General features: G+C 39.5%; 1 protein-coding gene across 2 annotated transcripts; it reads right to left on the bottom strand.

Annotated features, from left to right (window-relative positions):
* Positions 1 to 12,729: 12,729 nt before the first annotated feature.
* chn1 (chimerin 1) lies at positions 12,730 to 126,070 on the bottom strand. Of its 2 annotated transcripts, none has more exons than XM_073047182.1 (14): positions 125,953 to 126,070; positions 125,562 to 125,696; positions 111,141 to 111,179; positions 105,579 to 105,634; positions 99,871 to 99,902; positions 93,194 to 93,307; positions 76,573 to 76,861; positions 39,332 to 39,409; positions 37,557 to 37,641; positions 27,013 to 27,186; positions 23,734 to 23,811; positions 21,594 to 21,731; positions 18,915 to 19,020; positions 12,730 to 16,860 (listed from the first exon to the last, which is right to left on the bottom strand). In XM_073047182.1, the coding sequence occupies exons 2-14, from the start codon at positions 125,581 to 125,583 to the stop codon at positions 16,689 to 16,691; spliced, it is 1,383 nt and encodes a 460-aa protein (XP_072903283.1). In that variant the 5' UTR covers positions 125,584 to 125,696; positions 125,953 to 126,070; the 3' UTR covers positions 12,730 to 16,688. The 2 variants fall into 2 exon arrangements, with proteins under 2 accessions (XP_072903283.1, XP_072903284.1); XM_073047183.1 differs by lacking the exon at positions 125,953 to 126,070 and adding an exon at positions 110,652 to 110,788 and having other exon boundaries at positions 125,562 to 125,673.
* Positions 126,071 to 133,430: the final 7,360 nt, after the last annotated feature.

The following is a 133,430-nucleotide window of genomic DNA, read 5'->3' as shown; positions in this document are numbered from 1 at the left end:
TTTGCTGAATATGCCCTCAGGAGAAAGAATCTCAGGTTTGTACCGCATGTAGAACATGTATGCACCCTGATAATAAACTTTACTTTGAACTTTGGTAGTTCAAGTTTTAAGGATGACAGGTTTTAAATTTTCCCCTTGAAAGTTGTTGAGAATTTTTTCAGATCTATTTTTGAGGTGCTAACTATGTGTGTGAGCCTCACCAGTGTACCTTGAAGTTCAGATAAGCTTCAAAGAGAAACTGAAAATATAAACACCAAGGTTGTGTGGGAGACCAGCTATGATTTAAGCCAGATAGACAAATGAATCCAAGATGAAGAACTAACTTTAGAGGGAAACTGTTATAGATTAATGACCAATGAATCTTTCTCTTTGAATGCTTCTGGTGGAACAAAGGTTTGTACCTTTGACTAAAGCTCAAAGACAAATCATAATAAATTCTGGCCATGACATCATCAGGTATAGTTTCAACACATTTGACAGTGGAGAAACTGTACATTCAGCTTTTAAACCCCCTTTAAATTTGACAGATGTGGCAACACCAACAAATAAAATTGGGCAGGGAACTGCAAAGCAAGAGGTTAAAAAACTACTACTGGCTGGGGTGAATATACAATGGCTGAAAAAGCAGCGATTAACATATTAGATCATACAATGATAAACTAATGGGAGATGTAACTTTAATGTTGGCTGCAGATTTTCATCAAATTCTACAAGTAATAAAGCAGGCGAATTGCGAGTCTGTTTTAAAGCATCATATATGGAATGCTCTGACTCAGATGGCAGTGGAGGTCAATTCTCTGGATGCTTTCAAGAAAGAGTTAGAGCTCAAAGATAGCGGAGTCAAAGGATATGGGGAGAAGGCAGGAACGGGGTACTGATTGTGGATGATCAGCCATGATCATATTGAATGGCTGTGCTGGCTCAATGGGCTGAATGGCCTACTCCTGCACCTATTGTCTATTGTCCATATTTGGGAAAATCATAAATAATTACACTGGAAAACCAATGTGTGAGTGCAAATGAGAGGTGATCCAGCTAGGAGTTACTCAGGTTTGGAGAGCGGAAAATCTAACATGAAGGCTCAAAAGGGATAATTTTAATTTTAGAACAATCTGGGCTAGATTGTTATATCACTTGAAACTCTTATATAAGCTGTTTTCCCAAAAGCTACTCAACACTATTTCAACTATCAGTAGTTGCATGAAAGAGAAATTTCAGCACTAAAAAAAAATCCAGCATAAGGCACGAATAAAGATCCTCTGTCAAAGCTTTCTGAACAACCTGTACAATATAGATCTATTGACTGTTTGATAGACATCGATGAGCCAGTATATTTTCCTGCTGAATTTTTAAACTGTGTCAGCATATAACCTTGAACTAAAAGTAGGTCCAATCGTGCTACTTAGGAATTTGAATCCAGTTGATAATCAGAAGGGGAAGAGGAGGCACAGAAGAGTGTGGTGGATTGTCTGGTTGAGCCAAGTCACAATAGCCCTACACTCAGTATCAGCAAGACTAAGGAATTGATTGTGGACTTCAGGGAGAGGAATTTGGGAGAACACACACACCAGTCCTCATTGAGGGGTCAGTGGTGGAAAGGGTGAGCAGCTTTAAGTTCTTGAATGTCAACACATTGATGCAATCACGAAGAAGGGCTGCCCGTGGTTCTACTTCGTTAGGAGTATGAGAAGATTTGGTGCATCACTAAACACTCTTGCAAATTTATATACAGGTATGATGGAGAGCATTCTGAGAACATACTAGGCTGTGTAGTTGCATCATAGTTTAATATGGAGGCTCCAATGAACAGGATCACAAGAGGCTGCAGAGGGTTGTAGACTCAGCCTGCTCTATCACAGGCACAACTCTTCCCACCATTGAGGGCATCTTCAAGAAATGGTGCTTCGACAAGTTAGCATCCATCTTAAAGTACCCTCACCATCTGGCATGTACTCTCTTCTCATTAGGGAGAACTGCAAAGCAAGAAGTTAAAAAGCTAATCCTACTGACTGGGGCGAATATACAATGGCTGAAAAAGCATCGATTAATGTATTAAATGATAAACTAATGGGAGATGTAACTTTAATGTTGGCTGCAGATTTTCATCAAATTCTACAAGTAATCAGGGAGGAGGTACAGGAGGCAGAAACCCACACTCCGTGATTCAGAAACAGCTTTTTCCCCGCACCATCAGATTTCTGAACAATGTCATTTTTTTTTGCACTCGTTATAGTGATTTTATGTCTTTGTGCTGTACTGCTGCAGAACAACAACATATTTCATGGATACAAGACAGTAATAATAAACTTGATTCTGGTTCTTCTGATTCTGAAAAATTATTACCACAGGTAATTGAAACTACAATAGTGGCTGGTACGCTGTTGGAGAAAATGAGCAGTAACAAATTTCAAGCACAGAAACTAAAATTTGTTAGGCTTCATCTCCATCTCAATGCTTTTCCCATTGTCAGCTCTACGTTGGTTGTTCCAGACTTGGAGATGAAAATAATCTATACATTTTTACTCTGGATTCAAAAGAAAGAAGAACAGTCACAGACATAAGAGGTTCTGCAGATGCTAGAAATCTTGAGCAACACACTCCAAGAGGAGAAACTCAGCAAGTCAGGCAGCATCTATGAAGGGAAATAAAGAGTTGACATTTTGGGCCAATACCTTTCATCAGGACTGAATACACTATAAGAGTATAAGCATTTTAACAATGAGAAAAGGTAAATTTACACATTGCGCATAGGTACACAAGTACTTACTGAGAGCTATATTAAATATACAGTACTGTGCAAAAAGTCTTAGATATATATATATACACACACACACACGGATAGGGTGCCTAAGACTTTTGCCTTCCCCTAGGTCCTCTGGCCACTATTACATCTGGGAGATTGTCTATGTCTTCCCTAGTGAAGACAGATCCAAAGTACCTGTTCAACTCCTCTTGCCATTTCCTTGTTCCCCATAATAAGTTCACCCGTTTCTGTCGTCAAGGGCCTAACTTTGGTCTTAACTAATTTTTTCCTCTTCACATACCTAAAGAAGCTTTTACCATCCTCCTTTATATTCTTGGCTAGCTTACCTTTGTACCTCATCTTTTCTCTCCGTATTGTCTTTTTTGTTATCTTCTGTTGCTCTTTAAAAGTTTCCCAATCCTCTGGCTTCCCACTCATCTTTGCTGATATTCTGTATGCCATGAAATTTGGTTTTCTTTAGTGGCAGCAGTACAGTGCAATTCTTAAAATTACTACAGTTCTGTGCAAAAGTCTTAGGCACCCTATCTAAATATAGCTATAGAGCTAGGGTGCCCAAGACTTTTGCATAGTACTGTAACTCTTGTATACATATTGATTTTCAGCATGTTTTTAATTGGTAACTAACTTTAGTTAAAACTACATAATTTTATCTTCCAAATTATATTTATTTACAGAATAACTATATTTGTAAGTTAGATTTTATTTAATTTACAAGAAATGTAAAAAAAACCCAACTGCATGGAAATAAATGGAAACATCATGATTGCGAACATAACAAGGTGAACAATGCCAGGGATACAGCTAGTTTCATTTAAACTCCATTGATTGCAGAGCAGTCAGAAAATACAAGAAGACCAATTACTAGTGATTGAGCCATAATGAAATCAATTTTACTTTTCATTTCTACAAATGAACCAATTATTAGGCACCATCTGTGGTAAGATTTTAATTTAATCTATTTTATATAAGTCTGTAATAGATAAGTCATTATTAATCCTTGTTACAATTTATAAAATCTTCCAAACTTTAAGTGAATGTAGATCTTCTAGGGTTTAGCTTCAGTTTTATCTTTCAAAATGGACAAATAAACCAACTGTTGCAAAACCATATTATTCATTGGGATTAGACATGAGCATTATTTTGTCAAAAACATTTGGGAAAAATTTCTGAAAAAACAAACTTCAAAATTAAAAGTGATGTGCTCATCGTATGTGGTGGTGGTGGAAGGGCAGAGTTTGGACACGTTATTACTGAAGGGATATGTTTTTAAAGATTGATTAAATTTATAGAATAACTGGACAAGATGGAGCAAACAGGACCCCTAAAAATCAATCCCAAGTTTAATCACTACAATATACTCGGGTATCCTGGGCATTCACTGTTCCATAATCACTTTTAAAACAGTGTGACAAAAAATAATGAGAGCTCCCATTTGTGGTTAGTATTCCAGACAAAAAATACAGGTGTTGCTTAATAACCTTAGTGATAATGTTCATCCCTGTCAAAATGAAATAAAAGATAGAAGATGCTTGAAACATTCAACAGTTCAAGCAGTATCTATGGGAAGAGGGTCAGAGGCAAAATTTCAAGTCGGAGACCCTTCAGCAGGTCAATGTTGCAGATGCCAACACTTTGTCCAGATACTCAGATGAAAAATGGACACATTGGAAGGACAGTGAAAAGGGGCTGAAAGGCAGAAATGCATTTAAACAGTGAAACCAAATAAATTCTTTTAAAAAGGATTATCTCACTGAAATGAAAACAGAAAAAACTGAAATGACAAGGTCATTCACCTTAAATGTTAAATATTTTGTTCACAAATGCTGCCTGATCTGTAGCATGTCTCCAAAATTTTCTGCTTTTATTTTGGATTTCCAGCTTCTGCAATTTGATTTTCATGTATTTTAAACGGGCCTGTTGGGACTTGTCTGTGGAGTGGGAAATCATGGATTGACTTGGAGACAGCTCTTTATGGACTTTACGTGTCAATCGTGGCCTGTCTGCTTTATTTAGTTGGATTGCAGAACTTAAGCTCAAGAGCCAAGAGTATAACAAGTGTCGACAGGATGGTTGTTAAGGCAGTGGAATGCTCCTCCTGTAAGATGTCGGATTGCAGGGTACCTAACAGCAGGAAGTACACCAACTTCAACTCCTGACTAACAAGGTCAAAGAACTGGCTGTACTCAGACAATCCAGGAGACTGAAAATCTCATAGATGAGTCCTTAACTAAGGTGGTCACACCCAGAGTGTAGGCTTCAGATAATAGATGGGTGATCACCAAAAGAAGTTGGGGGGGTAAATAGTTAGTGCAAGGTTCCCCTGTGGTCATTCCCCTCAGCAACCAGTATACCCCTTTGGATATTGCTGGAAGGGATGACCTTTCAGGGTATAACAGCAACAACCAGGCCAGTGGCAGTGAAGCCAGTTTTGCGTCTCAGCAGGGAAGGGTAAAGTCAGATGAGTGATAACGATAGGAGACTCAATCGTTAGGGGAATGGACAGGAAATACTGTGGCCGCAAAAAAGGTGCCTGGATGGTGAGTTGCCTTCCAGGTGCTAGGGTCAAGGATGTCTCAGAGTAGCTGGAGAATATCCTCAAGTGGGAGGGTGAGCAGCCAGGAGTCGTGGTGGACATTGGCACCAATGATATAGGTAGAAAGGGGGAAGAGGTCCTGAGGAAAATAGTACAGATGATGAGTAGCTGAGGACCTGGTACAGGGCGCAGGGTTTCAGATGTCTAGATCATTGGAATCTCTTCAGGGGAAGGTACATATGACCTGTACAAAAAGGATGGATTACACCTGAATCCAAGGAGGACCAATATACTTGTGGGCAGGTTTGCTAGAGTTCTTAGCGAGGGTTTAAACTAATTTGGCAGGGGGATGGGAATCGGAGTGATGGAGCTGAGAAAGTGGCAGTTGGTATACAAGCAGATGAAGTGTGTGGTGAGACTGTGAGGAAGGACAGGTAGATGATAGGGCAAAATTGGAGTCAGCGGGATGAGTTGAAGTGTAACGGGAAGGGCAAAATTGAAAAGGGTGATGAATACAGGACAGACGGTGTTGTATTTGAAAACATACATTATAGGGAATAAGGTAGATGATCTTGTAGCACAGTTAGAGGTTGGCAGGTGTAACATTGTGGGCATCACAGAGTTGTGGCTGAAAGAAGATTATAGTTGGGAGCTTAACATCCAAGGATACACACCTTGTATCAAAAGGCCAGACAGGTATACAGAGTGGCTCTGTTGGTAAAAAAATTATATCAAATCCTGAGAAAGAGGTAGCATAGATTGGAAGATTAGAATCCTTGTGGGTAGAGTTAAGAAACTGCAAAAGACCATGATGAGAATTATATACAGGCCTTGGAACAGATGTGAGATATAAATTAAAATGGGAGATAGAAAAGGCATGTAAAAAGGGCAATATTTTGAAATTGATGGGGGATTTCAATATGCAAGTAGGTTGATAAAATCAGGTTGGTGCTGGATCCCAAGAGAGAATTTGTAGAATGCCTACAAGACGGCTTTTTAGAGCAGCTTGTGGTTGAGCCCACTAGGGGAAGGGCAATTCTGGACAGAGAGTTGTGTAATGAACATGATTTGATTAGGGAGCTTATGATAAAGAAACCCTTAGGAGGCAGTGATTATGATAGATTTCACCCTGCAGTTTGAGATGGAGAAGCTAAAGTTAGATGTATACAGTGGTGTAAAGGGAACTATAGAGGCCTGAGAGAGGAGCTGGCCAAAATTGATTGGAAGACGTCACTAACAGGGATGATGACAGATCAGCAATGGCTGGCGTATTTGGAGGTAATTTGGAAGGTGCAGGATAGGTACATCCCAAAGATGAAGTATTCTAAAGGGGTGATGGGGCAACTGCGGCTGACAAAGGAAGTCAAAGACTGCATAAAATGAAAAGAGAGGGCATATAATATAGCAAAAATTAGTGGGAAGCTAGAGGATTGGGAAGGTTTTAAAAACCAACCAAAGGCAACTAAAAAAAACCCATAAGGAGAGAAAATATGTAAGGTAGCCAATAATATGAGAGAGGATACCAATAGATTTTTTCAGATATGCAAAGAGTGAAAAAGAGTCAAGAATGGTTATTGGATTGCTGGAAAATTACACTGGAAAGGTAGTAATGGGGGACAAGGAAATGGCGGACAAACAATAAATATTTTGCATCAGTCTTCACTGTGGGAGATGCCAGCAGTATTCCAGAAATTCAAAGGTCAGAAGTGAGTGTAGTTGCTATTACTAAGCAGAAGGTGCTTGGGAAGCTGAAAAGTCTTAAGGTAGATAGGTAACCTGAACCAGATGGATAACACCTCAGAAAGAGGTAGATGAAAAGATTGTGCAGGGGTTAGTAATGATCTTTCACGAATCACTAGATTCTGGAATAGTTCCAGAGGACTGGCAAATTGCAAATGTCACTCCACTCTTTAAGAAGGGAGGACAGAAGAAAGGAAATGATAGGCCATTCAGCCTGACTTCAGTGACTGGAAGGACATTGGAGTCGATTGTTAAGGGTGTGGTTTCTGGGTATTTGGAGGCACATGGTAAAATAGGCCAAAGTTAGCATGGTTTCCTTAAAGAGGCCTGACAAACCTGCTGGAATTCTTTGAGGAAATAACAGGCAGGAAAGACAATGGAGAGTCAGTGGATGTTGCTTCTTTGGATTTTCAGAGGGCCTTTGACAAGGTGCTGCACATGAGCACCATGGAAGTGTACAGCTACTGAGACACTATTGCCGTTCTGGCATTGGAACTTGCAGTTCAATCCCTGCATCCTCTATAAGAAGTTCACACATCCTCCTCGTGGAATGCGTGGTTTCCTCCCACAGTCTGAAGACATACCAGTTTGTAGGTTAATTGGTCTTTGCGAATTGTCCCATGATTAGCTTAGGGTTCAACTGGTGGGTTGCAGCCTCATTAAATAAATGTGGCAGCTTAATGAGATAATATCCCACAGTATTTCCCGAAAGATACTAGCTTGGATAGAAGACTGGCTGACTGGCAGGAGGTAAAAGGTGGGAATAAAGGAGGACTTTCTTTGGTTGGCTGCTAGTGACTAGTGATGTTCTGCAGTGGTTGGTGTTGGGATCGCTTCTTTTCATGTTATCTGTTAATGATGGAATTGATGGTTTTGTGGCCAAGTGGATGATACAAAGATAGGTGGAGGGGCAGGCAGTGTCAGGGAAGCAGGGAGTTGAGAATGGGAAAATAAGTGACAGTCATGCACTTTGGAATAAATTCAAAAATCAGAGGTGCAAAGGGACTTGGGAGTCCTTGTTCAAGATTCCCTAAAGATTAATTTGCATGTCAAATTGGTGGTAAGAAAAGCAATGCAATGTTGGCATTCTTTTGAGATCATCAGAATATAAAAGCAAAAATGTAATGTTGAGGCTTCATAAGGCATTGGTCAGATTGCACTTGGAGTATTGTGAGCAGTTTTGTGCTCCTAATCTAAGAAACAATGTGCTGACATTGGAGAGGGTCCAGAGGAGGTTCATGAGAATGGTTCCAGAAATGAAACAGTGAGGGGCGTTTGATGGGTCTGTGCCTGAACTTGCTGGAGATTAGAAGAATGATGATGGATCTAATTGAAACCTATCAGAATCAGAATTATTATCACTAGCACGTGACATGAAATTTGTTACCTTAGCAGCAGTTCAATGAAATACATAATCTAGCAGATAGAGAGAAAAAATAAAACATAATAATAGAAGTAAATCAATTATGTATATTGAATAGATTTTTTAAAATATGCAAAAACAGAAATACTGTTTATTAAAAAAAGTGAGGTAGTGTCCAAAGCTTCAATATCCATTTAGGAATCAGATGGCAGAGGGGAAGAAGCTGTTCCTGAATGGCTGAGCGTGTGACTTCAGGCATCTGTGTCTCCTACCTGATGGTAATCATGAGAAAAGGACATGCCCTGCGTGCTGGAGGTCCTTGATAATGGACGCTGCCTTTCTAAAACATCAGTCCCTAAAGATGTCTTGGGTACTTTGTAGGCTAGTGCCCAAGATGGAGCTGACTAGATTTACAACCTTCTGTAGCTTCTTTCAGTTCTGTGCAGGAGCCCCTCCATACCAGTGATGCAGCCTGCCAGAATGTTCTCCATGGTACAACTATAGAAGTTTTTGACTGTATTTGTTGACATGCCAAATCTCTTCAAACTCCTAATAAAGTAAAGCTGCTGTCTTGCCTTCTTTACGACTACATTGATATGTTAGAACCAGGTTAGATCCTCAGAGATCTTGACACCAAGGAATTTGAAGCTGCTTACTCTCTCCACTTCTGATCCCTCTATGAGGATTGCTATGTGCTCCTTCATCTTACCCTTCCTGAAGTCCACAATCAACTGTTTCGTCTTACTGACGTTGAGCGCCAGGTTGTTGCCGCAGCACCACTCCACTAGTTTGCATACCTCACTCTTGTACGCCCTCTTGTCACCACCTGAGATTCTTCCAACAATGGTTGTATCGTCAGCAAATTTGTAGATTTTATTTGAGCTATGTCTAGCCACACAGTCATGTGTATACAGAGAATATTTAAGAAGTGGATAATGTAGAGGATGTTTCCTATAGTGGCAGAGTCTAGGACCAGGTGGCACAGCCTCAGAAAATGAAGGTTGTCCATTTATAGCAGAGATGATGATGAATTTCTTTAGCCAGAAGGTGGTGAATCTGTGGAATTCATTGGCACAGGCTGCTGTAGAGGCCAAGTTATTGAGTATACTTAAAGAGAGGTTGAGAGGTTCTCAATTAGTTGGGATGTCAAAGGTTACAGGGTGAAGGCAGAAGAATAGGGTTCAGAGGGTAATAAATCAGCCATGAGGGAATGGCGGAGCAGACTGGGTGGATCAAATGGTCTAATTCTGCTCTTATGTCTATGGCCTTATAGGTTTGTTATATTAGGAGTCATGGCAAGATTCTTCTGCAACTTGAAGAAGTATATTATGTGATCTTGTCAGTATTGAATAGGTGAAAACCATTGATTTTACATTTTATTTAGATGATTTACTAGATCTGATGATATATGAAAAAGGTATGTTTTAATATTTTTGATAAGGCGCTATTAAAATAATTAAGATTTTAGATGCTACTTTCTCGCTGTGCAATATATAGTCCCCAACTACATCCCATGCTTGGCCCTCAGATCTTTCTTTCTCAGCTGTCTGAAACTTACAATTTCACAGCATGTACTGGGTAGGCACGAGGTTCTACTGGTTCTCTTGGCTTCCTATGAAATATCAGACCTTTAATGCAACAAGCTTCTAATATACTACTTTAAAAATATTGACAAATATACTTTTAATACACAGAATATCTTGCAATTACCCTGACAACCAAAAGTTTGCAAAAGCAGAATGCTTAGGTTTGAGTGGATCCAAAATAGATGCATTTTGATCTGTGTAGGCGATTCAGCCTCACATCTTTCATTGATTCAGTAACTTCCTAATGTTTGTTGATGTCTTAAATCCAATTACCCAGAATCAGCAGAAATAGGTTAATAGTGCAAAATTCAATTTGCAGTTGTGGCTCAGCATATTATCTCAGCAGACTTAAGTCATGAAAGCATGGGCAACACATCTTGTCAGGCCAGTTAGAAGAAGATCTGTAGCCAGTTTGTTGATACACAAGAGTGTTCATGGATCAATGCTATTGGTTGGACCTTCAGCATATGTGTAGATTACTTGAAATTTGGAAGTGTCAGAATAGTCAAAGATAAATTGAATATATATATCTTTATTCTCTTTTCCTACATTCCCAAACATGGAAGATTACACCAAGCTATAGGCTGGTTTGATAGGTGCTGATGCTGTTGTTGGGGTTTTCAACAGGATTTGGAGAGGGAGTTGCAAAGGGGAGAGAATTTCTTCCATTTAGCCCTGTAACATGGATGCCAATTCTGACCAGAAAACCAAACATGACTGAAACATTATAACTTTCAGAATTTGATTTCCTGATGTGCTATATACATCAGTCCTCTCTGCCAACTTACGCTTAAATCCCAGGAAAGTTTTTGTGATTGGTTTGTGGTGTATCTAGATAGCATTCCTGAGTAATTTCTGTTTGTCCCCAAAGTTAATGTCTTATCCTTCTCTCTAGACCTGGACAATCATTCATGGTCTGACAATGTGATTGGCTGAACACAAGTCCACTCTGTTCATAGTTGATGGTCTCTAAGGCTGATTTATACTTGTGCGTCGCATTGATGCCGTAGGTAACGCGTACCCTGCGCCATACCTTATGCTGTAGGGTGATGTGCACCTCTCCAGAAAGGTTACTCACATGTCACGGCGATGCAGACCACAACAACTGTGATTGGTCTGCTTGGTAGCATCACATTTCCTCCTATGCATTTCCAGTTGCTTTTTCTCTGCCATGTCTGTAGGCTGTGTGTACACCGATGCAAAATAGATGAACCAAATTGTCAAATCTACCTGCTGACATGTGAAAATGTTTGAAATGCATTTCCTCGTCCATGTCTCTCACGAAGAAACTCAACACAGTGGCACAGAAACCCCACCGCCAACTAACATTTTGGAGCACACCAACACATTGCTCGCTACAGCATAGAGTGATGCAGAAGTGAAAATCAGGGTTACGGCGTAGCCCGTACGCACAAGTATAAATCAGCCTTAACTCTTTTGTCAACCTATTTCCAAATATGATAAAAAACTAATAAAACAATCTTTTCATTGATTAAGACTGCTTGAATTGCTCCAATACAGACCAAAGTAAGTTGAAGAAACAGAATCTCATCTTAATACTGACTAGCTCTCACGAAGTCATCAACTTGCAATATTTACTTCCCCCCACCACAGATGCTTCTAAATATTTCTGCATGCCAATATTTCTGATTACCTCCTACTCCCATCCCCAAGGTGCAACAAAGTGGGGGCTGGGTCAAGTCAAGCAGAGCTGTGAGTGCTGAGCACTCGATCAGTGGTCTTGCTTCCCACACCTGTTTTTTCTCTTTCTCTCTCACACACTTTTTTCTGTTCATTATGAACCAATTAATTCCAAACACTTCTCAGGAGCAGAATCCTGTCATAACCTGGGGACTAACTGTACACTACCTACTTAATATATATAAAGTTTGAGGGTTTGGGAAAATACGCTTTCATAGTCTGCTATCTATTTATATACAAAATAAATTAATACTGGGAAGAAAGCTTGTAAAATATCAGTAGTTTTAAATCTTTGACGTATGATTTGAATTAAACTTTCCAGCATTGTAGTTGTATGTAATTGTCATGGGAGGATTTGAAGAAATGTACAGTGACAAAAAAAATCGAGGATGCACTCAAGACCACCTTGAAATAAATGCAACATCCTGACTTATTTCTGGGAATCTCTCACTTTTCACTACTTCGGATGGAGAAGGAGCATTCAGAATAGCACCAAGAACCTTGAGCTCAAATGTTAGGAACACACAGAAGCCCATCATAAACTACACACCCACTTGGTTCTTTGGGCATGTCTGTTGTTTCCTGATTAGCCCCATGAGTTGCCTCAAAACTCACAGAAGTGGATGCGAGTCAACTTCAAAGTCATATGAAAGTAAAAACGACTGGTAATCTTGCTGATTAATCACATACCAACATGCTCAGCATCAAGGAGATGAAAATTGTTGCTTCAAATATAAAACACTTCTCAACTTATCTCTTTAAAATAGCTATGGATAGATTTAATGCCCATCTGCAATTTAGACCAGATAATAAAGCGGCAAAGGCTCTCTTCAACTTCACTTCAACGATTTCTGTACTTAAATATCCGATGAAGGGCTGAGAGCAAGAAGCAGACTGTTTAAATTGACAATAAATGGTTAACGGTAACATTAGAAACTCTCAATCAGTAGCAGTCATCTATTGCTGATGTCTCTGAAGTTTGAAAGTGACAACATAATTTAAAAATAGCATCTAACTAGATCAATTAAAGCCAAGGACACCCTTTCTCAGTGATAGTCCAAATTTATTTTGGCAGTCAAGCAGTTCACAATGATACTTCACTTCTTAAAGAAAACACAAACTCACAGATATAATTGCAAACAACTGTCATTGTTATATATATTTTTATCCATTGATATATTAAAGATGGCACTTCAACACATGCAGATTTCACACTTCAGATTGCACTATTTTACAGTGACAAAAATATTTTCAAATGCTGGTTGGTTTTCAGCTGCAATCAAAATTGATGGGTATTTTCAGATCTGCAAAATTTTCTGATCCACCACCAAATAATATTTACACAAAGCTCAAAAGTTTAATTGTTTCAATGGAACCAGGCTACTTAAATGAAGCTTTAGCTTAGCAGCAAATAATATTTTGGGCATTATACTCTATAATACCTTTATTATAAAACTATGTAATTCTGTTCACTTCAACACCAACAATTGTGTAACCAAAAGTAGTTTAAACTGTTTTCGTTGTTTACACATTTCAGGAGCACTTACTGTAGCTATAGTACATATATGTAACTTCTTTCTAAACCAAATAAATTACCTCACTCTTGGTGGGTTTTTGGACCTTACCAGGGGCAATTATCCTGATACCCACCACCTGCTTTCCCTATTTGAAGTAAATTCGATCTCCTAATCATAATGATGCACTGCTTCAACTGAGCAGCAGCAATGCACACTGGAGTGCAAAACATTCCCATCCTTACAGACAGGATATTATTTACCATCAGGAATTCCTTTGAAAATCTATAGTTTGCATCTATGTTCTGGCACAAGTGTCACACGTGGATCTATTTTGATTAAATATAATTCATAAAAATAAATAAGTTGTGACGAGATCCATAAAATGTGTGAGAGACAGAATTGTTTATTTCCAGGTGACTCTTGCTCACCTTCATCCCAATGGAACAAAAGCAGCTGAGGCATACAAGTATCGCTAAACTATAGGCAAACTCCCTTTAAAAGAATCATGATTTAATTGATAAACTCTTAATATTTTGCCATGGGAATACTAGTTGTGATTACGGAGACATTATGGGTTAAATTCAGCTTGAAGCTGGCAATGGCAACATTTCACATCTGGTCCAATCATACCTATTAAGAAAGAGTAATCAAAACACAAACAAATCTTTGCTGTTAGCCAGTATACACTGTCCATTAACACATAACTCAAGGCCATTTTAGTCTTCCTTTGAACAGCACATCAGAAGATACACCATTCAAAGGTATTTGCACTCAGATATCAGTTTTTAAAAAAATACTTCTAAGTTACAATGGGGCATGTTTTCAAATAGTCCCATGAGGAACATTAGTTAACATACTATGTATTAACACTTCATCTGCTTTTATTTATTACAGTTCAGAATCATTTACCATTATAAATAATTGCACAAGATCAGCAACTGCAAACCATGGACCACAAACAATTCTAGTTATAACACTGGCTCAATAAGTCCTGTGTATATTCCATCATTAGTTGATGAAAATTAACTTAACTTTAACAAAATAACTAAAATATTTACTAAAAGTAAAATCTAATAGCTCTCTAGAGTTATAACTTGTATAACTATCTTGCTGGAACCATTTTTGGAGTTATACTACTGTTGTTACTCTCCTAGTAGTTTCCCTCAATATAATTTTGCAACCTGCTCAATATTCTGCTCTTGTGGCCAATCAAAAATGATAAAGATATTTTTCCTACCCTGATCTTCAATAACAGATACTTGAAACTAATCTTTGATTTGTCTTGCAAGATATTTCATACAGAGTTTAATATGTCCCTAACTCTGAGTGCTTATATAGATATTGCCTGGGAGGTATTAAAGTCCTTTGAAGATACAGATGTAAAAATGTTAAGTATGAATCCTAACCATTAATGGGATAGAAACAGTGTTTGCTTTTACAATCCAACTGCCAATTGGGCATATACTTCAGAAACGATAAACAAATCTTTGAACCAAACAGTTAAGCCTGAAACTGAGCACCTTGTGAAATATAAATCAGTCTAGAATTTCCTGGGAGCAGCAAGGAGTGCGCATTCACCTATCCTTGTATGCTAGGTCCCAACTCACCTTATGTGGGCCTTTAAGCAGCAACTTTGCTCATGACAATGCAGGATCTCCTGACTGCAAATAATAAAGCATAAGCATGCCTTATCCACCAAAAAAAACTTCTGACAATTTAGATTTTAAATCACCTTATGCTCAAGTCTATTAGAATGTCTCTGACATACACAAACCACTAAAAAACCTGTTACAATTAATAATAAAATAAAAATTTTAACATTTCATCAAAAATAAAATTAAGGTTAATAATATCAGAAAATTATTAAATATATTTAAACAAACCCAGTTGATTAAAAAAGGTAATTAACTGAAACTTACATCTCTCTTGAGAGGCCATCCATGACTGTTGCAATGAATGGAGTTGCAAGATACATGCCTGGTCCAACCTGGTGCAAATTCAGCTCACTTATTTATATTATAACTTCTGGGAAACTAAAGTAAATTAATGCTCTGACTTGAAGAATCTAATGCTGAAGCGCAGTCAGGAAACCACCAAATATCATAGGAAGTTTAGAACTTCCTTATGGCATCTCAGGAAAATTCAGACCATTTTACAAGATTCCTTCAGCCAATATATATAACTATTTTCCACTTTCAAAACAATAATGCCTATTTGTAATTTCGCATTGCTTCATTCTAAAATACAAGCCAAACTGTAAAGACTACATGAGGGGTTTCTGTGATATTGATATTGACAAATGATAGCTGTAATACTACCAAATAGTCTCCCCTTCATTTTATTGAATGTTTACCAATTCTGTCACATGTCTGAACTCAAAGAAATCTTTTTCTTAAGTATTTGATTCATATTATTTCTTATTCAAACTGAATGCATAAGGGAATGTGGAGTAAAAATAACTAAAGGATTAAATCCTACTCTAAAAGGAAGTATTTAATTAAAAGAACTTATACCATCTTGAACTATGTCAAATAAGTTCTCAAAAAGGACATAAACTTCTGAAATTGCAAACCGATTTTAAACATTTAATGTAATTCAATGAATAATATTATGTATAAGCATTATTTATCCACTCAGACTAACACTGTACTCAGAAGTTGGTGCGCCCTTGATTTTACCTGCAAGTTATAAATGCATTTTGAATATTCAAGGACAAGTTCTTCAATAATTTCCAACTGCCAACAATATTGGTTTTAGACCATTACTTTATACTGACTATGAACTCATTACAATTAAGTAACCATTTAGGAATATTACTAAATGCTAAGAGTATCACTGAATATTTATCCATTATGCTTGTTCATAAAAATACAGTGATGTAAATTTTAATAAATTAATGTAAAAAATAAAAGTTAAATCTTTGTTTCAAATGAAACAACCACCTGATGATATTTCATACTGATCACATGAGTTGTACAGAAATATTATACAAAACAATTTGCTTCAGAAGAAATCTACAAGTAAAATTTACACAATTATGACAAAGTATACCAAGGTTCAAAGGACTGAAATATACAGTGGCAAGTATCACTGATTGCAATAGCTTTTATATAATATTCTGAAATCCTGTGATTATAGTCATTCCTAGTCTAGAATTATCAACTACAAGTGTAGTTGGATCATTTAACAAATACACAAACACAACTCACAAACATGCAAGCTCATTTAATACTATTAAAAAAAAAACTAACTCCTGATGCTCCACTGAAAATGATGACAAAAATGAGGATCAAATCATGCAAGTCATAAATTTAACTCTCATTATAGAATCCAGCAGTTTTAGTATTCAAAATTATGCCCAAGCTACTATAAAAAAAGTACAAAGGATTGCTGTCATTTTGACCTGCTCACTGAAACAACTACCACAATAAAATAATCTAATGCATTTTTCCTGTGATTGTTTAAAAATGCCCTCTCTACGAGTTCAAAATAAAACATCTTCATTTTGGATGAGCATCTCTACTAATTGTCTTTGATAACGTATGTCATTTAAGGCTGCCATGGGATCCTGTTCTGGGGCTCGCATTAGAGTTGGTCCAAAGACAATCCCAAGATTCTCTGCATTCATCAGGTTATCCTTCTCATGTCGAGTAACCCTGCAAAATACAACTATCCATTTTAGTATACTGCTTGCAATATTCACTCAAATGCAAGATAGCAAAGCTACAACTCAAATCAAGCAGTACTGTAGATTAATATATTATAGCTTTGACTCAAAATCCTATATATTTGTTTTCATTGGCTTTCTAATCAAGCATTGAGGACAAGTCAAAGATCAGTGAGCTTTAAAACAGAATAAACACCTGAGGCACAAGAACAAAGCTTTAAAGAAGACCATTCAGTCTCCTCCATCCAACAAACATTTTCAAGTTAAACAAGTTAAAGTATCAGCTTGAAAGCTGCTAGTGAGTGATTGATGGCACTTATTGTAGCCAACATTAAATGGACTTGGATCTGGGAGGAACCCAAGGGTTCCCAGTCTGGGGTCCACAGACCCCTTGCTTAATGGTATTGTTCCATGGCATAAAAGAAGGTTGGGAACCCTGGTTTAATCAATCCAGCATTTCTGGTTGCATGTCGTTGGAAACAAGGTAGCCTGGCGTTTTGCATGTATGCCCTGGCCTCCATTATTATTTAGGATGGTGATATTCATGGATTCTCCTTCTCCTGTTGCTTATTAACAGAAATGGAAACTTTCAATGCACTGTATAATGATTTGATCTGTATGAATAGTATGCAAGCAAGCTTTTCACTGTATCTCAGTACATTTGAAAATAAACCAATTCCAACTTTGCTCTTTTGTGACTTATTGAAATTTCTTAATTTTGTTTACAGCACGTCCTTGTTGTTTAGCATGCTTAAGACTCTATTTGTAGCTTCATCAAATTTGCATTGTATTTTTAGGTCCCTTGCTACTGCTCCTGTGGTGTTCTTCTACACTCCTCACTGAACAGGTGCTGATCATGATAGTGTGAGACCTATGGCAAGTGATGATGTTACATATTGTGGTTTACTAGAAACTTTCTGTTGTTGATAAGGTATAAAATGCTCGGTGCTTAATTTTGAGTGATAAGATGTGTTTATTTTCCATTTAGTGCTATTGGCATATCAAATAACACAGTGGAGGTCTCCACTAAAGTGAAGATTAGAAAAATAGAGGGCTATGGGTAATCCTAGGTAATTTCTAAGTTAAGGACATGTTTGGCACAGCTTTGTGAGCTGAAGTGCCTGTATTATGCTGTAGGTTTTCTATGTTCTATAAGATTGTATTGTATTTCCAGATGGATTTTTTGGGATTCTACTACCCATTTATAACATCATTGTCAGAGGCATTTATGTATATATACAGTAAATCTGATTTTATTAATCTTTTAATTTGAAGCAGTTTCATCATGTGGTTGCTGGACCATTTTCAAGGGTAATTAAGTCAACCATATTGCTTTGATTCAGTAGGAACAAACAAGCCAGAATCGAGAAGCAGGAAACATCTCTATTAGTGAAAATCACTGGTGAGCCCGGTGGGTTTTTGTGACAATATGACATCCTCAATGGGAGTAAAACTCCATGTTTTTTATTTTGATTTATTGAAGCAAACAAATTTATGTTCTCTCTCTGCTATGGTGAGATCTGAACTGTTGTCTCAGGATTATAAATATGGGCCTCTGTTTTGCCTTTTCAGAAACAACCATAATGCTGTTTTAACAAAACTCAACAGATTTAATGAAACCAATCCATATTTGGAAACTGCAGAATTAGAATGGTTTTGTTTATTCAATGTTGATACTTTGCACTTGAAAATGAGGAATTAACATATGAATTCTATATTCAATAGATACTTGTAATATGGTTTCATGATGCATTACATTCACTGCTCCTGATTGAACTATTATGGGATGCAGTTGAGTGACATTTGGTCCCTTCATTTTTTTCTTCCTCTAACAGATTGATTGGAGGTATTTTTAGTTTGCATTCTGCCAGAAACATGGAGAGAACAGACATATTGGCATGTATATAGAACTAGAAAGTGTAGATTTAGTTTTCAACCATTTTCTATCATTTTTAGATAAGAAACGGAATACATCTATCAAGCTCAAATCAGTATTTTGAACTTTATAACCAATATAAACAAACTTCAATAGCTATGCCTTACTTCTTTAAATGAGCCATAAGGTATCTTAGAGTTTCACAGTGTGCAGGTGGCAACATTTTTAATGCTTCATGAATTGACTCTAATCGTGCATCAGGATCTGGAATCTCTGCAAAATAAACAGAATATAAGTCACTCATACTTTAAATGATACAAATATTTTCAAAATTTCACAAATAATTTCTTCAATCTTGGTAGGAATCATGAAATTTGATAGAAGTTACTTGAGGAGAAGCGCATTTTAAACATAAAATACTTCAGTCATAAATAGGCGATATTGTCTGTTGCTTTATAGGCTTTGCCTGCTTCGTTGTTGGCTCCGTGGAACAGTCCCTGTTTGAAGCCTTCGCTAGTAATATTCTCCAAATCTTCTTCTGCTATATTGACGACTGCATTGATGCTGCTTCAAACACCCATGCTGAACTCATCAATTTCATCAACTTTGCATCCAGCTTGGTCCATTCCTGACACCTCCCTCCCCTTTCTTGATCTTTCTGTCTCCATCTCTGGAGACAAACTATCAACCAACATCTTTTATAAACCTACTGATCCCCACAATTATGCTAACCACATCTCCTCCCACACTATCTCCTGTAAAAATGTTATTCACTTTTCTCAATTCCTTTACCTCCCCTCATCTGTTCATAGGAAGTGGCTTTCCTTTCCAGGAAATCAGAGATGTCCTCCTTCCTCAAGGAACAGTATTTTCCTTCTTCCACCATTGCTGCCCTCACCCACATCCCCTCCATTTCCTGAACATCTTCATTCACCCCATCTTCCCGCTGCCTTAACAGTGATAGAGTTCCTCTGCTGCTTACCTACTACCTCATGAGACTAAGCATCTAACACATCAATTTCTGCAACTTCTGCCAACTCCAAAGGGATCCTACCACTAAACATATCTTTAACTCCCCCCTCCGCTTTCCACAGGGATCACTCCCTCCACAATTTCCTTGTCCCTTCCCACTAATTTCTTTCCTGGCACTTAACCCTGCAAGCAGCCTTAGCACTACACCTGCCCGTTCACCTCCTCCCTCACCTCCATTCAGGTGCCCAAACAGTCCTTCCAGGTGAAGCAACACTTCACCTGCAAAAATGGTGGGATCATCTACTGTGTCCCAATACAGCCTCCTCTACATTGGTGAGACCTGTTGTAAATTGGGGGACTGCTTTGTCGAGCTCATCCATTCTATCTGCAGAAAGCAGATCTTCTTGGTGACCAAACATTTTAATTCTGATTCCCATTCTGACATGTCATTCCATGGCCTCCTCTTGTGCCAAGAAGAGGCCATCCTCAGGATAGAGGGGCAGCACCTTATATTCCATCTTGGTACTCTCCAACCTGATGGCATGAATATCTATTTCTCCTTCTGTTAAAAAATTTGTTTTCCTTCCCCTGCTCCTCTTCTTCTATTTCCCACTCTGGACTTTTACCTCTTCTCACCTGCCTATTACTTGCTCCGGGTCCCCTCCTCCTGATCTTTCTCCAATGATTCACTCTCCTCTTCTATCAGATTCCTTCTCCAACCCTTGACCTTTCCACCCAACTGGTTTCACCCATCACCTTCTAGCTGGCATTATTCCCTCCCCCCACATTTTTATTCTGGCATGTTCCCCCTTCTTTTCAGTCCTGATGAAGGGTATTGGCCCAAAACATTGACAGTTTATTCACTTCCACAGATGCTGCCTGACCTGCTGAGTTCCTCCAGCATTTTGTGTGTGTTGCTTTGGATTTCCAGCATCTGCAGACTTCCTCATGTCTATATTGCTTTAACAGTTTCTTTTCTTATTTATCTCAAGCAAAAGGAATTTCATGGTGACAAATTTTCACCTCTTTACAAAGGGGAAACAAGAGTAATACACTTACTGGAAATCAGTTTCAGCTGAATTCTCTCATCTCAGCCCAGCTGTAAAAGTGCTAAGTAGAGGGAAAACTTTCCAAATCACATTAGGACTCTTCTTCAATATAGCAACTGATGGAATTATTGTAAGGTTTGATAAGGATGTTTAAAATTAATGAATGTTGGAACAAAGTTACGTCATGATCATTTCACCAAAGTTTGCCTGTTCTAAACTCAACAAGCCACTGCAGGGGAGACGAATTTAAATTATGACCAAATCTTTAATGAAAAAAAGAAACATTTTATGACTAAGAAAGGAACTTTAAAACATCAATTAAGTGGACATTAATCATTTTTGTTTGAATAGACTAATTTGCAAACCACAGTTCATCATGATAATTATAGATAGATACAGCATGGAAACAAATCCTTTAGTTCAGTCTATTCTGAACATCAACTACCAATTTATAGAAATTCCACATTAACATTCTCATCAGATCCACTCACCTTATATCACTCGCCTATATACAAGGGACAATTTAGAGGCCAATTAACCTACAAACCTGCATATTTTTGGATATGCAAAGAAACTGCAACACTTGCAAGAACCTTAAAGTGTTGTAAGAAGAATGTACAAACACCACACAGATAGCACCCAAGGTCAGGATTCAGTCCTGATCTCCAGCACTGTTAGGTTAGGTTGTGGTTCTACTAGCTGTCCCTCTGTGTTTCCTGTGATTGACAGATAACTGAACATTAAAAACCTTTTATATTAACTTGGTAAACAATAAATCAATAAAACACACAATTATGTTTTTATATGCATAAGATAACTACTCACGAGCAGCTTCAATAAATTTTGGATATGCATCATATGTGATAAGCGGAATAGGCAAATCTCTGAAGTAAAGTTTAAGTGCACCAGTGATAATATTTATATCTTCATAAATATTCACAGAAATGTCTGCTTTCTCACCATCTAAGAGACAAAACAGTTAACAAAAACCTCAACAAATATTCAATTCAATATAATTATTATATTTTTGTATTACATTCAGATCAGATCGAATATATTCTCTGATTCACAATGCGGTATCTTCCTGCAAAGAGACCATAGTAGAATGCTCAAGTTACAATCAAAACAGCAATATTTTTAAAGATCGAATTTTCTTCAGCTACAAGCTTCATATCTCACCATGAATAGCATCATATTACAGATATTTTAGGCAGAATAATATTACAGTCTTATTACGACACAGTAAAGGGGCTACTTAGCTCATTAGGTTCATGCAGCCCCCAACACAGTGATCCCATCAGTCTCATTCCCACTCACCTTATTACACTGTACATTTTTACATTATCTTCTCTTTAACTGCACATTACTTCCCTTTCTGAGTATTCTGTTACTCATCCACATTCAGGGATAATTTACTGTGACCAAGTGATACAGCTTCCGGATGTGGGAGGAAAACAGACCAGCTGGCAGAAACCCAGTCACCTGGTAGAAACTCACATAATCACTGAGTAACATACAGCAGACAAGGTCGGGATGAATATGGGTCCGTGGAACTGCAGAGCAGCAACACAAGGCCACCAAGCCACTCAAAATGGCAAAATTCTGCAACAACTATAAACTGTAATTTCTTCTATAATACAGCATAAAGTGGTTTACAGCAGAAAAGGTATTGTCTGGCTTGGGAAAAATGTACAGAATTATGATAGATGTTTTTGTAAAGCTATACAGATTTACCATTTTAATTGCAGAATTTTGCAGTTAAAGTTGCATGGTTTTGATTGAAAATATTAGTATGCTTGAGGTTTAAGCAAAAAGGAGGGGTATGACATTAATCCAAGGTGATTGGTGGACTGAGAAGGGGTGAAGGTTAAACCAGATAGTGGAGGGGGAAGGTTGAGTTGGGAGACAGAAACAGGTCGATGATAATGAGGAGGCTGACAAAGGAGAGGCAGATGAAGTGAGATAGAGGGATGGGTGAAAATGGAGATGGCTGTTGGGGAGTGATAAGCAAGAACACAAAGGCTACCAGTGCTGGGATCTGATAAACAAAGGAGGTGACGATAGGAACCATAACAGGAGAGGTGAATAGTAAATGGAACCAGAACCAAAACAGGGAGGAGTAGAAGTGTACAGTGGGATGGTGGCGAGAGAAGTAGTAAATAAATGGGCTTGCTGTTGTGCCAGGCCTAACTTGCCCAGGTAGAAAAGGTTTTGTGGTAAGGTTCTCCAATGCATTTACCAGGGTACTGCAGCAAGACCATACTCCAATTTTACAGTTTATGTGGAATTCAAAGCTGGAGAACAGCCAGGAAATCACTAGCTGGTGTTCGTCAGCAAGGACTTCCATATATGTAAAGAAGTCACAAACTGCAGGACAGGGGTGACGAGTTGGTATATGCCAGTAGTCTAGCAAAGAAATCCTGTATTTCCCTGCAAATCTAACACATTGTATTAAGTTTGTCCTTGACTTAATATCTACCAAAAAATTCAGTTTAGAGACTCTAGAATATATGCAATATTACTGATATACAAACAGAAAATCTTAAGTACTAAGAATAAAATTTTGTCTCCAATGAAGTATAAAAATAGACTTACCACTCTATTCAACCAGCTGCTGTTGTTGATCACTGTGTACTTAAATTCACACTGTTACTAACTGACGAGGCTTTGCAGTTCTTCCACTAATTTAGGAAGCTGGAGAACTGATATATTTATAGGATATTTTTCCACTAATTTAGGAAGCTGCAGAACTGATATAGGATTTATTTTAACCTTTATCTGCTGATAGACACAAAAAAATCTCATCATTTTCATTTTCAATTGACTAGACTGACCCCAGTCAAAGTCTGAAATCTTCAAAGGTGCTAATCTAAAAAAAGGCAAACATAATAGTGTCCATCTGCTTGTTGTAAATATCAAGGAATGTTACCCTTATGTCTGATGTGGAAAATTAAACTGCACATACCTCTGTCAAATGCCAGCTTGACATCTTCAATTAGATCACTAAATCCCGATACTCTGTATAAACCTTCAGACATTAAACCTAAAAAATGTAGTACAGTTAAGGTTATGTATATGTACATGGAAAATTAAAGCTTGTATTAGTAAACTAAAATGAAGCCAGTGAGTTACAGAGGCATACAGTATAGTATGGGTATTGGCCTGTTGGCTCATCAAATCTGCAGCAAAATTCAACTACGCATTTATATTAATACTATATTAATCCAATTTCTTTATTTATTGCTTATTCAAGCAATTGGATTGTGTAAAATTCCGTGCTGTTCAGTAATGTAAACCCGGCGTTCTGTGCTGTAATTCACAGAATAACTACAGTTTGAGCACAGATGCATCAAAATGATTACATATGACTTCAGAGCAGAACTAGGCCATTTGGCCCATCGAGTCTGCTCTGCCATTCAATCACGGCTGAGCTTTTTTCCCCCTTCCTCAGCCCCATCCCTGGCCTTCTCCCGGTAACCTTTGATGACATATCCAATCAAGAACCTATCAATCTCTGCCTTAAATATACTCTGTGGAGACTTGGCCTCCACAGCTGCTTGTGGTAAAAAATTCATCACCCTCTGGCTAAACAAATTTCTCCACATCTCTGTTTTCAATGGACATCCCTCTATCCTGAGGCTGTGCCTTCTTGTCCTAGACTCCCCTAACATGGGGAACATCCTTTCCACATCTACTCTGTCTAGGCCTTTCAACATTCCTTCAATCTCTATACCATTTTCCAAGCATTAAACAATTTGCTTCTTTGTCAACAGGCTGCCAAATTAAATTTAATAGTTATTTTACTTCTGAATAGAAGGTTCAAAGTATTTAAATCTATTTCAGAGACAAAACCCTCAGTTTAAACTGCACAAACTTCAGTTGCTGGAAATCCAAAGAATCCTTTTACCTATCCCCACAGCTATGTAACCTACCATGGTCCAAAAAGGAGAGGACAAGAGACATAAACTCTGATGTTTGTGATCCATGCCTTGGTTTTCAATCTGATACTTGAAACTTGAGTGAAGTCTTTGTATAAAGGTAGACAGAGGTGTATTAAAGATTTTCTGATCGATTCAATATTGCAGCATCTTCTTAAGGTCTTCAGCAGCAATAGGAGGTCAGGAAATCACACAAAATGCTGGAGGGACTCAACAGGTCAGGCAACATCTATGGAAATTAATAATCAGTCGATGTTTCAGGCTGAGATTCTTCATCAGGACTGGAAAGGAAGGGGGAAGAAGCCAGAATAACATAGTGGTGGGGCAGTGGTAGAGGAGGGGAAGGAGTACAAGCCTGAATGTAATAGGTGAAGCTAGGTGGGTGGGGGAGAGGGTAGAAGGTGATGAAGTAAGAAGATGGGAGGTGATGGGTGGAAAACACAAGTGGATGGAGAAGGAGGAATCTAATAGGAGAGAAGAGCGGACCATGGGAAAAATGGGAGGAGGAGGGGCACTGGGGGAGATGATAGGCAGGTGAGGAGAACAGTACAGGTAAGGGGGAGGCAGAGTGGGGAATTGAAGAGGGAAGGTGGAGGGGGAAAAATTACTGTGTTGGAGAAATCTATGTTGGAGGCTACCTGGTTGGAATATGAGACATTGCTCCTCCAACCTGAAAGTGGCCTCATCGTAGCAGTAGAGGAGGTCATGGACCAACATGTTGGAATGGGAAAGGGGTTTGGAATTAAAATGCTTGGCCACTGGGAAATTCTGCTTTTTTGTGGATGGAGCGAAGGTGCTTGACCAAGTGGTCTCCCAATCTACCTCGAGTCTCACCAATGTAGGGAAGCCACAAAGTAGGGAAGTCAGGAACTGATTAATCAGAATTTTTAAAAAAAATTGTTCCAGTCTTGAAGCCATTACTGGTTTCAGCAACCTCATAAACTTATGGGACCTTTATACATCAGACCTTTGGCTGAATCCTAAATTTTACTTCTCTGTTACAATGAGATTCTTTCAACCATTGTTGTGACTTTAACCTCACTGATCTGGCACCATGCGTCATCAGCAACAGTGGATTGCATTCCACTACAATATACAGCTTTATGGCCAGACAGCGCAGTTTGAGGTAAGAACAAGGACAAATTTAATTTAAAAGATTTTATCGATAGCAGCAATGCTATCAAATCCAGCATTTTTTGTTTTTCCCTAATTGTATTTGAAATGATAGTAGTGAGCCACTTTCATAAATATTTTGATGAGGTATTCCTTCTGTAGTGGATTCCAGGATTAAGTCCTAAAGATTCTGAAGCAACAGCAATATACTTCCAGATAAGTTTAGAAAGTGATTTGAAGGCAAACCTGAACGTAGTTTTCAGCCTTTGACACTCACAATGACAAGTATGACAGCTATTGAAGTAGCGTACGCTAGTAATTGCAGTGCATTTTGTACATGGTACATAGTGTAAGTATGCCTATAAGTGACGGTAGGGTGAATGCTAATGGTGGTGGATTGGGTGCCAGTCTCTTCATGGCTGGTGTTGAGCTCCTTGAATATTGTTGGAATTGCATGCAACCAAACCTGTGGAGAGCATTCCATCAAGCTCCAGACTTACAAATGTGGATGAGGGAGGCCATTAGAGAATAAGAAAAAGTGAACCATTGCCAGAGGATGCCGAACTTCTGACTGGTCCTTGGGGTCAGCTTTTAGATACCTGTTCTAGTTTTGTCCCAGGTCCATGATGACTCGTACACAACTGGTTGATGGAAACTCTGCTGTAGTAATGCAGCTGCATGTCAAAGGGATGCATGTCAGATATGGTTGCTTGCTAGAGGTGGTTATTGACTGGCATTTGTATGGCATGAATGTTGCTAGTATGTATTAGCTGGTTTACTTTGTAAAAAGATGTAAATAAAAATTGGCATTGGACAATCATTAGTGAAAATTCTTCTTATTGAATTCATGATGGTAAATTACTAATGAAGCACCTGAAAATGATTGGAACTTGGATACATCCTGCAGTAACCTCTTAGGGCCATGATGCTTGGTTTTAAGTTTCAACTATTTCTTTGTCCATAGAAGCTACCTGACCTGTTAAGTATTTTCAGCATTTTTAGTTTCATTTAAGATTCCTAGTATCCACAATATTTCATTTTTGAATACTTAAGCACACCTTTGTTACCAATGTAAGTGGACAGAAGTGAGTACAGGATAATCTATGTGCCTTTACTGCAGTTTCAAGTCTTTCACCTTCATTAACATTATAACTATCAGTGATCGTCAATCATCCAAGAATCGTGGCTCCTACCTCTGCTTTCAATTTCTCGGATGCACATATCCACCACCATTGGCCTCTTTGAATTATGTGCTTTAACCAGTGTTGTCAGGTCACAGCTATAGACTTTTTTCACATGTTTCAGATCAGGCTTGCAATCATGTGGAACCATCTTGGAACACTGTTTGTGAACATTCAAGCCACAATCTAAGAATGCAGAATAAGACAGAGATTTTAAAATTGCAATTACTCCCACGCAAATAATTTATCTCAAATATATTGTATCTAGAGATATTTTAACTTCAGAGTCAGTATAAAGGTAGCTTTTTCATCTGCAATACTTTTTGACTAGAGCAAAAATCATTACCTTCTTTTTCTGCAATCACCCAATAAAATACCGAAAATTTGTGACTGCTGCTCGCATCGTCAATTTTTCACTTACTTCACTTTCTGATAGCTGGGCACTAACAGAACAAATGCAGTAGTTTTGTACCCATCCCTTTGATCATGTGCCTACTGCCTTTGCTGTTACTTTCAGACCATAAAACATAAGGGCAGAATTAGGCCATTCTGCCCATTTGAGTGCGGTCTGCCATTTCATATGGCTGATTTATTATCTCTCTCAACCCCCTTTTCCTAACAGACTGAGGCTTTCAGAATGTAAATAAGTATGACGTAAGCAGTTATAGACTGTTTCAACTGATAGGCAAGATAGTAAAAAAAGGACGATCAATTCTAAGAAAATAATAAAAGACTTAAAAGAGAACATGTGATTGATGAGAACATGCAAACATTGCCAAAATCTATGATAAAGCAGAATCTGCAAATATTTTCAAGTATTATCTGTTATCCCCATGGAACAAACCCCTTCTTCTGGGGCTAACAGTGGTTAGCTTGTTAACCCCTCGCTAATAGCCACTGGACTTAGAAGTGAGAAAACCACCTTTCTTCATCTCCGTATATCTAGGGTTGGTTTGATTTGGGTCCCACCAAAACTGGAAAGTTAGGATGTCTCAACAACTCAAACCCCAATCTGTGCGAAAACTGTGTAAATACTGCTCCCATGCAATTAGCCGTCAGCAAGAAATAATAGATCATACACTGCATACAATTATAAAGAAAGTTTATTTACAAATTTCAGCTTTATCAAACAGTTACAGGAAAAAGAAAAAATTAAAAAGGGACCATTACAGTATTAACCCAGTCCAAATGTGCACATAAAGTTGGAGCTTGAATCCATCTCGGACAAATGGGCTCCCCCTCGGGAGTATTGCTCCTTCCTCCTTGGAGCCATTCATCTGCACAAAGCACCTTGTGCAACAGGGACGGTATCCTCCGCCATCTTCCCTAATGTCTTCTCCCAGCTCCCACCAAAAAGCCTCGACCCGCACCAGTGTACGTCACAAAAACCTCCATCATCCCAATTCCACCATCCTGACTGGCTGACACAACATTTCTAAGTTGAACAACATAGCCCTATATCTTTAGCTCAGAGCCAAACATACTAAAAGCAGAATACACTGCTCTTACAAAACTGCTAAAATGTAATACCTACAGCATAGCAGTAAAAATCTTAACCAGGATATTACACTCCCTCCCCCCACCAAAAATAGTCACGTCCTCACGACTTTGAAATTTATCAACCTATCATTAATAACAGTTTTCAAAGGAATTTCATGATGTTAGGACCTCCAATCCATTTTAAAATAGTAGTGACATATCTCACTAGGGGTATAGATGCAACACTCTGTTTCCTCGGTGCGTCATAGGCCAGCCTGTCTGGGGGGGGGGGGGGTTTCCTGACTCAGTGAGACCTCCTTATCCCATCTTCAGCTCTTCCAGCTTCAACCATCCCTTATGACTCTTCCTGTCTACTAAAGAGTGCCTCCCCCATCTATCACTCATGTCATCCAGCGGCTCAGGCCCCCCTGCTCCATGACTGAACTTAACTTCCTTTAGCTTAAGCAGGTGCTAGCAAATATCTTCAACCTCCGCTGATCTCTCTCGGAAAGGGGTGTCCTTGGTCTCCCTAATGGCGAGGCAAGCACTCCTGGAGCAACCAACATCAGGCTCGTCAGTAGAACGTGTCCCAACATCTTCTCAGTTAATCTCCTTTTCCATTCCTCGGACATTCCGACAAATTTGGGGGTTCCTGTCATTCTAGCTATAACATGACAGGTTTAGACTGGGTGTACCACACAGTTCCTCATTTCTGCTCATCCTGCTTAGAAGGAACTTGTACCTTCTCAAAAGCAGCTCTGAGCACAGGATGATTGAACAAGGTTTTCAAAAGTTCTCTCCATTTCTCTCCTTGTATGCTCCCACGAGCCTTCTCACAACAGCAGTATTTGCCCCCACAAGAATGGAAGCTCCACCCTTTTCAACTGGATCTGGGCAGACCAACACTGGTGTGTCAATAGTCTCAGCTACTCCAACATATGCTTCTGAAAACTCCAACTTCAACAAGTAACCATTGCATGGGTACTCATCAGCACTAAGCCCCCGAATCTCAAGGGCACCGAGTACCATCAATGGTAAATGCGTCAAATACTAGTTGTAAAAGGATCTATAAAGCAAATTAACTTGAGAACCTGTATCAAGTATGGCTCTAGCATAAACACCTTCAATCCATATGGATACAAAGATTGGCCCCACTAAAACTTCAGGAATAGAGTTTTGTACTTTAGTATTTCCCTTGATACACTGATAGGAACATATTCTCTCTGAAATATCAGCCTATTCCTTTACTGGGTCCCTCCATAGTTTACCCCAACTTCTCTGTTTGATTAATTGCTGATTTCGTTTTTGAAGATTTTCCTCTCCTTCACACTCCTGCTTGAAATGTCCATCTTCTCCACAGTTGTAACAGAAAGTACTGGTCAAGGGACCCCGCTCAGTAGCAGCCCAGTGGGTCCAGCTTCCTATTGGCCTTGTCATGCTTGGTGGCACCACCAGCTGATATCATCCAAAACAGCTCAGCCCTCAGATCTTTCACGGCATCCTGCAAAACCCCCGCTTGTGTGGCATCAGGGGTTGCTTTAGCAGAGGCTGCTACTGAGGACTTTGCGCTGCTGGAGGCCTCCCACTCCTACATTGCGTAAAAGGTGGAGGAGGGCACATATTGCGGATCATTCAAATACATAGAGCAATCACATCGTGTGACAGCGCACCCTTCACAACTTGCTCCATCCTGAAGCAATTTCTCCCAGACAGTTGAATGCCCCCTTTGTGGCACAAACAGTGCAGCAGGTTATCCAACCTGAAAATGTAGGCAACTTCCCTCCTGCCTAAACTTCATCCTAAGATTGGCTGCACTTCCAGCAGTGCCAAAAGCATCTTCCAGAGCTTGCAAAGGTAATTCGCTGATGTGGCTAATGGATTTTCTGCCTTGAGGAACCTCACTATATCAGCCACTGGGCTCTTTAAGCTCTCTACCAGTCTCAGTTTTTCATTGTATCAGAGCACTGCCATTCATCCAGTAACTGAGATGTCTGTTCAGCCTAAACCTCATATTCGTCTTCCCCATTGGGTGTGGGCTTGACCCCAGAGAACACTCCCAGCCTACAATAACTTTGACTCTCCGCAAATATACTTGTGCATTTATCAGCCAGTGATGTAATAGCCAAAACGAGCTCAGAATTTAAATCAGTCGCTGAAGGACTCATTAGAACTTTCACACCAGACATTTCCCAATCCTTTATTCTCACCTGCACTCTCCTCTTCTCTAAAAAAGTATGGATTATCCATGTCAGCTCTTATAGAACTGCTAAAATGAAATACCTATTGCATAGCAGTAAAAATCTTAACCAGGGCATTACACACATCTGCACGAAAAAGAATGCTAAACAATATGGGGAAATAAATATTTGGGGTTTAGATATGGTGACTCAGGGAGAAAACACAGATGCAGATATGATGGGATAAACCATTTCATTCTTTTAGCACGTGAAGAGCAGACAAGAACTAATGAGCTGAATTTTTTGGGTGCATGAGCTAGTTAAAAATGAAAATAAGGAGTCCTTAAGTCCTTAAAGCAGAATTGACAACCTTATACTAAACGTCACCAAGATACTGGCACAATATTGCCTTGGTGCAGGTGATGAGAGAATTTCAGATGTTAAAAATCTGAAATAGGAGACCCATAGTAAACACAAAGTACACTGCAGATGCTGTGGTCAAATCAACATGTCCAAAGAAGTTGGATGAACTCAGCAGGTCAAGGAGCATCCGTTGAAACGAGCAATCAACGTTTTGGGCCGAGACCCTTTGTCAGGACTGAAGAAGGAGGGGGCAGGGGCCCTATAAAGAAGGTGGGGGAAGGGTGGAAGGTGCCAGGTGAAAAACCAATCAACCCCCTATCTCCTCCCTGCTTCTCTTCTCCCACCTCTTGATCTTTCCTCTGATTGGTTTTTCACCTGGCACCTTCCACCCTCCCCCCACCTTCTTTATAGGGCCCCTGCCCCCTCCTTCTTCAGTCCTGATGAAGGGTCTCGGCCTAAAATGTTGCCTGCTCGTTTCAACGGATGCTGCTTGACCTGCTGAGTTCATCCAGCTTCTTTGTACGTGTTGAAATAGGAGACCAATCTGCCTTAAAATTGCCAACTTCTGATGACATGTGACCAACCTAGGTGTAGAAAATACTTTATGTAGTTCAATGCTGGTTTATTTTTGTAATATACCTTTTATTCTTCAATTCTGTTTAAAATGTACAGTTGATAGATCTATACAAGAGTAATAGGACTGAAACATCAGGCAATATGTTAACATCAGTGTTTCTTCTATGAAAAATCAACTCATCTGTATTTGTTCCCAGGGTTCTTCCTATGTCACACTATAAGCCAATCATGGACCATCACTGCAATTATCACTCAAATCTCTCCAGTAAAAACCTGAAGCCAGTCTCCTCAACCACTCCCAAAGATCTCATGTTCTAGTGATGCTAATCACACCCCAACCTCACCAATTCTTCCAGTGTGTGCTGTTCAGTTGCACACCATGGAATTTCATTGCATGGGACTTGTATTTTTAAAATAAGGCTGCCTTGGAATTAACATCTCTCCAAGGATTTAGGAAAGCCAGACTTCCATGCTAAAAAACAGAATAGGAATGACTGTCCAACAAATAAGAAGATTCTACAGGAGAAATTTGAATGTAAGGAAAGACTTACAAAGTTGGCAGAAAGAACAGTAAGTATCCCTAATGACTGGAAGTATATTAGAATTCATCAAAGATTGATAGAGTACTGAAAGTGGTGGTTACAAAGATAAGGGATGCTTAGTTATCAACTTACAAGATTCAAATACAGTTCCTGAAGACCAGAACATAGCAAATATGAGCCCAACTTAAGAAAGCAGAGAGCTGGTGAACCTTAGAATACATGGAATTGCAAGAGGGAGGATGGGATAGTAAAAACTTGTGTAGACTGAGAAATGGCTAACAGATGGGAAATAAATGTACCTTTCTCAAATTGCAGCTTGTGACTAGTGATCACTTGTTCACAATCTATATTGATGATTTCCCTCTACTGCTCACAGTGAGGCCTACTCTGCATCAGTGAGACGACACAGTTTGGGGAAAATCGCTTTGTCGAGCACCTTCACTCCATCCGCCATAACAGCCAGGATCTCCTGATGGCCAGCCATTTTAATTCCAATTCCAATTCCCACACTGACATGACTACTACCTTATTGAGGCCGGAGTCAGATTGGGGGGGGGGGGGGGGGAGAGAGAAGCAGTTCTTCATACTCCATTTTGGTAGTCTCCAACTTGATGGCATGAACTTTGATTTCCTTAATTTCCATCAACAACTCTTCTCTGTGTCCATATCCCCCACACCTTTGTTCTCCACACCCCCGCCTCGTTTGCTGTTCTCTTTTCCCTCCCTACTGCCATGAGATCTGCTTATCACCTTAACCTTCTTCTTGTTCCCCAACTCTTTCTTTTTATTCCATGGTCTACTGTCTTCTTCTATCAGAATATTTCTCCTTCAGTCCTTTGCCTCTTCCATCTATCATCTCCCAGCTTCTCATATCATTCCCTTTCTCCTCCCCAATCTTCCTATGTACCTTCCTCTCTCACTTAGACTGAGCTTGTGCTTCTCCTCCTCCTCCCTCTTTCCCCCAACTCCCACCCTTTTTTTCTGGCTTCTGGTCTCTGTCTTTCCAGTCCTGATGAAGGGTGTTGGCCTGAAATGCTGGCTGTTCATTTCTCTCCTCTATAGATGTTAGCTGACCTGTTGAGTTCCTCCAGCATTATGTGTGTGTTAAAATAAATGGCAATGTGGATAATGACGAGGATGCAAAGATATAGACAAAATAACTAAAAGGACAACAATGGAACAAATGGAGCACAATGTAGAAAAACGTGAAGTTGTCCATTTAGGTGCAAAAACACTGAAATGCAGAGTATTTTTAATGGTGAAAGCTTGCTAAACATTGATGTTCAAAGGGATCTGAATGCTTTTGTATATTAAAAAGCAATTAAGAAGATAAATGATAAGTTCACTGTTCCAAAGAAATTAAACATTTCAACACTTATTTGATCTAATTTGCTTAGTGTTAGAAAGTGTGTAATGGTTATTTTACTCTAAGTGCAAAGAGTTAATTTAATACTATAATCCATAAACCCAAAAATAATGATGCTTCTGACTTTGTTGAAGTATTTAGTTAGACACTGTAAACAGTGATTTGAAAATAAAACTTTGACCTTTTCAATTTCTGATATCTTCTTTGTTATAGAAAGCTCTGAATTAGTCTTTGGAATCAAGTTTCATTTACAATGACAAGAACAATATTTGGCATCACAAACACATCAAAATATGTAATAATGCTAACTAAAAAAACTAAATGAATATCACCACCTTCCTTTTTATTAATGTAGCATGCTGTAATGGCCTCTCTGTAATGTTTCACTGCCAGGGCTAATGAAATGGCTTCTCTGTAATGTTCACTGCTGAGGTAACGGTTTCTCTGTAGCAGCAATGTTTGCGTTATTGCAGGAGATAATAGGACTGTGGATGCATGTTAGCCAATCAGGATTTTGTTTTCCTGTCTTGTGAATCTGGAAGGAGTTTTTTCGCGGCCTTTTGCCAGGGAGAGATGAGGAGAGAAGACGTGAATGGAGCGATGTGGTAGACTACTGGACAGGGTGGACTTGGAGCAAAGGTTCGAAGGGCAGTGACGATTGGACGAGTTCGATGGTGAATAACTGGCTTATCTGTGAGCTCCAACTTTGGGCAATCTGTTTAATAAGATTGGGCCCTTTTTTTTCTTTTATTTCGTTTCTCTACTAACCACATAGTCAAAGTCAGAATTATAAAGCTTAATCGTTTAATCGCATATTGTGTACTGTTTGTTATTTCGGGGTACTGATTTGTACCAGGGAACACATCGCGCAGCATCCATCCAAATGAGATTTCTTAAGTTTGGCCGGGCTGGGGGTTATCACCCCCTATATTAAGTCACTAGCCGAAGCAAGAGTTACAATTGTGTGGGCTACGTTCGGGATTGTTTCTGTTGGATGCTGTGTGATTACCCTGAGCAATGAACCAGTGGGGCAGATATTTGTACTCCAGATGAATTGTTAATTCTACTGTTAAGTACTGTTAATGTTGTGATTGTGAGCGGGGGTTTGATAAAATGGCTGGCGCAGCTCTCATTGTAATGCAGACCAGCGCTGAGGTAGCGGTAGCTCGGGGCAGTGATTTCAAAGACAGGGTTTTCTTGTTTCTGAGGCGTGAGGGGAAAGAGTGGTCGGAGTTGGAATGTCTAATTAGTCCATGTCCCCTGGTGAAGAGTGAGAATTCTGAGTTAGTATCCACCCTTACTTCTCTGGCGAATAAATGGAAAAATTGGATTCAAAGTCCCAGCTACGGCAGGCTCCGCCTATTCTCTGGAATAACGCCCACCCCTAAAGGGGAGGAGTATGATAATTGGGTGGAGCAGGCCTCTCAGTTGTTAGATGAGCGGCAGTGCTCTGATGATGAAAAGCGACAGAGATTGGTTGAAAGTTTGAATGGGCAGGCTGCTGATGTTGTGACAGCCATCATGTTAAAGTGTCCTGTAGTGACAGCTGTCAATTACTTGCAAGCACTAGACAATGCTTTTGGTCCGACTGGAAGCCCAATGGAGCTCATGGTGGGGTTTCAGAACATGTATCAGGAGAAGGGGAGAAGCTTTCTGCTTTTATTTTTTGGCTAGAGAGGCAGCTTAATTGCACCCCCCCCATCGTTTGTTGAGCTGATCAGAGAGGTACGGGAAGAGGAAAATGTGGCGGAAGCGTGGGAGGACTTGGTCAGCAGGGAACAGTCCTCAATAGTGGTCCCCTGCGGTGAAATGACCACGAAAGCCTACCCCGGGGAATGGTAGAGGAGATTGTGGCAGAATTGAGAAAGGAGATATGTCGGCTGTTATCAGCTGTTGTGAATCCCCCCCCATAAGATGGAACTGAGTGGGGGGGGTCGGATTCCCCAAGGGGATGAACAATGCGGAGGGCTGCTGACAGAGGTGTCACACCAGAAGGACAGTGAGCCCTCGGGTACCTCAGCAGGGAGAGTTGTTGGGAAAACTTAGAGGAGGCCCAGTGAGGGAACGGCCTGGTGTCTCTGGGGGAACATGTTCCCAGCAATGTACCAAAGAACCCCTGAAAGTGAAAGGCCCAATTCCTGAAGGCTTAGTGGGACCATACTCCAATGTGTTGCTACGAATAGAGGGTAATTATGTTAAAGCCATACTTGACACTGGGTCGCAGGTCACGTTATTGTACCGTTCGTTTTACAACCGGTATCTGAAGCATTTACCATTGACCCCATTCAAGGCACTGGAGATCTGGGGGCCTAGTGCTAGTGATTATCCATATGATGATTATTTGTCAGTGAAGTTGGGGTTTCGAGCTGCTTTTGAGGAAGTGTGTGGCAGCATTGGGCCAGATACCAAATTTAAATGAGGGACTGTGTGGTTCACCCAGTTGAAGCCATGGTGGTACAGCCATGGGAAGCAGCGAGTGATGGATGTTGAAAACAAACCCACATCCACCACTTGCGCTGGCAGCTTGTTCCATTCGTTCTGAGCGACGAAGTTCTCCCTTATGCTTCTGTTAAGCATTTCACCTTTAATCTATGACCTCTAGCTCTAGTCTCCCCAAACTTGGTTGAAAAAGCTTGCTTGCATTTATCCTGACTATACCCCTCATAATTTTATATACTTCTATCAAATCTCCCCTCATTCTCCTACACTCTTAAGTCCTAACCCATTCACATTTCTCTATAACTCAGGTACTCAAGTCCTAGCAACATCCTTGTATATTTTCTCTGCACTCTTTCAATGATATCAATAGCTCTTCTGTATGTAGGTGACCAGAACTACACACAATACTGCAAATTAGACCTCACCATCAGAAAAAACAACCCTAGATTGTCCAACCTTTCCATATAGCAAATGCCCTCTTGTGCACCCTCTCCAAAGCTTCCACATAGGGCAACCAGAAATGACTGGAATATCCCAGATACATTATAACTAGAGTTCTGTAAAACTGCAACACAACTTCCTGACTCTTGAACTCAGTGCCTTGATTAATAAAAGCAAGTACACTGTATGCTTTTTTTAACCACCCTATGAGTTTACGTGGCCACTTTCAGGGTAACTGAGAATGCTGTCCTATAAAAAGGGCTGGATGAGATACAGCTTGTCAAATGTACTCAGGCAAGTTTCCTTAATCAATATAATAGGTCCCAGTTAGAAAGAGTGCAATACTAGATCTGGAGTTTTGAAGGTTGAGGGGAGACCGGATAGAAGTTTTTACGGTTATGAAGCATAGACAGAGACAGTCACTATCTTTTCCCAGGGTTGAAATATCTGATACTAGAAGGTATGCAATTAAGATGAGAGGGGGTTAAGTTCAAAGGAAATGTGTGGGGCAAGTGGAATACGCTGCCAGGTGTGGTTGTGGTGGTGGCAAGTATGATAGAGGTTTTTAAGAGGTGCTTGAACATGTAAGGGAATGGAAAGGTATGGATCATGTGGAGGCAAAAGCAATTAGTTTAATGAGGAATCATTAGTTCAGAACAATGCCATGGTCCTATGCTGTCATGTTTATATTTTATGTTCTTATTGACCCTTTATGAAAATAATAGTTAATTTGTATTTTTGTGTTTGCTTTTTCAGAGACACAAGAGTGCAGTCAGTTCTGTATTTTCTTTATGTACAGGAGTTGCTATGTTGGGCTGTCTGTGCAATGACTATCAATCAGGTCTTGTGTTAAGCAACATAACATGCTAGTTACATTTTAAATTCTTTTGCTAAGAAACAGAAACTGGAGTCACATACAGCATTAATGTGCAGAATGAGTGCATTATGAACTTCCAATGTGAAAGTTACATTTCCCTTCTAAAACAGGGCAATTGCTGGCTTTATTCATTTGATACTAGGGTTTCAGAGAAAAACATGCAATTTTAGGAAATTGCTTAGAAATCTGATGGTTAAACATGCCAATTTATGATGAAACATCTGTAAACATATTTGGAATAGATGATTTTCAATTCAAAAAATAAAATTAAAATCACATTTTAAAGACAAAATTACCTGCACATTTCACACCCTGAGCAATCAAGCCCCACATAAAATTGGCACAGTATTCACACCAGTGAGGCCCTCGGAATGTGTGAACCTGTAAAAAGCAATAGTAAGAAAAAAACAGTATGGGACAGCACCAAGAATTCTTGAGATTAATTATTTGATTAAGATTCAGAACTGTTCAAAGTTGAAGAGAAATCTTAAAATAATGGCCACTTAAGAGCGAAAACCATTAACACTCAAAAGTCGAGAAATTGTGATTGAGACTCGGGTGCTCTTAATACAGTTTTTATTCTTACAATACTTGACAGTCTTTTGAGTAATTAAAACATTAAAATGCAAAATTCCATAACCACCAAGCATTTTTATATAATATATTGGCTACACATAAAAGGTACATTACCATGGCAACTATCAGTTACATTACTGCAATCAATATTAGCATTTTTAGATTCAAAAGAACAGTAATATTTTATTGATAGCCATTTCTAGAAAATGAACTTATTACAAAGGTATTTTTTAAATCACAGGTGCATTAAGTAAATCCTAGAACATATTAAAACAAATATATCTGAACTTATTTATGGTTGAAGCTTTCATTTTCAAGTCTGAACATATACAAAACCAAACCAGAGATCTGCAACTATTGCGAGAGACAAATAGATAATCAAAATTTTTTTTTGGTATTGCTGAGAAGAAGCAGAGATGCTGTGATTGTACATAAATGCCAGATCAAACAACATGCATAATATTAAATAAGGTAACAATGTTCCATCAGATTCTGATCAAAGCAGCATTTATTCTGTTCTCTGATTCAATTAAACAGCAGAAAAACAAGTGACAACAAAAATTCAAGTTTAACCAATGCTTAGAATTAACTCCTCTTACAAAAGTTTTCTAATAATTAAAGTCAGTAAGTCCTTTAGGACATATTTGCCACTTTAACGGCCCCACACAACTGGAACTTTTTAATAATCATAAATATTTAGAAAGAGACTTAAAAGATCATTGCTTAAGGGCAAATATGTTTTAGACTTTTTCATTATTACATGGAAAAAACTAGAATTATAGTACAATTATCTCATGAGCCTATGCAGTCTATTAGCAAATTATTAAACTGCCATGGAAACATCTCTGTGGGAATTATTTTCTAATTATCAAAAGTCCAGTAAAAACATTAGAAATAACAGACTTTACAATTGTGAATAATCCTTTGTGGTGGTGCTATCTTTTATCCCCATCACCTCATTAACATTAAAAACAAAAATATAGCCCAGGTGCTTGTAATAATTAAGACATCTGAACATATACTCGAGGCAAATTATGTGCAACAAATATTCGACAATATCTTATTAGGCTATGTTTAAAGAACTGATCTGTTGTATTAAATGAAGATGCAACACTTCCAAATAACTGCCAGTATGAAGATTTTACTGTTAAAATTATGCATTTCCTTCAATCTGATTGAGAGAAGATGGCTCAGTGCATCTTCTTCAATGTTTAAATGCATGGATAGCAAATTTAAAAATATCAGGCAAAATTGCCAGAGCCAGCATTATGTAACATGCAGTACAGAATTATTTTGTAATTTTAACAAGCATATTTCAATTTGAATGTTTCAATAAATTAATTCATTTTGATAATTGTTCAGTTGGAATAGAGAAAAAAATTAAATTTAAATTATTGATAACTTTACAATACAAACACTTCTTGAATATCATCATCAATAAGTAAATTATCAAATTTACATACCTGTTTAAGTAATATTAAGTTCACATCCTTACCTTAAAATTATGTACTTTTTCATATTTGGGAATTCGTTCACTTTCCTTAAGTGTGGCTCTTCGAACGAGTGAAGACAGCTGTGAATAAGCAAACTGTTTTAGGGGTTGCCACAGAGTTGAGAATATTTTTTTGGGTCTCATTCTTATTCCTAGTGCTGCTCCTAAAACTTCACGATGGTTCTCTTGCTTAGGTTCACAAATTTGGAATTTATAAGCTATTGTACCAGAACAAGATTGCTTGGATGGCATTTTTGTTGTATGGTGCAATCGCTTGGGACAACCTGGATTAATTATTTCCTTGAATGAAAATTTGATGATAGATTTTATCTAGCTACACCAAAAAATGATGTGATCCACAGAATGATAAGTTACAAATAACGTTCTGCATGTGATAAACTATGTCTTCAAAAAGCAGTACAAAGTAGCCAAGCTGTCACTATTTCACCTTACGACAGATTACATCAGATATTTTCTTTGGAAAAATTAAATACATTGAATGAACAAGCACAGAATTTAAAATATTCTTCTTTAGTCAGATGAAAACACCCAAGTCATTTGGTCTAGTTAACAATTCATCTTCAAGCTGAGGGTCAGATTTAGCACCCATTTAAGGATATTATTCTCTGCACATTTGTTCTGATGGCTTCCTGAATTAACAATGCTCTAAGTCCTGCTGTCAACCAGTTTGTGGTTACTAAGCTCTTGTCAACATTAATCTCATGGAGTCCGGGGGCTGGAGGAAGAGGGAGACTGGGAGAATTTTGAGGGGGAGGGGTTGGGTTTCAGCAACAACAGTGTATTAGTCAGGTCATATTAAAAAATCAGCCAGCCAATAAAAATCACTGGCACTGATCCACTGCTCCCACGACTGATGCTTTCATCACATTAGATTAAAAAACAACTATCAGAAAGAAAGTAATGAGTAAGAATGACTCATACATCATTAAAATATAACACCATATTGCTATCTTAAATGAATCACAATTAGATTTTCCTATTCAGTCCTATGAAATGTTGAGAATTACAAAATTGTTCACACAAATATTGAAAACATTATTTTATAAATAAAAAATCTTTAATATTCTACATCATTGTTTCATGGAGTAAAGTATAAAATGAACCATAATTTAGCTTCTTTTCTCACAATTATGAATATATTCAAATTGGATAGATATTAAATGGTTTAAACTGTAAACTATTTCACCAGAAATAGGATTAGTTTTGCAGAAGTGCTTCATCTTGATAACTAAAATTGAGTTAAGAGCAAGATCTTAGCTTTCTTATTTCTAGAAAGCCATTGATTTGTATGACATCTACAACTATCAGAAGTTATTTATAATCTGTTTTAATGAGGTCTTAAAACATTTGTTAAGCAACATGACAATAAACTAGCCATATAAAATATTTTAAAAAGTGGAATGAATATGGACTATTCCATTTTTCCAATCTGAAAGTTAAAGAGTGCTATTAGTGCCATTTAAAAGAAGCCAGGACCTCTTGATGGCTGCTTTCTGACGAATCAACTAAAATCCTTGAAGGATGGCATTAGCAAAAAGCTTGTAATGAGTAATCAAGTTTTCTGATGCAGCACTGAGGGCTCTGGTTCTGAAAATTGACAAGAGGATGGAGATGAGAGCTGTTGCCTGAAAGACTTTGTAATCCCTGAGACATATGAAGTCTTACAGGCACAGTTTCACTGGTGGTTGAAAGTGCACAAAGGTCAATGGTTGTAGGCTAACTGCCAGGATACAATTTTCAAACCAGAAAGAATAGCTTGACAGCCTCAGAGTTGTCAAAGCAAGAATCCTAACTCTATCACACATTCAGTGCATGGCTTGCAAAAACAAATATTTTCAACACCTCTATTCACCTTCCTAGAATCACTCACTAAAATTAATTTTCTGCTCACTCTATTCACAGATCTAAATCTCCAAATGTTGCTCTTTACCTCAGGCTTTAGCTATCACATACTTTCTCTATTCATCTGCAAGAAGAAAATTCTCAAAATAGCTCAATGTTGTCACAGGCTCACATGCTCTTTTCTTATAAGGGAAGACTGCACACACCAGGGATATTAGGAAGGCATTGGAAAAAAACTGAGCCTGTCTACACACATACTCTCACCCCTATAAAGATTAGATATCAGGACAAGGGGCAGGTCACAGCTGTGATGATGGGTATTAAGATACGTCGATTTCCAAGGCTTTTTCACACTGTACTCTGCTTTTGCTTTTTCAGGATTATCCCATTTACTGTAGGTATTTTCATTCGTCACTGATTTCTAACTACTCTCCTCACATATATAAAAATACATAAGCTCGTCTTCCATTTTAGGTGCTTAAGCATTAAAGACATTACCTCAAGAAAAAAAGAGGGTTACTTTCTTGAAGCTGCAATTTCATTTGATATGACAACATCAGAGATTAGAACCATGTGCACTTTATACAGGAATTACCATCAACTTAGGTCCCACACCCACAGGTAAAGGAAATTATTACCCTTCAACCATCATGCTCCTGACAGTGTGAGTAATTTCAAACACCTCAACACTTAGCTGATTCAACAACCTATGGACTCACCCTCAAGGACTCTATAACTCATATCTATTATTTCTCAATTAATTAGTATTTGCAGTTTGTCTTCTTTTGCATATTGGTTGTTTGTCAGTCTTTGTATGTAGTTCTTCATTGATTCTACTGTATTTCTTTTTTCTACTGTAAATACCTGCAAGAAGATGAATCTCAGGATACTCTATGGTGACATATACATACTTTGATAATAAATTTATTTCGAACTAGACCACCTTGAATAAATGAGCTAGATCTAAGAGTAAAAGCCACTGGTATCAGATTTCACAGTTGGACTACTAATGGTTTAAGTTCATGTACAAGCTTAGCTGTCATTTAACCATACATGAATTCCCATGAATATGGCCAAGCGAAACAATGTTCCTTCAGGCCACAGTACCAGCAGTCATACCCATAGCACAAGAAACATATAGTACATGGGACTGTATCACAAAAAGATCTAATATAACTCATCTCTGAGTCCATGGATATTGTCAGCAAGAACAAGCCCACAGAAGCCTGCAGATGAATGCAATTTAGCTTGTCCTCTACCGAGCGAACACTGGAGAGCAGCATCAACGGGAGGGACTAGCTCCCAATCCAGCATTGCTCATTGATATTGCCTCTGCTCCTGTATTTTTGCTTCCCTAGTGTTTAAGGAGAGAAGTACTAAACACTGGATTTAGAGTAAGAACTGCTAAGTGCATTAGGAATAAGGTTGAGAATACTGGAAAGCAAAGTAACTTGTGTTAAGCATTCAATCAATGAGCAGTAATAGCTAGATCCGCAGACATAACAATATCCAGAACGAGAAACTTACAATTTCAAAAGCATCGTTGATGAACAAGTCTTGAAGTACAGTATAGTATTGAAGGCGGCTTGAAAAATACCAAATCACTCCTGAACTTTGTTCTCATGCAGAGCCACAGATACTGTCTCAGGTGACTAACTTTAGCTTCATGGGAAAGACAGCTGCCCTCCTCCTTATGACAGCTTGCTTTCACCTCAAGCAACCACACGGCCACATTTGTCCATGTTAACCAGCCAAATGGATTCAGTTCTCTGTTCCAAGCTCAGAAATAACTTTGATCATTTCCTTTAATTATCAAGGTACCCTTAGAATGGAAGTTTGTAGTAATTTCCCACAACGTAGATAATGGCAATGCTGGTTTAGTATGAGAAAAGGAAAACAGGCAGGATATCTTATTAAATTTGCTTAATGACAATTTTCATTCAGGAAAAGCAAATAGGAAAATTGAGATTGAATTTTGGATGCCTTATGTTGCAGTTTTGGTATCGTTATAAATACTAATGGTTATTTGATATCAATTTCCAGAAGGTTAGACTGTGGGATAGCAATCAGGCAATGGTTGTGAGGACTAAGGATGACAAGGTTCTCTGTGTACTGGGGAGGAAAGGGATTTTTTTATGTAAAGAACTGCTTACTGGTATTGCCTCTGCTCCCATATTTTAGTTTCCCAGGTGGCTTTTAAGCACTGGTTCCTGATACAGAAGAAATATACCATAAGATGCACCACCTGGAAACACAACATGGATCAGCTGTAGAAGTTCTCGAAATTAGTTCATAATGAAAGCATTACTTGCATACTGATGATCTGCTTAAATGGTTCTGGTGGGGCAGCATACCTTTCTCTGAAGATCAGTTGAGTCTGTATCGAGGACTCTTGAGTTATTGTCAGGTAGCAAGTCTGTGATCTGAGGTTCTGTTTGTAACATTGGTGGTGCAGAGGATTAATTGAAAATGAATGTCTCATTACTATGGCTAGAAAATGTTTAGAGGCCTGCTTGAGAAGTTTCTGTATTTGCCTAATTACAAAAATGACGCAAAGACAGTAGAGGGAGTACAAAATTTTCCAAGGGTGATGTCAGTAATGTGGTATATACATATCAGGAAAGGATGAAATTACTGAGTTCTTTTTCCTGAGAAATGGTTGAGTGATGATTTAATACAGTTCTTCAAAATTATTATAAGTTTTATTACTGCACACAGACAGTATGTTTCAATGTATTGGAAGAAACAATTATATAACTGGTCTTTTAAATATGCAATGTGTCAAAATTGTTCACATTATACTAAATCAATCACAGAATCTGTAAACAATTATATGAAAGATAAGATTTTAAGATACCCATTGCATATTGCCAGTATTAATAAGCTTGCACGCCAACACCAACATGCAAGCAAACTGCATAATTTGACCACACGTACAAACAAGCTGGAGGAATTTATTTTGTACGTGTTGCTTTGACCACAACATCTGCAGTGTACTTTGTGTTTATAATTTGACCACAGTTTTTGTATAGTGAAACCAATCATTTTATTAATCACAATTATGACATTCAACTTAGGACTAACAGAAGAAAAATGAATAATAATTAAGCCTAGTAAATGTATTTTCATTTCAAGTCAAGGTGCTAAGGTGGAATGCAAGCAGGGATAACCAAAATGATTTTAATGACAGGGCACTGATTGCTTCAGGCAGATGTTATAACCAAAATGACCTGGCCATTAACACATTAACTCTTCTATCTTGATCTAGTATAAAACCATTGCTCAAGTTTTGGGTGGTATGGTAGTATTGCTCTTTGCCTAATACTGTTGAAAAGCCAATGATTCAGGTTCAATTCTTGCCTCTGTCTGTGTACACCCCATGACCGTGTGAGTTTCCTCTAGATGATCCGGTTTCCTCCCACATCCCAAAGATGTGTTAAAAAATTAATTGGTCAAATGGGTGTTATTGGGCACCACTGGCTTGTTGGACCAGAGAGCCTATTACTGCGCTGTATCTTGAAAATAAATAAAAATACAATAAAATAAAAGTGCCCCCAATAATTCCATTAGAACCTGACCTACTCATTTAAAAGAGGACAGCATAAAGTTCAAAATCTGACATAACCACCTACATTTGGTAGCTTGGATGAGTTCCCTATTCCCCTTCATAGTTCTCTGTCATAGTTTCTTCTGGACAAGGGACCATAAATTTCACCCTTGTATACACTTTGTCACAGATACTGCTATAAGAATTAAAGTACTGGAACAAGATGGGAGTAAAAGAAAATAAAACATAAAAGCAAATCCTGAGCAAATGGTGAGTGGGTTGAAAGTGACATGTGTTAGAGGCACATTAATCATTTTTTCCCAGAAATGACACTGGAAATGGAGCAAATCCAAATGTGTAAGGACCTCTTATTTCAATCATAAAACACTTCATCACTGTATCTGTGAAAACTAAGTGGATGATTCATTTACATTTAGATACTTGAAAGGAACATAAACTTTCCTTTAAGTAATTTCATTTTTCAAATCACATGCTTTTACAAATAAAAACTACATACCCATCTACCCTGTACTTATAAAGAAAAGTTGAGGTTGAAATCTTATTAAATGATGCAACAAGCTTCAGAGGCCACATTGTTATGCTATATCATTGAACAAATTAACTAAATGGAAAGGGTTTCTGATAAAAATCAAAGAAATATGAACTTCTGTCTCTCTAATATTAAAAGAATGGTACTTTTGTCCAACATCTAATTTATTACATGATCCTATATCCTGAGCCCCTTACTGTACAATCATCTATCAGTCTTGAAGAAACCCAAAGAATATCTAAGACCTTTAGGAATACAGGATTTATACCCCATTGTGGTTTCTAAATGGTTGGCCTGTGATCCTGATACTAAACTAGCTAGCCCCAATTTCTTCAGCATAATAAATGAAAAATTCTATGTGAATGAATAATAAAACGTATTAAGACTTGGAAAGTGAATAGCTATTTTTTATATTCATTATTGGGATCTGAATCTTGCCTGCAAGACCAGCATTTATTGTCCATATCTAATAGACCTTGAGAATTTCTTTCTTGAACAGTTGAAGTCCTTCTGCTAAAGGTACTTTACTGCCACATTTTTGTTGTGCTGTGAGTTCCAATTTTAAACCGAGCAGAGGTTTGGTGTTGTATTTCTTAGTCAGGATGGTGTGTATTATGGAGTATTCTGGAGTTATGTGAATATAGCAGATATTAATTCAAACAAGAACAAGGTTTCAGTTCTTATTGTAAATGTAAATAAGTTCAGGAAGCTTGAAATTAGCCTTCAGTTTTATTTTGTAAATTACAAGCAGTAAATTGAAGTTAAAAGCACAGACTGCTCCACAGGCTAAGAGATTGCATGTCCAAGAGCCAAACATTAAGAAAATGGGGTTGTGTTAATTGGTTTGCATCAAACCAGACAACATGGTTAAGTTACTTGCACCATTGTGATTTGAGTGCATGCTGATAGTCCAGACAGATGTGGTCATTTAGCATATCAAACATGGTCACGGGTATAGGCAATCAATAGGTTTTGTATACTTACCATACTGTGTACTCAGAAGTATGCTGACAACATTAATTTTGGTTGTTTTGCTCTCTGTTGTAAGGTTTTAAATATTTGTGTTAATTAGTTTCACCTAAAGGTTTTTGGATTTCAGAGATGTCTTATCAATTACAATGTGTTTCAACTATGCATCTCAAAGGAACTATTTGTCAACCCAAAGTATTGAAGTAAACAATGTCATTGAATATTGAAACTGTATTGAATCATCTACTGTTACCATTGATCTTAGGGTATTAAAATGTGATGTACCTTTGGGTTTGTGAGCCTCTACTGAGAGTGTCTCCAGAATGATGCCTGCTAGTTGTGCTGAATAAAGACTTTTATATTGCCAGCTTCTGTGTCTCTCTGGTCACTTTGATTAGTCACAACATTTGGAGGCATGTCCAGGATACATTCACTACCTACCATGTGACAAGCGACTTCAGCAGTCTAAAGGAGTTGAGTTTTTTTTAAAAAGAGTAGCACTCATACGTGGATCTGTTTAGGTCAACAATCACTGGATCACAGAGCATCAAAGGACATGGAGGAGAGCCGACTGGTAAATATACAAGATAAAAGTATGGTGTGTGTCTGTTGTCCACTGAGTGACTATACAAGCACCCTCTGGCAGCCCGAATGGTCATTGACCATTTAGTGCACCAAAAGGTACTTGTATAGTCATTCAGTGGGTAACGGATTAAATGCTGTGTGGCTACTGAGAACACTAGGGTAGTGTGCGAGATACTGTTCAGGATGCTAGAGGGTACATATATACTCGTTTGAGGAATTGTTTGTATACTGCCTGTGTGTGGGAAAACCTGAGAATCAATTGCTGAGACAGAAGGGGAGAACTCACACAGTATATACTCCAACTTGAGAAGGTTGAACAGGGAATGGACAAAGCTGGGTGGGTTAAGATCTGGAGCCTGGAGGAACATCGGCAGTAATGGAACCCAGAGGAACATTGGCAGAGGAAGGGAGATAAAGCACCATTGTTCTATGTCATGTATAATTGACAGAGAGAACAAAGTACCCATAATCACATTGTGTATAAACAATGCTACAGAATGCAAGCGAGACAGTGTACAAGTAGAGCTATATAGATTGAAGAAACAGCTAGAACAGTTACAGAGAGAGAGACATGGGTGGAAAACAGGCAGAACAATTAGAATACAAGAATGAATTAGTCAGGGACCTGGGCAGACTGAGAGGTAACTGTGATAAAGCCCAACAGGAGGTGGCCCACTGGGCAGCAGCCCTGCGAATAACTGATGAAGAAAGGAGAAAATTCAAACATCAGAGGTGCAGAGGGACTTAATAGTCCTTGTACAAGACTCCCAGAAGGTTAATTTACAGGTTGTGTCTGTGGTAAAGAAGGCAAATGCAATGTTGGCATTTATTTCAAGAGGAATAGAATATAAAAGCAAGGAGATGATGCTGAGTCTTTATGAGACACTAGTCAGGCTGCACTTGGGAGTATTGTCAACAGTTTTGGGCCCCATATTTCAGAAAGATGTGTTGTCATTGAAGAGAGTCCAGTAAAGGTTCATGAGGATGATTCCAGGAATGAAGGGGTTAACATATGAGAAGCGTTTGGCAGCTTTGGGCCTGTACTTACTAGAATTTAGAAGAATGTGGAGGGGAGGGGGGAAATCACATTGAAATCTACCGAATGTTGAAAGGACTAGATTAGGTGGATGTGGAGAGGATGCTTTCTCCGGTGGGGATTTCCAGAACTAGAGAGTATGGCCTCAAAATTGAGGGGTTTCCTTTTAGAACAGAGGTAAGGAAGAATTTTTTTAGCCAGAGAGCAGTGAAGCTCTGGAATGCTCTGCAACAGACTGCAGCAGAGGCCAAGTCTGTGGGTATATTTAAAACAGAAGTTGATACTTTCCTTCTTCAGCGCGATCCGAGATTCACGCGTGTTGGTGTTGGAGCTGGACCTCCACACGCTGGCATCTCCCCTTCCCCCACCACCACGCTGCCATCTGATCTTTCTGAGCCTGAGGTTCAATCACCGGTTCCCGGGCCCTCACCCCCACCCCTTCCCTGCTGACTCCACCAGCCTCCCACCCCCTTTGGACCAGAGCTCTCAACCCTGCCAGGTCTTCACCATCCCCTCCGATCTTCCTCTCTCTGAGGCTGAGTGCTCTGTCCTTAGTAAAGGCCTCACCTTTGTCCCCCTTCGCCCTCACCTCAGTGAGTTCCGCGTGCGCCAGGACGTGGAGCTCTTCTTCCACTGGCTCCATCTTCGAGCCCACTTCTTCGGTAGGGACTCTCCCACCCTCACTGATGACCCATTCTCCCGTCTCCAACCCTCCTCCTCCTCATGGACTCCCTGCCCAGGACATCTACCCGCCCTCGATCTGTTTATCTTTAATTGCCGTCAGGACATTAACTGTCTCGACTTCACCACCCCTTGGTCCAATTCCAACCTTACCCCCTCTGAACACTCTGCTCTCCATTCCCTCTGCAACAATCCCAACCTTACCATCAAACCCGCTGATAAGGGGAGTGCTGTTGTCGTCTGGCGCACCGACCTGTACATAGCCGAGGCACGACGACAACTCGCTGACACCTCCTCTTATCTACCCCTGGACCATGACCCCATTAGGGAGCACCAGTCCATTGTCTCCCAAACCATTTCCGATCTCATCAGCTCCGGAGATCTCCCATCCACGGCCACCAAATTTATAGTTCCCACACTCCGCACTTCCCGTTTCTACCTCCTACCTAAGATTCACAAACCTGTCTGTCCAGGCAGACCCACTGTCTCTGCTTGCTCCTGCCTCACTGAACTCATTTCTGCCTATCTCGACTCTGTTTTATCTCCCCTTGTTCAATCCTTTCCCACATATGTCCGTGATACTTCCCCTGCTTTACATCTCTTCAAAGATTTCAAGTTCCCTGGCCCCCACTGCCTCATTTTCACCATGGACGTCCAGTCCCTATATACCTCTATCCCCCACCAGGAAGGTCTCCAAGCTCTCCGTTTCTTCCTGGATTCCAGACCCAGCCAGTCACCCTCTACCACCACTCTTCTCTGCCTTGCGGAATTAGTCCTCACCCTTAACAATTTCTCCTTTGGCTCCTCCCACTTCCTCCAAACTAAAGGTGTAGCCATGGGCACCCGCATGGGTCCTAGCTATGCCTGCCTTTTTGTCGGGCATGTGGAGCAATCCATGTTCCAAGCCTACACCGGTATCTGCCCTCCTCTTTTCTTACGTTATATCGACGACTGCATCGGCGCTGCTTCCTGCACACATGCTGAGCTCGTCGACTTCATTAACTTCGCCTCCAACTTTCAACCCGCCCTCAAATTCACCTGGTCTGTTTCCGACACCTCCCTCCCCTTTCTAGATCTTTCTGTTTCTATCTCTGGAGACAGTCTATCCACTGATGTCTACTACAAACCTACTAACTCCCACAGCTACCTAGACGATTCCTCCTCCCACCCTGTCTCCTGCAAAAATGCTATCCCTTTCTCTCAATTCCTCCGCCTCCGCCGCATCTGCTCTCAGGATGAGGCCTTTCATTCTAGGACAAAGGAGATGATTTCCTTTTTTAAAGAAAGGGGCTTCCCTTCATCCACTATCAACTCTGCCCTCCATTGTGTCTCCCGTATTTCACGCACCTCTGCCCTCACCCCATCCCCCCGCCAGCCCACCAGGGATAGAGTCCCCCTGGTCCTCACCTATCACCCTACCAGCCTACAGATCCAACGTATAATCCTCCGTAACTTCCGCCACCTCTTATGGGATCCCACCACCAGCCACATCTTCCCCTCCGCCCCCCACTCTCGGCTTTCCGCAGGGATCGCTCCCTACGCGACTCCCTTGTCCATTCATCCCCCCCATCCCTCCAGGCATTTATCCCTGCAAACGGAAGAAGTGCTCCACCTGCCCCCACACTTCTTCCCTCACCACCATCCTAGGCCCCAGACAGTCCTTTCAGGTGAGGCACCACTTCACCTGCGAGTCAGCTGGGGTGATATACTGTATCCGGTGCTCCCGATGTGGCCATTTATACATTGGGGAGACCCGCCGCAGACTGGGAGACTGTTTCGCTGAACACCGACACTCGGTCCTCCAGCAGTGGCGGGATCTCCTTGTGGCCACATACTTCAATTCCACAGACCACTCCCACTCCGATATGTCTGTCCATGGCCTCCTCTACCATCAAGATGAGGTCACATGCAGGTCAATGGAGCAATACCTTATCTCCCGCCTAGGTAGCCTCCTACCTGCCGGCATGAACATTCAACTCACAGACCTCCGTTGATACCCCTGCCCCCCCTTACCCCATCCCTATCTATAATTTTAGTCTGGTTCTCTTTCTCTCTCTTTTTCCCCCCTCACTATAATCTCCCCCCAGCTCTACCTTTCTTTCACTTTTATTTCCCATAATTCTCCACCTTCCCCCAGCCCATTTCCCTCCAGCCTATCACTTCCCAGCTCTCTACTTCATCCCTCCTCCTACTTCTTATCCCCCCTCGACCATCCCATGTTACTTCACTCCTGATGAAGGGTTTCGGCCCGAAACGTTGTCACTGCCTCCCCCCATAGATGCTGTCTGGCCTGCTGAGTTCTGCCAGCATTTTGTGTTTTTATTTGATACTTTCCTAATTGGATGGGCCATCAAAGGATCTGGCAAGAAGGCAAGTGTATGGGGTTGAGTGGGATCTGGGATCAGCCATGATGAAATGGCGGAGCAGGCTCAATGGGCTGAATGGCCTAATTTTGCTCCTATGTCTTGTGGACTTATGATGAGGTAAACTGGGAAGCACTGGACCAAGGAGTTGACAAGTGGAAAAGTACACACAAACAGGAGAGGTAGTACCCAGTATTACCTGTCAGAATGGTACCTATAGAGACCAGGCAAAGACAGGCTTAGAACCCTGATGATCCAAGCCAGCCACTCACACTCATCTCCACCATTCATAAACCCTTCGCCCTAGGGGAAATGCAGAGGATTCCATCCAAACTGGCATCAATATGGCAATGAGAATTTTGGCATGACTTACAAGAAATGATCATCCCAAAGACATACACTTATTGGTTAAAGCTAAATGCCTGAAAAATACGTGGGACAGTATGATCATGGGCAACTAGAGGGAATGCCAGGAATGAAGAAAGATATTGAAACTTTAAGGAAGAAGTGAGACAGAGACTTAGAAGAGGAGAGTGTATCTGGAGAATGGTAATGCCAGTTGTTCAGAAGGCCAATGAACCTGCCATGGACTATACAGAGTGAAAATACCGGGCTTGTAAGAATTATTTGGGGCTGGGCAATCCAGGGAAGGATGATCCAGTCTTCCTGAAAATGCTCAAGGAAAGGCCGAGCTCAGCCCACCAAGAGGTTTTAGACAACAGTGGGATCCATGTACTCCACAATAGTTTCATGGGTCAGAGAAATTGATCATAAGAGAGAGAAGAGGGATTGTAAGGTGGCTGTAGCAGACATAGCTGCTGTGAAGACACAGGGATCTTGCTTCGTTTGCTACTGACCAGGCCACTAGCCGAGGGACCGCTGCACTAGACATAGAAGGGCAGAGATAATATCTGACAGCTGTGGTCTCCGCACTCATATCTGACAGCATAGTTGGAGAGTGTCCTAATGGGAAGGAGACACGGAGTCACCCACCAAAAAAGGTAGAGGCCACAACAGAACCTATGTCCCAAACTTAGACAGCACCCTCTATTGTCCAATCTGACTGCCGACCAGATTATAGAATGACGGATGTACTCAAAAGCATTGTTAGGGAGCTGGTAATGCAATATGCTAATGAACACAGAGGCATTGGTATTGATAAATGCCTTAAGGCTGATTTATACTTCTGCGTCACATCGACATTGTAGGTACCGCATACCCTACACCATACCTACGCCGTACCCTACTCTGTAGGGTGACGTGCACCTCTCCAGAAAAGTTACTCATGTGTTGCGGCGATGCAGACCACAACTGTGATTGGTCCGCTTGGTAGCATTGCATTTCCTCCTATGCATTTCCGGTTGCTTCTTCTCCGCCATGTCTGCAGGCTGTGCGTACACCGATACAAAATAGATGAACCAAATTGTCAAATCTACCTGCCAACATGCAAAAATGTCTGAATTGCATTTCCTCGTCCATGTCTCTCATGAAGAAACTCAACACATGGCACAGAAGTGAAAATCAGGGCTACGGCGTAGCCCGTACGCACAAGTACAAATCAGCCTTAACTCTTGCCAATAATTGCTATTTATATTATGGGTGAAGGGCGAAAAATAGTGAAGGCAGAAAGAATTGAGTCACAGATACCCAAAATCAATAGGGTGCAGTTTCCAGAATATTTCTGGGTCTGTCCAAATAATGAGGGCACTATCTTTGGAATAGACATACTGAGGGAGGCAGGGGCTGTTATAGACTCTGGAAAGGGAGAAATAAGATGGACAAATGAGGGGCAATGAACATGTAAGAGTACACAACCTAGGCAGCATAGCCACAGCCACTCCAATCATCAGGGACTGAAGCCAAGATGGTGTCTATGAGTTACTTTGTCAGCAGTTCCCAGAGGTATGGGCTGGACTCAAGCAAGATTGTGGATGGGTAAAGATAAACCCAGTTAAAATGTGGGGAAGGGGGGTTGGAATATCCATAAACCCCATAAGCAGTTTCCTATAAAAGCTGATGCCCTAACAATTGTTCAGAGTATAGTGACAGAATTTAAAAAACTAGCATATACTGGATTCAGGTTAAACAGTGTAATTCTTGTCACCTTCACAAACAGAACAAGGGATCAGGTCCACTCATTAACAATGTCATTACAGGGAATCTAAGTGATGAACACCAGCCTGTTGTGTCACCTATATGGTCAGATATGGTCATATCTGTTAACAATAGACTACCCTTAATAAGGCCACACTAAGATGGCATTCCATTGTGACCAGCCCTGCCACAATTCTGAATGGCCTATCTCTAGAACATAAAATTTTCTCATTTCTGGACATTGCTGATGAATTTTGGGGCCCCCATTAGCACCCAAGTCCCAAGATCAAATTGCCTTCACTCTGGGTGGGTAGCAGTGTATGTGGACAAGATTCCCCCAGGTATCCAACAATAGCCTAAGCCATTTTTCATAAGGTCATGGCATAGACTTTGGGAAAGATTGATTTAACCCCCTTCTGCTCGACCATCTTACAATATGTACATAGATGATCTACTAATTGCCCCAAAGGATGAAGCAGGTCACTTAGGGGCAATGACTAGTAAATCTGTGGAAGCCCCACCATATATAAGGCAGATACTACTGAAGTTATATCACAGCATAATGCATTAGGGAAAGCACAGCACAATCATGACCATCTGGCAGACATGGTAAGAAACCATGGAACCGGGTATTGATAGTAATTGATCAGCCATGATCTCAAAATGGTGGTGCAGGCTCGAAGGGCCGAATGGTCTACTTCTGCACCTATTGTCTATTGTCTATTAAATGCTATTGTTGTTGTATTATTTGTGCCCAGCATAACCCTGGTAAGGGCATAAAGGTGCAGTTGGCAAAAAAGCCACAGCCAAGGGGCCTCTGGGAAAACATTCATAAAGATATCATGGAGCCCCTGCCAAAAAGCAGGAGAAAAAGCTACTGTCTGATGATCATGGATCACTTCACCTGGTAGGTAGAGGCTTTCCCAATGAAAGATTGTTCTGCCAGCACAGCGGCACAGATTTTAGCTCAGGAAATCTTCCCCAGGTGTGGAACCCCAGTGGAAACACTGGATTCAGGTTAAACAGTGTAATTCTTGTCACCTTCACAAACAGAACAAGGGATCAGGTCCACTCATTAACAATGTCATTACAGGGAATCTAAGTGATGAACACCAGCCTGTTGTGTCACATCTGACCACATCTAATGGAAGTAGACCCATAGATGAAAGAGTGGAAACACAAATGCAGAAGACAGAGAGTGCATATCAGTGTATAGTGACTAAAGTGAACAGTAAGGTCCTTGCAGTAATTAGAATAGAGACCACCCCAAACCCTTCTGTAGATTGATCTAACAGACTGGTTGTCAAGATCATCTCTCTCTGTCATGGCATGGATCATCTAATACTCTGTCATGGCATGATAGATAGATGATAGATAGATACTTTATTCATCCCCATGGGGAAATTCAACTTTTTTCCAATGTCCCATACACTTGTTGTAGCAAAACTAATTACATACAATACTTAACTCAGTAAAAAAATATGATATGCATCTAAATCACTATCTCAAAAAGCATTAATAATAGCTTTTAAAAAGTTCTTAAGTCCTGGCGGTAGAATTGTAAAGCCTAATGGCATTGGGGAGTATTGACCTCTTCATCCTGTCTGAGGAGCATTGCATCGATAGTAACCTGTCGCTGAAACTGCTTCTCTGTCTCTGGATGGTGCTATGTAGAGGATGTTCAGAGTTATCCATAATTGACCGTAGCCTACTCAGCGTCCTTCGCTCAGCTACCGATGTTAAACTCTCCAGTGCCTTGCCCACGACAGAGCCCGCCTTCCTTACCAGCTTATTAAGACGTGAGGCGTCCCTCTTCTTAATGCTTCCTCCCCAACACGCCACCACAAAGAAGAGGGCGCTCTCCACAACTGACCTATAGAACATCTTCAGCATCTCACTACAGACATTGAATGACGCCAACCTTCTAAGGAAGTACAGTCGACTCTGTGCCTTCCTGCACAAGGCATCTGTGTTGGCAGTCCAGTCTAGCTTCTCGCCTAACTGTACTCCCAGATACTTGTAGGTCTTAACCTGCTCCACACATTCTCCATTAATGATCACTGGCTCCATATGAGGCCTAGATCTCCTAAAGTCCACCACCATCTCCTTGGTCTTGGTGATATTGAGACGCAGGTAGTTTGAGTTGCACCATATCACAAAGTCCTGTATCAGTTTCCTATACTCCTCCTCCTGTCCATTCCTAACACACCCCACTATGGCCGTGTCATCAGCGAACTTCTGCACATGGCAGGACTCCGAGTTATAATGGAAGTCTGATGTGTACAGGGTGAACAGGACCGGAGAGAGTACGGTTCCCTGCGGCGCTCCTGTGCTGCTGACCACCATGTCAGACCTACAGTCTCCCAACCGCACATACTGAGGTCTATCTGTCAAGTAGTCCACTATCCAATCCACCATGTGAGAGTCTACTCCCATCTCCGTTAGTTTGTGCCTTAAGATCTTGGGCTGGATGGTGTTAAAGGCACTAGAGAAGTCAAGGAATGTAATCCTCACAGCACAACTGACCCCATCTAGGTGAGAGAGTGATTTGTGCAGCAAATACGTGATAGCATCCTCCACTCCCACCTTCTCCTTATGGAATGTGAACTATCACCTGTGAACCTGAAACAAATTTGCCTTGCTAAAACCCTGTCTACAGAGTAACTCTGACATTAACTACTGATAGTTTTAGCTATCAAGAGATCGAAGGTGCGAGTAGATTGTGATCAAATAACTGAAATGTTTGATTGCTATCTCTGGTCAGTGCAATAGCCAATTTGAGATGTTAGGAAGTGTAGACATAGGTTAGTAATTGCGAAAGGGATTTAAATGGAAGGATCTTTTTCACTGCCTTGCTTAAAGTCCTCCTTAAAGTTTGGCCTTCCTGGGACAGATTTCTGTAACGGAGAAATGTAACGGAGTATTCTGGAGTTGTGAAAAGCACCATTGAATTAACTATTTTTATGTTATTCATAATGATAATAAATGTATTTCCACCACTAATCATCCCTTATCTGAAGTACCTTAAACTTTTCCGTTTCTTTGCTATGCCTCCTGTGGGCACTGTTCCACTCTTGGCCTGTCCTGGTCCCTCCCCCCCACCCCCCCCGAGACCCAAAGAAGAATGCTTCTGTGCTCTCATTCCTACATCACTGCAGCATCCATTCATTCAGTCACAAACTGTCTTGTAAATTAAACATATTGTAGTATGGCACTCTAAGAGCTGCCTGCAAGAACTGCACTTGTTTCACGCTGATGGCTGGGAGAACTTGTAACGCATCAATAGGGATGCTTACAACTGAAAAGATTCACTCTTCATATAACTTCCATAAGCAGCACAAGAGTTATTTGCAAAGAATTCCTGTATGGAGCTATTTCTTAGTCATTTATGTATATCAAGGGATAAAGGGAGCAGGAACAAACTATTGTGACAGAGGATCAGTCACAATCACATCAAATGGAAGAGCAGGCTCCAGGGGCCAAATGACTTTCTTCACTCCTATTTTCCTATGTTTCTATTTTCAGTATTAAAAAAAAATTCAGCATTCATTAAGAAAGATGTTAGAGGTTGTGAACAGTGCCTTCTCCAGTTCAGGTATCTAGTTGAAACTGCATCAGGATTTAAATTTTGACAATTAATATATACTTAAAATGTATTTTATTATAAATAAATTGCCCAACATACTTATTGGATCCATATATTACAATGGACCGTGAATAGAAAGGAGATATTTGAAAAGATAAACAAGAGGTTTGTCATAGAAATTATGAAAATGTACATTCAGAGAGCTGAGGGACATAACTTTGCACATCTAGAAGCACTGCAGCCAGTGACAAAGTGAAGGTAAAGTAGATTTGGGTTGTCACCAAACACAAACTTCTACAAATATACTGTTTAAAGTATCCTGATTGGTTGCTTATAGTCTGATGCAGCAATTTGAATGTGCAGGAATCTGAGCTGCCAAAGAGAGTAGTGGACTAGCCCATTAAATCATAAACACACCCCTCCCTCCCAAACATATTACCTTCATGAGGCAGTATCTTAAGAAGGCAATATCCAACATCAAAAGATTCACAGTATCCAAGCCATGCCATTTTCTTGTGGCTACCACTGGGCAAGAGATACAGAAATCTGAAGTCTCAGTTTCCCTTCAGCTATTCAATTCTTGAAACAACCAGCACAAATCTTATCACTACCACAGTATAGTAACACTATTACTATGTTGCAGTATAACACACATTGCTTTTTTTTGTTTTAATTCTGAAAATTATGATTTATATTTAATTAATGCTGTTCTTCTGAAGGCTACAACATGATACCATAAGCTTATGATGCTGCAGCAAGATTTTTCATACCACTTGTGCATGTATGTACTTGCACCACGACATTAAACTCATATTCGATGTTGAAGAAAGGCAAGAAAACACAAGGTCATAAGAGGAATAGAACTTAGCAGAGGGATATGGTGCAGAAATAAGTTATTGGCATCAGCTAATGATTACAATTTAATTAGGTGAAAGGACTTGTTGCAGAGAGGACATCAGGACTCTTCAACTGGAAATAAGCTAGGTTAAATAAGTTGAAAACTTGGCAAATTAATGTATTAGAAAATGTGAAGTTATGCACTTAGGTAAAAGGAATCTATATGCAAACCATTATTTAGATGGAGAAGGACTAGATGAGTGATGTACAGGTTAAGGTGATCTTCTATATGAAATACAAGATTACAGGCAGATACAAAAAGTGTCTGGGAAGACAAATGGCATATTGGTTTTTATTATAGAGGATTGGAATTAAAAATGAGGAAATATTGTTAAAACTGTTCTGAAGTACCTTGCACAGTTTTGACTTTTATTTAAGAAAGATTATAGTTGTTTTGGAGGTAGTTCTAATAATCCTGGACTGAGAGGATTGTCCAATCACAAGCAGCTGAAGTAATCAGCTATATATCCTTCAGTATTTACAAGAGGGGTGATTATATTGAAACAAGTAAATCCTGAGAGGCATGCCAAGGTAAATGTTGAGACGTTTCAGTGAAGGAGAATCGTGAAAGAGGTGATGCAGTTACAAGATTACATTTGAAATTGAGATGCCTTAGAACTTCTTCTCAAAGAGGATGGTGAATTATCCAGAAATCTCTGTCTTGAAGAGTTATGGAGGCTAGGTCAACAGAGATATTCAAAGAGGAAAAATAAACATTTTTTGGAAGATCGAGGGCTATGGGAACTAGCACAAAACAGACGTGACTTTGGGCTAATGAGCCAGTATTATATTGAGTAGCAGGGCAGGCATGAGGGGTTGAGTGGCCTACTCCTGCACATTAGGCAGAAACAAGCTGGGATCAACTGGGTGCTCTATTTAAAGGTAAAAGAACAGTGGCAAACGGGAGGCCTTTAAAAGTGTTGTTTCAAGAGTCCACATTTTCCTGTTAGGGTGAAGGGTAGACATACCAAGTTCCGGGAACCTAGGTTTATTAGAGAGATTGAGACTCTGGTAAAGGGAAAAAAGGAAGTTTACATCGTGCTTAAGCAACTAAGTACAAATGAATGGATGTGCTGCAAACGGATAGGGTCCAGAGGAGATTTATGAGAATGATCCTGGGAATGAAAGAGTTAATGTATGTGCAGCAGGGTCTGGGCCTGCAATCATTGAAGTTTAGAAGAATAAGGGGAATATCATTGAAATGTACCAAATATTGAATGGCCTAGTAGAGTGTACATGGAGAGGATGTTTCCATTGTAGTAGTCTAGGACATCCCTTTAGAATAGAGATGAGGAGGAATTTCTTGAGTCAGATGGTGGTAAATCTGAGGAATTGATTGCCAAGTGGAGGTTGATAGGCCTTTGACTATTAAGGGCGTCAAAGGCTATGGGGAGTGGGCAGAAGAATGGAGAGGGAAAATAATAAGCCACAACGGAATGGTGGAGCAGACAAAATGGGCCAAACAGCCTGATTCTACTCTTATGCCTTATGAATCCCTTGATAAGTATAAAATGTTTAAGATCTAGCTCAAGAGAAAAATCAAGAGAGTATGAGATGGATTTGGCAGGCAGGGTTAAAGATAATCTCAAGCGGCTCTTAGAAACATGAAAGCCTACAGTACAACACAGGCCCTTCTACCCACAAAGCTGTGACAAACATATCCTTACCTTAGAACTACCTAGGCTTACCCATAGCCCTCTAATTTTCTAAGCTCCATGTATCCATCCAGGAGTCTCTTAAAAGATCCTATTGTTTCTGCCTCCACCACCACCACCGCCGGCAGCCCATTCCATACACTCACCACTCTCTGCGTAAAAAAACTTACCCCTGACATCTCCTCTGTACCTACTTCCAAGCACCTTAAAACTATACCTTCTTGTGCTAGCCATTTCAGCCCTGGGGAAAAGCCTCTGACTATCCACACGATCAATGCATCTCATTACCTTGTACACCTCTATCAGGTCACCTCTCATCCTCCAAGGAGAAAAGGCCGAGTCCACTCAACCTAATCTCATAATGCATGCTCCCTAATCCAGGCAATAACCTTGTAAATCTCCTCTGCACCCTTTCGATGGTTTCCACATCCTTCCTGCAGTGAGGTGACCAGAATTGAGCACAGTACTCCAAGTGGGGTCCAACCAGGGTCCTGCAACGTTACCTCTCAGCTCTTAAACTCAATCCCACGACTGATGAAGGACAATGCACGGTATTCCTTCTTAACCACAGAGTCGCACCGAATTCCTTCTTAACCACAGAGTCAATCTACGTAGCAGCTTTGAGTGTCCTATGGACTCGGACCTCAAGATCGCTCTGATCCTCCACACTGCTAAAAATTTTCAGTAATATTAATAGTAAAAGAATGACAAAGAGAAAGACTTGGTTCTCTTAAAAACCATCACGGCCATTGACGTGTGGAGCCACAGCAGATTGTTGAGATTTTGAATGTCTTTTTCTCCTCGTGCTTACTTAACAATATCAAGGATGCCAAAGAAATGTGGGTAATAAGTAGTGATGTCTTGGTTCAAGCACATAAGGGGAAGGAGGCATTTACTGCCTTGAAGTGCAATAAGGTAGGCAAATCCCACAGGACTTGATCAAGTGCATCCCCAGATTTCATCAGACACTGGGGCAGAAATTGCAGATATCCTTGTCGAGATAAAATCCTTCGTCACTATGCACTGGCTAAGTTCCAGAAAAATGGACGGTAACTAATGTTGTTCCAATTTTCAAGAAGAGTAGCAACAACAGGCTAGGAAATTGTAGGCTGATGACCCTGACTTCAGTTGCAAAGACGTTACTGAAAGGAATTATGAAGGACAAAATCTACATTACCTGGATAATCAAGGCTTGATCAGGAATCAGCAGCATGGCTTTGTGTGAGGGAGGTCATATTTGACAAATCTTTTCAAATTTTCAGAAGAGGGAACAAAGGATAAATTAAGGCAGGGCAGTGGATGTTGTCTATATGGATTAGAGTCTTTCATGGCAGACCGATCTGGAAGGTTAAGTCACATGGAATTTACTAGAGCTGTTAAGAGTTGTTTAAACTAATGGCAGGGGGATGGGAACCAGTATGATAGAGCTGAGGATGAGCCTGCAGGTTTACAAGTAGATGATGGGTGTATCATGAAGGTAAGGAAGGACAAGCCCATGATTGGGTACAGAAGCAGACAGAGCAAAAAGTTAAATTGTACCACAGAGGCAAAATTCCAAAGGGGGAAGCATGCAGGACTGAAGGTGTCGTATTTAAATGCGTGTAGTATTCAGAATAAGGTGGACGAACTTGTGGCCCATTTAGAGATTGGTCGGTATGACATTGTGGGTATCACTGAGTTGTGGCTGAAAGAAGGTCACAGTTGGGAGCCTAACATCAAAGGACATACTTTGTATCGAAAGGACAGGTAGGAAGGCAAAGGTGGAGGAGTGGCTCAGTTGGTAAGAGGTGGAATTACATCTTTATAAAGAGGTGATATAGGGTCAATGTTGAATCTTTGTGGGAGGAATTAAGAGTTAAAGGTAAAAAAAATACTATGGGAAACATATGTAGGCCTCCAAATAGTAGCCAAGACGTGCGGTTCAAATTGCAAAGGAAGCCGGAAAAAGCATGTAATAAGGGCAATGACACAATTATAAAGGGGTATTTCAATATGTACAGTGGCATGCAAAAGTTTGGATACCCCTGGTCAAAATTTCTGTTACTATAAATAGTTAAGTGAGTAGAAGATAAGCTGATCTCCAAAATCATAAAGTTAAAGATGAAACATTCTTTTCAACATTTTAAGCAAGATTAGCGTATTATTTTTGTTTTGTACAATTTTAGAGTGAAAAAAAGGAGCACCATGCAAAAGTTTGGGCACCCCAAGAGATTTGAGCTCTCAGATAACTTCTACCAAGGTCTCAGACCTTAATTAGCTTGTTAGGGCTATGGCTTATTCACAGTGATCATTAGGAAAGGCCAGGTATTGCAAATTTCAAAGCTTTATAAATACCCTGACTCCTCAAACCTTATCCCAACAATCAGCAGCCATGGGCTCCTCTAAGCAGCTGCCTAGCACTCTGAAAATTAAAATAAATGATGTCCACAAAGCAGGAGAAGGCTATAAGAAGATAGCAAAGTGTTTTCAGGTAGCTGTTTCCTCAGTTTATAATATAATTAAGAAATGGCAGTTAACAGGAACGGTTGAGGTCTGGAAGGCCAAGAAAACTTTCCAAGAGAACTGCTCATAGGATTGCTAGAAAGGCAAATCAAAACCCCCATTTGACTGCAAAAGACCTTCAGGAAGATTTAGCAGACTCTGGAGTGGTGGTGCACTCTTCTACTGTGCAGTGACACCTGCACAAATGTCACCATCACGGAAGAGTCATCAGAAGAAAACCTTTCCTGCGTCCTCTCCACAAAATTCAGTGTCAGAAGTTTGCAAAGGAACATCTAAACAAGTCTGATGCATTTTGGAAACAAATCCTGTGGACTGATGAAGTTAAAATAGGAACTCTTTGGCCGCAATGAGCAAAGGTATGTTTGGAGAAAAAAGGTTGCAGAATTTCATGAAAAAACACCTCTCCAACTTTTAAGCATGGGGGTGGATCGATCATGCTTTGGGCTTGTGTTGCAGCCAGTGGCACAGGGAACATTTCACTGGTAGAGGGAAGAATGAATTCAATTAATTACCAGCAAATTCTGGAAGCAAACATCACACTGTCTGTGAAAAAAGCTGAAGATGAAAAGAGGAAGGCTTCTAAAACAGGATAATGACCCTAAACACACCTCACAATGGACTATCTCAAGAGGCACAAGCTGAAGGTTTTGCCATGGCCCTCACAGTCCCCCGACCTAAACATAATCGAAAATCTGTGGACAGACCTCAAAAGAGTAGTGCATGTAAGACGGCCCAAGAATCTCACAGAACTAGAAGCCTTTTGCAAGGAAGAATAGGCAAAAAAAAACCCAAACAAGAATTGAAAGACTCTTAGCTGGCTACAGAAAGCATTTACAAGCTGTGATACTTGCCAAAGGGGGTGTTACTAAGTACTGACCATGCAGGGTGCCCAAACTTTTGCTTCGGGCCCTTTTCCTTTTTTGTTATTTTGAAACTGTAAAAGATGGAAATTAAAAAAGTCACCTTGCTTAAAAAATTAAAGAAATGTGTCATCTTGAACTTTATGCCTTTTGGAAATCAGGTCATCTTTTACTCTCTTAGCTATTCACAGTAACAAAAATTTTGACCAGGAGTGCCCAAACTTTTGCATGCCACTGTAAGGGATTGGGAAAATTAGGTTGGTGTCAGATTGCAAGAGAGAGAATTTGTTGAGTGCCTACGAGATGGCTTTTTAGAGCAGCTTGAGTCTGAGCCTACTCGGTGAAAGGCCATCTTAGATTGGGTGTTGTGTAATAACACAGAACTTATTAGGGAGCTTAACGTAAAGGAACCCTTAGGAGACAGTGCTCATAATATGATTGAATTCATACTGCATTTTGAGAGGGAGAAGCATAAGGCACATGTATCAGTATTGCAATAGAATAAAGGGAATTAAAGAGGCATGAGGGTGGAGCTTGTCCAGGTGGATTGGAGGAGGATACTGGCAGAGATGACTGAAGTTTCTGGGGAAAGTTCACAAGGTTCAAGATAGATATGTCTCACAGAGGAAGAAATGGCAGGGGTAGAGAACTGTGGCTGACAAAGGAAGTTAAGGACTGCATACAAGCCAAGGAAAGGGCATATAAAATAGCAAAAGTGAGTGGGAAGCTGGATGATTGGGAAGCTTTTAAAATCCAACAAAAAGCAACTAAGAAAGGAAAAGATAAAATACAAGGGCAAACTAGCCAATAATATAAAGCAGGATACCAAAAGTTTTTTTCCAGTTATATAAAGACCAAAAGACATAGGAGTAGAATTAGGCCATTTGGCCCATTGAGTCTGCTCCATCATTCAATTATAGCTGATTCTGTTTTTCCCTCCTCTGCCCCACTCCTCAGCCTTTTCCCCAAAACCTTTGATGCCATATCCAATCAAGAACCTATCAAGCCCTACCTTAAATACACCCAATGTCCTAGCCTCCACAACTGCCTGTGATAATAAATTCCACAAATTCACCACTCTCTGGCTAAAGAAAATTCTCTGCATCTGTTTTAAATGGATGCCCCTCTATCCTGAGGCTGTGCCCTCTTGACCTAGACTCCTACACCATGGGAAACATCCTTTCCACATCTACTCTTGGCCTTTCAACATTCAAAAAGTTTAATGAGATTCCCCTCTTATCCTTCTAAGTTCCAACAAATGCATTCCCAGAGCTATCAAACGTTCTTCAGATGATAACTCTTTCATTCCCAGAATCATCCTCATGAACCGCTTCTGTACCCTCTCCAATGCCAGCACATCTTTTCTTAGATGAGGAGCCCAGAACTGTTCACAATACTCAAGGTGAGGCCTCACCAGTGCCTTATAAAGCCTCAGCATCACATGCCTGCTCTTGTATTCCAGACCTCTTGAATTGAATGCTAACATTGCATTTGCCTTTTTCACCACCGACTCTACCTGCAAGTTAACCTATGGGGTGTTCTGCACAAGGACTCCCAAGCCCTTTTGCATCTCACATTTTCCGATTTTCTCCCCGTTTAGAAAATAGTCTACATGACCATTCATTTTCCAATATTGTATTTCATTTCCCACTCTCCTAATCTATCTAAGTCCTTCTGCAGCCTTCTTGCTTCCTCAACATTACCTGCCCCTCCCCACCAATCTTCCCTTAAGGAAACCATGCTGACTTTGTCCTATCTTGTCCTGTGTCACTAAGTACTCCATAACCTTATCCTTAACAACCAACTCCAGCATCTTACTAACCACTTAGGTCAGGCTAACTGATCTACTATTTCCTTTCTGCTGCTTTCCTCCTTTCTTAGAGAGTGGAGTGACATTTACAATTTTCCAGTCTTCCAGAACCATTCCAGAAGCTATTGATTCTTGAAAGATCAAGACTAATACCTCCATGATCTCTTCTGCCACCTCTTTCAGAATTCTGGGGTGTACACCATCTGGTCTAGGTGACTCATCTACCTTCAGACCTTTCAGTTTCCCAAGAACCTTCTCTCTAGTTCTGGTAATTTCACACACTTCATGCCCCCTGACACCTGGAATTTCTACCATACTGTTAATGTCTTCCACAGTGAAGATTGATGCAAAATATTTATTCAGTTCATTTGCCATTTCTGTGTTCCCCATTACTACCTCTCCAGGATTGTTTTCCCGAGGTCTGATATCTACTCTCTCCATCCTTTTACACTTTATATATCTTAAGAAACTTTTGGTATCCTCTTTAATATTATTGGCTAGTTTACTTTCGCATTCCATCTTTACCTTTTTAGTGACTTTTTTCAAGTTGCCATCTGTTGACTTTTAGAGGCTTCCCACTAACTTTTGCTCTATTATACACCTTTTGCTCTATTATATGCCTTCTCTTTTCCTTTTATGTTGGCTTTAACTTCTCTTGTTAGCCATGGTTGTGTCATCTTTCCTTTAGAATATTTCTTCCTCTTTGGGATGTATACATCCTGTGCCTTCCAAATTGGGTGGAGCTTAGGAGGGATGATGGCGCCTAACGGCGACTTCTTTGCTCGCATCTTCAGAAACAGCTCTATTTCTACCTATCTTTATTTTTTTCCTTTCAGAGTTCTTTTGAAGACCCTGACCTGGAGTTACACACAGGCTTCGGTTCTTTGTGGGAATGGGACCCCGTTCTTGGGGTTCCGTGACTGGCTGTTATCTGACATGCCAAGGGTTTGTCCTGAGAGTCTCGATCGTGTTCAGAAGCCTAAGATCTTGGGGCTCTGGAGACGGGTGGATCAAGAGTTGGTGTCACGGCTGGAGATTCATGTGTCGTCGGGGAGGCCGGAAAATCTTACACTATGGGCCCGAAGACCCGAGGTCTTTGCAATCTTTGGACACAGAGCTTGAAAAAAGCGACATAATGAATGTTTAAGATCATAAACCAGTGGGTTGTTATGTCTCCTGCTCGCTGTGAAGATGGGCACATCGCCCTCTCCCCTGCCAGGGGGAGAGAGAACCTGAAAGTTGTCAAATTTCGGATGAAGTGAGAAGCTTTTGGGGTAACTTTGGCCTGTGTCTTTGCTATTGCTTAGCACATGCTTGGGCTGAGTGACTGTACCGATGTGCGTTTATTTTTGCTGTTGGGGGAGGGGGGATCATTGCTCACTGCCGCTTATGCGCAGGAGGGAGGAGCTGGGCGGGACTTTGGGGTTCTCACGGTTAACTGTCATTCATTCTTTGGGGCACTTCTCTGTTTTTGTGGATGTTTTGCGAAGGAAAGCTATTTCAGGATGTATATTGTATGCATTTCTCTGACATTAAATTTGACCTTTGAACCTTTGAAATTCCAGCCATTCTTTCTCTGCCAGTGTTCTTTTCTAATCAATCCGGCCAACTCCTCTATCATGACTCTGTAATTCCCTTTACTCCACTTAATACTGATACATCTAACTTTAGCTTTTCCTTCTCAAATTTCAGGATGAAATCGATCATATTATAAGACCATAAAACATAGGAGCAGGGTTAGGCCATTGGACTCAGCACCAATCTCCTGCCTTCTTCTTTTATCCCTGACCAATAAAGAATTTATCAATTTTTACCTTAAGCTCTCTGGTCAATTCTGGTTCATTTCACACCACCCAATCCAGAAAAACTGATCCTGCTAGTGGCTAAGTCATGAGCTGCTCTAAAAAGCCATCTCATAGGCATTCTAGAAATGATCCCTCCTGGAATCCAGTAGGAACCTGATTTTCCTAATCTACCTGGATATTGAAATCCCCCATGACTCTTGTAACATTGCCCTTTTGGCATGTATTTTCTATCTCCCATTCTAATTTGCCTTCCTGACTTACAATTGTTTGGAGGTCTGTATCCAACTCCCATCTGGCCTTTTTACCCTTGCAGTTCCTTCGCTCTATCTACAATGATTCAACACCTTCCAACTCTGTATCACCTCTTTCTAAAGATTTAATTTCACTTTTTACAAACAGAGCAACACTGTCTCCTCTGTCTTCCTGTCTGTCCTTTCGATACAATGTGTAAGCTCCCAGCTATAATCTTCCTTTAGCCATGATTCAGTGATACCTGTGACATCATACATGCCAATCCACAACTGTGCTACAAGCTCATCTACCTTATTCTGTATACTGTGCGGATTTAAATATAACACCCTCAGTTCTGTACTCAACCTTTTCAATTTGTCCGCCTTTTAAGTTGCGACTCATTTTGTTGATTGCAATTTTGCCCTATCAACAGTCTCTCCTTACTACACAATGCCTGTTTGTAAACCGGCTACCTTATCTTCATCGGCTTTTCTTACGATAATCTTGCATTGAAATATATGCAGCTCAGGACACTAATTGCACCACATTCAACCTTTTGATTCCCAATTTTATCCGAGGTCTTACCATCATCTGCCTCCACAACCTCTCCACTAACTGTCCTGGCACTCTGGCTCTTATCCCCTTGCAATTCTAGTTTAAAATCTACCATGCGGCAATAATAAACCTTTCCACTAGGATATTAGTCCCCCTCCAGTTTAGGTGCAAACCATCCCTTCTGTGTTGGTTCTACTTCCCCTGGAAGAGAGCCCAATGATCCAAAATTCTTATGCCCTCACTCCTACACCAACTTTTTAGCTATATAATTGTATAATCTTCCTAGATCTGGCCTCACTACCATATGGCATGGATAGCAATCCCGAGATCCAAACCCTGGAGGTCCTGCCCCTTAACTTAGCACCTAATTCTCTGAACTACCTACGCAGAACCTCATTGCTCATCCTACCCATATCATTAGTACCTACATGGACCAAAACTTCTGGCTGTTCACCCTCTCACTTCAGAATGCTGAGGACTAGATCCAAGTTATCCCATATCCTGGCACTCAGGAGCCAACAAACCATCCGGGAATCTCATTCTTGCCCACAGAACCTCCTGTCCATTTCCCATGACTAATGAATCCCCTGTCACCACAGTGTGCCTCTTCTCACCCACTTCACTTCTGAGTCACAGAGCCAGACTCCTGACCATTGATTTCCCTCTGTTATGAACACAGGGGTACTCTGCACTGGCTCCTTAACCCCTTTCCCCTTCCTGACTGTCATCCAGTTTCCTGTGTCTTGCACCTTGGGTGTAACAACCTCTACATCCTAACTATTACCCCTTCAGCCTTCCAAATGATCCAGAGTTCATTCAGTTCCAGCTCTCACTCTTTAAACGTGGATTGTCAGAAGCTGCAGCTGGATGTGCTTCTCACAGTTGTAGTCATCAGGGACACTGGAGATCTCCCTGCCTTTCCATATCCTGCAAGAGGAGCATTCCACTATCTTTCTTTTGTTTTCTCTGACAGAAGGCTCTCTTTTCTGAAGCCTTAAAGAGCTAAAGCCTCAAGATCACCACTCTAACTCTGTCCACTCAGATGATGGCCATTGTGCTTATTCTTGCCTTCCTTTAATTTGCTCTTGTTAATCAATCACAAATGTGGATTGGCTGCTAGTCAATGCTCTATTATGCTGCCACAACCTGCTTGCTGCTGTCTTTTTCTACTCAGGCAGAGGACCTGACTGAAATCCCCTACTCCCAATCTTCTGATGTCCGGATTGGTTGCTGGTCAATGCTCAATGCTTTATGTTACTTCTGATCCACATTCTCCGTGGTTTCCCAAAGAGGAAGTCAAGGATCCAGTTACAGAGGAAGAGTCAAGTCAGAGGCCCAGGTTTTGGAGTCTGTTGATTAGAACTGAGGGTATGATGGCATTAAATACTGAGCTGCAAACAACAAACAGCAGCCTGACATAGTTATTGCTATTGTCCGAGTGATCCAAGGCCAAGTGGAGTGCCGGTGAGACTGCATCCTGTTACGCCTGTGCCCCAACTCTGAGGGGCCGAAGGGTACAAAGTAGCCCCCTCCTTTTTGAGAATCGCAAGATCGCTATTAATTCAGGTCAGGAGACCCAGGAAATGAGAGAAAGACACACAGAATCCACAAGGGGTTTGGAATGTCCTGGCCCCTCAGCGATACAAAGCCACGGGAAATGGCCATTGTCTCTTGGAGACGGAATTGTGTATTGAGCACTGTGCTATTCATCGAAGCCCTCAAGGAATGAGCAACGTGGGCTGGTTGGGGGGATGGCATCCTCCCAACCTGATTGACATCTGAGACCCCATGAGTAAGGATAAAAGAAGGTCTGGGGAACAACCCCTTTAGACGCACCAGGAGAAACGCTAGAAATCCCGTGACAGCGTTTAATAGCGACAGCCGGTGGAAGGCCCACGTGTGTCCTTTCCCGTTGCCTGGGATTGAGGCCTTACCACGGAAGACGGCTTAGCTAAGGAAGAGATCACCACCAACGACATTTCGAAGGATCGACATCATAAAAAGGAAAACGGGCAAGTTCTAAAAAAATCGTCTCTCTCTCCAACCAAAAGCTGCAGCCTGAATGAACTTGAGTGACTTTTATATTTCCATCGGACAATACATTACCCCTAGACAACGACAGAGCTATTTCTTATTGATTATTATTATACCCGCGCTTTTAGATTTAGTATTGACGATGTATATTATCTGTATGTTTGCATTGATATTATTTTGAGTATTTTTATCAATAAATACTGTTAAAAATAGTATCATCAGACTTCAACGGACCTCTCTATCTTTGCTGGTAAGTGACCCATTTACGGGGTACGTAACAATCCACTATAAACCTATTGTGGCGATAGGCAAATTACAGTACGACAGATCCTTGCTTAGGCAGGAGTTGACTATGGCCACGACCAATCTTTTAAAGCACTTCATCACAGTAGACGTGAGTGCAACTGGGTGATAGTCATTGAGGTAGCTCACAGTGCTCTTCTTAAGCACTGGTATGATTGTCACCCTTTTGAAGCAGGTAGGAACCTCTGACTACAGCAGTGAGGAACTGAAGATTTCCTTGAACATTCCTGCCAGTTGGCTGGCAAAGGTTTTCAATACCCCATTCGGTACATCATCACGGCGTGACGCCTTTCTAGGGTTCACTCTCAAGAAATATGTTCTCTATGTTGACCTCTGAGTCAGAGCTTATAGGGTTATCAAATGGTGCAGAGATTTACACAGGTGGAGCTTTATTCTGCCTTTCAAAGTGTGCATAAAAGGTGCTTAGCTCATCTTAGAGTGAAGTATCACAACCATTCATGACATTGTAGGAAGTAATGGCCTGCAAATCCTGTCAGAGCTGACGTGCGCTCCGATTCAGTCTCTAATATCTATTGGAATTGTTTATTCACTCTTTAAAAAAATAAAGCATCCCATAGGTCATACCTGAACTTCTTGTATAATACTGGATCACTGGTCTTAAATGCCACAGATCTAGCCCTCAGCAGATTATGAATCTCCTAGTTTGGGTATGTCAAATATGTTTTCGAAGTCACATACTCATCCACATAGGTCTTGATGAAGCTGGTGACATCTGTGGCGTATTCATTCAGATTCGAAGATGAATCCCTGAATATTGTCTAGCCCACCGACTCAAAGCAGTCCTGTCAGCGATCCTCCACCTCCCTTGACCATACCTTTATGGTCCTCACCAATGATTTTGTAGTCTTAAGTTTCTACCTACATGGCGGGAGTAAAAGTAATGCCAGGCGATCAGATTTTCCAAAGTGAGGATGTTGGATGGCACATTAAGCGTTCTTGATGGTTGTATAACAGTGGTCAAGCATGTTGACTCCTCTGGTTCCACAGGTAATATGTTGGTGGTAGTTTTCAGACTTCTTCATGCTGCCTGGTTGAAATCCCCTGCAATATTATGGAAGGCATCAGGGTGTGCTGTTTTGTGTCTACTGATCATGATGCTCAGCTCCTCCAGTACTTGCTTGACAATGGCTCAAGGTGGAATGTACACCGCTACTAAGATGTTGGTGGAAAATTCCCTTGGTAGATAAAATGGATGACTGTTGCCTACAAGCTGTTCCAGGTCAGGTGAGCAGAATTGAGACAGAACTGTCATGTCTATACACCAGAGTGAGTTAGTCATGAAGCATGCTCCCCCTCTACATCTTGCTAAAAGGTTAAAAGACTCAACTGAGACAGGGCATCGAGTTTAGAATTAGGGACATTGTTACAGTTATATAAATTATTGCTGAGGCTGCACTTGGAGGATTGTGTACAAGTTTTGGTGTTCCTGTTGTTGGAAAGACATGGTCAAGTCGGAGTAAGTGCAGATGAGGACTAGAGCATGGGCCGGTTTGGCTGAAGGGCCTGCTTCCATGCTGTATTATTCTAGTCGCTTATGATCTTTAGGTACGTAGCTGGGAGCCAATGTGTATCAGTGAAAATACAACATTCAGCTTTTGGAGCCTATTATAAGATCAAAGTTCAAAGTAAATTCATTATCAAAGTACATATACAATCCTGAGATTCATTTTCCTGTGGGCATACTCATTAAATCCAATAAACATAATAGAAACAATGAGAGACAGCACTGACACGGTGGACAATCAGTGAGCAAAAGACAACAAACTGTGCAAATACAAAAATAAAGAAAAATAATAATAATAATCTCTGAAATGAGAGGAATTTAAAGTTGCTGACCCTCTCCACCTCTGGTCTCCCAATGTGGACTGGCTCATAAACCTCTGGATTCCTTCCCTTGAAGTCAAAAATCAGCTCGTTGGTCTTGCTGACACCGAGTAAGAGGTTGTTATGACATCAATCAGCTAGCTAAATTAGCGTAAATTTGGATGTAATGCAGTTTAAGGGGCAAACAGGAGGCTGCACAGATGAGTTGGAACAAATTATTAAATATGGAATGATAAAGGCATGAACGATGCTTTCAAAAACAAATTCACAAAATGTTATGAAAAACATTGATTGTTATGATAAAGAAATAGAGTCAGAAGCCTATACAGGCTGGAGCATACCACAGATTATGCAAATCTATTCCAATTACCCCCTCATTTTTATTGATATACCCACTCATTTGCACTTTACCACCAACTGTCCTCCTCCAAAAATAAAAGCAACTGAAGGTCCGTTTCCTCTCATACTCCTCATCCACCATCATTCATTCTTGCTAACTGTGGGCCCTGGGAATTACAGTACAACTCTGATAATCTGACATGCTTAAGACTTTGATGCTAGATTGATGGATTTTACAATACCATCTAATTGTTCGTAAGTGTAAAGTGAACACAAGGAATGGTGCTCTAGTTACTTTAAATGGAAAAGGAAAACAGGACCCCATTCAGTTGAAAGGGAAGGTGGTGTTTTATTTTTAATCTGTCCTCGAAGAAACTATTTTGTGTTCCTCTGCTGAAAGCATTTTGACGCAGTATTTCAAATGATTTTGACAGCTATCTGGTCCAGTCTTTACAAGGCTATTTTGATTCATATTTGTTTTATTGGTTTTATAAATCCTCAGTAGTTCAGAATTAACAGTTTTACTGCATGCACTGATTGATTTCTGAGCAATTCAGTATTTTACGTTAATTGTTTTATGAACATAATTTCACTCAATAAATTGTATTAACATGTTTATCAGATATTTGCATATAAAGTCAAGGTAACAGTTTAGGAGTTTTCTCCACTTCTATTGAAAAATACTCATTTCCTTACTAATACCATGCTGCATATTAAGGAAACTAATTTCAGTAGATTGGGAAAGACATAGTTAAAACTAACTTGAGGATAATTTAAATTTAACACTGGTGTTGGTATAATCATAATAAAGTTATGGTCAGGTAAAACTCAGGAACTCACCAAGATACATAACAAGTAGATTTTATTAAACTAAAAACTTACAATCCATATATTAATGAAATTAAATACTCTACAACTTTAAGGATTCAGTCATTCCATCTTTGGATCACGAAAAATGGAAGGCAAGAAATTGTAGTCAGGGTGGTTTGGACAGTGATTTATTCTACTCACTTACAATTTTCAAGGCTGGAAGGGGAAGAATACATTTGCTCTGGTCAATGTAAAATTTGTTGAATGGGGTCTTCAGTTTCTAAACTGTGTTCATCCGCATTTTTCAAAATTAAGAGTAAAGGGAAAAAAAGACAGTTCTAGATCTCTACAAGACAGCTGCAATCCAAAAGATGAACAATGAAGTTTTCAGTAAAAGATACATATGAATGTGTTAATATATCAGTAGTGAGTTTCAGATATTTTGTTAATACTCTTGGTGTCAGTCACTTTAACATTTTCATTTTTAAAAAAGTAATCAATTTAATCTAAATAGCCTTCAGTCAAAGGTTAACTTGTTTTGGGAATAAAAGTGCACACACAACAATATTACAAATGACTGGAAGTACATTTTACAAACCACCTTAAGACACACAAGTAACCCTACCATTCAACTCAAGGTTTCTTCAATTTTGTGTTTTCTGCAAATATACATTTTGCACTTGAGTGTAGAGGTTAAATGTAGAAGTACTGGGAAATCAACCATAGAACCATACATAGAACATTGAGGAATATTTCCTCAAGGGAATATACATTCTTGATGTGGCTGAGCAACAAAATTTAATTGGTGGTAAAGTTATGACTCAAAAAATTCAGTATCAAAAGCATCCATTTCAATTAATTGCATATTTAAATTTCATTTGTAATTAACATCTCAAACCAGCATGGAACCAAACTGATGATCCAGTGCCAGAGTTTAAATGTGCAAGAATGAAATTATCACTATGATTTTCTGGGTATTATAGTTTTGCCATCAAAAGTGAAATATAAAGTGTATTAGCAGGTTATATAGAATTACCATCTTCTAATGCCTCTGAAAAGTATTGTATAATAGCGTATTGTATCCATTACACAAAAAATATAACTTAATGTTAATAGCTGCCTTTGAGTAAGGTTTTGGAGACAATGAGTCTTGTGAATGAAGAGCCAGCAATTTAAGTTTTATTACATTCATGTTTAAACAACTTCAAAGCAGTTTTATCTATACTGGAAATGAAAATACTGATTTAAATCAGATTACACCTGAATACAAGTTAATTCTACATGGCTAATAGTCAGCACATAAAATGATTTTTCCCAACTTAAAACAGAAACATTGAGTTTTATATAACTGATGTAGTAAAGCAGCTACAAAATTGACGTACATTTAGAGCCGCCAGTGGTCATTTGTGTACAAGCAACCTTCTATGTTGCATACAGACGACAAGCAGATATGACTGTTGTATGAAATATGAATTGCATAGCAACTACACACTAATGACGAAACAAAACTTGGTAGTTTAAGATAATACTTAGAGTTAAACTGTCAGATGAAAATAGTTTCTCTTCAAGTATTAACTTTCAGTGACAGAAACCATAAAAAAAGACTCAGCAAGTCAGGCATTTTAAGGGTGATGACAATTCACTGAAATAGATGAAAACTTTGAATTAACCTAAAATCCTTAACTGTTTCAATCCAAAGGCACTGCCTGATTGGCTGGATATTTCTAGCATTGCTTTTATATCAAGTGTTTTAAACCTTTGAATTTCTAATAACCTATTTTCTTTAAGACTGTTGAAAAGTGCTCAAAAGGCAAGCTCAAAAAATATAACATTTTATAGTACACAATTAATGCAATTCGTTTTAAAAAGGAAAAAGCAACCCAAAGTACTTTAATCAGCAGCATAAAAATGTTTCCTTGCTGTCAAATTACTTTACTAAACTGTTAAGCTGATTTATTATTGTCACATGTACCGAAGCACGATGAAAAACTTGTCCTTCATGCCATCCATACAGGTAATTTCCTATCATCCGTGCACTTAGACAGCGCAAGAGAAACCAATCACAAAATGTAGAATAAAGTTGTTACAGTAGCTATAGCTAGGTGGATTATGAAGTCAAGACTACATTCTTATCATAATAGGGGACGATTCAATAGTCTTACAGCATGGGGATAGATGCTATTCTTGAGCTCGATGATGCACGCTTTTGCCCAGTGGGGGTGGAGGAAAGAGATAAGGTCAGAAACTAAGAGCCCACCCACAGTTGATACATTCTTAGACTGAGTAAGGTGCATTTATGGTGTAATAAATTAACAGATTATCAAGCACTCTGTATCAATAAATTAGTGAAACTGCAGGAAGCACATATAACCGTGTCAATATTAACTGAAAGTGATCTTGATGTTTTCAAAATGCAAGAATGTTCTCAAAAGAAACTTAAATTAGATCGAAACAGTCACCTTTTATCAAAAAAATTACAAACAGCTGGACCTTCTTGGGGTGACAGGATGGGAGAATTAAATCACCTCAAGATGGTGAGGGGAGGAAACTCTATAGAATGAGAAGGCCTGAGGCATTGTATTCTGGGGTCCTGTACCCAGATAACCAGACCCACTTTCACGGATGTGCAAGATCTTTTAAAAATGTTTAAGCAACTCTGATTGCCGCTCATCTTTTCCAATTTTTGCCAAAACCATTCAAAGTGAACAGGATTGCATAAGACCTCATGGTAACAGTCCTAATTCAGGCACTGGTACCTGTTTGAGCATGTCATCATCTAAGCAAGGGATCACAGAAATATCTGCATCAGCTGCTGGATAATAGGACTTAGCACTGCCTAATCCTCCCTTAATCTACATCAGCCTGGGTACAAAACAAAAGTAGCAATAAAATTAATGTTAAAAATGCAAATAGCAGCTAGACTATTTAATGCTCTTCCATTGGGCTCAATGATGAGCGCAGTAACAAAGTGAACAGACAAATACACTGGTATCGGACCTTCAATAAAATTGTGACATAACTGCCCTTATTAGATGCTTACAGTTTTAAGAGAAAATACATCTCTTCTTTTTAGTGATGTTATATATACACATTAGCTAATGTTTTGAAATCCTTAAAAATGTATCACAACTAATTGGAAATGTTGTTCCATTACGTACCTATAATCTGTGAAATTAAAAACCTAGCATTTAGTTGTTCAGTATCTAAAGTTAGAAAGTTCCAAACCTAGTAATAATTATTCACTGTTTTCTATGCATCAACTTAGTGATATTTTCTCAGATTTGAGCTCTGCAACAGTGCACAGCGGTAAGTCATTCCATGCGAGAAGCACAGACTGAGTCACCCATTCTCTAGTTAAAGGATGAGAGCTGTGGAAGAATCTGACCCAGACTATTCAGCTTCCTAGGCTGTAAAATATGGATCTTAAACGCAAACAGTTCAATTCAAAATCTGAAAGAATTTTTTTAGACCTAAGCTTAACCAAAATTTCTGTGAAAAAATATTTGTATCGTATCCTTGAGGTTTACACAAGTCCCTATTAATATGATTTGTTTGTTTTTAATACATCACCTTACAGCATAAACTGGATGCCTGACAGTACTTTGAAATATTAAAGCCTCCTCCACACAATTTGCAACTCTGACATTTAATGATTTTTTTGTTCCCCTTATTTGCAGAGTAAATTTAGCATTTCACTGATTATACAGAGTACTCTCATAAACACTGAATATTCTAACATGCTTTCTCTTCATCAAAAGCTTTGGTGCCCATAACTAATCTGCTTCCCCATCCTCAAAAAATCCATCACTGATTTCCTAAAGCCAAGCCTCCAAATTAGAAACCCACATTATTACCTCAAAGTACAGCATGTTCTGTCCTTTCTCAACCATCCAATTTAAAAAAAATAAATGCACCATTCTCAGACTTTGCTTCTTATAATACAGGTGGCCCCCGTTTTTTGAACGTTCGCTTTATAACAGCTCGCTGTTATGAAAGACCTATATTAGTACCTGTTTTCGCTAACCAAAGAGGATTTTCACTTTTACAAAAAAAGACGCCCGCTTTATACATGTGTTAATGCAATGTACATTGAAATAATACTTCCACATGAGGACTACACGACAAAGAAGTGCTCCACAGTAGAAATACACAAATTACTGAGCCATTACCCATATTGCTAAATTTCAACTTGGTTGTTCAGTTTTTTTAAAGCATGATTAAATTATTCAACCTACATTACAAACTAAGTCAATCATGTCTAAAAATCTCAGAGTAGTAAAGATAAAGTCTGGAGAAAAAGTAGTAATGTAAATTTGATCCTTACCCTTTCTTCTGGTGTGTCATCCTCTTTGGCAGATTGGGGTTCTGCTTCAACATCTCCGAGGTCCGGAAGACATTTTGTGCTTGTTGGCTCACGGTTTAAAGTTGTATAGCCAATGTGCTCATATATTGGATTAATTGTCATCTTGGCTATATATTCTGCTGCTTTTGTCTCGATGTACAATGTAATCAAACCGTCTGTTACCAGGTCATGAATCGACTCAAACCGTTTCTCTCCCACAAAGTGTTTCCCATCATAATAAAGACGAAAATTTCGGGTCTGAGTCCCAAAGCTGTTACAGTTTTAAAACAAAATTTAGAACACAATAAGCTAGCAGAATTTCACTCTGTCCTAAATATTAAACTACCAAAGCAGTTACTTAGCAAACTTATACAACTTGACTATATAGTTCAGGATAGCATATTATTCAGAGTGAACATAAAGAAATTGGTGATGCTTACCAGTTCACCAATGTACCTATTCACCTGATTGCAAATCATATCTATGACATGAAGAATATAAATTTGTAATTGAATGTGATGTGAATTTTCTTTTCATCTTAGTATGTCATTATAAACTATATATGATCCTTTGATAACCTTCCTGGATATTACCATTTATATTTTCATCACTGATTTTTAAAAATTCCAATATAAACTATTAATGCAATGAATTAATTTAAAATATCAATTTATGCTGAATTTTAGAAGGATGACATTTTCAAAATAACAATACTATGAAATGAAATGTGAGCAAATGGAAGCTTGGGAACTTGCAACTATGCAGAAGAACACATTAGACAAAGAAATAAGATGCAGCTCAACTGATGGAAAAACAAATGAATTGTTAAAGCCAGTCCTACATGCCTCTGCATGTACTTGTAATAAACAGTATTAATACAACTTGGGAGTAGCTCAAGCTCTTTGCTGTTTATAGTCTAACATTGAAACAAAAGTATTAAAAAAATAAAAACCTCCTTAGAGAGCAATTAAATGGCTCTGACACATACAGACATTGTGATCAGAATTATATTAACAGTTGACTGCTTTAAATTTTAACAGATATTTGTTCAAAAGGAAATTACTGTGAATTCTGAAAATATAAAATAAAATGTTGAAAAAATTCAGCAGATCAAGCAGCATTAATGGAGAGATAGAGTGAAAGTTTCAAGGCCATGATGATTATTTGGAACATTTAATTTTTACCCTCCACAAATGTATTATTAGGGATATCTTGGTGACAACTTGGAACTATAATGCCCTAGAAATTCAAATCACATAGCACTGCTTCTTCAGTGTTAAAAATATGAAAATCAATGTTTTCCAGATGGAATGTGACTACAGAGAAAATGCTGAATATATTCAGCAGATCACACAGATTCTGAGGAGAGAATTTTAAAAAGTTTAGTGTTTCAGGTATATGGTCCTTCATCTGAACCAGAAGAATCAAAGATCAGAAATATCAACTCTGTTTCTGCTTCCCGGAACCCTATTCAGATAGGTCTGATTTATTAACTTACTTGCTCTTCTTTATGTTCCCAAGCTCCCAACCTGACTCCCACGGATCACAAATCTTACCTGATCCTCTTCAATTATTTGTTAACTAATTGTATTAGGTTCCAATACACAAAACCAGAAGCCCAATCATACAATCAATACACCTGTAGTTCTACCCCTTGACACACTGCGCTCACTTTTTCCCTTCCCAAATGATTCAGTGAACAGGAGGCCCTTGATTCAATACTTGGTGACACCTGAATCTTCCCCCACACCCAATCCTGATCTGTGACATTTATATTTAGACCCCGCCTCCCTCCCCGATGGCTCTGTCCTGTTTCTCTTTCATGCAATATCTGCTCAAATCTTTCCCTTCCACAAAATATTCTCTAGTGCCCATGCCTTCAGCCAACATCTAACCTTCAAGCAGACACAAAAGTAGTAACAGCCATGATGTCCCAGTGGCCAACCATTTTAATCCCATTCCCACACTGACAAGCCTTTCTATGGCTTCCTCTACTGCCAAGTTGAAGCTAAATGTAGACTAGAGGTACAGCATCACATATTCTGTCCTGGTAGTCTCCAACCCAGTGGCATGAACATTGATTTTTCTAACTTCTAGTAACCCCACCCTTTTCCTCTTATCCCATTAGACTAATCACACCTTCTCTTTCCCTTCTCTCACCCTCTTGGTCTGCCCATCAACCCTTCATTCCTCACTCTGGTACCCCTCTTCTCCCCTTCTCTTTATTCCATGGTCAACTGTCTTCTATTAGATTCTATCTTCTTCAGCCCTTTGTCACTTACACCTATTATTTCACAGCTTAATACATCATTTCCACTTTCCCCTCTCATCTGCCTATTATTCCCCCCTCACTAAGATTCACCTATCACCTGCCAGCTCTTATCACCTGCCACCTTTCTCTCCACTTTTTTTTTTATATATATATATCCCCTTCTTTCTTTCCAGCCCTGATGAAGGGTCTCGATCCAAAACGTTGACTGTCTATTTCCCTTCATAGTTGCTGCCTGGCCCACTGAGTTCCTCTGGCATTTAGTATGTTGATCTTACTTTCCAGCACTGGGCCACGACCAAAATACTGTTGGCACACCATAATGAAATTTTAGACTCTGTGTTCCTTTTCCAGTCAAAGTATGTTTGTTCAAAAAAGGAAAAACATGGAACAACAGAGAATACTAACCTATAAAAATATAGAGGGAGATTTGTTCACACTGCAAAAAGAAAAACAAAAGCTTATGAATAGTAAATTGTATAAGTATTTGTGGACCTGTTGCAACATTAAAATCCTAAAACATGGAAAAAAAATTTAGTGTTATAGACATCAAAAGTTTGTTTCTTTAAGTTTGTCTGTGTAAAATAGTTCCTTCTTATTTGAGATTCAAACGAAACTTCAGATTTTAAGAATTTAACCATATTTCTAAAATTACTTATTTACTCAACAAATTCATATTTGTTCCTTATATTTGTTCAATATAATGTACAATACATTATGTACAATAACTTAAAGTACCTCCAAATAGTCTCCAAGTTTAATAAATAACCAAAATATTTTCTCTTAGTGCAAGCCCTTAGAGATTAGACACTAAAATGATGCACACCATCTTCCATCAACTAACACAAAAACCCAACCAAAATCATTGGAACTGGATTTACAACTGAAACCTGAAATATCTTCAGGCACAATAATAGCACATTTTGATTCTTGGAAATGGATATACTGTACTTCAGTAAGAAAATGCAACTAAAGACAGAAACTGTTTTGCTAGTTTATTTTTCTTTATAGTGAAATGAGATAAACATTTATAAAAGACTGTGCTTTGATTTACTGTTACTTTTCTGTGCATATTAAAATGAAAATTAGTAAGTTTGTTTTTATGACCTCACATATAGCTCTTCATTTGACATTTACTGCCAGTAACTTATCTCTTACATTCTTATCCATGCATAATACTTTTAATTAGACAAGCATTATTAGTAATTAATGATTTAGCTATGACTTAAGGCACTTAAGAATTGCTTAAAATTGATGTGTTTTGACAACTGAGCTGCTAAAGGGCTTTTGGGCACCTGGTATTATCTATGTGAACAGTTGTGTTTTAACAGACATTTAAAGGAGAGAAAGAGAGAGGAAAATCCAGAGCTTAATGCTAAGGCAGTTGAAAGCACAGTTCAATCAAAGAACTGAGGAAAGATGGGCATGGATTTGGGCAGTGATACCTTCTTCATTGGATAAGAAAGACAGATTGGAAACAGTGGTTAAATGCCACAATTAAGTATTTTCGATTTAAAAAGAAGTGGGTGATAACGACAGTTCTCAAAGTGGGAATAGCAGTATCACAGCAGGAGAACTGTGAACAATATCAGTTTACATTTAGCTCAGGAAGCAATTGGGAGATTAAGAACTTGGTTGGAATAGGTTCAAGTGAATAGGAACTGGATTTTATTGACAAGATCAGCTAAAACAGGTAAAGACAGGAGGTGGAAGAGAATCTCATCAAAGAGTGGAGTGCAGGATTACAGGTGGCCCCCATTTTTCGAACGTTCGCTTTATGACAGCTCGCTGTTACGAAAGACCTACATTAGTACCTGTTTTCGCTAACCAAAGAAGATTTTCGCTTTTACGAAAAAAAGACGCCCGCTTTATACGTGTGTTTACCCTGAGAAAGACTACCATGACCGCGAAGCCTTGCACGGGCAGCTGTGTGCGCATGCGTGTATGTGCGTATGCATGTACGTGCTGATTTTTTTCTCCAAATCAATTTTGGCTCGCTGTCTTCCCGATTTGATAAGTAAAACTACACTGTACATACAATATTTCTACTTTATATATGTTGTATATTTATCATATCATTCCTGCTATATGTTAGTGTTTTAGGTTTTATGTGATATTTGTTATGATTTGGTAGGTTTTTTTTGGGTCTGGGAATGCTCAAAAATTTTTCCCATATAAATTAATGGTAATTGCTTCTTCGCTTTATGATATTTCGGCTTACAAACGGTTTCATAGGAACGCTCTACCTTCGGATTGTGGGGGAAACCTGTATGACAACAAGCAACATATATGGGAAGTCTGGCTTGGTAGGAAGGGAAAGAATATAAGGAAAAAATTACCTGACTAGAGAGCATTAATCTTTGCGACCAAAAAACGTTGATGAACTTGTTACACATTATTAGAGAAAGCATTGTAAGGTGGTTTAAGAACAGTTTGTGATGGAAAAGAAAAAAAAACTGACATGATCTATATATTGCCAGAAAACCTTTGAATAATAAATACATTATAGCAACAGTGAATAAGGTCTTAGAAAGTTTACTGTGGTCCAACCAAATCTGGGGCTTGTGTGGCTCAATCAGTTTTCTGCCAACAATGTTGAGTTGTTCAAAGTTATACAAATACCTCCATTTCATCCCACTGTATCAAACTCTTGAATGGATCTTTTGTATGATAAAATGGACTCTTGGCTTCAATTTTTTTGATTAAGATGGCGCTGAGCCATGGTCTCCTTCAAGATCATGGCTCAGGCTTAGTAGTTCTTTTAACTTCTTAGGGATGGCTTTGGGGACAGAGAGAAGAGTTGGAGGTCAGGTTAGGGTTTAGTAACAGTTACTGTCTGTGGGGAAGACAGAGGTCAGGCCTCTACTCTGTGCCAAAGTCCAGCGATATGGTTTGGTGAAGAAGGTCCTCCAGCATTTTGTGTGTGTTGCTTTGGATTTCCAGCATCTGCAGAATTTCTCATGTTATGAATGACATCTACTGTCCAGGCCTCCACTCAACACTTGAACGCCAGTGACAAAAAACATCTGCAGTCCAGGTCTCTGCTCCATGCTCAGAGGCCAATGACCAGTAGTCTATGCAAACAGGAGGCATGAAGGCTTTTCAGTCGGCATATTTGAAGTTCAAGCCTGGAGTTCAAGGTCGCATCATAGGCTAGTCTGCCAGTTAGAAGCCTAATAGTTGGTCAGTGGCCCAGAAGTCAAAGCCTGATGGCTGTAGCCTGTTCTGGAGTTGGAGGATCATGTGTGTGGATAGGTGGAGGGGAAGGTGGGAGAGAGGAAAGGGTGTTGTTTTGCTGCTGTTGCTGTATTGTTCCTTCTGAGAATTGTGGGCAGGCATGCTACGTTGGTGCCAGAATGTCTGGCAACAAACATTGGCTCCCAGCACATGCCCAGGTTGAGTTGGCTGTTAACAAAACCAACACATTTCACTGTATGTTTTGATGTAAATGTGATCAATAAAGCTGAATCTGAATGGTCTCAGCCTGAAACGTCAACTGTACTCTTTTCTACAGATGCTGCCTGGCATGCTGTTCCTCCAGCATTTTGTGTATTACCTGGATTTCCAGCATCTGCAGATTTTCTCTTGTTTGTGACTGAATCTACCTTGTTATGATCTTGCACTTTATCTGCCCTGCACTTTTTTGGCAGCCTATACTCTTTATTCTGCATTGTATTGTTTCACCTTTTTCTAATTCAGTGCACATTTAATTGCACTTGCCTCCCAGGTACCAGGGTCAGGGATGCCTCGGATCAGGTTCTCAGCATTCTAAAGTGGGAGGGGGAACAGACAGACAATGTGGTACATAAAGTCAAAGAGCACTACAGCACAGAACCAAACCCTTCAGCCCATCTAGATTGTGGTGAACCATTAATCTATTTAGTTCCATTGACCTGCAGCCAGACCATAGCCCTCTTATCCCTTTATCTGAATTTCTTTTAAACGTTGAAATTGATCCTGCATCCACCACTTACACTGGCAGTTTGTTCAACACTTTCACCACCCTCTGAGTGACTAAGTTCCCCCTCAAACATTTACTTTTCTCCCTTAACCCATGACCCCTGGTTGTAGGCTCACCCAACCTCTATGGGAAAAAGCCTGCTTGCATATATCCAATCTATACAGCTCATAATTTTGTATACCTCTATCAAATCTCCCCTCAATCTTCCACGCTCTAGGGAATAAAATCCTAACACATTCAACCTTTCTCTATAATTCAGATCTTCAAGTCCCAGCAACATCCTTGTAAAACTTCTCCGTACTCTTTCAATCTCATTTACATCTTTCTTGCAGGATTTACAACTTGTTCAAATTAGATCTCACAAACATCTTATACAATTTCAACATAACATCCCAACTCCTGTACTCAATACATCGACTTATGAGGGCTAATGTACCAAAAATTTTCTTCACAACCCTAGGCACCTGTGATGCCACTTTCAAGGAATCATGGATCTGTATTTCCAGATCCCTCTGTTCTCCCACCCTCCTCAGTGGCTTACCACTCACTGTGCAAAGCATACCCTGTTGGTCCTCTCAAAGCACAACACCTCACATGTCTCTATTAAATTACATCTGCCATGTTTCAACTCATTTTTCCTGCTGGTCCAGATCCCGCTGCAAGCTTTGATAGTCTTCCTCAAAATCCATTGAACCCCCAATTTTGGTATCAACCGCAAAGTTGCTGATTTAATTTACCACAGTTCACTGATATAAATGACAAACAATAATGGACATAGCACCAACCCCTGCAGCACACTATTAGTCAGAGGCCTCCAGACAGAGATGCAACCATCTGCAACCACTCTCTGGCTTCAAATTCTGTGAAGCCAACGTTTAACCCAATTTACTAACTTATCTTGAATGCCAAGCAACTGAACCTTCTTGACCAAGCTCCCATGCAGAACCACATCAAAGGCCTTGTTAAAGTCTATGTACACAACATCCACTGCTTTGCCTTCATCAACTTTCCTGATAACTTTCTCAAAAAACTCTAAGACTAGTTAGACATTACCTACCACACACAAAGCCATGCTGACTATCCCTCATCAGTCCATTTTGATCCAAATACTTGTACGTCCAGTCCTTTAGAATGCCTTTCAATAACTTTCCCACTACTGATTTCGGGCTCACTGCCTTCTAATTTCCTAGCTTATTCCTACAGCCTCTTGAACAACAAAACTACATGTCAACCTTCAATCCTGCAGCACCACCTGTGGCTAAGGATATGTTAAGTATCTCTGCTAGAGCCTCTGCAATTTCTGCACTAGCCTCCCATAGGTTTCAAGGGAACAGATAGTCAGGCCCTAGGGATTTATCCACTCTAATTTGTCTCAAGACAGCAAACACCTCCAGCTCTGTAATCTGTATGGGGTCCACAACCTTGCTGCTACATTGCCTCACACCTATAGACTCTCAGTCCATCTCCCCAGCAAATACAGATGCAATAAAATCCATTTAAGTTCTCCCCTAACTCATTTGGCTCCATGCATAGATGACCACGCTGATCTTCCAGAGGACAAATTTAGTCTGTTGCTATCCTTTTGCTCTTAATTTATCTGTAGAAAACCTTAGGGTCATCCTCCTTGCCTGCTAAAGCAACCTCAAGTCTTCTTCCCTCCTGATTTCTTTCTTGTGTTCCCTTGCATTTCTTATACTCCATAAGTACCTTATTTGTTTCTGCCACCCTATACCTGCTATACACCCCTTTTTTCTTAACCAGGGCCTCAATATTTCTCAAAAACCAAGGTTTCCTAAACCAGTTATCCTTGCCTTTTATTCTGACAGGAACCAACAAACTCAATATTCTCAAAATTTCACTTTTGAAAGCCTCCTACTCATCAAGTACACCTTTGCCAGAAAACAACCCATCCCAATCCACACTTGGCAGATCCTTTCTGATGTCATTGAAATTGGCCTTTCTCAAATTTAGAATCTCAACACGAGGAATAGACCTTTCCTTTTCCACAATTACCTTGAAACTAATGTCATTATGATCAATAGATGCAAAAATGGTTCCCCTATACAAACTTAAGTCATCTGCCCTGTCTAGGAGATCTAGTATCACATTCTCTCCAGTTGGGACTGCTGCGTACTGATGAAGGAAACTTTCTTGAACATATATTTCCCATCTAACCCTTTTACAGTATGTGGAAAATTAAAATCACCTACTACCACAATCTTATGTTTCTTGCGACAGTCTGCGATCTCTCTACAAATTTGCTCCCCTAAATCCCACAGACTGATGGGAGGTCTATAATATAATCTTATGAATATGGTCATACCTTTCTTATTCCTCAGTTCTACCCATAAAGCCTCACCAGACCAACTCTCCAGTCTGTCTTGACTGAGCACTGCCGTGACAATTTCTATGACTAGTAATGCCACCCCTCTCCCTTTAATCCCTTCAGCTCTATCACGCGTAAAACAATGGAACCCCGGAACATTGAGCTGACAGTCCTGTCCCTCATACAATTAAGTCACACTAATGGCAAAAATCTCATTAATTCCATGTGCTGATATTTGCGCTAAGCTCATCGACCATTCCCACAATACTGCTTGCATTGAAATATACGCAGCTCAGAACATTAGTCCTGGCATGCTCAAACTTTAGATTCCTGACTTTGTATGCATGCTTAACAACATCTTTCTCCACAAGGCAGAGCTTATGAGGAATGATGGCGCCTAACAGTGACCACTTTGCTTGCATCTTTGGAAACAGTTCTATTTCTACCTTTAATATGTTTATTTTACCCTATCAGGGTTCTTTTGAAGGCCCTGACCTGGAGTTACATGCAGACTTTGGCCCTTTGCAGGAATGGGACCCATTCTCAGGGTTCCACAACTGGCTGCTATTCGACATGCCAAGGGTTTGGCCTGAGAATCTCCATTGTGTTCAGAAGCCTAAGATCTTGGGGCTCTGGAGACGGGCGGATTAAAGGTTGGTGTCATGGCAAGAGACTCGTGTGTCGTCGGCGAGGCCAGAAAATCTTTTGCTGTGGGCCCAAAGCCCTGAGGTCTTTGCGATCTTCAGACACAGAGCTTGAATAAAGCGACAATACGGACTTTTAACATCATAAACCAGCGGGTTGTTGTTATGTCTCCTGCTTGCTGTGAAAATGAGGGACACCTCCCTCTCCCTTGCCAGGGAGAGAGAGAACCTGTGGGTTGTCGAATTTCAGATGAAATGCAAAGCCTTTGGGGTAACTTTGGTCTGTGTCTTTGCTATTGCTTAGCACATGCTTGGGCTCGGTGATAGTACCAATGTGTGTTTTTTTTTGCTGGTGGAGGGAGGGGGAATTGTTGCTTGCTGCCGCTTATGCGCGGGAGGGGAAAGCTGGGGGTGAGAACTTCAGGGTTTTCATGTTTAACTGTCGTTCATTCCTTGGGGCACTTCCTGTTTTTGTGGATGTTTGCGAAGAAAAACATTTCAGAATGTATACTGTATACATTTCTCTGACATTAAATTTGACCTTTGAACAATCACTCCACTATCTTTTCTGTTCCACTGATTCCCATCCCCTTGCAACTGTAGTTTAAACCTACCCCACCAACCCCCACTACTCGCAGCACCAACAAACCTTCCCACAAGAATATTGGCCCTCTTCCAGTTCAGGTTCAACAGGTTCAAACTGTCCATTCTTTATAGGTCCAGACTTCCCTGGAAGCGCGCTCATTGATCCAAAAATCTGGATCATCCTGCACCAACTCCTTAGCCATGTATTAAACTGATTGATATTCTTATTTCTGGCCTCTCTAGCACGTAGCATGGGTGGCAGTCCTGAGATCACAACCCTAGAGGTCTTGTCCTTTAACATAGCACCTAACTTCCTGAACTCACTTTACAGGACCTCATCACCCCTCCTACCCGTGTCATTGGTATTGATATGCACATTGACCTCTGGTTGCTCATCCTCCCACTTAAGAATGCCCTGGATTCAATCCAAGATTACCCTGAGCCTGGCACTCAAAAGGCAACAATCCACCTTGGATTCTCGTTCTTGTTAACATAACCTCTTTTAGACCGTAAGACCATAAGACATAGGAGCAAAATCAGGCCATTTGGTCCATCAAGTCTGCTCTGCCATTTTATCATGGCTGATCCAATTTTCCTCTCAGCCCCAGTCTCCTGCATTCTCCCTGTATCCCTTCATGTCTTGACCAATCAAGAATCTATCAACGTCTGCCTTAAGTATACAAAAAGACTTGGCTTCCACAGCTGCCTGTGACAAAGAATTCCACAGATTCACCACCTTCGGGTTAAAGAAATTCCTCCTCATCTCCCTTCTAAAAGGATACTTTTCTATTCTGAGGCAATGTCCTCTAGTCTTAGACACTCGCATCATAGGAAACATCCTCTCCATATTCACTCTATCAATGCCTTTTACCATTCAATAGGTTTCAATGTGGTCACCCCTCAGTTGTCTGAATTCTAGTGAATACATGCCCAGAGGCATCAGACACTCTTCATTTGACAAGCCATTCAATCCTGGAATCATTTTAGTGACCCTCCTTTGAACCGTCTCCAATTACAGCACATCCTTTCTAAGATCAGGAGCCAAAATCTGCTCACAATAGTTCAAGTGAAGCCACACCAGTGCTTTATAAAGTCTCAACATTACATCCTTGCTTTTATTTATAGTCCTCTTGAAATGAATGCTAACACTGCAAGTCTTCCTCACCACAGACTCAACCTGCAAATTAACCTTTAGGGAATCCTGTACAAGGATTCCCAAGTCCCTTTGTGTCTCCATTTTTTAGTATTTTCTCTCCATTTAGAAAATAGTCAACCCTTTCATTTCTTCTACCAAAATGCATGACCATACACTTCCTGACACTATTCCATCTGCCATTTCTTTGCCCTTTGTCCCAATCTCTGTCCTTCCGTAGCCTCACAACTTCCTCAAAACTACCTGCCTTGTCATCTACCTTTATACTGTCTGCAAACTTTGTAACAAAGTCATTGATTCCATAATCCAAGAATTGGTTTCAATACAGGCCCCTCTGGAACACCACTAGTTACTGGCAGCCAACCAGGAATAGGCGCCCCTTATTCCCACTCTTTGCTTCCTGCTAATCAGTAACTGTTTTATCCATGCTAGAATCTTCCTTGTAATACCATGGGCTCATAGCTTGTTAAGCAGCCTCATTGTGTGGCAACTTGTCAAAGGCCTGCTGAAAATCCAAGTACACAACATCATCCAATTCTCCTTTGTCTATTCTGCTTGTTACTTCTTCAAAGAACTCCAAAAGATTTGGCAGGCAAGGTTTTCCCTTAGGAAACCATGATGACTCTGGCCTATTTTATCATGCTCCTCCAAGTACCCTGAGACTCCATCCTTAATGATCGACTCCAACATCTTCCCAACCATTGAGGTCAGATTGACTGGCCTATAGCTTCCTTTCTTCTGCTTCTTTCCCTTCTTGAAGAGTGGAGTGACATTTGCAATTTTCCAGAATGATTCCAGAATCTAGTGATTCTTGAAGGATCATTACTAATGCCTCCATGATCTCTTCATACACCTCTTTCAGAGCTCTGGGGTGTACGCAATCTGGTCCAGGTGACTTACCTGCCTTCAGACCTTTCAGTTTCCCAAGAACCTTCTCCAGTAATGGTAACTTCATATACTTCATGACCCCTGACATCTGGAACTTCCACCAAACTGCTAGTGTCTTCCACAGTGAATATCAACACAATTTAGTTCATCTGCCATTTCCTTGTCCCCCATTACTACCTCTCCAGCATAGTTTTCTAGTGATCTGAAATGTACTCTCTCCTCTCCTTCATACTTCATGTATCTGAAGAAACTATTGCTATTCTCTTTAATATTATTGGCTAACTTACTTTTATATTCAATTTTTACCTTCTAAATGACTTTTTAAGATACCTTCTGTTGTTTTTTCTTTAAAAAGTTTCCCAATTCTCTAACCTCCCACTAATCTTTGGCTTTTCCTTCTCTTGTTAGCCATGGTTGCGTCACCTTTCCTTTAGAATACTCTTTATATCCTGTGCCTTCCGAATTGCTTCCACAATGTTCAGCCATTGCTGCTCTGCCATCACCCCCGCCAGTGTTCTTTTCCAATCAATCCGACCAAACCCCTCTCTCATACCTCCGTAATTCGCTTTACTCCATTGTAATACTGATACATCTGACTTTAGCTTCTCCTTCTCAAATTTCAGAGTGAATTCAATTATATTATGATGAATTGTTCCAGGAGTTCTTTTACCTTAATTTCTCTAATCAATTCTGGTTCATTGCACAACACCCAGTCCAGAATAGCTGATCCTCTAGTAGGCTCAACCACGAGCTGCTCTAAAAAGCCATCTCATAGGCACTCCAGAAACTCCCCTTCCTGTAATCCAGCACCAACCTGATTTTCCCAATCTACCTGCATATTGAAGTACCTCATGACTATTGTAACATTGCCATTTTGACATGCATTTTCTACTTCCCGTTGTAATTTGTAGGCAACATCTTTTTTACTGTTTGGGGGTCTGTATACAACTCCAGTCAGGTTCTTTTTACCCTTGTAGTCCCTGAGCTCTATCCACAATGATTCAACACCTTCCAACCCTTTGTCACCCCTTTCTAATGATTTGATTTCAATTTTTACCAACAGATCAATGCTGCCTCCTTTGCCTTCCTGCCTATTCTTTTGATACAATGAGTATTCTTGGGTCATCAAGCTCCCAGCTATGATCTTTCAGCCATGATTCTGTGATGCCTACAACATCATACCTGCCAATCTGCAACTACGCTGCAAGTTCATCTTCCTTATTCCATATACTGCGCACATTTAGATACAACACCTTCAGTTGGAACAGTAGCCAAGAAGTGGCACAAATTATGAGAGATAGAAAAGGCATGTAAAAAGTGCAATATTGACGATAGTCATGGGGGATTTCAATATGTAGGTAGATTGGGAAAATCAGGTTGGTGCCAGATCCCAAGAAAGAGAATGTGTAGAATGCTGACAAGATAGTTTTTACGAGCAGCTTGTGTTTGATCCAAGTAGTAAAAAGGTCCTCTATTTTTCTAAGCTCCATGTACCTATCCAGGAGTCTCTTAAAAGACCCTATCGTACCCGCCTCCACCACTGTCGTCGGCAGCCCATTTCACATGCTCATTACTCACTGTGTAAAAAAACTTAACCCCTGACATCTCCTCTGTACCTATTTCTAAGCACCTTAAAACTGTGCCCTCTCAAGCTAGCCATTTCAGCCCTGGGGAAAAGCCTCTGACTATCCACACAATCAATGCCTCTCATCATCTTATACACCATAATCTTAAACATTAGGACATCAGTGCTCTCAATGTTTTAACCTCAAAAATTAGAATATTAACTAAATTACACTCAAAATCACAAACATCTTCTGCCCCATTTTATTACTTTGCGATTGATCTAGAAAATTTTCTGATCCTATATGGATTATGTTTGTACTTGGCGATAAAATTCTACTATCTAATGGCATAAGCATTTAAACCTTCCAACTCCAGGGCATATGTGATGTTCCCCTATCTCAGAAAGTAAGACACAGCCCCCAGCACTGTTGATGAGTTCCTTACCCACAAAGTCCTCCCAGATAGAACAGGGAGAGTTCCCCTGGTTCTCACCTTTCAGCCCATCCAGCACATCATTCTTTGCAACTTTGCTAGCTACAACACAATTCCAACACATCTTCCCCTTCTCACCCGTTCCTGCAGGGAGCTCTCTCTCCATCACACCTCATTATCCTCTACACTTACACACATACTTTTCCCCTGTAACCACAGAATATGTAACACCTGTCCTCACACCTGTTCCCTCACCAAAATCCAGGGCTCTAATAAGGTCCTTCCAGATGAGGCAGACATTCATAATCTATCTCCTCTGGCCTTTTTCACTGCATTCGATATACCTAATGTGGTCTCCTCTACATTAGTGAGACCAGATAGAAACTAGGCAACTACTCTATCATGACCTAATGGGGATCACAGTTGCTAGCCTTTTTAATTCTCTTCCCCATTCCAACACAAACACTATCCTTGGTTTCAACCACTGCTAAAGTGAGGTTAACCATAAATCTTGTATTTTGTTTGGGTAGTCTACAATTCAACAGTATGAACATTGAATTCTCCAATTTCAGGTTCGCTTTGTCTGTTTTCTCATTCCTGATCTACCCAGCAGCTCCAATATCCATCCTATCACCCTGCTTCTTTCTTCTTCTTGTACTACTCCATCGAAGCATCATCCACACTTTTTCCAATGATTCCCCACCTTTTCTCCTATCTGCCCACCCCACCTCCCTTATTTGATTCCATACTCCACATTATTCTCATCTGATTCCATCATCTACAGCACTTTTTCACCTCCACCTATCAGATCTCAGCTTTTGTTTACTTCCTTTCTCCATCTGCCTATCACCCTTCCTCACTGGATCCATTTATAGCCTTTTTATTTAATTAATTTATTTATTGAGATACAGTGCAGAAGAGGCCCTTCTGGCCCTTCAAGGTGTGCCGCCAACAACCCCCAATTTAACACGAGCCTAATGACAGGACAATTTACAATGCCAAATTAACCTATCAACTAGTACTTGTTTGGACCAAGGTAAGAAACTGAGCACCTGGAAGAAACCCATGCAGTCACGAGGACAACAGAGGAATTGAAGCTGGGTCGCTGGCACTGTAAAGAGTTGTACTAACCACTATGCTACAATGCCACCCATTCCCCTTCATCGTTTTATACCAGCCATCTCCCCTCTATCTTTCTAACCAGGTGAAAGGCCATGATGTGAACTGTTGACTATTTCCGTCTGCTGATGCTGCCTGGCTCACATTTTCCTCCAGCATTAAAAATTCTCAGTATTCCTAAAAATTAACTTAAGCCATGTGGTGAAAGTGTATATGTATATACTGAAACTAAGTTTTAAGATCAGAATACTTTCCCAAGACCAAACGCGCAGGTGGAATTCATTTTAAAATGGGTCACAGAGAAAGGTGTTACTGACCTTTCTCTGGTACCAGCAACTTGGCCAAGTGTTCAGCCCTTCATTGTTGGTGCTCCCACAGACATGAAACTATTAAAGTGATCACACCACCACATGAAGAATTGTGTGAAGAGCCACCAAGGTTAAAGCTGCACAGTAGTAGTTTAGTACAAGCAGTGCAGCTGCACAGTACTGCCTAAGGGAAGATGCTGCATTTGCTGATGAACTGCCCAGAGATTATGGCTCTATTAGCAACTTCTTTTGGATAAGATGTTCCACATCATTTTGTCTGGCGACACAGATCTCCAGTTCCAGTTGATCTAAACATAAAGGTGGAGGTGTACAACAACTTCTATCACATCAGTGCACCAGAACTTGCTAATCCCTAGTAATGGTTCACTTACTGTGCCAATCAGGATGTACCCTGCATCTCAGCGCTGAGCAACTGCATCATATGATCCAATACAAAGTCCTCACAGACAGCTCCTACAAACTGCCTTGGTGATTATCACATCAAACTGTGTAGTTATGAGTGTTAGAACAATTTTTGTGTTTAGCACATTCACATTCAGCAAATGACTTTAGCTGTCAGTCTACACATCTAAAAATGTATTGTGGATTTAATTTGGAGTGCAGCTCTGAACAATGGGTTCCTAAAAGCAGTGAATCTTAGACCAGACAATGCTGATTAAAATTCAGCTGGATGTCTATGGTGTGTATGCGAATATGGAGATGTGAAGTTTCTGTGTGGTTTCAAAGAAAGCATTGTCCATACTTTGTAAATATGGAATTGTCCTTTGATGCGTAACACATAAAATACTGAGCCCCACATTGGGCCAGTGAGACCTTTTGACCGAAAGCATCCCCATATGATGCCTGCTGTACCTTGTTTTGTCAAATAAAGAAGCTGCTTGGTATCTACCAGTAATTTTCTCTGGTGACTTCATTCATGTAACATGAGATCACTGTTTCTCTCCACTCTGTAGAGTCTAGGGATTTGCCTCAGGTTTCAGGCATAGCAGCATGTAGTCCGATGGAATGTCTCTTTTTTTTTTAAAAAAAGAGTTAATTGTGGTCAACGGTCATGCATGTTTAAAATCATCAAGTTTGAAGGAAGCAGCTCTCTGAGCAGTATAATGTGAAACCATAACATAAGCTGAGCAAAGAAAAGCTAAATACGCAATCGATTTTGGAAATGTTACTGTATAAGACAACAGGGTGATAAAGGCAAAATGTAAATCTCAAATATTTTCTGTTAATACATTTGCTCTATCATTTTATTTTATGAGTAACTATCAATTTAGCTGGTAACATGTGTGGTTCAAAATTTCACTGAGGATTTAAATATATAAATTACCACTAACCGCAGTGCCAAGGTATAGGTACCAGGTTGACGCTGGCTTTCCCGAATAATGTAACTTCCCTCTGCTACACTTAGCAGATGATCGGTTGCTTCTCGTGAAATCATTCCATGAAACCTATTTGCAAAAAGAAATGAAATTTTGTCATAAAATGCTGCAGCTACAGCATTCCGCAATTTATGTGGCTCTTTAGTAATAAAATAATTCCTGCATACAAATCAGTTTCAGCAATTAAATACAATCTTATATTTTTATGAGGCATCTATAGGAGTAAAAAATTTCAAATTAGAGGAACTACTTTTAAAGAAATAACGGAAAATAAATTTGAAAAGTGACAGATAGAATGACTGCACTAAAACTGGGGTAAGACTAAAACTCTAAGATGTTGCTGGTGAAAGATGATGGTGCTATTCTAACGGCAATCTGTAGCCTGTAATTTCCCTTTAAGTAACATACTTTTGAACTGTCTTAACAAACACGCAAAAACACAATCTTCTGAAGGACATGGTGCACTTAACTCTCAAGAATGCAGGTACAAAGGTGCATCAGCATGCCATAAGTGAGGGAGGAGGGAAGGACCAAGCCAGACTAAAATACTGAGATATGAAACTTTCTCCACCCGGTATCTTTTTAGCAAATGTACAGTGAGTGGACAACAACACTGAGAACCTAAGGGAAAAATTGCTGCATTGTGTTTCACAAAGATATGGCTCATTCCAGACATGTCAGATGCCTCAGTAAGACCTGAAGTCTTCTCAATACAGAGGATGGACTAAACTGCTGATTCGGGGAAGACAAAAGCTGGGAGTCTGTGTTTCATGATAAACTCTTTGTGGTGCTTGAATGCAGGGGTCTTATCACACTCTTATTAGAAGAAACACAGAAAACCTACAACACAAAACAGGTCCTTTGGCCCACAATGCTATGCCGTACATGTGCTTACTTTAGAAATTACCTAGGGTTACCCATAGCCCTCTATTTTTCCTAAGCTCCATGCAGCTATACAGGAGTCTCTTAAAAGACCCTATCGTATCTGCCTCCACCACAGTCGCCAGCAGCCCATTCCACACACTCACTACTCTCTGCATAAAGAAACTTAACCCTGACATCTCCTCTGTACCTACTTCCAAGCACCTTAAAACTGTGCCCTCTTGTGCTAGCCATTTCAGCCCGAGGAAAAAGCCTCTGACTATCCACACGATCGATCGCTCTCATTATCTTATATACCTCTATCAGGTCATCTCTCATCCTCTGCTGCTCCAAGGAGAAAAGGCCAAGTTCACTCAAACTATTCTGATAAGGCATGCTCTCCAATCTAGGGAACATCCTTGTAAATCTCCTCTGCACCCTTTCTATAGTTTCCACATCCTTCCTGTAGTGAGGTGACTAGAACTGAGCACAGTACTCCAACTGGTGTCTGATTAGGGCCCTATAAAGCTGTAACATTACCTCTCGGCTCTTAAACACAATTCCACGGTTGATGAAAGCCAATGCACCTTATGTCTTCTTAACTATAGAGTCAACCTACGCAACAGCTTTGAATGTCCTTTGGACTCGGACCCCAACCTCCCTCTAATCCTCCACACTGTCATCATACTTGACCTACCAAAATAAACCACCTCACATTTATCTGCGTTGAACTCCATCTGGCACTTCTCAGCCCAGTTTTGCATCCTATTAACATCCTGCTGTAACCTCTGACAGCCCTCCACACTATCCATAGCACCCCCAATCTTTGTGTCATCAGCAAATGTACTAACCCATCTCTCCACTTCCTCATCCAGGTCATTTATAAATATCACAATGAGAAGGGGTCCCAGAACAGATATCTGTGGCACACCACTGGTCACCAACCTCCAGGCAGAATATGACCCGTCTACAACCACTCTTTGCCTTCTGTGGGCAAGCCAATTCCAGATCCACAAAGCAATGTCCCCTTTGATCCCAAGCCTCCTTATTTTCTCAATAAGCCTTGCATGGGGTACCTTATCAAATGTCTTGCTGAAATCCAATATATTAACTGCTCTACCTTCATCAACCTCTCATTTTGGCAGTCTGAGGTACCTCCTGTTTCAAGCAGGCTTCAATTATACTGGTGCCCAAGAAGAACATTGTAACCTGCCTCAATGACTAATGTTCAGTAGCACTTACATCTTCAGTGATAAAATGCTTTGAGAGGTGGGTGATGAAACATCAATTCCTGTCGAAGCAGCAACCTGAACTGATTCTAATTTGCCTACTGTTACAAAAGATCAACAGCAGATGCCATTTCATTTCCTCTTCACTCAACCCTGGAACATCTGGACAGTGAAGATACATACATACATCAGGATGCTCCTCATTGACTACAGCGGGGCATTCAATACTACCATCTCTTTAAACTAATCAATAAGCTTCATCCTAGCCCTCAATACCTTCTTATGCAACTAGATCCTTGAATTCCTCACTTGTAGACACCAGTCAGTTCAGATTGGCAATAGCATTTCTTCCATTCACCATCAGTACAGCTGTACCACAAGGCTGTGCGCTTTGCCCCTGATCTCTTGCTTTATACTTAGGACTGAGGCTAACCACAGCTGCAATGCCATATTTAAGTTTGCAGTGACTCCATTATCGTTAGCTAAATCAAAGATCGTGATCAATCAGGGAGACTGCAAATCTGGCTGAATGGTGCCACAACATCCTCTCACTCAATGTCAGCAAGACCAAGGAGCTAATTATTGACTTTAGGAGGAGGAAACCAAAGGTCCTTGAGCTAGGGATCAGAGATGGAAAGGGTCAGCAACTTAAGATTTCTCAGTGTTATCATTTCAGATCAATATCCCAGGTCCAGCACACAAGTGCCATTACAAAGAAAAAATGTCAGCATTTCTACTTTTTTTTTTAAAAAAAGTTTGCGAAGGTTTGGCATGTCATCGAACCAATAATCTTCTATAAATGAGCAATGGAGAGCATACTGACTGGTTGCATCACAGTCTGGTATGGAAACACCAATGCCCTTGAACAGAAAAGCCTACAGAAAGTAGTGGATACAACCATGTCCATCACGGGTAAAGCCCTCCCCACTATTGAGCACATCTACATGGTGTGCTGTTGCAGGAAAGTAGGAAAGTAGTTGCATCATCAAGGACCCCACCACCCAGATCATGCTCTCTTCTCTCTGCTACCATCAGGAAAACGGTACAGGACTCGCACCACCAGGTTCAGGAACAGTTATTACTCCTCAACCATCAGGGTCCTGAACCAGAGGGGATAACTTCATTCAATTTCACTCACCCCATCACTGCACTGCTGCCACTATCTATGGACCTACTTTCAAGGACTCATCTCTTGTTCTCCATATTTATTACTTATTTGTTATTTATTATTTATTTATTTATTGCACAGTTGTCTTTTGCATATTGGTTGTTTGTCTGTCCTGTTTGATGTAGCCTTTCACTGATTCCATTGTTTCTTGTATTCACTGGGAATGCTCGCAAGAAAATAAATCTCAGGATTGTATATGGTGACATATGTAGTTTGATAATAAACTAACTTTTAAAAAACCACATAGTATCAAATGTAAACTTAACACTGGGAAGTTATTCCAGTGGATGTGCTAGTGAAAGTGAAAGTGAAGGAATGCTAACTCAACCACATCTTAAGTCAATACAACAGAATTTAACGGAGGTAGGCAATCATGCCATTATCGGTATATACTGGGACACCCGATCTGTGGAATTTCAACATCTCTTGCTCTTGCCCTCATTCTAATACCATGAAATTTCAAGGCACTGCTGAAATAAGATGAACAAGTCTATTTTATTATATTAGTAATGGTAATTTGGGATAACTTTTCACACTGATCTACTATGGGGAAGTCATGTTGAATATAATGGGTTTCTTCTGCCTTAATAACAAAAGGAGATGTGTTTTACTGCACCAGTCTCTCATTTAGTATTCAGTTCCCAGGTGATGTTCCCAGTAATGTATGTATTAACTGAATACACGTTAAAACTGGTCATTACATACTGCACTCTCAGTAGCCAAGCACCAATGATACGATTCATTTTCAATGGCTGAGTGAACATGAACAGCATGGCAGTTCTCAGCTGGTAAACTTTCACAATTTTGTCTTTTATTCAATTTTCTTGTTTGTTAGCAAGAAAAAAAAATTCACTAGGCTAAGAACTAAGCAGAGCACCAATTTATTTATTTATAAAGCACTGATCTATACGATTACTCATTCCTAGTTAATCGTGACATTCAGAACATCAATGTTTCCCTTTCCACAAAGAGTTGCAAAAACAACAATGCAATTGGCTTGCATTTATAATTCAGAGACATACAAGAAAAAAAATCAGCACTACAAATTCTCTGAATACATTCAACTCACCAGAAATTTCCTGCACAAAATTTTTATGAAATCTAAGATTGAGTCTAATTGCTTATTACTCTGCACACAAAATACAAAGGTTGAAATGTTAAGGTAATGGCACAAATCAAAAACAGAGCATTTAAGTTAAATAAGATTATGAAGGCATGAATGCCTTCAAAATTTGTGGATCACTTATAGGTTAACAGCATTAAATTACATTATTACTTGATCGTCTTGCCCATAGATAAATAAGCTTAGTTGTGCCCAAAATCAGTTTCTGAGACTTCCATAAGTATTCATCACATGAAGCAAATGCAGGGTAACTGACCAAGCACTTCAAAGTAACACGTCCACATGAAGTACAAGATCTACATCTTATAGTCTTTAAAGAGCAAAAGATAAGCATTTGAGCCAGAAATTCGTTTCTGGTTGGAAGCAAGCTGCACCAATGTAGTTGTTCAACTATAACCAAGCCTGCAAGCTTTCAACCACTTGTACAAGATGCCAGGAGTGAGGAGATCTTTGCATCAACAGACCACCTTTGCTGGCACAATTCAGCCTGGAGTTTTCAACATATTTGGATGATTGCATAATAGTAAGTCCCTAGCTGTGGGACATCCCAGGAAAGAGTGTCACAGAATCAGAAAGATACAATGATAAAAACATACTCATTTGTAGTCTTCTGCTTCCAAGATCCCAAACAAACAAAATAACCTCTTGACCATCAGTGACAATGTTATCATTTATTGTCAATCACCAACTGCACTTCAAATGAGGAAGCAGTTGAAGTTCAATCACATTTGAGAATTGTTTAACCCTAGCTTTTACCTTGGAGCCTTCCCTCCACAGACTGTCTATATTTCATGCAGCTTACAGCCAGTGTAATCAAAGATTCCAGCCATGCTGGACAGTCTTTCTTCCCTCTCCCATCAGACTGAAGATACAAAAGCCTGAAAGAACGTACGACTAGGCTCAATGATACCTAATCCACTGTTCTGACACTATTGAACAGTTTCCTAGTGCAATCAGAACTGGCACTTGACCTCACTAAGGCCTTGCACCTTATTGTCTCTGTAACTGTAACATGTTATTGTTTTCCCTTGCACTATATCAATGCATTGATGCAATGAAATGTTCTGTATGGATGGCAGTCAATAGTTTTTCATTGTACCCAGGTACATATGACAACAGTAAACTAATTTACTCATTTAAATTTACTTGTCTATGTCAAGCCTTGCTGGCATGGTGAACAAAGTTTGGGGAAGGGAGTGGTTGACATTAAATCGGGCATCAGTCTGTGATGGCCCAGTTGTTATTCCCCACGCTCACCTACAAGATTAACACAGCAGTTGATTTGCTTGAAAACTGCTAAATTCTCTTGGAAGTTCAGCAGTTTACCCAAGGATTTGTTGAGTGGTATATATCATGGCCTCATCAGCTGAAGAAAAATATACCTGGAGTATAATGGGCGTTCTGGACCATAAAATTCCTGATGTAATCTGGAACTATTATGCCTTTCTGTTAGAGAATAATGAGCTCCCATATAATAATTAAGCAGTACTACACAGCACTTTAAAAAGTTGATTCATTCAGTACATCCAATACAACAAGATTTTAGGGTTATGTGCCTTTCATGCAGGATCATCAGTGTGCACAAAGCCTAGTTACATGACTTCCACACGTCATGAGATTTGGTTAGGAATTTGTTAGAGCTGCTGAAGTTTCACAAATAGAGCCTATCAGGAGTATCACAGCCTTTACTCTGAAGTAACAAGCTAGAGAACAATGGGTTGGACTTTCTAGCCCTGTATGTCATCTTTCAGAGCTTCAGTTCGTCCCAAAATATTTACAGCCAATAAGGTATTTCTAAAGCATAGTCACTGCTGTGTTTGAGGAATCATGGCATTCAGTTTGCACTCAGTAAGCTCAAAACTGGTTAATAATGACTAAACAACCAATTTTTGTATTGTTGCCAGAGGAACTGAGACACTGGATCTAACTTTTCTGATCTTCTTCAATTGTGCCATAGGAACTTATATTCACCTGGGGTCTCAGTTTAAGAATGCATCCGCAGGTTGAAACTTCTGACAATGCAGCACTTGCTCAGGTCTAATTTAGAGTATAGATTTTCGTGCTTAAGTTTCAGGGTGTCACAGTGGCACCATAAGCCTTACAAATTTGCTACCCAAAAAGAAACACAAAGAATGCAGTTTTTATAAAATTCAATTCAAATTATTATTTGACGATTTATTTCCGCTATTCCATTTATAACAATTTTAAACAGTTTTAGAAAACACAAGTTAAAAACTAAACCTGCACTCACTCTCTTCCATAGTACTTGGGTCTGTTTTCCACCTGTAAATGAAAAAGAAGTCTACTTGTTTAAAAAAAACATTATAATGCATGCATAAGCTGTATTGTAAAATTAACCAAAGAAATAAAAATTGTGCTTGGTGCTTAACAATTGTGCACAATACAATCTTTCACTATATATTGGGCTCAGCTGTGGCTCATGCAAAGGACAAAAAAATTGTTTCAGGCATGTGCCCTAATGCTTTTGGCGAAGTTTTTACCAAAATTATGGCTAGTCAACACCCAGCCTGCAATGGCCATAAGCATCCTATCAGTATTAAGAACCTTAAGTTACTTGTCTTTGTATAATATTGTGAAATATTTTTTTTTACAAAAATAATATTTTTGGCATAATAAAATTAAAGAATGTTTTCTAAAAAGAGCAAATAGAAGATGGTGTTAGTTGGATTAAAAGTGCAGCATAAATGCTTAAAATTGGAATATTATCAACATATAGAAACACTTTAAGCTGAAAAGATTAAATAGTCTGTGAAGCAATTCAGAGCAGTTTCTACTCCCTAATAAATTCTTAAAATCCTCAAAGGTATATCTCTCATTGTAAGATATTAGTAACTGCATGAATGGAATACCTTACAGCTAAATTGAATTTATTTATTTATTGAGATGCTGTGCAGAATAGGCCCTTCTGTCCCTATACCTAATTCTGGTTTAATTAAATGTGAAAACAAAGTGCAGGACTGACTATGCCAATAAATGTATGCCTGCCAATTTAATAAAGACAAGAACCCTTGTGGGTGTTAAGTCCCCTGCTTCAGAATACACAGATCATTTTGAGCTACTAAGAGTTTGAAGTTAACAGTTTAAATAGTACTTAATACACTAATCTTTTCAAAGCTGTCATGTACTAACTAACAATTGTATGTATTTTGCATCTGATGCCTTTTTAAAATAAAATTATTTATATTCCCCTTATGTACAGTCTGACAAACAAAATTTGAGATCACAATTATGCAATTCTTCATGGCACAAAAATGAAACTTTTAAATTGTGTAGAAATGTCTGAAGTACAAGTATAACTTGTGCAATAGGAGCACGGGATCTTAGAAATCTGATTTGTAATCCTCTGTAGTGCAAGCATGTGTCATCTACACATACGTTAAGAAATGTGAGTTGTTAAAAAAGTGTTCATTTTTCTTTTTCACACAAATTTTACAAGAACAAATGTTATTACTTATCATGAATTTCTGGGTAATGATTTGAGAATTTTGTAAAGGCAATATCTGTAACCAAATGGCCATAATGTAGGGATCACCTATAAATAGTTTCTGCGTCATTCATAATATATAATACCAGAAGTAGAGTGGAGAGAAGCATAGCAGTAAGGCAGCAAGTGGGGAGAAATGTGGAGTAAATTGGGCAGAGTAAACTGAAAGATTAGGGAGCATGGAAGGACTATAAGGTTTAACTGTGTACACTTTAATGCAAGAAGATGGACAAGCTCAGAGCATGGATCAGCACTTTAAATTATGTTGTTACTGAAATCGCAGAAATTTGGCTGAAGGAAGAACAGCACTGTTAATGGTACCAGGGCTTTCTTCATAGGTCATGCTTGTCTTCATAGGTCGACACATGGAATACAACATTTGGGATATTATCATATCACTTTTTCAAAACACTGATTAGACTACACTCAGAGCACAGTGTGCAATTCTGGTTGCTATACTAATGGAAGAATATGGTTGCCTTTGAGATACTACAGAAGAGATTCACTGGAATGTTATTAAGATTGAAGGATTTTAGCTATGTGGAGAGATTAAATAGGCTAGGTTTGTTTCCCTGGAGTGAAGGCAGCTGATAGAGGTATATAAAACTATTACAGGCATAGATGGGTAAATGGTCAAAATCTTTTCCAATATTAGGGGTATCAAAAGCAAGAAGGCGCAAGTTTAAGGTGAGAGGAAAGAGTTATAAATGGGATTTGAGGGGGAAATTTTGTTTTCACACAGACAGTGGTTGATATCTGGAACTCACTGTCAGACGAAGTGGTGGAATTAGATACAATCACTATGTTTAAGAGTCATTTAGAAAGCCACTTAAATAAGCAAGACGTAGAAGGATACAGACCTATTGCAGGTAAATGGAATAAGTATACAGTATATCAGCAAAAAGGTTGGTATGGAAACAGTGGAGGGCCTGTTTCTGTGTTGTACAACTCCAAATTATACTATTTTAGTTCAAATATTAGAACATCAAAGTTTTTGGCAAGAACAGGCCATTTAGTCCAACAAAGCTTGCCAAATTCCTGTTCACATAGTGTGCTGAAATAACTATCAAGTTTAGATTTGAATAGGGTAGCTTGTTCCATGTGGCCACAGCTCAATGTATAAAGAAGTGCTTCCTGATGTTAGTCTGAAATCTCCCTTTAACCAGACCCCACCTATGGCTGTGTCCTTATTGATTAATTAATTTTGAAGTAACAGCTGGCATCCACCTTACTTATACACTTAATGATTTTGAACACTTCTAGCATGTCTCCTTTCATTCTACATTTAATTAAGCTAAAAAGATTTAATTCTTTCAATCTTTCTTCAAAGCTCATACCTTGCAGACTTGGAATGAGTCTTGTTGCCCTTCTCTGAACTCTCTCTACTGCTTCACTAAAACTGCACTCAATATGTGTGATGTGTAAGCATTTTATTTCACCCCAATAAATATCTGATAATCTAAAAATAGCTTTATTAAATCTCTTCTCTTAACTTCCAAAATATGCTGACTGCAAGTCATGTTGCCAGCTGCATAACATTACATCAGCAGGTCACTCTTCATATGTAGGTCAAGAGAGCAAGGTATTTTTTAATATGAGACCTCACAGACAAATCAAGTTCTCAATTTTATACCCTATGATTAGGCTCACTTGAAAGTAATCACAAGCACAAGGTTTGGTGATTCTTGCTCTTTAGTCTAAGGTCAATGAAGCTAAGTATCTCTTTCTCCACAATTATTTAATCGTGTACTGTCGTCAGATTGAGTGAAACCTTTAATTTGCAATTTAAAAGCAAACAATTAGGGAATTAGAGTGTGATCCTATTTTAAAATGCAAGAATTATACTGAGGATGTGTAAAAAATTTAGAAATCTTTGAATTTGTTATCAAATTTAACTAAATTTAACTTCATTTTGTTGTATAAAAGCTGTGGTAAAAACTAATTTATAAAATGTATCTATATTTTCAAGAGTGTAAATTAAAGGGTTTACATTAAAACTCCTCTATTCAGACATCCTTGGAACTTTGATCATGCTGGACTAACAGGTTTTCTGGGCTAATGGATGTATTGTTATTTATACCCAAACACTTATATTTTCAGTTTTTACTTTACATAATTACTTAGTTGTACAATAAACATTCCAGTGACCCTGTGAGTTCAAACAGAGTGGGAAATATATACACACTCTCTGCTCACATCTGGCTGCAAAACGATCCTGTTCTTGACTCCTGGTGTTGTGAACCCCAAGCTGAGCTTCAGGCTGGTCTGGGCCCTAACCTTGGCTACACTCCAGGCCCTTGTTTCTGCCCACACACCATGTTTGCAATCTGGACGCTAGGCTCACAAATCATACTAATAACTAAGCTAGATACTGAACCATCAGGATTTCAAAAGAATCAGATGCTGGACTAATGAAACGTTACTATATTTGGAACAATTATTTGGAAAGAACTTCTCATTCAAAGCCTAAAATAATTTGTCTTAATCTTGTCAGAGTAAAGCTGTTCTCTTGATTTTCAATCCTGCCACTATAATGTTTTAGGTATATAATTTCTGCATCAGTTATCATATGTAACATCACAATAATTTTTTGCATATTCATTTTATCAATATCCATTTCCAAATTCTGTGGCTAAATTACAGCCTTCTTAAAGGTTTCCATGTTACAGATCACTAGACTTAGTCACACTATCTTCTCATTCTTGCAATCTTTTCTGCTAACATTACCTTAACTTTGGCAAATTCACTGCCACTACCAGATGCCTTGTGCAGGAAGGCACAGAGTCGAATGTACTTCCTAAGAAGGTTGGCGTCATTCAATGTCTGTAGTGAGATGCTGAAGATGTTCTATAGGTCAGTTGTGGAGAGCGCCCTCTTCTTTGTGGTGGCGTGTTGGGGAGGAAGCATTAAGAAGAGGGACGCCTCACGTCTTAATAAGCTGGTAAGGAAGGCAGGCTCTGTCGTGGGCAAAGTACTGGAGAGTTTAACATCGGTAGCTGAGCGAAGGGCGCTGAGTAGGCTACGGTCAATTATGGATAACTCTGAACATCCTCTACATAGCACCATCCAGAGACAGAGAAGCAGTTTCAGCGACAGGTTACTATCGATGCAATGCTCCTCAGACAGGATGAAGAGGTCAATACTCCCCAATGCCATTAGGCTTTACAATTCTACCGCCAGGACTTAAGAACTTTTTAAAGCTATTATTAATGCTTTTTGAGATGGTGATTTAGATGCATATCATATTTTTTTTACTGAGTTAAGTATTGTATGTAATTAGTTTTGCTACAACAAGTGTATGGGACATTGGAAAAAAGTTGAATTTCCCCATGGGGATGAATAAAGTATCTATCTATCTATCTAAAAATCTGAAATTTCATATCCATCTTCTTTCTAGAACCAAAACTGCCACAAAACAGTACTGACTTAAGGAATAGTGACATCGTTCCTAGACATTTATGCAAAACTTCTCAATATTATCAATGTTCATGCAAAAATTTGTTTAAAAATCCTCCTGGGCATGAACGGGTGAGAGATAGAAATAAGTAACAGCCCCTTTTACAAAGCTAAGATTTTTCTGTTGAGGCATTCTTTTAACTTGTACAATGCACAAACCAAGAAGAGATCACAGATCTGTTCTATAATATCCTATTTTAGAGATAACCACAAACATAAAAATCTCACTAGTTCAAAAAAAAAGACAGTCTGCTCAGGGAAATTGGGGCCAAGTTCTACTTCAGATTGTGTACATACAGCAGGATTAGAGGAAGAACCGACTTGAAAGGTGATACCTAGCTTGCTAACAGGGTCAGTAGGACAGTCATTTTCCTTGTCACATAGTTACTCTGAATTAAAATAAAGTGGAGCGTGGCAAGAATTAACTTTAAATACCTCTAAGCTTGCATGCTAAACAACTGCAAGTTTACAAACTGGTTTACCTTCAGCATCAACCAACTTTGTAGTGACCAACTTTCAAAAGACTGTAGAAATGCACTCAGGGACATGGGTGAGATTACCATGACCAGTGTATCTGTCAAGGTGTTCACTATTAATACTATCTCATGAAATTTTACTATAAAAGTCAAACTCCTAATCATAACTGGAAATAGGATCTGCAGTACTGAAATCAATGACTAATGCAGACACAAAAATTCTGACAACTGCATTTCCTCAGGGATTGCTACCTTGGTGATAGTCTTTTTGTTGAATTGTGCGTTAATTTGTTCAATAAATTTTGATTTGATAGCAAATCCTTTTTTAATGTAGGAGTACTCCATCCTGAGCAATGGCTCAGAAGAGCAATCAAATAAGTTATGGTTTCAGTCTCTTATCAAATTTGAAATACTTATGAAACAGATTGAAATTATTTTGGGTAAATGAAATAAAACAGCAACTACTTGATTATAAATCTACTTGACTATAAATTGAAGAAACATGGTCAACGTGGAACCAACCTCACATGTGCACGTAATCCTCCTTGGATTAGGAGCTTCCTGTTGTAACTGATACACTGGAAAGTGGGAAGTGAAAAACCAAAGTTAAATTATAATTTAAGAACACAATTGATGTACAGTATAATAAATTGTTTAAACAGGGGAGACAAAATAAAACATTACCTATATAGGTAACACTGTGGATCAACTGATCTTAAAAGCATAGCAATTTTTTTTCTAAAGTTTATAGTGAAAATTGATAGGGTTTATTGTCTTGTTTTCTTAATACCTTTTGAAAGAATATCTACCACTTTAACTTGTATTCTATTGTTTTTTTATATGCAATTGTCACTACTGGAATGAAGTGGTAGAATGTACAGCTGTTTAATTGTACTGTTCACAATCTCCAAATAGAGTAGCTGTCACCCATCTTAACATCATATTTTTGTTTTTACTTTAATGTTTTTGAAGTGCTAATTTAGCCTGTTAACAAATAAAAAATGACAAATTTAGCACATTCTAGTTTTCCTCTGGTATTCAGAAAGTAGTTTGAATAATATACATCAATAACTTCTGTTAAACAGAAATGGCAACAGCTTAATTCCAGGACTGCATAAATTTACTTCATCAGCTTACACTTAAAAATGTTTTCAAAGTCGTTCTACCTGAGGAGAAAACATGCTTCAGAATGTTCACAAATTTCTAACCAATAAGAAACTGAACAAAGTCATCTCTTTTCTGAGTATCTTCTGAAGTTATAATATTTTGACTGCTTGTGGTGAAGCCAAGAATAGACCACAAACCTGCTTCAGCCTCAGAAAGGGCATTCTGTATTTTTTCCATTTCAGGGAATATCTAAATCAGCATCAAAATGTAATACACTTTCCACAGAATGGAGTGCAAGCAAAACATTGCCACCATGGGCAGTACAGTGTATTTCATCAAATCAGGTTTGGGTTAACTGCATGGGACCTCAACAGAGATTTCACCCTAATTATATGTCTTAGAAAAAATATACAAAGCAAAAGGTGATTAAATTCTCTAGAATAAAGATTTAAAAAAATACAAAATATTCAAATATTATACCAATAGAAAAATGTGGTTGCATTACTGGAATTATTAGATATATTTCAATGTAACCCTAAATAGATTTAAAAGATAAGTTTAAAAAGAAGTTACTGCAATGCTCAGAAGGTTGAGCTCAATTTAACTCCTTACTTTTGATAAATGCATTGGAAAACGTAGTAACAGTTTTTGTTAAAAATATAAATATTTAAATTTATTTTGCTTTTCCTGATAGAGTCATAGAACACTACAGCACAGAAACAGGTACTTCAGCCTGTACTAGATGGGACCATCTAGTACATGCCGAACCATTAACGTCCCATCAACCTGCATCTAGACCGCTGACCTGCATAACCCTCCCATACACGTACCTATCCAAAATTTCTCTTAAATGCTAAAGTTGAACCCGCATCCACTACTTGCGCTGGCAGCTTGTTCCACACTCTCATCACCCTCTGATTGAAGAGGTTCCCCTCACGTTCCTCTCAAACATTCCCCTTTCACCCTTAACCCATAACCTCCAGTTGTAGTCCTACCCAACCTCAGTGAAAAAAGCCTGCTTGCATTTACCATATCTATACCCCTCAATGTCTCAATGTTGTAACTTTTATCAAATCTCCTCCATCTTCAACACTCTAGGGAATTAAGTTTTAACTTATTCAGCCTTTCCCTATAAACCAGGCCCTTAAGTCCCAGCAACATCCTTGTAATTTTTCCCCGCACTCTTTCAATCTTACTTACATTTTTCCTCTAGGTAGGTGACAAAAACTGCACTCAAATCAGGCTTCACTAACGTCCTATACAATTTCAACATAATATCCCAACCCTGGTACTCATTACATTGATTCATGAATGCAAATGTGTCAAAAGCTTTCTTTACGACCCTATCTGTGATGCCACTTCCAAGGAATTTTGGATCTGTTTTCCAGGATCCCTCTGTTCTATCGTACTCCTCAGTGCCCTGCCACTCACCATGTAAGATCTACCCTGGTTGATCCTCCCAAAGTACAATACCTCACACTTGTCTGCATTAAATTCCATCTGCCATTTTTTAGCCAATTTTTCCAGCTGGCTGGTCCAGATCCCACTGCAAGCTTTGAAAGTCTTCATCACTATCTACTACACCCCTAATTTTAGCATTATCTGAAAATTTGCTGATCTAGTTTACCACATTGTCATCTTCTGGGGCCAAGGTGCAAAACATTCAAAATAACAAGCAAATATCAAAAATAGCGAGTAACATTCAAAACACCGTGCATAAATTAGCACTCTAGTCTTCCAGAATTTTATCTCTTGCTATTCTTTTGCTCTTAATATATATCAGTAGAAGCAGTTAGGATTCTCCTTCAACTCATCTGCTAGAACAACCTCATGCCTTCTTTTAGCCCTCCTGATTTTCTTATTAAGTGTTCTCTTGCGTTTCTTATACTCCATAAGCACCCTATTTGTTCCTACCTGCCTATACCTACTACATACTTCTTAACAAGGGCCTCATTATCTCTTGAAAGCTAATGTTCCTTAAACCTATTATCCTTAACTTTTACTCCTGACAGAAACATACAAATGCTGCTCTCAGAATTTCATTTTTGAAGGCCTCCCACTTACCAAGTACACCATTGCCAGAAAACAACCCATCACAATCCACATTTGCCAGATCCTTTCTGATACCATCAAAGTTGGCCTTTCTCCAATAAAGAAACTCAACCCAAGAGCCAGATCTATCCTTTTCCGTAATTACCTTGAAATTAATTTCCTTATGATCACTAGTTGCAAAAACTGTTCCCCTAAACAAACTTTTGTCACCAGCCCTGTCTCATTGTCTTAATAGGAGATCTAGTATCAGACCTCTCTCTCTGGTTGGGACTCCTATGTATTGATTAAGGAATCTTTCCTGAACCCATCTGACAAACTCTTTCCCATCCAGCCCTTTTACAATTTGGGAGTCCCAGTCAATACATGGAAAGTTAAAAATCACCTATTATCACAACCTTATGTTTCTTGCAACTGTCTGCGTTACCTCTACAACTTTGCTCCTCTAATTCCTGCAGACTGTTGTGTGGTCTATAATACAATTCCATTAATGCTGTCGTATACTCCTTATTCTGATTATGATTCTAATTCCTCAGTTCTACCCATAAGGCCTCACTAGACAAGGTCTGTCCTGTCTGAGTACTGCTACGACATTTTCCTGACTTAATTCCACATGCTGATACATCCACCATTCCTACTGCTTGCATTGAAAAACATACAGCTCGGAACATTAGTTCCACCATGCTCATCCTTTTGATTCCTGGCTTTGTATGTAGGCTTAAAAACATCTTTCTTCACAACCACTCCGCTATCAGTTCTGGCAATTGGTTTCCATCCCCATGTAACTCCAATCTGACATCACCACCACCGCACCCTCCCCCCTCCACCCCATACAGCAGTAAGAAACCTTCCCACTGGAATATTAGTCCCCACTCCAGTTCAGGTGCATACCATCCCTTATGTACAGGCACCTTCCCTGGAAGACAGCCCAAATATCCAGAACTCCGAAGCCTTCCTTCCTGCACCAATCAACTTAACCACGTGATCAATCGTATGATCTTCCTATTTCTGACCTCACTAGCACAATCCTGGAAGTTCTGTCTTTAACTTCCTGAACTCACTTTGCAAGACCTCGTCACTCCTACTACTCATGCCGCTGCTACCGACATGGACCATGTGTCTGCTCACATTCCAAGTTAAGAATGCTGTGGATTCTATTCAAGATGCTCCTGACCCTGACACCCAGGAAATGACAAACCATCATGTTCTCCTTTTAGAACCTATCACTACAGCTCTCCTGTTCTCCCCTTCCTTTCTGAGCCACAGAGCCACGCTTAGTGTCAGACACCTGACCTCCGTGGCTTTCCTCTGCTAGTTTATCCCACCCAACAGTTTCCAAAGCTGTATACCTATTGTTCAGGCGAATCATCACAGGCTGCCTATCCCCTTTCCTCTACCTGACAGTCAACCAGTTAAATGTGTCCTGCACCTTGGGTGTAACTACCTCCCTGCATGTCCTGTTTATTAACTTCTCAGGCTCCCAAATAATCCAGCGTTCATCTTGTTCCAGAACAGCTCCAGCTCCTTAGCACTGTTTGTTAGAAGCTGCGGCTGGATACACTTATTGCGGGAGTAGTCATCAGGGACACCAAAGGTTTCCCTGCCTTCCCACATCCCACAAGAAGAGCATTCTACTACCCTGCCTGGCATTCCCACTGTTCTAAATGTGCAATAAGAAAAAGAATAAGTAACTAAAATAACCTACCTACGGCTTACTACTCTCCTCGCTGAAGCCTCAACTTCCCACTCTAAGTTGAGTCCACCCACACAATGGCCCACCCACACAATGGCCACTCCATTTAAATCTCACTTTTTATTAGATCTTGCCAAGTGCCTAATTATGCGCAATCCAATGTCTCCTAGGGAACTGCTGTGCGCAAAATGTGCTGAATGCCCCAACTCAATTCTTTTAAACACTCTCCCTTTACGCAATCCAATATCTCCTCAGAAACTGTGCATGCAGAAGCATTTCATCTCTGACAGGATTGTTTTCACCTAGGCTGTTCTGGAACAAATGATAGAATAATGTGTTTCAATCAGACTGCCCTTTCCAATCCACTATCAGATTTGGATGTACCAAACTAATTGACTTCACTCAGCAGCTCAATTGAGAATGAGAAATTTGTAAATCACTAAAAAATATATATTGCGCCGAAGAATCACCTATGAGTCAGGACTTAAGTATATGAATCAATTGATTAACTCTATAACATTTTCTACCATGTGGGTAAACATTATTCTTTGGGGAGCAATATAAAGGGAAGAAGTTTGATCTTTTCAGTCTCATGGTCAGCGATTCGCATGAAGAGAAGAATTTGAAAAGGATATAATTTAAGTTGGGGTAGTAACATTCTGGCACATTTTTCTTCCAAATATTTTTACACTTTGATAATTTGTGGCACTTCACTTAACACCCAGCTGATAAATCATAGAACTCACCCAACTGAGGCAAGTGAGTTCCAGTGAGAGGCAGCTCTGTGACTTGAACTCGTGACCTTCTGGTTGGAAGTCGAGTGTTGTACCACTACAGCTATTGGGCTACCAAGACTTTATCATTTCTGAAGTCTTCAGATAATCTATATACAATTATTGAAAGTACTGTAAGACACTTCATTCATGAGGAAATTAATAGATTCTTCTACAATACAGTACTTCAGTTAGAGACTTCAACTTAGCAAATTTCTCTTTAGAAGAGTATCATTAAAAAGTAACTAAAACTATATTCTTCCTGAAACATAGTTGCATGGATAGCAAAAGAATACTTGTTGAGAAGCTACCTCAATCTCAAAATTCAGCTACTTATCTAGGGATATGGGAAGGGATGTCAAAAAACTGGAAAGGTTGTTTCAGGAACTTGCTTTTTCAATAAATGCAAGTCCACTTTAAATCTTCTGATTTGAATGTTAATCAAAATAAGTTTATACTTACAGTAAGATTTCCAAACTGGAGGCTTATATTCATCATTTTCTGTGTACAAAAAAAAAGGTTGAAGAAAAATTACAAGAAAGGAAATTAAACTTATTGAACAAGAATTATTGACAATTATCCTATGGGATAATTCCTAATTTTATACAGAAACTGAATTAATGATGGAGGAGAGATTTCTGAATGGTAGGTTTAAATTTCAAACAACTTGCATGTTTCAGGAAGCTGGTCATTCAATTGTTCCATATTATAGAGTAGGGCAACATTACTAGTTTATACCTGACCCAAAGCCAAACAAGTACCATCTCCTTAAAACCCTTAACCAAATCATTTTTGGACCAAAATCTTGACTAGTGGTAGCAAGCCAGTGATTCTTGAAAGATTCTCCTCCAATACATAGTTGATCTTTTACATGCAGATTAAAAAAAATAGAAATACTAGCCAAAGGCAAAGCTGAATAGTTTCACTTTCATACTCTAAAAATATAATCTTACAGATCAAACTTAGTTAGTATTATTAAATGCACATCTTGGAAACCAGCCTCCCCTCCATAGATTGTCCACACTTCACTGCCTGAAACCAGCATAATCAGACTAACTATTGTGGACATTTTCTGTTTGCCCCTTCCTTCAGGCAGAAGATACAAAAGCCTGAAAGCACATGAGGATTATGGACAGCTTCTATCCCACTGTTATAACAATATTGAATGGTTCCTTAGTATGATAAAATGGACTTGACCCCTGAATCTACCTCATTATTACATTGCACCTTATTGTCTACCTGCACTTTTGCTGTAATTGTAACACTTCATTCTGCATACTACCTCAATGCACTGTTATAATAAACTGATCTGCATGAACTGTATGCAAGACATGTTTTGCAATGTACCTTGGTACATGTGACAATAATAAAGCAATTTATCAGATCACTTTTAATTTTCTCCCCTCTCATGGTAAACCTATGCCTTTAGTTCTCGACTCTCCTGCCGTGGAAAAAAATACTATATCCTATTTATTCCTCTCTTATTTTTTTAAACTTCTGAGGTCATCCTTCAGCTTCCTATATTCTAGAGAGAATTAATTCAGCCTACCTGATCCTTATAACTACAGCTCTGCCTTCCAGGCAACATCTTAATTAATTTCTTCAGCACTCTCTCTGTTGCTATCACAACATTCCTGTAGCGTGGCAACCAGAGCAGCATGGACTTCTCTAATTGTAGTCTAACCAATATTCTGTGCAACTCTAACATTATGTCCCAATTTTTATACCCAATCCCTTGGCTTTGGAAGGCAAGTATTAAAAGTGTCTTTTTCACTATCCTATCCACCAGTGTCACCACTTTCAACAAGCTATGGACTTCCATCCGAATTTCCTCTGTACACCATTAAGGTCCCTGCCATTTTTTTTCCATATGTCTTACTGAATCAGTATTAGATTATGACCAATTCAAATTATGAATCAAAATAGGTTTGTACCAACTACCAGTTGAGCCATGTATTAATTTATTTACTAATTAATATAGTTAATACACGGCTCAAACCACGGATCAGTGGAGTAATCGTCAACATTGTGAAACATGAATACAATTTTATACAAGTTACGATAACGACCTCACCTGAGCAACCAAGCGTTTCATATCATTATGTCAGCCAGGCTGGGTTATTTTCTATGTGCCGAAGTTCAACAAGTGGCATGAAATTCAGTGAAGGCCCAGTTGGTCAAACTCATTTGGAAGTACAGCAAGTTTAATGGTAAACTGTACATGCAATCTATCTCAGTTAAGTCACAGTTAGAAATGTTCAAATGGATGACCTAGTGTTATTAACACAACACTCAACAGCACCTATGTTTCTTTGTTCCGTTACAATTTTCAAGCAAATAAGTTGAATTGGCCTTCCTTTAACTTTTCTTCTGTAAACTGACAGAATGAAGCAAAATATTCTGGAAAAATCTGTTCACCTGTTACAAGCCTTACTTCAGAAATATACACCTCAAATAAGTGCTGACGTATGAAGAGAACAGCTGACATTTGAGAAGTTACTACTTTGAAACAAACAGAAATTTTAAATGTTGTAGATTGTTATCATTGTTTATTTTTGTGACATTTCTCTTTTTGTTCTCAGATACAAAATGTATATATTCTGTCCACAGGCTTCCTGATCTTCAAATCCCAAACTTCACATTGTGCTTTGGAAGTTGCTTGTATGTTTCTGTTAATGTACTTTTTCATCATAGCATTTATATTGTTGTTAAATACTCCACTGTCAAAGAATTCTATCAAACTAAACTGGGCACATAAACATTCAAAGTGCCTAGTCAATGAGGTACATTTTACAAGGATATTCTCTGGATTAGAGAACATGTCTTATCAAGAAAGGTTGCACAAGCTCGGGCTTTTTTCTTTGGAGTGACGGAGGATGAGAGATGACCTGATAGAGGTGTACAAGATTATGAGTAATACATATAATGGACAGCAAGTGCCTTTATCCCCAGGGCAGAAATGGCCAATGGTAGAAGACACCCTTTTAAGGTGAATGGAGGGAAGTTTAGGGGAGATGTCAGAGGTAGGATTCTTTAAAACCAGAGTGGCAAGTGTCTTAAATGCACCGCCGGGGTGGTGAGTAAGGCTGATAGATTAGTGACATTTGAAAGTCTTAGGCACGTGGATGAAAGAATAATGGTGGGTTATGGGCTGTGTAGGAGGGAAAGGTTGGAGTGATCAGTGAGTAGGTTTATATAGGTCTGCACAACATCATGGGCCAAAGGGCCCATACTGTGCTGTACTATGTTCTATATCAGTAACAAAATAAATCATGAAGAATCAGAGAACACATTCAGAGCCTGTGACAGCAAAGGGAACCTTGGAGGAGAATTAAAGTTGGGAACAAAGAGAAAAAAAAAACAGAATTTGAGAAGATGTTAACAGATGATATTACTGAGATTTGGAGCAGATAAAAGAAACAAGATGAGATTTTCAAATAAAAATTGTCATGTAAATGGTATTATAAGTGAGCAGAATGATAGTGAACACGCAGGTTAGGGAACAGGCAGCAAACAATGGAAAACAATCACAAGTTTACAGAGTGTAAAACCACAAACAACAGACTCTGGCATGGTATATTGTGATATTGAGGTGACAAAGGCATAAATGAGTTTTAGTGCCAGTTAAGCTGTAGCAACCATTGGCCAAAAATTCCTGTCAAAGACAAGGATAACAAGAAGCCTTTGAACAATATACCTCAATTTCAGACAGGTGCATAGAGAATGTCAAAAGGTAATGCAATGCTTGAAAAACTGTGCTGATGATGACAATTTGGTTTTCCCTCTGTTTATTTACAAAATAAAACTGCTCAACTAGTGCAGTCATACTGATAGTCTGAAGATTGAGAGATCAAGCAGTGCTGGAGACAGGAAACATAGATAAGGTCACATTATAGGAGTCAACTACATCATGAATATTAACAGATCAGAGAGGACACCATCTTAAAACAACTTTGCAATGTCAGGTAGTGGCAGATGGGGGTGGGTGGGCTCCATTCAATATATTCATAGCTGGTGACTGAAAAATACACCCTCAATTTGTAAAATCAATTTAATGCCTGGAAAATGCTTTTGTTTTATGAAATTGTTATTTGAAAAGGCTGAGCAAAATGCATTATGCAAGTTTATACAGTGCCTTCCTGTACGAGTGGAATACCATACAATACTGTGGAAAAAATAGCTTCAGAAATCGGACACATGGTCCAAGAAGTCAAGTGTTGTAGCAAAAACTCAAACTGAACATCAATAAATTGAGGAATTCCTCAAGCGTTTCTCCAAAAGTGAGATATAATAGGTCAAATTACAAAATCCTATTTCTCCATTTTACTTCATTTATGCTGCTTTATTTTTCATTCCTTCCTTTATATCCTTATTGAATGTGTGGCTTAAAAGGCTGACAAAACCAGTCTAACAATAACTTTCCAATGGGATCAACTACCTTGGAGCTAAGGATAGGGAGGGATTGAGATTAACTGGTTCTTTCACACAAATGGCAGAGATAGAACAAACTGAGTATCAATCTCAGTGATTTTGAGATATTACTCGGTTAATATTTCACTTTGCTGTCATTTACTATCAGATTATCATTTTGCTTTTTAATGAATTGCAAAGTTCAAATCTTCAGAATTCCATTGCTAGCTAGAAATGGATTAATATTTTGTATGCATTTTTAAAAATGTATTTTATGATTAAATATATTATACATCTTTGGACTTATTTTCACTAAATATCATCTAGCTATTAGTGCAACAAGTTAACAACTGCCTGGCAAGGGAAAACTCTCAATATTTGCTGCTGTGTGTATATTTCTTGACATAATACCAGATCTTCAGTTAAAGGCCAATTCAACTTACTTGCTTGTATAATCATGGCAAACAGCAACAAAAAGCAAGCAAACAAAAAAAAGATTCATAAACAAATTTTCTTTGCACCTTTTCCTCCCCATTTTTATTTTCCTGAGTTCAAGAAATTAAATAATATGATGAATCCACATTTGTTTTATCGCAACTTGTTAGTGCTGTTGTTAATGGTCAGTGTTTAGACTTTGGTTGCAGATGCTTTGAACAAACCAATAACCAGATCTAAAATATCTGGTATTTTTCACAAAGTAAGATGCTTAAATGATTAATTTTAGTGCTACTCACATAATTCTGAAGTACAAACTTCACTAAAGCATTATGAAAAGCTATTAACTATATACAGACATGGGCATATCATAAAGAAATCTGGCAGAGATAGGACAAACTGAGTTTCTACTTTCCTACCTTCTGAGCTCAATGACTTTAATCAAAGACATCATACATCTTCTTTTAGTTTATTTTCACTAAATATTTTCTGGCTTGTCAGTGCAACAAGTTAACTTAGCTGCCTGGCAAGGGAAAGCCTTTTAAAAAAAAAAATTGCTATTATCTACATTGTGTTATATTCATTGACGTAACGCCAGAATTCTTTGTATAACCAATGTACCATCAAACAGTAACAGAAAGCAAGCAATAAATGCCAGCTGCAAGTAATCAAAAAATGAAATTTAATCTAAGTTACAAGTTTGACCAAGTTTGTAGATAATTCCAATGGCCATGTAATTAATCTTTAAAACAATACAAGTTACATTGATAAACTGGCAACTTTCTAAAATATTTAAATTCTCTGTAATTAGGAATGAAACACCCAAATTCAAACACCTAAATAAAATCATTTAATAATTTTAACTCATTTTTGTGCAAATAGTTAAAAGATCCATTGCAAAGCTAAAAATAACTCAAAAATATTTTGGAAAGGCTGGGTTTCTAGCGATGACTTAGCTTTGAGAAAGAATAATTTTGTTGTTTTCCATATTACAGTAATATGGATCAATTTTGCATTCTTCAATCACTCATGCATACTACAATTGAGAAGCAATACCAATCTTCCAACAAAAAGACAGACCTCAGAAATCCACACAATAAAATGAAACTATTTTCTTCATAGATAAATCTTATAAATTATGAGTGAAATTTTTGTGATCAACAAGATTTAAACAACAATTTTTCACCTTCAATGAATAAGTTTAAATTACTCTCAGCTTTTTTCCTATTCCTAAATAAGTAATTCTAATAAACTAGATGACATATTATAGTGGTTGCCCAATTTCTATTTATTTTGGAAATTTCCATTACCTCCAGACAGTTCTCCAGCAGTTTGCTTTTTGCTGGACTGCAATCCTTTGTCTCTCCTTTGTACAGGTCTTGTATGCTAAACTGGTAATGATTACATGGTTTCCCATAACTTGTGCAAATCAATTTCACAAACGTGTCTCTGTTGCAATTGATAATTCATCTTCTGAAGTTTCTTTTACAAATTTTATTATCTTCATCTGGGCTCTGATCTTCTTCTTGCTTCACACTGTACACTAATAACTTCATCCACACACCATCCAACTGCATTCACCCATTACATCTTCAACTTGTGCCACATCATTGATCTATAGAGCACAACTTAATTTTACACCTGGCTGTATCAGCTTAATTTCATCTCGAGTTCTCAATATGACAATTTTTCATTTAAATTCTTTGGAAACAGGTCCATGATGTTTTCAAACTAACAACTCTTGCCTTGATTGCAAATTCATTACATTCATCAGGATTCCTGGCCACACAGTTCTTCAGACTCAAAAGGAACCTCAATCATTTGGGACATTTGAGAAATACAAAGCTTTTAACAAAAGTAGGAATTGTCTAACATTTTACACTAGAGATAGAATATTTCATCTTACTTGGTTTATTTACTCAAAGGAACCAACAGAAATTAACACTCTTTAGATATAGTACCTTTGGAGATACAGTACATACATCCATTTATATTTTTTACAATTACCAAAGGGAACCTGGTGTAATTAGCAACATTTGACAGTTAAAGAGCAATGAGAAACACAGAAATGCCCACGAGCAACAAAAACAGGATAAAACTAAAGTGCAGGAAATACTCAACAGGTCAGGTAGAATTTGTGTGCAGAAAAACAAGAGTTAATATTTCAAATCAACAGACTTCATCAGAGCTCCCAGTAATTTCAGGCTTTACCAGGGCTCTATCCTCCCTCGTGTACTGCACCCTATATTCATAACTTCATCTGCACTACGTAATCATAACTTTCTATTACAGTCCTTCCATTTCACGTATCCAGGGTTGTGAAGGATCACTAATTTGAAAGGGTATTTCTGCTTCATAGTTACTGCTTCATCTGCTGAGTATGTCTAGCACTTCCTTTATTTCAGATTTCCATCTGCCGCAGTTTACTTTAAATTTTCAAATTACAAAAAAAAAACAGACCATGGTCAATACAGAAGTAGAAGGACGTCTATTCTAATTGTGAAGAAGTGCACTAAAAAACACTTCTGTGATATCACTGAAGTCAATGGAAGCAAATGTGCAGAGCAGGTAAATCAAGCAGCCAATGAAGTCACCTATTTAGCGCTTGCAATCAAAAACAATATTATCACATTTATAAAGCCAGGACCAACAGGCTATGAAACAGCTTCACCATAATGCAAAGATTTTTACTCCCTCACTTTGTGGGACAGATGTTAAGATCTTAAATAAATTCAATTCAATTATCTCCTGAAATGACTGCCACTGTGGCCACTAACTTACTGTTTAATCAACTTCTCCTCTCTGCTTTAGCCAATTCTGTCCTCACATCAATATAGTGGCTTTTTTAAGTTTAGAACACTGGTTTCAAATTCTCAAACTGAATTTGAAGTTCTATCAGGCTCCATGTACCTATCCAAAAGTCTCTTAGAAGACCCTATCATATCTGCCTCCACCACCATTACCAGCAGCCTAAAGATCTAAAGGTTGGTTCCTCGTATTGTTAAATCTTACTGGGGGAAATTTTTGCACATTCAGCCATGTATATTGTACCAACAGTCATATAGTTTAGTGGCAGCGAAGAAGTAAAGAAAAATAGCTTTGAGGTGGAGTTAAATGTCATCAGTATATGGGGTTTGGATATTTATGAGAAACAGAATCAGATGTAATATCACCAGCATATGCTGTGAAATCTGTTATACGGCAGTAGATTGCAGTACATAATAAAAACTGTAAATTAGTGTGCATTATATATACTATACATTAATTTAGTTTTTATTATTTAGTATTGTGAGGTTTTCATGTTTTACTGTTTTACAACAAAAAATCACAGTGGATTTAATTTTGCTTTTTTTGATATTGATCACCAGAAAACAACTATTCTGTGTCAAAGTGAAAACAGGTTTCTACAAATTACAAATATAAAACAATATAATTGATTACATCAGTATTCACCCCTTTTAATATGACACAGCAAATCATCATTGGTTTTAGAAGTCACTTAATTTGTTAAATGGAGGTCACCTGTGTGCAGTCAAGGTGTTTCAATTGAATATAGTAAAAATACAGCTGTAACTGGAAGGTCCAACTCCTGGTGAATTAGTATCCTGGCAAAAACTACACCATGAAGACACCAAGCAACTTTGTGAAAAGGTTACTGAAAAACACAAGTCAGGAGTTGGATACAAGAAAATTTCCAAGTCACTGAATATCCCTTGGAGAACAGTTAAGTCAATCATTAATAAATGGAAAGAATATGGCACAGCTGTAAATCTGCTTAGAGTAGGCTGTCCTCAAAAACAGGTGACCATGCAGGAAGGGGACTCTAGTGAGGGAGGCCACCAAAAGGCCTATGAAAACTCTGGAGGTGTTACAAGCTTCAGTGACTGAGATGGGATACACTGTACATACCACAACTGTTACCCAGGTGCTTCACCAGTCACATCTTTATGGGAGAGTGGCAAAGAGAAAGCCACTGTTGAAAAATCTTACGTGAAAACTCAGCTAGAGTTTGCCAGAAGGCATATCGGACACACTGAAGCCAGCTGGAAGAAGGTTCTATGGTCTGATTAAACCAAAATTGAACTTCTTGGCCATCAGACTAAATTACGATGCCTGGCATAAGCCAAACACTGCACATTAAAAAAAAAACACCATCCCTACCATGAAGCACGGTGGTGGCTGCATCAGGCTGTGGGGATGCTTCACTGCAGCGGGCCCTGGAAGGCTTGTGAAAGTAGACAGCAAAAACAAATGCAGCAAAATGCAGGGAAATCCTGTAGGAAAACCTGATGCAGTCTGCAAGAGAACTGTGATTTGGGAGAAGATTTGTTTTCCAGCAAGGCAATTACCCCAAGCATAAAGCCAAAGCTACACAGGAATAGATTAAAAACAAAGTTAATGTCCTGGAGTGGCTAAGTCAGAGTCCAGACTTCAATCCAATTGAGAATTTATGGCTGAACTTGAAAAGAGCTGTTCACTCATGATCCCCATGCAATGAGACAGAGTTTGAGCAGTTTTGTAAAGAAGAATGGGGAAAAATTGCAGTGTCCAGACGTGCAAAGCTGATAGAGACCTATCCACATGGACTCAGGCTGTAGTTGCTGCCAAAGGTGCATCTACTAAAAAGTGATTTGAAGGTGGTAATTATGAAATCTAATATTGTTTAATAATTGTAATAAATTTAGACCAATTTGTAGAAATTTTTCACTTTGACATGTCTTTTTCTGTTGACCAGTGTCAAAAAAGCAAAATTAAATCCACTGCAATTCAATGTTGTAGCAATTAGAAGAAAGCATGTCCTGTGTTATGGGATCCTTAATAATGGATGCTGCCTTTTTTTTGAGGCATTGTTTCTTGAAGATGTCCTGGATGCTGGGGAGGCTAGTGCTCATGAAGCTTTCTGCAGCATATTTTAATCCTCTGCAGTAGTCCACCAGCACCCCCTCCCACCATACCAGACTGATGGGGTCAGCTAGAATGCTCGGCACTGTACATCTGTAGAAATTTGCGAATGTATTTGGTGACACATCAAATCTCCTGAAACTCATCATAAAATATGACCACTATTAGCTTTTCTTGTAACTGCATCAAAATGTTGGGCCCAGGATAGATCCTCAGATGTTGACACCCTGAAAAGTTCTTAAAAAAAAGAAACTTATGCAAATTTGAAAAGCTGTATGTTCAAGGGAACAATGGGAAGAAAAGGCAGGCTGGAAATCAGCAATAATTTGCAAGTAAAAAAGCTTTTTTTACTATTAGGAATGGAGGAATGCCAGCACACAAGGAGAAAGATAAGAGGAGAGAAATGTTTAGCAGTATCCGCTAAAATAAAATGGAAAACTTAGTGGGAATAGGGCTGTTGTCAATATTAAGTATACAGAATGCTTGTAAAGGGGAACCCAGAGTAAGTTTTGATGGGGTCTAAAGCACTAAGGTATGGATGTACAGACCCACAAGGGCATCAGACACCAAAGGAAAGGTAACAAAAAATTTAAAATATGTGAATTGGACATAGAACAGTGCAGCACAGAATGGGCCCTTCAACCCATGCTGTTGTGCTGAACTACATAAACCTACTCCATAATCAATCTAACCCTTCCCTCTTACACGGCCCAAACCATCATTTTTTTTTCTTATATCCATGTGTCTATATACAAGTTTCTTAAATGTCCCTATTGTGTCATCCTCTACCACCAAACATGCAGTGCATTCCGGGCACCTACCTCTGAGGGGGGGTGGGGGAGAACAAACCTACCTCTAATATCTGTCTGAAACTTTCCTCTACTCCCCTTCAGAAGATGTCCACAGGTATTGGCAGAGTACTTTTTAAGTTACATTTTAACTGTACAAATGCACACACAAGATATTGTAAATTTTCAGTGATGTAAGTAACATCTGTGGAGAGAGAAACTGAGTTAATGATTCAGGCTGATAATCTTTCAGAAGATCCAATGATTCCACCCGACCTGCTGAGTATTTCCTGCATTTTCAAACTTTATTTCTGATTTCAGGCAGGAATGCTAATTGAGGGAGTTTCATCCTGCTGAAGATATCCTCAACGAGCCAATAGGGAAGCAATTTTGCAGGTAACTTTTCTTCACTTTCCATCTGCACTATGTTAGCGGCACCCTTCTTCACTGATACTTTTCTTGATGCAAATTAAAAGTTTTCTTGATGCAAATTAAAAGTTACACAAAATACAATTGAGTACAATCTTGCATTTCACATCACTAGAAGTAAATAGTTATGCCTATATACCTAAATCATTATTTAAGGGCTTCAGATGATCAATGAATCATATTGTAGCAGATATCTGCAGCCTATCATGGGCTCCCAAGGAAAGTTATAAGTCAAACAGAATCATAAACAAGACAAAATCTGCAGATGCTGGAAATCAAAATAAAACACAAATGCTGGAGGAACTCAGGCAGCATCTATAGAAAAGAGAACAGTCAACATTTCAGGCTGAGAAACCGGGGGAAAAAAAGATGAGAAGACAGGTTAAGAAGGTCAGGGAAGGGGAGGAAGAAGTACAAAGCAATTTGGTGATAGGTGAAGTCGGGAGGGGAAAGGGCGAAGTAAAGAGCTGGGAAATCCTTTGGTGAGCTAGAGGACTGGAGAAGGGGGCATTTGATAGGAGTGGACAGAGGCCATGGAAGGGAAGGAGGAGGAGCACCAGAGGGAGGTAATAAGATGAGAGAGAGAAATGGGAATGCTGAAGGGAGAGAGAAGCAATTACCGAAAGTTCGGGAAACCTTATCGAATTCTCAAACTTCCAGTAATTGCCTCCCCTTCACCATTCCCATTCCCCCTCTCACCTGTCCATCACCTTGCTCTGGTGCTCCTCCCCCTTCCCTTTCTTCCACGGTCTTCTACCTAGTCTAATCTGATATCCCCCTTCTCCAGCCCTTTATCTCTTTCACCAATTGACTTCCCAGCTCTTTACTTCACCCCTTCCCCTCTGTTTCACCTATCACCTACTACCTTGTACTTCTTCCTCCCCTACCCCAACCTTCTTACTCTGACTTCTCACTTTTCCCAGTCCTGATGAACAGTCTCTGCCCGAAATGTCAACTGTCTTCCATAAATGCTGCCTGGCCTGCTGAGTTCTTCCAGTAATTCATATCTATTCCTAAGCCAAGTATCATATAGTTCTGCACTTATTCTGCAGGGGCAAATAGAGTGGGGTTTGACAAACTGAAATAAACAGCAAGCAACTTTAGGAAAGCAGACACTGGCCTGCATGACATATTGCTTGTCTGCACATGGAAGATGTACATTGTGGAATTTCTCACGGTATTGGAATAGTGATATTAAATGAAGGAGTCCACATGATGAGATTGACTTGCAAGGCTTAAGTTTCATTAAATACTGCATTTGCCAATTTGCCATAAATTGTACCTCAGGACATTCATTCTTGTAGAAATATGACAATTCTCTCAGAAACAGTCAACTCCCAGCTGGTCAAGCTGTGCAGAAGAGAGTTAATGTTTTAGAAAGGAGACTCTCCATATGAAGGGTCTTCAAGCAGAAATGTTAACTGTTTCTCTTTTCAGCAATTTGTTTTTATTTTAGGTTTCCAGCATTTGGAGATTGATTTTCAAATCCTATTATTTTGTTTGTGTGTAACCTTTATTAGATACTAACCCTCTACCAAAGAGTGTTGCAATGACATTTTAAGCTGTAGACAACTTCCAAATAGTATCAGCCAGTCTGCTGCATGCTTCACACTTGAAGGTACCCTCTTAAAACCATTACGACTTAAGTGGTTAAATGGGTACAATATCTAATTGTCAAGGACAAAGATCTGAAGAACCGCTATCAAAAAATGACCACGGAATCACTGGAGCTGATAGCAAATGAGTTTGAATAAACTTTGCCACTCTCCTTATTAGTGACAAAATAAAATTGGTGAGCAGTTAAAAATCAATCATCCTCTATCAGCATGGAAATGTAAGATTTTGATTTTTGAAGAGACCTAGTTAAATCTTGATCTTAAAGAATATGATAAAACTAAACTGACACATAAATGTACGGACTATTTATTTTATCTTGAAGATATTCAAGAAGGCATCACAATAATAAAGTTATATCATATTGAAGTGGTCACTAAAGAAGCAGACTGGTGACTATATCACAAGGACTGTATTTAGGTTCTTGAATTATGGGATTCAAAAACTGTACTAAATCTTGTGCCTATCTATTTTGTTTTATATGAATAAATCCTATTCCTATTTATACAATTAATTGGGACACAGACAGCTACTACCAACATTTCAAGATAATACCAATTAAGTGGAACCAAGAATGGTGAAGAAGATGGGAGTGGCCACCAGATCAGTGTCAAATACAATGAGAATTTAAAAAGATCTTTCCCAAGCATTTTGGGAAAGATAGAAGTGTAGCCAAAATAGTTAAGTTTCAAAAAGAGCAGAAATAGTCAAGTTCAATTACAAATATTTCTACATATATGGGTAACAATACAAATAAAGTGATCAAAACTATAGAAACTAGTATTATTTTTGAGTAAAGTTTACAAAACAATTTGAATGAGATGTTGATCAGATAGTAATTAGAATGTTATGTGGCATTCTAATAATGTCCCAAATAAACTGATAGTAGAATTAACATAATCGTAATAAAATTCTTTGGAACACTATTGGAAATAATAGATCATTTGAGATGTTATCCAAAGGAAAATATTCCAAGTCTGAAATGTATTCACGGTCTAAAAGATAGTAACTTTTTAAATATAAAGGGCTAGGAACTGCCTAAGAAGCACACCAAAAACGAAAGATTTTTTCCCCGTCAAGAATTAAAGAAATATAGAATATCTACCATACATGGATATATAGCAAAAACAGCATCACTTTGAAAATATACAAGTATTTCAATAGTGGATTTTTCAACATTAGGATGTCTCAAAGCATTTTTATGGAAACTTAGTCAAAGTTCCAACGCAACAATGCCCAGATTTAAAAAAAATTTAATTTGTTGTTTAGGTATCTTGCACATTCTTTATCTGCAAACTGACAAAAAAAAAATGACACATATGTCAGGGCAGGGTTGTCTTTGTACAGCACTGAAATGTCCTCTTTGAGATGAGATTTGAAACAATCAATTTCAATATTCATATCAACTAAAACATGAGTGAAAACAAAAATATACAGGAAAAGAAATAGCAAGGAATTAGGTAGAATGCTCTAGCTATAGATATGCCATCAACTCGAGTAGAAAAACCAAATCATCTGTTACTGTATGTTTTATAATTCTAAAAAAAATGAACCATGCTCTCTGAATTAATCATGTGTTACTGCCTAGTCTGAAAAGCAATATCTGACCACTGAAAAGCTTTGACATTCTCACAACACAGTCACACATACATTTTTCACTGCTAATCTGGAGTAGGCAACAATTTGTATTAGCAACATTTAGTCTGGATGAGTACTTTGTTTTCATTTAATTAATGGATTTAAACAGTGAAATTAATACAAATTCCACTTTTATGTATTTTGTTTTATAGATTACAGTAGCACTCTGATCAATCTTTGAAACAATACATTCTTTAGTTAGAAATTTAATAATGCATTTCCAAAATCAGTATCAGTGACTGAAAATAGCTTATTGTGCTATTTATGTTTAGTGCCAGTTGTACTACTATGTTTACCTCATCTTGTCTAGATAACTGGATGGTAATGTCAATTCCATAGATAAATCTAGTTTAGGATTTATGTACATAACGCATTTCAATGGTATTCACTGAATATTTATATTTTGATGTTTTCTGACCGCAGCCTGCAGAATCTAAACAAAACAAACGTATATTATCAGCAAACTTCAACTGAGCTCTTCATTGTAAAATGTAATGCCATATGTTTGGGAGCACACGCCCTTGAATTTAGGCAATAAAACAATAACCTTTCGTAAAATCTGTAAAATCGTGTAAGATTGTTTGGCGGAGATATTACAGTTCATTCCGTTATAAGATAAACAGATAAGTCATTTAACTCTGTATTCAAGTTTGTCAGTACAACTTACCAAACACACTTAGAGCCATCATTGCTGGGAATCCGAATCTCTCCGTTCGCAGCTTCTCAATGTCCAGTCAGTGGCTCATAAACGCCAATGCCCGTCATCCGCCTCATGTGCTTAAGGACACCCTAATCGTCTCTTCTACAAACGTGACAAAGAATTAAATGTGCAATGGATTACATATTTGACACTCCATCTCTTAACATGCTAAATAACCAAACAGAAAAACAGAACATTTTATTCAGATTAGAGGCCGGTCCGCAAGAATAAAATAAAACAACCATGACGGTTTATGGAAGATCACTTTCTAAAATACGATCGCAAAAAAAGGGAAATATTACGTGGGATCTGTGCAACGTGGACCCCAGAGGTACAGTGTGCTGTAAGGATTAATTACCAGTGCCAGGGATGGGATCAAACTACATCCTCCGCTCTCCATGCCGCCATTTTGCCTCGGCACATGACCATCTTCCCCCCTCTGGTGCAGACCGTCAATGCGGTAACCATGGCGACCTGTCTCCGCGCGCCCTTCTCCGGGGAGCCGCAGATCTCGCCGCCGCGTCCCCGACCCTCTCTGTTCCTGCGCGCCCCGGCCGGGCTGAGCGCCCGCGCCCGCCTCCGCTGCCAGGGCGAATGCCCTCTCCCAAACAATAACGTCCGAGCGAACGGCCATCTCGGGTTCTGGTGCTCTTGCACCCTGGCCCCACGCTGAAGGTGGCATCCGAGTTTTCGATCGATTTTTAACGTCGTGGGCGGGTTTCTGCAAAATAGTGTATGAATAAAACATTGCGTCTATTTCAAAGACTGACAAAGGATCCAAACATTAACTACCAAGTGCCAGGAAACGTAGAGGTGGTTTGACCCAAAGCAATGCAGCAGAGATGACTTAATGGTAAATGATACTTTACTAATAAACTGCAAAATAACAAGCCACGAGGGGCCATAAAACAAGAGAGAACAAATACTAAAACAACAGGCAACAAGGTAACTGGAGGCCAGGAGCTGGTATGATGAGTGAACAAAGACTATGGCTGACAACTGGGTTTAAATAGGCTGCAGGTGATTAGTTAGAAATAAGTGGAAGGTTATTCCTGTAGAGGTCAATATGAGTATCAACGGCATAGGTAGAACAAGGAAAGAGGTCCCGCTGAGGGAATTTGAGCAGCTAAGGACTAAATTAAAAAGCAGAACCAAAAAGCTGTAATCTCTCGATTGCTACTTGAGCCACTTGCAAATTGGCATGGGGTTAAGAAGATTAGAGAGTTAAATATGTGGTTCAAGGATTGGTGTGGGAGAAATGGGTTTGAATTCTTGGGAAAGGAGGGAGCTGTTCCACTGAGACGGGCTCCACCTGAACCATGATGGGACTTGGATCCTAGCGAATCGCATAACTAGGGTTGTGGATAGGGCTTTAAACTAAATAGCAGAGGGGTGGTTTCAACAGATTGGAGAAGTATGGATAAAGTAAAAGAGAAAAGTGTGGCTAAAGATAAAGTAAAAACAAAAGTTAAAGACAAAAGGGTGGAGTGCAGAAAAGGCAAGTGCATAAGAGACAAAGATTACTCGATTTTAAAGGCACAATGAGTGTAAGGGCACTTTATCTGAATGCTTGTAGTATTCGTAACAAGGTCAGTGAACTGGTGGCATGAATCAGTACAAAGGGGTATGATTTAGTGGCCATTACAGAAATGTAGTTACAGGATGGAGGATTGGGAATTAAATATCCAAGGATATCAGGTAATACGGAAGGATAGACAGGAAGGTAGGGGAGATGGGGTAGTGCTCTTAATTAAGGATGAGATCAAAGCAACAGTGAAAGACGATATAAGATCTAAGAAGCAGAATGTTGAATCCATCTGGGTAGAAATTAGGAATAGTAAGGGGGGAAAAAATCACTGGTGGAAGTGGTCTATGGGCGACCAAATAATAACATTACAGGGACACAGGCAATAAACAGAGAAATATCTGAGGCATGTAAGAATGGAACAGCAGTTATCGTGGGGGACTTTAACTTGCACACAGATTAGGTGAACCAAGTTGGTCGAGGAAGTCTTGAGGAGGACTTCATAGAATGCATATGTGATAACTTTTACTGAACCTACAAGGGAACGTGCTATCCTGGATCTGGTCCTGTGCAACGAAAATAATACCAATGTTATTGGGTATTGTATGGAGTTTGAATGTTGAGGAGCTCAGAAGATGATATTGATTGTCAGAGTTACATGAGAAAGATATAACTCATTATTGTGGCATCTCTTAATGATCTTAATATTCAGAAATCTATTAACTGGTATCTTGAATACATTTATCAACAGAGCCTCTACAGTCCTCTTAGATAGAGATTCAAAGATTCATCCTCTCTGGGGAATGAAATGTCTTTGTCTTAAAACGGCCAGCCTTTCATTTTAAGATGGTGACTCCTGAATCCAGATACCCCAGTCAGGACAAAACGTCATGTTTACATTATGTTCTGTCAGGCCCCAGATGTTGTAATGAGATCACTACATGTCCTTCTAAATTCAGGAGTGCTGGGTATTAATTTTAGGACAAAATCCATACTCCAGGAGTCATTCTCATTAATCTTTTTTGCAGTCCCTCTTTTGCAATTTACAGTATGTCAGAATCAGCATCAGATTTTTTATCACAGTTATATGTCATAATTTTTTTTTGTTTTGCAGTAGTACATGCAAAGGCATAAGAATTACTAAAAGTCATTTTAAAAAATGTGCAAAAGAAGAATAACGTGATAGTGTTCATGGACTGTTCAGAAATCTGATGGTGGAGGGAGAAAAGCTGTGCCTTAAATGTTGACTATGGGTCTTCCGCTCCTCTACCTCCTCCCCAATGATTGTACAGAGAAGAGGGCAAGTCCCAGATGGTGAGGGGCCTTTGCTGTGGAAACCACCTTCTTGCTGCACTACTAACTCTTGAAAATGTGGAGAGGGCTGGCTGAGTCCACAGCCCTCGGTAGCCTTTTTCGATTTTGAACATTGGAGCCTCCAGTGTTCTTCCGTAGGTAGGAGGACAAACATACATTCAATATTGTACTGTTTACTGTTTTGTACCCATTCCTTCTGCTACTCCCTGGTCTGCTCTTTCAGATCCACCAACCATTCCCCTTTCTTTCAGCACTGTCATGGGTAATTATAGGTGCTGCAACTCTCATCTTTTTCACAATCCCAAGCAATCTTCACAGGTGAAACAGTGATTCACTTGAACTTCCATAGTATCTTAGAAAAGTACAAAACAGAAATGGGCCCTTCAGCCCATCTAGTCCATGCTGAACTAGTCCCATTGACCTACACCGGGACTTATAGCCCTCCATATCCCACCCATCAACTTACCTATCCAAACTTTTCTTAAATGTTGAAATAGAGCACGCATGTACCACTTGCGCTGGCAGCTCATTCCACATCCTTATGACCCTCTGAAGAAGTTTCCCGTCATATTCCCATTTAAACTTTTCACCTTTCACCCTTAACCCGTGACCTCTAGTTGTAATCCCACCCAACCTCAGTGCAAGAAAGCCTGCTTGTATTTACTCTATCTATACCCCTCATAATTTTGCATACTTCGGTCAAATCTCCTCTCATTCTCCTATGTTCCAAGGAACCTAATCTATTCAATCTTTCCTTATAATTCAGGTCCTCAAGTCCCAACAATATCCTCGTAAATTTTCTCTGTACTATTTCATCATTATTTACGTATTTTCTGTAGGGAGGTGACCAGAACTGCAGATGGTACTCCAAATTAGGCCTCACTAATATCTTGTACAACTTCAACATTACATTCTATCTCTTGTACTCAATACTTTGATTTATTAAGTCCAATGTGGCAAAGCTTTCTTTATGACCCTATGTACCTGTGCCACAACTTTCAATGAATTATGTAGCTGTATTCCCAGGTCCCTTTGTTCTACCACACTCCTCAGTGCCCTACAGTTCACTGTGTAAGACCTACCCTGGTTAGTCCTACCAAAGTGCAACACCTCATACTCATCTGCATTAAATTACATTTGCCATTTTTCAGCCCATTTTTCCAGCTGGTCCAGATCCTGCTGCAAGCTCTGATAGTCTTCCTCACTGTCCACTATACCCACAATCTTGGTGTCCACCTGCAAATTTGCTGATCCAGTTAACCACATTCTCATGCAGATCACTGATAATGCATGATAAGCAATAAAGGACCCAGCATCGATCCCTGCAACACTCCACAAGTCACGGACCTCCAGTCAGAGAGGCAACCATCTACTGCCATTCTCTGGCTTCTCCCACAAAGCCAATGTCTAATCCAATTTACTACCTCATCTTGAAAGCCAAGCGATTGAACCTTTCAAATGAACCTTTGCGTGACCTTGTTTAATGCCTTGCTTCCAGTTAAGATGGCATGAGTGAACAATGATTCATTGGGTGACATCTTTCAGATAGTCAATTATTTCACTTTTCTACATCTTTTACTTATTCTTTTTATTTTAATTGTGTTTCTGAAACTGTTGGAGCCTGTGACTTACAGGTTGGAGTTCGATTGAGTGATCTGGTGCTCTGCTGTTCCCAAGAAAATACCAGGAGAGGACTGTGAGTACGAGCTGTGTTGAGGAGAAGATGAGAGATGGGGTGTGGGGCCTTTATCGACTCCATCTCTGGCCAATCAAAACGCTGAGAAAGTTTGAATCGTCGAGGTGAATGCAGAGAAGGTCAGGTTGGTGGTCACTCTCCAAGGAGGGACTGAGTTCGAGCGATCGCTCTCCTCAAAGCTGATGGAGGATGTTTTGGAAATTCTGAGCCTTATGTGATCATTGGTGTGGACTGTAGCTTATATTGGTCTCCTTCAGTTTTCTGTGTTTTCTTTCTTGTTACCGATTGGCTGATTTGGGGTTTGGGGTTTTAATGTCGTTATGGGTGATATGTTGGTTTTTGTGCAAGGAGGTGTGGTTGGGGTTGGGGTTTGATGTTCTTGTAGGTATTTTTCTATGTGGGCCTTCTGTTAGATTTTTTGTGTATGAGAGAGGGATGTGGGAGTTTGATGTCATTGTCTCTGTTTTTTTCTCTTGTGGTCTTATGTTACTTTTTTTACAAGGGAGGGAGTTGGAAATTTGGGGTTTGATATTTTAGCTGCCATTTTTCAGACAGGCAATCTGTTGGTTTTTGTGCAACGGTGGGGTTGGAGAGCTTTGGGGTTTGTGAGTTTTTGTTTCTTCTTCTTTTTCATGGGGGGGGAAGGGGGGTTGATATTTTTCAATGACCTCTATGGTCTTTCTATATTTCATGGCTATCTGGAGAAGACAAATCTCAGAGTTGTATTCTGCATTCATACATTGACAATAAAATAAACCTTTGAACCTCCGAACCTTTACAGTCCATGTAGACATCATTCACTGCCTTGCCTTCAACTTTCCCGATAACTTCCTCAAAAGATCTATAAGATTGGTTAGACATGAGCTACCTTGCACAAAACCATGCTGACTATCCCTAATCTGTCCTTGTCTATCCAAATACTTATATATCCAGTCCCTTAGAATATCTTCCAATAACTTTCCCACTACTGATTTCATGCTCACCGGCCTATAATTTCCTGGTTTATTTTTAGTGCCTTTCTTAAACAGCAGAATAACATTAGCTATACTTCAGTTGTCTGGCACTTCACTTGTCACTAATGATGATTTAAATATCTCTGCTAGGGCCCCTACTTAGAGTCCAAGGGAACCACCTTGTCAGGCCGTGAGGATTTATTCACCCTAGTATGCCTCAAGACAGGAGAAAACCTCTTCCTCTGTAATCTGTATAGGGTCTATGACCACCCTGCTGCTTTGCCTCTTTTATGTAAACTCTATGTCCATCTTTCAAGTAAATGCAGATGCAAAAAACATCCATTTACGATCTCCTCAATCTCTTTTGGCTCCATGCATAGGTACATTTTTGATCTTCCAGAGGACCAATTTTGTCCCTTGCAATCTTTTTGTTCTTCATGTATCCTTTTGGATCCTCCTTCACCATTTCTGCTAGGGCAACTTCATGCCTTCTTTTAGCCTCCTGATTTCTTTCTTAAGTGTTCTCTTACATTTCTTGTACTCCATAAATATTTCATTCGTTCCTACCTGCTATGTACCTCAATTTTTTTTCTTTAGCCAGAAATTTCTCTTGAAAACAAAGGTCCCCTAAACCTGTTATTTTTACCGTTTATTCTGAAAGGCAAATTCAAGCTCTGTACTCTCAAAATTTCACTTCTGAAGTCCTCCCACTTACCAACTACATATTTGCCAGAGAACAGCCTGTCCCATTCCACACTTGCCGGATCCTTTCCCATAACATCAAAATCTGCATTTCTCCAATTTCGCTCAACTTGTGAACCAGATCTATTCTTTTCCATATTTACTTTGAAACTAATGGCATTATGATTACTAGATGGAAAGTAGTTGCTCACTAGAGGAGTTCTCTAGTCTGTGCTGACTGAGCACTGCTGTGACATTTTCCCTATCTAGTAGCAGCATCCTTTCCACTTTAAAGCCTCCCGCTCTGTCACGTCTAAAGCAACAGAACCCCAGAACACTGAGCTACCAAATCCTGCTCCTCCTGCAACCAAGTCTCACTAATGGCTACAATATCATAAAATGTATTGATCCATGCCTAAGCTCATCTGCCTTTCCTGCAATACTTCCTGCATTGAAATATACGCAGCTCACAACATCAGTTGTACCATGCTCAACCTTTTGATTCCTGATTCTGTCTGAGTTCTTAACAACATTTGTCTCCACAACCTCTCTACTATCTGTTCTGGTTCTCTGCATCGCCCTGCAACTTTAGTTTAAAACATCCTGCCCGTGCAACACTCACAACCCTTCTTGCTACGGTCTTAGTCCCCCCTCTTTTTCAGGTGCAAACCATCTCTTCTGTACAGGTCCCACCTCCCTGGAAGTCAGCCCAGTGATCCAAAAATCTGATGTCCTCCTTCCAATGCCAATTCCTTAGCCATGCGTTTGTGGTGAACTACAGATACCTGTCTGGACACGCCCCCCCTGCTGACTGCTCCTGTGGCTCCTCCCACGGACCCCGGTATAAAGGCGATTGGAGACACAGCCCCGGCCTCAGTCTCCAGGATGTAGTGTGGTGGTCATTTGCTGCTTGTTCTTTCTTCCAGCCAATAAAAGCCTATATCTTGCCTCACGTCTCCGAGAGTTATTGATGGTACATCAATTTTATTGGCTGGAAGTTTTAAAACATAGAGAGTATTTTACGTCCGGAAAAATTAGACTTGGACCCCCAAGCTCCAGAAGCAGCTCTTACCCTTGAACTCTGGCTTGCATGCTTCCAATCATACTTGGAAGTGATTCCAGTGACTGAGCCTGCCACAATGTACAAAATCCTCCTTTCCAGTGTCAGTCCGAAAGTATTCTCCCTTATCAGAGACCTGCCGACCTACCAACAGGCACTGGACGCCCTCAAAAGACAGTACCTGCGGCCAGTGAACACCGTCTACGCAAGACATCGCTTAGCGACGCAGCGGCAGTGAACTGGCGAGTCGAGCGGGGAGTTTCTCCGAGCCCTACAGACACTCGTGCGGGCCTGCGACTGCAAGGGACTGACGGTGGAACAACATGCGGAACTGCTGGTACGAGACGCCTTCGTTACGGGGATCAGGTCAGTGTACGTGCACCAGCGGCTGCTGGAAAATGCCGATCTTACCTTACGCTCGGCAATCGAGACGGCCGACACGCTGGAGGCTGCTCTGCACAACGCTGACGCTGTCCAGCCGCGCGATCCCCCGCCGGTTCCGTGGACGCTGCAGATCCCGCCACCCGCGAGCGAATCCACCACCGCTGCTGCCAGTCGTGATTCCACGAACTTCCTGAAACCGACCACAGCTGCTGCCAGTCGCAAG

The sequence above is a fragment of the Hemitrygon akajei genome, chromosome 5, assembly GCF_048418815.1.
Source record: "Hemitrygon akajei chromosome 5, sHemAka1.3, whole genome shotgun sequence".
Lineage (NCBI taxonomy): Eukaryota > Metazoa > Chordata > Chondrichthyes > Myliobatiformes > Dasyatidae > Hemitrygon > Hemitrygon akajei.
The sequence above is the reverse complement of the archived record's forward strand: the minus strand, read 5'-3'. Positions and strand labels throughout refer to the sequence as shown.

What these genes read in the sequence shown, in the direction of transcription:
- chn1 (XM_073047182.1), bottom strand. Translation starts at nt 125,583, where the DNA reads ATGATGGCTCTAAGTGTGTTTG. An exon ending in CCCAAGTACTATGGAAGAGA is followed by an intron (nt 93,308 to 99,870) that starts GTGAGTGCAGGT and finishes TTTTGCAAATAG; the next exon opens with GTTTCATGGAATGATTTCAC. An exon ending in AAAATTTATTGAAGCTGCTC is followed by an intron (nt 19,021 to 21,593) that starts GTGAGTAGTTAT and finishes TTTATTTTGCAG; the next exon opens with AGATTCCAGATCCTGATGCA.